The sequence below is a fragment of the Chionomys nivalis genome, chromosome 19 (genome assembly GCF_950005125.1).
Source record: "Chionomys nivalis chromosome 19, mChiNiv1.1, whole genome shotgun sequence".
In the NCBI taxonomy this organism is placed as follows: Eukaryota; Metazoa; Chordata; class Mammalia; order Rodentia; family Cricetidae; genus Chionomys; species Chionomys nivalis.
Window position 1 is genome coordinate 12,434,382 of NC_080104.1, and position 122,607 is coordinate 12,556,988.

General features: G+C 49.8%; 5 protein-coding genes and 3 pseudogenes across 8 annotated transcripts; 4 read left to right on the forward strand and 4 right to left on the reverse strand.

The window, feature by feature from the left end:
• Nucleotides 1-28,519: 28,519 nt before the first annotated feature.
• Nucleotides 28,520-40,573, reverse strand: Mrpl14 (mitochondrial ribosomal protein L14). 3 transcript variants are annotated; one of them, XM_057751750.1, is made up of 3 exons: nt 40,495-40,573; nt 31,313-31,403; nt 28,520-28,970 (listed from the first exon to the last, which is right to left on the reverse strand). In XM_057751750.1, exons 2-3 carry the CDS (start codon nt 31,381-31,383, stop codon nt 28,604-28,606), a joined length of 438 nt encoding a protein of 145 aa, XP_057607733.1. In that variant the 5' UTR covers nt 31,384-31,403; nt 40,495-40,573; the 3' UTR covers nt 28,520-28,603. The 3 variants fall into 3 exon arrangements, with proteins under 3 accessions (XP_057607733.1, XP_057607734.1, XP_057607735.1); XM_057751751.1 differs by lacking the exon at nt 40,495-40,573 and adding an exon at nt 36,890-37,022; XM_057751752.1 differs by lacking the exon at nt 40,495-40,573 and adding an exon at nt 32,361-32,391.
• Nucleotides 40,574-40,668: 95 nt separating this feature from the next.
• Tmem63b (transmembrane protein 63B) lies at nt 40,669-67,893 on the forward strand. Of its 2 annotated transcripts, XM_057794644.1 has the most exons (24): nt 40,669-40,802; nt 46,770-47,052; nt 47,280-47,359; nt 47,552-47,590; nt 48,520-48,610; nt 50,804-50,841; nt 52,635-52,777; nt 52,869-52,920; nt 53,055-53,163; nt 53,969-54,039; nt 57,156-57,236; nt 59,925-60,048; nt 61,059-61,192; nt 61,319-61,456; nt 61,577-61,730; nt 62,680-62,786; nt 62,984-63,070; nt 63,198-63,263; nt 64,402-64,564; nt 65,105-65,210; nt 66,097-66,264; nt 66,483-66,598; nt 66,769-66,849; nt 67,126-67,893. In XM_057794644.1, the coding sequence occupies exons 2-24, from the start codon at nt 46,894-46,896 to the stop codon at nt 67,315-67,317; spliced, it is 2,499 nt and encodes an 832-aa protein (XP_057650627.1). In that variant the 5' UTR covers nt 40,669-40,802; nt 46,770-46,893; the 3' UTR covers nt 67,318-67,893. The 2 variants fall into 2 exon arrangements, with proteins under 2 accessions (XP_057650627.1, XP_057650628.1); XM_057794645.1 differs by lacking the exon at nt 47,552-47,590.
• Nucleotides 67,894-76,171: 8,278 nt separating this feature from the next.
• Nucleotides 76,172-89,258, forward strand: Capn11 (calpain 11). The gene is made up of 21 exons (XM_057751143.1): nt 76,172-76,399; nt 76,645-76,714; nt 79,881-79,999; nt 81,420-81,553; nt 81,729-81,897; nt 83,730-83,813; nt 83,901-83,986; nt 84,169-84,243; nt 84,392-84,555; nt 84,742-84,920; nt 85,726-85,737; nt 86,047-86,258; nt 86,542-86,581; nt 86,667-86,732; nt 86,816-86,873; nt 86,981-87,045; nt 87,303-87,371; nt 87,759-87,837; nt 87,930-88,046; nt 88,748-88,806; nt 88,918-89,258. Exons 1-21 carry the CDS (start codon nt 76,172-76,174, stop codon nt 88,942-88,944), a joined length of 2,112 nt encoding a protein of 703 aa, XP_057607126.1. The 3' UTR covers nt 88,945-89,258.
• A 405-nt stretch (nt 89,259-89,663) lies between these two features.
• LOC130862255 (60S ribosomal protein L3-like) lies at nt 89,664-91,083 on the reverse strand (annotated as a pseudogene).
• A 16,856-nt stretch (nt 91,084-107,939) lies between these two features.
• Nucleotides 107,940-109,098, reverse strand: LOC130862029 (splicing factor YJU2-like; annotated as a pseudogene).
• Nucleotides 109,099-109,159: 61 nt separating this feature from the next.
• On the reverse strand, nt 109,160-109,381 carry LOC130890382 (ubiquitin-like protein 5). The gene has a single exon (XM_057794304.1). The coding sequence runs from the start codon at nt 109,379-109,381 to the stop codon at nt 109,160-109,162; it is 222 nt and encodes a 73-aa protein (XP_057650287.1).
• Nucleotides 109,382-118,301: 8,920 nt separating this feature from the next.
• On the forward strand, nt 118,302-118,534 carry LOC130862361 (ubiquitin-like protein 5). The gene has a single exon (XM_057751931.1). The coding sequence runs from the start codon at nt 118,302-118,304 to the stop codon at nt 118,524-118,526; it is 225 nt and encodes a 74-aa protein (XP_057607914.1). The 3' UTR covers nt 118,527-118,534.
• A 118-nt stretch (nt 118,535-118,652) lies between these two features.
• Nucleotides 118,653-119,590, forward strand: LOC130862453 (splicing factor YJU2-like; annotated as a pseudogene).
• Nucleotides 119,591-122,607: the final 3,017 nt, after the last annotated feature.

Genomic DNA, 122,607 nt, shown 5'->3' on the forward strand with positions numbered 1-122,607 from the left:
TCCACCATTGCTGTGTGACCTCCAGCAAATCACTGTGCATTTCTGGACCTGTTTTCTTACCTGTCAGATGGAGTTGCTAAGAGGCAGTCTACTGTGTCAGAGAAGTGAATGAATTAACTGGTGAGAAATCCACAAAAAAAGTCCCTGACCCCGAGAAAGGCTCAGCGAGGGTGGGCTTCTTCCCTTCCTCTCCTGTCCTCACCCCTGTACTTGATGCTCAGCACAAGTGCGCTTCACCTGTGCGAGCCTTTTCACCTGTGCGAGCCCTCACACCAGACTGTGAGCACAAGCCACACCCATCCTGCTTCTCCGGGGTAGAGATTCATCGTAGACTTTATTATCACAGAGAAACCCAACTGACTCTTGGAGGCTACAGGGTGCAGGGAATTCAAGACCTCCAGGTCAGGTGGGAAAAGGCAGGATGAGCAGCAACCCCAGCTCTGGCCTCACACCAACATCAATGCCATGTTTTTTCTTTATCTGTATATGTGGGTGGTGTGCACGTGTGTATGCACTTGTATGTGCGTTTGTGCCCAAGGCTGATGTGAGAAGTCTTCCTCAGTTGCTTTCCCTCTTATTTGCTGTGGGACAATGGTCCTGTACCTGTCACTTATATTGTATCGTTTTAATAAAACACTGAGTGGCCAGCAGCCAGGCAGGAAGCAGAAGTGGTGTGACGAGAACAGGAGAATTCTGGGAAGAGGAAAGAGTCAGTCTGCATTCGTCACCCAGACACAGAGCAAGCAAGATGAGAATACCTTGCTGATAAAAGGTACCAAGCCATGTGGTTAACACAGACAAGAATTATGGATTAATATAAGTTATAAGAGTTAATAAGAAGCCTGAGCTAATAGGCCAACCAGTTTATAATTAATGTAGACCTCTGTGTGTTTCTTTGGGACTGAATGACCACAGGACTGGGCGGGACAGAAACCTACAGCAACACTGATTCATTGAGGTAGGGTCTCACAACTAAACTCAGAGCTTAAAAATCTGGTTAGCCTGGCTAGCCAGTTTGCCCCCAGGACCCCTGGCTCTGCTTTCCAGGACTAGAACCATGGGAGTGACCTCACACCTACTCAGCACTGATGTGGTCCAGTCTTCACAATTGGAGGCAAGTTCTTCACTCTCTGAGCCATTGTACCATCTCTTGGCCTTCGCCCAGCCTGTCAACACCATTGTCTTCCCTACACATATGTGCACACAGACATCCAGACACACACATCCAACCCCCTAGAACCTCTTGCCTGTCCTCATCTGTCCCTACCCCAAAATGCTAGTGAGGAATGCTAGCGGGTCTTCCTAAGGATTATCTCATTATATTATATATATCATTATATACATTGTTATTCGAATGGCCAGAATTTTAGCCTGTAGTTCCACTACTTAGGAAGCTGAGACAAGAAGATCATAAGTTCAAGATCAGCCTGGAAACTTATCCAAGAGCCTGTCTCAAAGTGAAAAGAAAAAAATGCTGTGTGTGGTGATGCACACCTTTAACACTACCCAGCACTCGGAAGGCAGAGGCAGGCAGATCTCTGTATATATAAGGCCGGCCTGGTCTACAGAGTGAGTTCCAGGACAGCCAGGCTATGTAGAGACTCTGTCTCAAAATAAATAGACAGACAGACAGACAGACAGAAAGTCATGTATGTGTATGCGTGTGTGCATGCGTGCATGTGTGTGTGTGTGTGCACACACACGTGCACAGGTCAGAGGACTTTGCAGGAGGTGGTTCTCTCCTTCTACCATGTAAGTTGGTGGAACTCAGGTCAGGCATAGCAGCTGGTGCGAAGTCCAGTCGTCTTTAGTAGGAAACTAATTTTTCAGTTTTCCTGAGGGCTGGGGAAACTGGCTCAGCACTGTGCAAACACGAGGAGCTGAGGTCCAGTCCCAGGCCAGTAAGAAGCTGAGCGATTTCCCTTTGAATGCCTGAGGCTTCACGAGACTGCGGATCCTACTCAGCCTGGGCCCCTTCCAGCGCATGTTGCCCCTGAGAAAGATCTATGGGTATCACTGTGCCCTCCTGGCCCTTTCCATGTCTCTAGGGTTTAACCAGATCATTCTAGACCAAGAGATGCTGAGGGCATGAACAAGGCTTCAGGCTCCTTTTAAATTCCTGTCTTAGTGAAGCTGCAGGTGGGTGGCCCAGTGGCTGAAGCTTAATCATGAGGGTCAGAGTGAATCTCCTGGAAACCCATGTAAATGCCAGATAGACTTGGCAGCCTGTGTGTAATTCCAGTCCAGGAAGGTGGTGGAACAAGGGAATTGATCCCCAGAGCTGGGATAGCTAGACTAGCCATATCAGAGAGCTCTGGATTTGATTGAGGGAGCCTTCCTCATGAATAAAGTAGAAGGGTAATTGGGGATGGTTCCTATCAGCCTTGGGCCTCTACATGCACAGGTGCACACAGTACAATGGGAGGGGGGGCCTCAGGACCACCAGGGACTGACTGGGCCCAGGCTTAATGCAAAGACTACAAACAGGAACCAGGAGACAGAAACTCTGTGTGATGGAGCTTCCAGAAGCAGGAGAGACTGAGAGATCAGCCCTAACACCAAGTCCAGCCACCTTCCAAGAGCCCTGCTTTATAAAAGCACCTGAGCTGACAGGTTGACCAGGTGCCATGAGGGTAAGTCTAAAGGAAATCAGACAGAACAGGAGCCCAAGGCCCAAGGCTTAGAGTGGGCCGGTGGTCACAGAGGGATCCTTGGGAGGATCCTAAGAAGAAAACAGCAGTATAAAGAAAGGCCAAGAAGCCAGGAGGCGTCAGGAAGCCATGTGGTTGGCGTGCAGGGGCAGGAGGAGCAGGGAAAGAGACCGGCTCTGTAGGCCATGGCAAGGACTCAGGGGGTGCAAAGTGAGTTTTATCCCAGTTAGTGGGAGAGAAAAGATGAGGCTCAGCAAAGTCAACCGTCATCAAGTGACCCAAGTGACAGAGCCAAAAATATGCCAGGTGTGTTAACAAGGACCACAGGACAGAGTTTCGTGGGCTGGCTGCTCCAGTATGAAATATACCAGTCAAGTTATTGATGGCAATCACTTTTCTTTATTTTTTCTATTCTTGTATGTGTGCTGGGGAATGCATGCCACAGGTCTGAGGGATCTTACGGGAATCAGTTCTTTCCTCCTACCATGTGGGTCCTGGGGATCCAACTCAGGTCATCAGCCTTGGCACCTTTACCCACTGAGCCATCTCCCTGGACCTGTTTATTTATTTTGGGGCCTAACATCTTTTTTTTAATAAATATTTATTTATTCATTATGTATACAATATTCTATCTGCGTGTATGCCTGCAGGCCAGAAGAGGGCACCAGACCTCATTACAGATGGTTGTGAGCCATGGTGGTTGCTGGGAATTGAACTCAGGACCTTTGGAAGAGCAGGCAGTGCTCTTAACTGCTGAGCCATCTCTCCAGTCCCCTAACATCTTAATATATCTCATTCTGGCCTCAGACTTGCTAAATAGCCAAGGATGACCCTGAACTCATAACCTTCCTGTCTCTGTGTCCTGGATCCTGGGATTCCAGATGTTCACTGCCACATCTGGTTTATGCAATGCCAAGGATGGAGCCCAGAGCTTCAGGCATGCTAGACAAGTACTCTTCTGATGTTGCTACATCCTTACCCCTAACAACCCGTGCAATGACAAGAGCTGGGGGGCTGCCACTTTTCAGGGAAGTTTCATTGGTATAGGAGTCAACAAGAACCAGGTCTGAAGAACTGGGGGGAGGGGGTCTTACCAGGTGGAAAACTGGGATGAAAAGCATGGAAAGCAAGGACCATCCCTGTGAACAAAGTGGGGAGCGCGGAACACATGGTCTGATGGGAGCTGGGGGATGACAGATACACTGAGAATAGATGTCTGTAAGGCACAGGTTGAAGGAGCTCTGACCAGGGACTCTGCATGTTTGAATTATCTCTAGGAGCAGAGGTAAGCCAAGGAAGATCCAACAGACCAAGACAGTCTGTGCTTTGGAGAAAAGAGTCAGACCTAGAAACAACCTAAATGCCCCTCGACCAAAGAATGGATAAAGAAAATGTGGTACATATACACAATGGAGTACTACGCAGCAGTAAAAAAATAACGACATCTTGAAATTTGTGGGCAAATGGATGGATCTAGAAAACATCATATTGAGTAAGGTAACCCAGGCCCAGAAAGACAAATATCATATGTACTCACTCATAAGTGGTTATTAGACATAAAGCAAAGAAAACCAGCCTACAATTCGCAATCCCAGAGAACCCAGACAACAATGAGGACACTAAGAGGACACGTGGATCTAATCTACACGGGAAGTAGAAAATGACAAGATCTCCTGAGTAAATTGGAAGCATGGGGACCATGGGAGAGGGTTGAAGGGGAAGGGAGAGAAAGAGAGGGGAGCAGAGAAAAATGTATAGCTCAATAAAAACAATTTAAAAAAGAAAAAAGAGTCAGGGCTAATGAGACAGTTCAGTGGGTAAGAGCATCTGCTTCCAAGCCTGATGACCTGAGTTCAACCCCAGGGACCTGCCCTGTGAAGGAGAGAACTTCTGCAAATTGTCCTCTGGCCCCCACACTCATGCCCCCCCCCCACAAATGTAATCTTTTTATTTTATAAAGAAGACTGTGTTATAAGAACCTGAGTGGTTGGGGACAAGGAAAAAAGGCTGTAACAGTGAGGGAACAGAATTTGGGACAAAGAGGCATCTTACTTAGGATTACTACTGCTGTAATGAAACTATGGCCAAAAGCAAATTGGAGAGGAAAAGGTTTACTTGGCTTACACTTCCACACCATAGCCCATCACTGCAGGAAGTCAGGACAGGAACTCAAGCAGAACAGGAACCTGGAAGGAGGCAGGTGTTGATGCACAGCTCCTTATGATTTGCTCAGCCTGCTTTCTTTAATTAATATTTATTTATTTATTAATTTATTATGTAAACAATATGCTGTCTTTGTGTCTGCCTGAAGGCCAGAAGAGGGCATCAGATCTCATTACAGATGGTTGTGAGCCACCATGTGGTTGCTGGGAATTGAACTCAGGACCTTTGGAAGAGCAGGCAATGCTCTTAACCGCTGAGCCATCTCTCCAGCCTCTCAGCCTGCTTTCTTAGAGAACCCAGGATGACACCGTAAGAATGGGGTGACCCCAGCACTGGACCTCAACCTTCTGCACCCCACCCATCTCCTAGCCTCACCTGTGAACAGAGTCCATTCCTAGCCACCCACCCCAACCCTTTGCCAGGAACTCCAGCAGTCTAGGACTTCCCGATCACACCCACAGTTCCCATAACCACTGTCCTCTCCAGCACCCACAATCCCGTTCTCTGGGAGGATATAAGGGGTGGGGTGGTGACACAGAATGACACCCCCCCTACTTATTTGTTTGTTTTGTTTTTTGAGACAGGGTTTCTCTGTGTACCATCTAGACAGGGTTCCCTCTCAAAGGGGCAGGTCTTTTTTTTTTCTAATATTTATTTTTTATGTGCATTGGTGTTTTGCCTGTGTGGAGGGAGGTATTGGATTCCCCTGTAACTGGAGTTACAGACAATTGTGAGCTGCCTTGTGGGTGTTGAGAATTGAACCTGGGGCCTCTAAGACAGTGCTCTTAATCACGAAGCCAGCTCTCCAGCTCGGATCTTTTATTTTTCTTAGAGTGGATTTCCTATAACCCATGCTGGCTTTAAACTCACTACATAGTCAAGAATGATTTTGAACCTCAGAATCTCCTATCTCTCCCCAAATGCTAGGGTCACAGGCATGCACCGCTGTGTTTATGTGGTAGTGGGGTCTAACCCAGGGCCTCATGTGTGCAAGGGCTCAAACGTGTGTTACTAGCCGGGCGGTGGTGGCGCACGCCTTTAATCCCAGCACTCGGGAGACAGAGGCAGGAGGATCTCTGGGAGTTCGAGGCCATGCAAGAGCTAGTTCCGGGACGGGCACCAAAGCTACAGAGAAACCCTGTCTCGAAAAACCAAAAAAAAAAAAAAAAAAAAAAGTGTGTTACTTTCCCAACATCCCGATAAGGTACTCCTATGTTCTAAGGAGAGACACTGAGGCATAACAGATTTGTCTACTTTGGGCCTTGGTAGTCTGGTATCAGGATCCATGATCTTCTCAGGGTTACAGCCACGCCCTGGTGCCTTCTCCCTTCTTTTCCTCCCTTTTCTCCTTTCGGAGACCCTGCCAGGTGTTTCATTTCCGGCCACAATGGAGGACTCACATGGAGATGCGCAGTCTGGGTCCCAGCTTCCGCCCCCTTGGAGCCTTATGCCGGCGGTCAAAGTGGGGATCAAGCCAACATGTGGAACCCTCCGCGACTCTGCACAAGAGGCAGCCAGGTCACCTCAGACTGCCCTGTCCCCAGCAGACTCCCGCTCCCCGCTGCCTCTGCCCTCTGCTCTGGCTCTCGCTCTGCATCTTTACTGGGAAAATAGGGGTTGGGGTGGGGCGGCCCACACAACCACTAAGGGCGGTCAGGGTGCCAAGGTCGCACTGAGTTCCAAGACCTTGCTGGGAGCCCTCACATCCAATAGAGGGCGCAATGTGCACGGAAATTTGACTACCAGCTCGCCCTCCCCCTCCCGCCTAGGAGGGGACCTCACAGCACTCCACTGGTGCATTCTTCTCTTTTATTCCAATTCCTCTGTCCCTCACCTAGCAACCATCACATATGCTCCTGTAAGCTAAGTGCATGCATTGTTTTGTTTTAAGCTTTTTTCTTTCTTTCTTTTTGTTTCTTTTTTGTTTGTTTGTTTGTTTGTTTTTTTCAAGACGGGATTTCTCTGTATAGCTCTGACTGTCCAAGAACTCACTCTGTAGACCAGGCTGGTCTTGAACTCAGAAATCTGCCTGCCTCTTCCTCCCAAGTGCTAGGATTAAAGCCATGTGCCACCAATGCCCAGTGGCGTCTTTTACTTCTTTTTTTTTTTTTTTTTTTTTAATACAGGGTTTCACTATATAGCTCTGGATAGCCTGGAAGTCACTATGCAGACCAGGCTGGCCTCGAACTCAAACTCACTGAGTGTCCATGTGACAAAATCTAGACTCTCCTGGGGGACTGGCCTCAGGCGTTACCTTGATTAGGCGAACTGAAGCAACCGACCTCCCGTGGGTGGGCGCATTCCCTAGGCAGAGGACTGTGAACTGTGTAACTTAGGGAACCCACTCACTGCTTTGGTCAGGGTATTTTACCACATCCACAGGAAGAACCCGAGACAGGACACGAAAGGCGCTCCCTTTCCACTCCCACTCTCTAGGTCTGTTCGCATTGCTAAGGGCACCTTAGTTCCTGGTAGGCACCCCGCATTCATGCACACTCTCTGACCGGTACTGAGGCTCCTCCAGCACCAGCTAAGAGCTCAGCCCCGAGCATGCTCAAGTACCCCACACCCAGTTAGTTAACATCAACTCTACAGGGTGGCCAACGACTCTTCCACCCACCTGATTCTTGAAGGGTCCCCCAGGCTTCACGGGCTGCTCTCGCGGACAACCTTCTTACCACCTGGCTCAAATCCTCTTGGCTTAAGCCCTAGGCAGACGTGGTGCTACTGGGCCTGAGGGCTCCGTTAATATCGCCTTACATTATAAAGCAGACTCTGCCCCCTCTCTAGGGCCTTCTGTGTACCAGCGCTGGCCAGTGAACTCCACAGGCCTCAGGAGGAGGCTTTCCCACTGCAAAACCCAGTGGGCCCTTCCCTCTTCTCCAGAGCTACCCCAGCTTCCTAAATTCCCCCCACAGCTCTTCCTTGGCCCACCCCTTTTCAAGTGATCTATGCCTCCCAGTTCTGTCTGGGGACAGGCTTAATAGACTCCAAATCCCAGGGTATAACACTGAACAGGGTCTCCCACTTACCCTTCTGCAGCCCGGCTTCCCTGCAGAAGTCCCTGGCTGGAAGCAGACACCATCTTAAAGCCCTTAGCTGAGCTGTCACTCAACGAGAGCTCAAATACTTGGGGGTAAAAGCTGGAAGAGTCACAGTGGGCGAGGCAGACTAAACTCCCGCCTGGCTTCCTTCTAGCCTGCCTTATCACCAGGTATCCTCACCAGTCAGAGGCTAGGGGCTCAGAGAGTTGAGGGACTTGCCTGAGGTGGGCGGCAGAACATTGACAAGGGTAGGTCTCGAACACAGGCTTGTGGGAGAGAAAAGCCAGCTCCACTCAAGCCACTCCCTTCAGAACCTGGTCCGCTTCCTTCTCTCAAGTCCCAGGGTGAACACAGAGTTTTTAAATTGGTTGTAAGTTCATAAATAATAGAGAAATACATTCTCCTTCTTAAAATATTAAAGTACTCGTGGACTTGAGAGATGGCCAGCAGTTAAGAGCACTTGCTGCTCTTGCAGAGGACCCAACTTCAGTTCCCAGCACCCACCCGGCAGCTCAGAGCTGCCCACAGCTCCAGTTCCAAGGACTCTGAGGCCTCTTCTGGCCTCCAAGGGCACCAGGAATGAGCATTTGCACAGACGTGCCTATAGGCACTCACACACACACACACACACACATATTTGAAAGAAGAAAAAACTTTTTTTAAATTAAAATACTGCCTGGTGTGGTGTCGCAGGCCTGTGGTGGCGCACGCCTTTAATCCCAGCACTTGGGAGGCAGAGGCAGGTGGATCTCTGTGAGTTCGAGACCAGCCTGGTCTACAAGAGCTAGTTCCAGGACAGGCTCCAAAACCACAGAGAAACCCTGTCTCGGGAAAAAAAAAAAACCGGCACTGTGGAGTCAGAGCAAAGAATCTCAAATTTGAGGACAGCCTAAGCTCCATAGTGAGATTCTGCTGCAAAAACAAAACAAACAAGGACTGGAGCTGGCAAGATGGGGCTCTGCAGTAAAGGTTCCTGCTGCCAAGCCTAAAGACCTGACTGAGTTCAGTTCCAGGACCCCCATGGTGACAGGAGAGAATCGGTTCCTAGCTGTCCTCTGACCTCCATTCACCCGCCATGGTCCATGCATCTCGGCCCCATACTAAATAAATAAGTGATCTCTCTCTCTCTCTCTCTCTCTCTCTCTCTCTCTCTCTCTCTCTCTCTCATTTTGTTTTTTAAGACAGTGTTTCTCTCTGTAGCTCTGGTTGTCCTGGAACTCATTCTGTAGCCCAGGCTGGCCTTGAGCTCACAGAGATCCACCTGCCTCTGCCCCCTGAATGCTTGGATAAAAGGTGTGCGCCACCAACACCTGGCAGTAATTTTTAAAGAACAAAGCAGGGCTGGAGAGATGACTTAGTGCTTAAGAGGACTGGCTGCTCTTCCAGAGGACCCAGGTTCAGTTCCCAGTACTCACATGGCAGCTCATAACTGCCTGTAATTCCGGTTCATGGGGATCCAATGCCCTCACAAGACATATATACAGGCAAAACAACGTGCGTGTGTCTATGAATATGTATATATATATACATATATATATGTATATATGTATGGGTTTTTTGGGGGTGGGAGCGGTCAAGACAGGGTTTCACTATGTATCCCTGGATATCCTGGAACTCACTCTGTACACCAGGCTGGCCTTGAACTCACAGAGATCCTCCTGCCTCTGCCTCCTGAGTGCTGAGACTAAAGGTGTGAGCCACCACTGCCTGGCACAGATAAATCAATTTTTAAAAATAAAAATAAAAAATAAGTCAAGAAGTCAGGCATGGAATTCCAGCAGTCAGGAAGCAGAGGCAGGTGGATTTCTATGAGTTCAAGGCCAGCCTGTTCTACACAGTTGAGTTCTAGGACCAGTGCTACGTAGTGAGGGCCTGTCTCCAAAAAATAAATAAACAAACCACAAGATTAAGTGGAGCATGGTGGTGCACTCCCAACACTCAGGAGGCAGAGGCAGACAGGTCTCTGTGTCTGAGTCAGAGGTCAGACTAGTCAGTGAGTTCTAGGCCAGCCAGGACTACATAGTGAGACCCTGCCTTTAAAAATTAAAATTAAATTAAAAAATAAGGACTTGGAAAGTGGCTCAGTAGAGTATTTGCCTAGAATGTGCAAGACCATATTCCCGTTTCTAGAACCAACAAAGACGTACAAAGATAGACACAGACGTTGCTATTGTTAAGACTACCTTACCTGAGAACCGAACCTCTTCTTCCTAGCAATTCCTGTGGGGGCCACAGTCCAGTGCTTTTTATATGCTTATATACAGTTTCTCTATAGCTCTAAAAATGGAGTAAGCCTTGCACTGCTCGGCCTGGTGGGTGGAAGACACCCACAGGCCTGTCTGGTGCCTCGAGTGGACACCATTGCAATGAGCAAACATGGTGGAGAAACGGGAGAGGAAGAGAAGCGAGCAGTTCACGTGACGTGGAGAGAGGTGGATCTGTAGAAGCAGAGGCAGGAAAGAGCAGGCTGATGTGGGTGGCCTGAGTTGCTACCTGGGACCACGGTGACTTCTGGCCCAAGTAGTTACCAAGGACCACGTCTGGGTCCATGGTCCCACAGCTACTGGTGTCTGTGATGTCCATGGCTTGTGTTGCCACCAAAGGCCACACAGATGGCCAGGGGCTGGGCCACCACGTGTGATCACGTTAGTGTCCAAAGACTGTGCAGTCGCTGTAGACATGCAGATCTGGGTGGCCTGCCCTACCACCTGGGGTCATGCTGCTGAGGACCACATCTGGATCCGTGGTCCTGCCAAGCCTGGGGCCTGTGTTGATGTCTGTGGCTCCTGTTACCACCGAAGGCCACACAGATGCCCAGGGTCTAGACCACCAGCGGTGGCCATGTGGGTATCCAAGGGCCGTGTGGCCACAGGGGCCATGCAGATCTAAGTGGCTCATGTTACCATTGGGGACCATGAAATCCAAGGGCCACATGCTGAGCTTTGGCCCTGCCCCTCGCTGGCTGCTGCAACTGGAGACTTGGCCCCACCCCTCGTGGAAGACTCTGCACTTGGGAGAGCCGGCCCTGACCCTTGCCAGAGGAGGGCAGTCCAGGTGAAGGCCTGTTATGACCAACTCAGCTTCCAGCCAGGCACATCTAGGACCTGCTGGAATGTAAAGGTTCTGTGGATCTACAGCCGCAGCAGCTCCATGACTTGGGGAAACAGCAGGGTATCTGACAGGAGGCTTGGTGAGGGTACAGTGATGTAGGTGCACCAGAAGCCAGAGGCCTGGAACCAGACCAGCAACTCATTAAACAATGAATATTCGCAAGGAAAGCTGTTTGGAGAGGAGGGTGGACTGCATGACACACAGCAGCTCCCAAGACCAAAAGGACAAACGCAGAAGTGATGGAAAAGCGGGAAAGATGAGGCAGTGAAGCAGTGTCTGTCTGCCTGTTTAGTTTTTTAATTAATATTTTTTTCTTTCTTTTCTTTTCTTTGGGGAGGAACTCTACAAGGATGAAGGCAGATATGGGGTGATTGGGAAAATAGTGGGATTGGGGTGCAAGATGTGAAATTCCCAAAAAATCATTTTTTAAAAATTATGTTTAAAAAAAAAAAAAACGAATTAAGTAAACCAAGCAATGATGGCCCATGACTTTAATCCCTGCACTTGGGAAGCAGAGGCAGATGGATTTCTGTGAGTTTGAGGCCAGCCTGATGTACAGAGTGAGTTCCAGGACAGTCAGGGCTACACAGAGAAACCTGTCTTGAAAAAACAAACAAAAAGAAAGAAGTAATACTGCTGAGTGATTTTACTTTGGTTCGTTCTATGTAACCAGTCCCTGGGTCAGATGCCTTGGAAGTTATGTCTGTCTGTACTTATGCCATCCTTTCTCATAGGGCTGCATAGTGGTCCACGGGACAAGAGGACTGACCCAGTTATCCAGTCTATTGATGGCCACTTAATGAATTCCTAATTCTCACTATTAAAAATCAGATTGATAACCCAGGCATGGTGGTGCATGCCTTCAGTCCCAGCACTCAGGAGGCAGAGGCAGGCGGATTTCTCTGAGTTTGAGACCAGCCTGGTCGACAAAGCAAGTTCCAGGACACCAGGCGACACAGAGAAACCCTGTCTTAAAAAACAAACAAACAAAAAAAAAAGTGGGGGGGGCTGATAAAGAAAGAACATGAAGTTGGGGGATTAGGGAGGTAGAGAAGATCTGGGAGGAGTTGGAGAAGGATAGAATATTATAAAAATATATTTGATGAAAAAAATTTGATAAGTAATTTGCTGGGCAGTGGTGGTGGTGGTGCACACCTTTAATTCCAGGACTTGGGAGGCAAAGGCAGGCAGATCTCTGATTTGGAGGCCAACCTGGTCTACAGAGTGAGTTCCAGGGCAACCAGGACTGTTACACAGAGAAACCCTGTCAAAAAAAAACAAAAAACAAAAACCTAAATAAATAAGATTGTTGTTTGATTTTCTTTTACTCTCGTTCCATGCTGGAATGTCAAAATGTTGTTGGTTGTTTTTACTCTTTGCTCTTTGGGGGGCCCACCACCCAGCTCCTAGATAAATACACACAGATGGAGGCTTGTTCTTATACTTGCTTGGTCTTAGCTTGTCTTGTTTCTGGCTAGCTTATATCCTAAATTATTCCATCTACCATTTGCCTTTGGGCTTTTTTCCTTTTCTTCTGTATTTCTTACTTTCACTGTTACTCTGGGACTGGCTGTGTGGCCGTGTGGCCGTGTGACTATGTGGCTGGCCTCTGGTCCCTAGCATTCTCTCTCCTTGTTCTCTCATTCCTTCCTCAGATTTCTCCTATTTATACCCTCTGCAGCCAGTCCTGCCTATCCTTGCTCCTGCTTTATTATTGGCTGTTCAGCTCTTTATTAGACCATCTGTATTAGACAAGCAAAGAACCACAGCTTCACAGAGTTAAACAAATGCAGCATAAGCAAAAGTCACACATCTTACCAGGCGATGGGGGCACATGCCTTTAATCCCAGCACTTGGGAGGCAGAGGCAGGCGATCTCTGTGAGTTCAAAGCCAGTCTGGTTTCAGGACAGGCTCCAAAACTACACAGAAACACTGTCTTAAAAAACCAAGAAAAAAAAAGGCAACACATCTTTACATCATTAAAGAAATGTTCCATAGCATAAACAAAAGTAATACACCTTAAAATAATATTCTACAGCATAATAACTTGTTTTACATGAGGCTGATGAAGCCAGGTCTGGTAATGTACCCTTGTAATCCCAATACTCATGTAGTGGAGGCAGGAGAATCATGAGCTTCCGGCTAGCCTAGCTACATGCCAAGACCCTGATTTTTGTTTTCGTATTAAGAGGACAAAGGCTGAGGCTAACACTCATACAGCTCACTGTGTACTGTGATGTGCTACTACCACCTCCCATCACCTGCCATGCTAAGAGGCATCTCTCACAGTTGATTTCCACCCAGGAGCCTCTAGAGGTCTGAGGGTGGGGGGGTCCCTAGTCTCTGACATCACACCTAAAGTTACTCTGTGTGCTCTGCAAGTATTAGCTATGCTGGGGGGCGGGGCGGGGCGGGGCGGGGAGTGCCCTAACTGTCCAGGTTGGAGGCCTCGTGGGAACCAAGAGACAGGATCTGTGCTGGCTCCCCACCCTGCTCCAGCTGGACTCTGGAACACTCTCAAGGAGACGAGAAAAGCATGACATTCCAGTCTCCAGCTTTGTAGTCCAGTGTGGAAATGACCCAGGGGGCTCTCTCCACTGGGAGGCTCTGTTCCTCCAGGGAAATCTTCAGGCAACTTATGAACACTGGAACCTTGGCTTCCATGAAATGACATGGAGCCGATGTGGAGAGCTGGCAAACTTGGGTCTGACTGCAGCATGCACTGCTGCCTTGTCTCAGACACAGGTGGGCAACTTGTCAAGGGCAGTCTGGGCCAACACCTACCATGGGCTAACCAGGAGCAGTGGAGTCAGGTAAAGGACACACATCTATAACCCCAGCACTTGAGAGGTGAGACAGGAACATTAGGAGTTCAAGGCCATCCTAAGCTACCTGAGACCCTGTCTCAAAAAAAAAAAAAAACAAAAAAAACAACGTGAGGTGGGATGTAACTCATTGGTAGAGCACTTACCAGCACAGATCGCTCTGGGTTTGCTTCCTAGAACTTTATCTATCTAGGATAGCTGTGTACATTTGTAATGATGGCATTTAGGAGGTGGAAGTAGGAATATCAAGGTCATCTTTACATAATGAGTTCCAGGCCAGCCTGCACTACATGACACTCTGTCCAAAGAGGAAAGGAAGAGAGAGCAAGTGCGATCAGACAAACGAAAAGAAAAAAAAAAGACCTAGGAACAATGACGCCAGGCAAACTGCTGGCCTGACTCTGGTTGCTTTCTGACCTCCACGCATGCATCATGGCACTCGTGTGTGCGCACACAATAATGATGATGATGATAATTTTTTGTTTTGTTTTTTGAGACAGGGTTTCTCTGTGTAGCCTTGGCTGTCCTGGAACTCTCTCTGTAGACCAGGCTGTCCTCAAACTCATATAGAGATCCGCCTGCCTTTGCCTCCCAAGTGCTGTGATTAAACGTGTACGCTACCACCGCCCAGCAATTATAAATATTTTTGAAGAGTCCCTCCGTCTAAGATAAGCCCTTGATTCTGCCCCTCCTGAAGTCTCCAGCACCCCAACTTCACCCAGCACCCCAGCTCTCCATGAGGAAGTTGATTCTACTTCCTCCCAGAGGGCCAGTGTCACCAACTGGAGATTTCACCCGGAAGTATTGGAAATGTGCCGGCGGGCATGCTTTGATCTCAGCACGCAGGAGGCAGAAGCAGATAGATCTCTGTGAGTTCGAGGCCAGTCTGGCTGGTCTACAAAGTGAGTTCCGGGACAGCTAGGGCTACACAGAGAAAGCCTGTCTTGAAAAACTAAGCCAAAAAAAAAGGCATCAGGATTAAAACACAGACTATCGTGAGAACTTCCCTTACTACATATGCAGACTTCCAGCACTTCCTGTGCCTCATCTCCTACCGAGGGGCCCTCGGGGTGTGTGTGTGTGTGTGTGTGCGGTATGTGGTGTGTGTACACGGTTGTCTGTGTGTATGTAGTGTGTGTGTGTGTGGTATGTGTGTATGTGGTGTCTATGTGTATGTGGTATGTGATGTGTGTGTATAGTTGTCTGTGGTGTGTGTGTGTGATGCTTAGAGGGGGACCAGAGTTAACGTCTGGTGTCATTCTCAGGATGACATTCACACACCTTGGTTTTTTTTTTTTTTTTTTTTTGCTTTTTCGAGACAGGGTTTCTCTGTGGTTTTGGAGCCTGTCCTGGAACTAGCTCTTATAGACCAGGCTGGCGTTTTTTAGAGACCAAGTTTGTCACCGGTACTGGAACTCAATGACAGGGCTAGACTGTGGCCAGTGAGCCCCAGGCCAGGCTTTGTAACGGGTGCTGGGGTCAAATTCAGGTCCCGACTTAGAAGGCAAGTACTTTATAAAGTGAGCTCGCACCCGCACCCCAAGAGCCCACCCATCCACAGAAGTTGCTCGTGTCTCCACAACTCTATGGTTGACGTCTCCAAAAGCTCATCTTTCCTGCCCTTCTCAGGGCTCCTTACACAATACAATCTCAGACAGCTGTGGAGACCGCCGCTGACCCCATGCCTTCCCGCAGTACTGCAGGCTACCTAGACCCCAGCACTCTCACCAGCGGCCGGCCACTCTTCTCTGTCCCTCCCCTTGCGGGTGCCCACTTCCTCTTTTTCTGTTTCTTATTGAGTCATTTACTTTTATTATGTTTATCTATTGGTGTTTTATCTGCATGCACGTTTTTGTGAGGGTGATGTGTCCCCTGGAACTGGAGTTACAGAGTTGTGAGCTGCCATGTGGGTGCTGGGATTTGAGCCCAGGTCCTCTGGAAGAGCAGTTAATGGCCTTAACCCCTGAGCCATCTCTGCAGCTCCAGCCCACTTCTCATAAAGCCTCACCTCCCAGCTGTGAGGACCCCACTTCCTCAGCCCCTCTCCTTCCCCATGTCTCTGCAGCCTTATCCTCACCCCTCTGCCCTTAGCCCACTGCTCCTCCTCCCTCTTCCCCTGCTCCAGTACTCCCTCGAAGTCTCAGAAAGCTCTCTCCGGATCTCCCAGGCCTTGGGTTAAGTGGTTAAGTAAACCTCACGGTCGCTGATCATTCTCAACCCAGTATCCCAGTATCAGCTCTAACTCCCTTCCCCATCTCTCTCCACTCCCAGGATCCTAGACTCAGTGGGGAGTCCGTCCCTAACCTCAAGCTGGACCCTCACCAACTTCCACCCCAGGCATTCTTTTCAAGTATTTTTAAATTTTATGCAAGAGTGTTTTGCCCGCATGTTTGTCTATGCATCGTGTGCATGCTTGATGCCCATGAATGCCGGAAGAGGGCATCAGGTCCCCTGAACTGGAATTACAGGCAGTTGTGAACCACCATGTGGGTGCTGAGAATCAAAACTAGGTCCTCTGTAAGAGGCGCGTAACTGCTGAACCATCTCTCCAGCCCCGTTTGTTGTTGTTGTTTTGTTTTGAGATAGGGTCTTGCTACGCTAGTCTTGAGTTTACAGTGTAGTCCAGGCTGGCCTCAATTTCAACTCTCCTGCCTCAGCCTCCTGTGTTCCAGCATTACAGACATACCTAGCTGTCTCTATAGCCCACCTCCTACTACTCTTGAAGTCCTGCTCATTCCAGCCTTGGGGACGCAGATAGCCCTACGGGTTGAAGGCTACAGTACGGACAGACACATGAGTGTGCTTGATTTAGAGGCCACAGCCCAAAGGAGGAGTTGCTTCTCAGTGGAAGGTTCCCTGCAGGCAGCCAGGTCCATGGCCCAGGCAGACCAGGCTTCTCCACAGACTATAGAGCAAAAGAGAAGCCAGAGGCAACCTGTTCCCCTCCCCCAAGTCACTCACTGAGCTGGTCACCTTGTCCCAGCTCCACTCCTGTGCTGTCTCTTGCATTCTCCTGCCCCGTGGAGTGCCCTGGGACACGGACTCAGCTCTCCACTAGCGTGGGTTGCCTCCAGCATGTCAACAGCTAGCATGGTTCCACAGGATGAGCTTCCTCAAACTGCTAAAGACCTCTCCCCACCCCACCTCACCCCACCCCACCTCTTCCCACCCCATCTTCTTCCCCATTTGGTTTCTCCGTGTAGTCCCTCTCTCTGTAGACCAGGCTGGCCTCGAACTCAGAGCCTCCCTTAGATCTGCCTCCTGGGTGCTGGGATTAAAGGCGTGTGCCAACGTTGCTCAGCCCATCTTGTTTTCTTTTCTTTGGAACAAGATCTCTTGTGGTTCAGGCTATCCTTGAACATCCTGTGAGACCGAGGATGACCTTAAACTCCTGGTCTTCCTGCCTCCACCTCCGGAGTGCTGGGATCCGCAGTTGTGTGCCATGATGACGAGCCATGAGTGTAAGGCCGGGCACCAGTGTGTCAAAGCTGCAGCTCATGCAGCCTGCAGGCTGCCCCTGCCAGTCTGCCCCTGCCAGCTCACTGTCACCACTAAGAACCACAAACTCCAGGGAGCGTCAGTACAGCCCATTCACTTGCTGTCACATCTGTGACAGAGGGTACTGGCACCCAACCCTGTCACTTGACTTAGTCTCCCTTGCCCTGGCCATCCTCTCTGAAGTCCTTGTTCTTCCAGGTTGATGGCTGCTGTACACACAGGTGTCAATGCCATCACAGAATGTATTGCTCATGGTGGCAGGGAAGCCCTCCCAGGAGCTTCTCTAGAGGCGGAGCTCTATCCTGCCCACTGGAAGCACATAAGGAATGTTCAAACCAGACGAGAGCGGAGCGACAGGTGGGACCCTCCACACAGCCTTTAATGTCTGTGGGCAGCCTAACGAAGGGAGTGTGGGTACTGCATGGCCCCGGGGCCCAGCCCCTGGGGACACGGGCACTGTCTATAGAGCACTGGCATGACCAGGGCTGTGGCAAATGTTCCAGCCTTCTCTCCTTTTGTCCTCCAAGCTCCTCCGCAGCCTCCCCAATGCAGAGCAGTGTGGAAACAGACGGGACAGGCCCTGAGGGACTATTTAAGACACCAGCCTGGACTATGTGTTTGTAGAACAGAAATTCATTGATGAGAAATCTGAGCAGGACTCCATGGGATGATCAGTCATCTCTCCAGACAGGAAGGGACACGGGCCACCTGTGAGCTTAGGCTCGGTGTATACCAGGAATTAAAGGCAGAAATCCCAGGGATGGAGCCACACAAGGAACGAATAAGAGGCCCCTGAGTAGGGCTAAACTCCACCACAGTACTGTGGGGATCACTGAACAGAACCACTCACCCAGGACCTAACTGGCTTCCATGGCCTGGGTTTACAGAGGAGGAACAGGGTTTGGGAAGACAGAGATAACCTTCACTGGTGTGGGAGAAGGCTCACTCTCCATGACAGAGATAACCTTCGCTGGTGTGGGAGAAAGCTCACTCTTCATTTGGTCATTTATTCAACAATCATGGAGAACCCTTTCCTTCTGGGTCCTGAGGGGTGAGCAAACACGGGGCACAGGCCCCAGGAAAGCAGAGGGCCCATTTCCTTGGCCACAGTGGATGACCGACAGAGGACAGATGCAGAGCTGGAGAGGGAAGCAGGCAGGTGACAGAGGAAGCGTGGCCTTCATAGCTTAGACTACAAGAAGCGGCAATACCTTGGTGGTCATCCAAAGGATACTTCCGCAAAACACTTTCAATTACTGGGGAGGGAACCTTACCAAGAAATATTTCAGCACAGGACAGTGCAGCTGCAAGAGCGGTTGCTGGGTCAGATGGTCCCGATTTGGAACCCCAGCCTGCCACCAGCTCAGATCAGCCTGGGGGTTCTCTCCCTACGTCAGGCATACAGCAATCATAGTGCTGATTTGAGGACTGCTTGGAAGACAAGAGGTAAAATGCCAAAGCAGCCCAGCACCTCCGTCCAACAGACTGCTATCCTCTCTGCTCCTGGTTAGCGTATGTTCAGTGTGCGCTTAGTACACATCGTAGTCTATGCTAGACTCAGGGTGAAAGAGGTGAGGCTTCTACTCCCAAGAACTGGTGGTACAGGATGCTGCTAGGCTTATAGCATGCAGATGGGGAGTCCTAGGAGGGAGCAGGAACAGGCGTGTGAAGTAGCTCCTTCTACAGAAGGGAAGAATGTGGGGTTGAAGTTGGTTCTCCATGTGCTTCATGTATGAAGCACTGGGGTCTGTCCTCAGCACCACAGAAACCAGGCATGGGGTACACACCTGTAATCCCAGCACTTGGGAGGTAGAGGCAGGGGGATCAGAAGTTGCAAGTTATTATGGGCTACACAGACAAGTTTTTTTTTTTTCTTTTCTTTGGGGGGGTTCTTTTTTAAAAAAAAAAAAATATTATGTATACAATGTTCCTTGTGCAGGAACATCTCCATACCAGAAGAGGGCACCAGATCTCATTACAGATGGTTGTGAGCCACTACGTGGTTGTGGGAATTGAACTCAGGACCTCTGGAAGAGCAGCCAGTACTCTTAACCTCTGAGCCATTTCCCCAGCCCCTTGGGGGGTTCAAGACAGGGTTTCTCTGTGTTAACAGTCCTCCTAGCTGTCCTAGAATTAGCTCTCGTAGACCAGGCTGGCCTCAAACTTATTGAAATCCGCCTGCCTCTGTCTCCCAGATGCTGGGATTAAAAGTATGAGCCACCACTGCCTGGTTATACAGCCAAGTTTAAGGCCATCCTGGTATACATGAGACCGTCTCAATTTTTATTTATTTATTTAGGTTTTTTGGAGACAAGGTCTCACTATGTAGCCCTGGCTGTTTTGGAACTCACTCTGTCAGTCAGGCTGACTGCTTTTGCTTCCTGAGTGCTGAATTTAAAGGCATGTACCACCACCCAGTTGACAAGTATCTTTTAAAAAATGAAAAAAGCCAACTTTAGTCAATAAACTTGTTTATGGGGGCTAGAGAGATGGCTCGTGGTTAAGAGCACAGGCAGCTCTTCTGGAGAACCCGTGTTCAATTCCCAGATCACACAGCAGCTCACAACTGTCTGGAGCTCCAGTTCCAGGGGATCTGACACCCTCACACAGACAGGCATGCAGGAAACACCAATGCACACAAAATTAAAGAAAAAAAAAACTTGTTTATTCCATAACCTCTGGGTGGAGACAAGGGGAGAAACAAGGTGGGGGAAGGTGAGAATCCTTGTTCGTACACAAGGCCCTATAGCCAGGCATCAAGCACAGGACTAGTCCCAGCACCAGGGTAGTTGAGGCAGGAAGAGTACAGCAATCTCAAGGCCAGTTTGCTCTACATATGGAGTCCCAGGCCAGCCAGAGCTATTTCTCAAGACCCTGTCACCGGTGAAAATATACATACATACATACATACATACATCTTCCTGGGATGAACCCAATCTGTGGTTGCATGGAATGACATTTCCCTTCAGTGTAACTCTTTATTTTCATTTTCTATATGCCCCCTCCTGAACATGGCACCATATAAACAATCGGTTTGAGCCCCCCTGCTCCGTCCATCCACTTGAGACACAGACCTTCACTCAGCCTGAGGTGATGGCTGCTCTCACCACTCTCCCGAAGCAAGTGCCCTTGGGCCATCTTTAACCCTCTTTCCCCTCACTGTGAGCACTTGATCATAGTAACTTCTGTGTAATTGGAAGCAGTGGAGGCAAGGAGACAATGTTTACATTTGGGAAGGAAGTGACCAGCTATAGGAGGGTGTAGAGGTGCACCCCTGTGGTCCTGCACTTAGGAGGTAGACGCAGAGGATCAGGAGTTCAAGATCATCGCTGGCTACATGAAACTCTGTCTCAAAAGACCAAGGCAGGGCCAGAAAGATGACTCAGGGGTACAGGCACTTGTCTCAAAGCCTGATGACTTGAGTTGAATCCCTGGGATACACATGGTAAACAGAGAACCAACTCCTAAAACTTGTCCCCCTCCACACGTGTGGTGGCATGTACCAGCACACACACACAAATTTTTTTTTTTTTTTAAAGACAGTGTTTGGTGATGCAGGCCTTTAATCCCAGGACTCAGGATGCAGAAACGGGCAGATCTCTGTAAGTTCCAGACCAGCTGGGGCCACACAGGAAGACCCTATCTCAAGAGAGAGAGAGAAAGGAAAGGCAGATTTCAGTTAATGCTCCTTTTTTCATACCTCGTCCTGGAACAGGCATCAAAGTGAAAGCCAAAATGTCACATTACCAAAGGTTCTCTCCAAGAAACACATCAATTCTCTGCATACAGATGCAGACTCCAGTTTAACTGGGTTATCAATCTAGACTTGGCACAGAAAATCACCCTGTGAGTAGGAAGCCCGAGGCACCCAGCCAGTGTGGGCAAAGTCTGTGGGGGTAAGGATCTATCTGGAAATGGGCTGTCCTGCCTAGCACAGGCTTGTTAGCACTCTGCAAATGTCTGAAGGCCAACCCTAAGCTAGACCCTAAGTTGAGAGTCCAACAGCCAGTTGTGGTGACACAGACCTATAATCCCAGCCCTTGGGAACTGGAAGCAAGAGGGTCAGAAGTTCACGGTTATCCTGGCCTGCATAGGGTGTTTGAGCTGCACAAGACCTAGTCTCAACAAACAAACAAAAATAAAAAAAATATATAAACAAATTGAGAGCCCTAATCTTTTTTTAAAGATTTATTTTGTGTGCGTGAGTGCTTTGTTTGCAATCACGCATAACACTCTGGGTGCCCTCAGAGTTTAGAAGAGGGTACTGGATCGGCTGGAACTGGACTTATCGGCGGTTGTAAGTCGCCCTGTGAGTGTTAAGAACTGAAACCGCATCTTTTATAAAAGTGGCAAATGCTCTTAAAGACGCTGAGCCATCTCTCCAGCCTCGAGCAATATGAAGCCCTAATCTTAACATGGAGATCTTGGTGCTTTTCGAACATCTGATAAGAGTGGTAGTGAACAGGACAGACTGAACTTGCACTTGGGGGGCTTGCCAAACTCCACAGGGGTATAAGAAGCACTAAGCAGTGAGACAAGAGGGACCATTGGATCTCTAGGAGCCAGAGATATAGATGGTTGTGAGCCACACAACCTGGGTGCTGGGTGCTGAACTCAGGTCACCTGGGAAAGCCATAAGAGTTCTTAGCCGATGAGTCATCTCTCTAGCCCTCTTTCATTTTCTTTTACATTTATTATTTAGTGTGCACATGCTTGTGTGCAGGTCAAAGGACAACTTGGAGGATTTTCCTCTTGTACCATGTGGCTTCCAGGGATCCAACTCAGGTCGTCAGGTTCAATGGCCAGTGCCTTTACCTCACTGGCCCCAGTTTTTTTTTTTTTTTAATTTATTTATTATGTATACAATATTCTTTCTGAGTGTATGCCTGAAGGCCAGAAGAGGGCACCAGACCTCATTACAGATGGTTGTGAGCCACCATGTGGTTGCTGGGAATTGAACTCAGGACCTTTGGAAGAGCAGGCAATGCTCTTAACCGCTAAGCCAGCTCTCCAGCCCCTGGCCCCAGTTTTCTATCTAAAATTGGGACTTCCGTCAGTCATGGTCTGGTCTCCAGAGAGAGCTCCAGGACAGTCAAGACTATACAAAGAAACTCTGTCTCAAAAACCAACAGGAGAGAGAGAGGGGGGGGGGCTTATGCTCAGCTCACATCTCTCTATAGTCGAGTTTCTCAGCCCCAGAAAGTTCCACCTACAGTGGGCAGTTTCTCATTTCAGTTAATCTAACCAAGATAATCTCCTGCCTCAGGCATGCCCAGCCACCCATCTCCCAGGTGAGTCAAGATCTCAACAAGTTGTCATGTGAGATCAATCATTACAACCCCTAGACAAAAGCACTGTGGATATGGGCAGCACAAGACAGGACCGGCAAGGCAAGGCAGGTCTGCAGCTGTACTGATCAGAAGCCAGGGGTCCGGATGAGAGAGGACCCTCCCGTGCTGTCCCAGGCTGTGGGGAACAAAGGTCTCCACACAGCATCCCAAACACCTTGCCTCTGGCCTGTTCATCCCCACACCTCACCATGCCCCAGGTAATCATTCCTGGACACCAGGCTCTCACCTCCTCATAAGCAGCCTTGGTTTGTTTGTTTTTTAACCAGTCTAGCTTCTTAGGCTAGACTCTTCCACAGGGTTTTGTTATTTGTTTTGGGAGAGTATTTTGTTGTTTTGAGACTTCAGTTCTGTTTTGAAATAAACTGTCCTGAAGCCATAGGTCAGATGACTATAACAAAACCGTAGCCTTGGAGAAAGTCCCCCTTGCATCTGAGCATTTGATCTAAAAGGAGGAGAAGGGGGAGAAGGAAAAGGAGGAAGAGGAGGAAGAGGAGGAGTGTTGCGGGAGGTCCTTCCGCTCCTCCAGCCAATAGCCGCTGAGAGACCTGGTTGTGGTGACATACGCAGGTAGGATTTGCTGAAGGAGGCTGAGGCAGGAGGATCACGAGTTCGAAGCCAGTCTGGGCTACACACCAGCAGCTATTGGCTGGAGGAGCAGAAGGACCTCCCGCAACAGAGGAGATAGGGTCTCATGCAGCCCAGGCTGGCTTTGAATTCATTGTGTGGCTACGGGTGACCTTTAAACTCCTGATCTCTTGCCTCCACCTCCTGAGAGCCAGGATTACAGCAAGCACCACCACACTGGGTCTACCCAGGGCTGGAGATAAGCATGCTAGGCAATCACTCTGCCGACTGAGCTCCTTCCCAGGCCCTGAACATGGACTCTTGAAATGGAAAACTCCAAATCCTCACAGATAGTGTGACTAGGATCCTAACTGTCCCCACAGCCCCCTGTGTAAAAGCTTGGCCTCCGCTGCCGGCACTGTAGGGAGGGTCTAGTGTAAGGAAGCTAGGTCACATGGGAGGCATGTGCTCGAAGGAGATAGCAGGAAGTCAACCGTTTCTTCTCTCTGCTCTGCAGCCACTGTGAGCGGAGTGAGTGGCCCCCTCCATGCACCCATGCTGGGCCTCATCACAGGTCTCAGGGTGCAGCATCTGACTGTGACCCGAAACCACAAACCACACCAACCGAAAGAGAGGTCTTTCCTCCCTTCTCTTAGGGTTTTTGTCAGTGAAAGGATCTCGCAAAGAACTCGAGTTCAATTCTCATGGTTAACAACCACCTGTAACTCCAGCTCCAGGGGATCAGACACTTCTTTTGGCCTCCAATAAATATAAAGTAAAAATAAATATTTTCAAAAACACAAACATATAACCCTATGAAGAAAATACAACTAAAATTGATTTTTATGCATAACAAAACAAATATATGCACACACAAACTCTCTGCAAAAAATGAAATACAAAGGATGCCAGTTGGCTGGGAGGCCTGCAGCAAAGGTTGTCTGGGATAGCTGAGGGACCACAAGACTACCTTAATTACAGGGACCTGTCCTGGAGAAGGAGGTCCTACAAAGAACCCTAAAACCTTAATTTAAACATCTTCTTTCCCCACACCCTTGAACCAGAGCTGGCAGCAAATTCAGTTACTGCTTGCTACAAACACAACACTGGTAATGGTTATGGACATATGAATACTCAGGTCCCTGGCTCTGATATGCCCACCCCTTTCTGGATCCGCTATGGCTAGCCAGGAAGGCACTGGGTTAAGCCAGAAAGGGCAGTACAGTGCACTCTCAGGCTGCAGATCCACCAGAGGTTAGGTGTGGTAGACAGTGCTAAGGTAGCAGGGAAGAGAAGCCCCTTCTTTCCCTATGCTAGGCAGCTGAGGGAGCAAGGTGAAGTCAATAGAGTCTGCAGCAGGACCAGGCAATACGTGGCCAGGTAAACCTCCATCCTGGGCGAGCAAGGGCTGCCTCTGTCTGGCATGTAAATATTGGGCTCAATCACTCGCCCGCTCTAGGTTTCATAAGACCCAAGGGCATCCCAGTTATGCAAGAGCTCTTGTGAAATTCTCAAAATCAGTGTTTTCGTTTTCAGCAAGCCTGTTGTGTGTCCGAGGCAAGGAGACCGACGGCCTTTCGTACTGTCAAGCAAATGGCAAGGGGTCATCACTGTCCTGAATATGTTAAGCAAACCTATGGTCCCATTCACCCCAGGAGGGCCAGATGCACTGGAAAGGAATCATATTTAATAAAAATGTTTAGCAAAAATGTGTCCCAGCGGCTGGGAACAAAACAGTGGCCCACAGCCAAACACGAGGGAAAAGAATAAAACAAAATGCCAGTGTCTGTCTTTCTTAAAGACCGAATTACAGATTTCAGCTATGAGTACAATTTCAGCTACGTATTTGACTCCAGTATAGCACGATCTCCACCAAAAACTGCTCTCAGTCGGGCGGTGGTGGCACACATCTTTAATCCCAGCACTTGGGAGGCAGAGGTAGGCGGATTTCAGTGAGTTTGAGACAAGCCTGGTCTAACAGAGCGAGTTCCAGGACAGCCAGGACTGTTACACCTGCCTCAAAAAACCAAAAGACCGAAAACCAGAACAAACAAAACTGTTCTCGGCCTGAGGTGGGCGTAGCACCACACATCTATAGTCTCGGCACTTGTGGCGCTGAGGCAGGTGGACGACCATGAGGTCAAGGCCAGCCTGGTCTACACAAGGAGCTCTGGGCCAGCTTGTACTACAGCAAGAGAATGTTCTCTAACCAAGGACCATGAGGGACATAAGAGGAGAAGAAAGCCAAGAAAGACTAAGTGGTAAGCTGAGACCACACAGGGGGCAGGCTCAGTGGCACTGGGGGTGCCAGGAAAGACCACCTGACACTCTTGCCAGAGAAAGATGACGTCAGGAATGCTAGGATACAGCAGCCATGGGCACAGTCCTCATGGTGGCTGGGCGTCAGGCTGGATCTGGGAAGTGAAGCAATCATCCAGGCTTCCTGAGCACCAGTCATCTCCCCCTCAGTCGGAGCCTGTGGCTTGCCCAGAGACATGCAGCTAGCTGGTGACAGGTACTGTGGGTGGGCAGGACACCGGGAAAGACACTGCAGTGAAGTCCACAGTGACTCTGAAGGATGAGAGAAGCTGCAACCCAACAGGGGCGGCTTCTTAGGGGCACAGAAGGGGAATAAACAAAAGCAAGCTTATACTCGGAGGAAACATAATCTGTGATTATAAATATTTCATGGGCAAAGAAAGTACTGGCTGTGGGCACTGGGGGTGGGGAGAGGTAACAAATTAGATCTCCCTTTGCAAAGTGATAGGACAGCTGGAGTGCAGCAAGGCTGGGCTATTCTGGGCAGGTGGCCCCGGCCACTGGGCTGTGTGGAAACCACAGAGCACCTTGGAGAGTACTTAAGTCCATGAGAGAACAGAGGGGACAGCAGGGATAGAGCCTCTCAGAGGACACCGTGAGCCTCAACAGCCAGGAAGCAGGTGAGGGGGCGCAGCCAAACAGCCAGCACCCTGGAAACACATGACAGGGCAGAGGGAGGGGAGGGCCCAACTCCAGCTAATGACCAGAGCAGCTGCAAGGTAGCACAGGCCAAGCTGTCCTGTCAAGAGCAAAGGTCCAGACGGAAGCAGGTTGTGTCAGGCTGAGGACAATCACTGCTTCCGTTTGCCCAGGACAGAGGCCTCGTCTACCCCACCCCCACCCCGCCAGCCAGCCTTCCAAGCTGCAGAGACAGCAGGGAATTAAGAGCTACTAAGTCCCAGCTGCCGGCTGAGAGGGGCAAGGTGTTGCTGCGCGCTCCACTACAGTGATCCACCCTACAGTTCACTATGGCAGCCACACTGCACCAGTCTGTGCAAAGGGACAGATCAGGACAGACGGACATTCTCCCAAAATGCCCAGGATCCCTTGAAGCAAACTTAGCCAGAGGAAGCCTGTAAGCAGGACACACCTGGGCTGGAAGACACAAGTTGAGTTTTTAACCTCCTCATAGTCAGGCAGGTAGTGCCCCCCCCCCCCCACTACCACTAAGGTCTGCCCTGGGGTATGCAAGAAAATCAAAATGGTAGCCTGTAGGATCACAGCTGGTAGGAGTCACGGCAGAGACCTCAGCAACAGTAAAGTAAGAGTCGGGATGCTAGGGGGAGAATGAATGGGAAGTCACGGAGCTGGATAAGACCCAGTTTTCCCACACGGCCCCTGAAACTGTCCGCACCTGCAAGGGGTCCGATGCCTGCAAACCCAAGGCTGAGAGAAGCACTAAGAACATGTGCAAACCTGGATATCTGCACAGTGCACCACGGCTGTAACTTAAGACTGTACCCGGCTACCTGCCTGGCACCTCAGAGGCACAGCCACTTACCCACCTACCACCACTTCCCTTAGACCCTCAGGCCTCCCCATGTAGCACCCTAGGCTCAGTGTTCTCCATGAGATTGAGTGGAATCCAGAAACCCCAGATTCATCTTTGGCCTTCTCCACCATATCAATCAGCCCTATTCAAGGCATCTACTTCTGACTGCACCCCAGTTCATGGTAGCATCTTACTGAATTACTGCGCCTGTCCTCTTCAAATCCACCTCCCCTCTTCTTTCCTAAATACCCATCACACGCATCTTAATATATTTGGATAAGAAAAGCCTCCTTCCCACAGCCAAGGAGATCTGAGTAAATGGAGGTCCACTCCTCTCCCGACTTACTGTGCCAGATCTGAAGTGGCCCCAAAGGCTTACATGTTAAAGGCCCTGGTACTTACCCCAGGGCCTGTGCACCTGCTCTTTTTTCCCTAGCAAATTCCCACTCCTTGAAAAGGACACGAGCACACAGCTCATTAATTATTCATAGATATAAACACTCCTCAACCGCTAGGTCTAACACATCCCCAATGCCCAGAGGCTCCCTCCAGCCCCTTCCCAGTCCACGCCGCACCTGGCCTTATTTGGGCTACTACCACAATGCTGACTTAGATGCAGCTGAGGCTACCCTTTCTTGAGGACAGCACTAACCTTACTGAAGGTCTAACTCTTCGTGATAAGCCCTTGTTACACTTGGGCATTGCGTTTGCAGAATTACTGGGTTCCTGTAACTCCCTTTGCAATTCTGAGTGCCCGGAGGATGAGAGCCACACCTGCTCTCACCTTTGTTCTGGAACAGGCACTGCAGTCACAATACAGGAAATGGCCCAGGTCGAGTACTTCCTGCTGCCAGGGGCTGCTCTGAGCATTCACAGGCATTGGCTCTTTTAATCTTCATATCAATGGCATTAAGTGGGCACCATTATCATGCATCGTGTAGGGACACTGAGGCTCAGAAAAATAAAACAACTTGCCAACGTTGTGAGGTGGTCAAGGGTGAAGGCGTGCCTCAAATCCAGGCAGTTGAGCCCAGGGCCTGGGACCCCCATCACTGGTCTCTCAGAGGCCAGGATGACACTTTGATAAGTGGCTATAGTATATTTTAATTTATTTTCTTTTTCAATTTTATGTGTAAGAATGTTCTGCCAGCAAGTATGTCTGTGTACCACATGCATGCAATCCCCACCGAGGCCAGAGGAGGGGCGTCAGATCTTTCAGAACTGGAGTTACAGAAGGCTTTGAGCCTCTATTATAGGTGGTAGGAATAGAACCTGGCCCTCTAGAAGAGCAGCCACTTCTTTATAATTGATAAGATGCTATTAAAGAGACTGGGAAGTTCTTATTCCCCACAAAGATCAACAAGTGAAGACGAGAAACAGCTGCTGAATCACCGCATGGCTGCCAGCTGTAAAAGAAAGCCCAGGCCTCCTGGGGTCTGGGGAGGACGTCAGCGTTAAACTGCTGCTACCACCTCACCACCACAGCTCAGACAGCATAGGAAGGAAGCACACGTTAAAACATTTATTCTGTTCCAACTGTCACCAGTGTGAAGGGAATGGCTGCACGGCTCAGAGGCACGCTGCTCACACAAAGTTCTGAGCTATGGCCAACACTTTGGAATACTCGCCTTCCCTCTTGCGAAGGCTGGTTGGGATAGGTGTTTTAATCCGAGTCCCCACGGGGTTCCCATTGTCCTCAATGAGGACCACGTTGTTAGAGTCAAACCTTGGGGTCATTCGGGAGCCAGGCATGCGATGTCCCACAATGAGTGCTTTCTTCTTCTGTCCCTTGATGGCCAGCAGAATTTGGTCGCCTACCTTGCCCACCCCACTCTTGTTGTAGACATGGATGCATCGCGGAGGCCGATGGTACGGGGTGTTCCCCAGGGCACTATTGTCCACTACACGCACCCGAGTCATTTTCTGGATTGCACGGAGGCTCCCGGAGGTGCTAGTGGGAGAGAAAAGTCTGTGATGTAGATCTCTCTGGGCCACAAGGTACAGGTCTCAGAGAGCTGGAAGGTGCATGTCAGTCACAGGCATATACATATATGTACATGCTAAGCAGAGTATGACCCAGGAACCGAAACAAAAAGTCAGGGGTTTGTGAAGCTCTTACTACCCAATTCCTTATATCTGAGAGCTTCTAGGATTGTGTGCTGGCATAGACCTGTAATCCCAGCACTTGAGAAGCTGAGGCAGGAGGATCACAGGCTGGAGGCCAGCCTGTGTTCCTCAGTGAGACCCTCTCCTGGGTGTCAGAATTTGGGTCTTTCTGTGACAAACTTCACGGCAGACTTCATCTCCAGCCTTTGATTTCTGAAAGTTAAGGAGGACTAAAGGAGTCTCTATAGGCAGCCTCACCCCTGCCAATCCTGCAGAACCTGCTTCCCCAGGTGCAGCCCTTCCCTGCTCTCCTGGAATCTGGGAACCTGGAGACTCTATTCTGAGGGAGTCCTGACACAACAGGACAGAAACCAGACACTGTCCAGGCAACAACTTCTTAATGCTAGCACGGGGCTTTGCCTTGCTTTTGGAGATGGGTCTTCTAGATCGCCCAAACTTCTGAGAGCAAGTGATCCCCTACTTAGCCTCCCAAGGCGAGAGTATGGAACTATACAGCTTGCAGCACACTACCCCAGACGGCTCCTTTTCAGAAACAGAATGCTATCACTAGCAGATCCCGTCTTCCTACCATGGGATTTCCATCTCCCGTTGTTCACCCCAAGTGTGGTTTTCTCTAGCACAATCCCAGGGTCCCCTAGAACCTTTTCTCTCCTCGCCTATCCCCATGGCTTCCTCCACCTCTGGGCCTCTTGCTCCTCTGTTTAGCCTGGACTTTTCCACTGCAGAGCTCCCTCCAATGTGAGCTGGGGAGTCCCGAGTTCGCAGTCCCCTCCTATCCCACGGCTGCTTCTGTGAGGGCTTCCTCAGAACCTCTCTTCTAGATGCCCTCACCAGACCTCTCTCTGTTCTACACACACATCATGTTCTTTTTAAAAACCATGTTTTAAAAACTACTTTTATTTACTTCGTGTGTGTGTGCGCACATGTACACGTGTGGAGGTAAGAGGCCAATTTACAAGAGGTGGTGCCTTCCTTCCACCGTACAGGACCTAGGGACGGAACTCACTCGGGTCACCAGGCTACTGCTGAGCCGCTTCCCCCACCTCGTTCTGCACTAGAAGCGATTCCCATTCATCTCCGCAGGATTAGCAGAGATCTCAAAGGGGAAGACACTGTGGCTGGGGTGGGGCCACCTAGGTTTGGTAAGGAAGCATGTATGGACAAGAATGTACAATTTTGTAATTAAAGAACAATTGGGCCAGAGTTTGTGTTGCAAGAATACAATCCTGGCTACACAGGAGATTAGGCAGGAAGACAGCAAGTTCAAAGTCAATGTGGGCTCCAGAGTTCAAGGTGAGTTGGGAAACTTTGTGAGATCTCGTCTTTAAATAAAAGGTAAAGCAGGAGGCTGGTAGCACACACTTATAACCTTAGCGCTCAGGAGGCAGAAGTGGGAAGATGGCCAGCCTGGTCTACAGGGAAATATCCAGGCCCGCTGCAGCTCTACAGTGAAACTCTATTGTATAAAGCAAACAAAACAACAAAAATCAAAATAAATGTAAAAAGAGGGTTAGTTGGAAAAAAAACCCCAAACAACAACAACAAAAAAAAACCCTCATTCTTAAAAAAGTTTGGGGTGGGCTGGGTGGTGGTGGCACACACCTTTAATTCCAGCACTTGGGAGGCAGAGGCAGGCAGATCTTTGAGTTTGAGGCCAGTGGTCTACAGAGCTAGTTCCAGGACAGCTAGGACTATTTTACAGAGAAACTGTCTCAAAAATAAAAAAATAAAATAAAAGATGGCTCAGCAGATCAAGGTGCCTGCCACCAAGACAACCTGAGCTTGATCCCTGAGACACACACTGTGGAGAGAAGCGACTTCTAAGCTGCCTTCTGACATCCAAATGTGTGCCATGACACCTGCATGCCCAAATCAATCTCTCTCTTTCTCACACATACAGAGCAATTTTTTTTAAAACATGAGGAGTTTTAAAGCTCTGGGAATGACAGGATCAAAGGCTGTGACTCTAAGGGACTGGCAGGCCCGCAGAACAGCTTCCACCACGGCCACGCTTTCCTGCACGCAAGACGGAATCTGCATGTCTGTCCTCTCCCTCCCCCACTGGCCCAGGACACCGCCCAGTTCCTCCCACTCTGTCATCGCAGGATCCAGTCAGGGTGCAGGCTCACCCAGGTAACTTCGTAAGAACAAGGTATCAAGCATTACCTGAAGCAGCGCGGGCCGAACGTTCTGCTGACGTGGGCAAAAGAACCCCAGAACCCAGGAAGGACAGCCATGGGGTCTCAAGACGGCAAACCTGCAGGAAAGGGGACAGAGCCTGTTTTATACGGGACGTGTGTGGGAGAGGACACCGGAGCACAAGCTCATTAGTCACTGAACTAATCGTACCGTTTGGATGATACACGATGATCAGACAGAACTCCAGCTCAAACTGTGCTGCGTCACAGTCCCACCCTGGGCAGCTTCCCCAGGCAACCAACACCAGAGTCTTTTACAACACCTGAGCTAGCCATAACTTCCCAAGAGGGACACAAAGGCGTAGACCTTCTCGACACCGGTGTGCCTTCTGAACCCACGTCAGCACCTTGGAAGAAGGTGGATTAGCATTAGCCATCTCTGGCAGCACAGGCCTGGCAGGACCGCAGAGTGAGCGCTAGGTTTCCCTGGGTAATTTACAGTATCTATTAATCCCAGCATGCTGAAGGCTGAAGCTGGAGAGCGAAAAGTTCAGTACCTGTGCTACCTAGTGAGCTCTAGGCCAGCCTGGGCTACATGAGACCCCATCTCAAAGAAATTATTAAAAGACAAAACATGAAAAAAAAAAAAGACAAAACATGTCGGGGGTGGAGGTGCACACCTTTAATCCCAATGGCGGACAGAGGCAGGCGATCTCTAAGAGTTCGAGATCCGCCTGGTCTACAGAGTGAATTCCAAGAAGGTCAACTACATAGTGAGACCCTGTTTAGAAAAACAAGAACAAAAACAGACAAAACAAAACATGGAGTCGGAGAGATGGCTCAGTGGTTAAGAGCACTAGCTGTTCTTGCAGAGGACCTGGGTTCAGTTTCCAGCACCCACACGGTGGCTCACAACTATCTGTAACTCTAGTCCAGGGGTCAGGTATCTCTTCTGGCCTCCTTGGGCACCAGGCATACATGTTGTGTACCTACATATATGCAGGGAAACACTGGTACACACAAAATAAAAATAATATTTTTTTCAAAAATAAATTTTTAAAAGGTTGAGAATATACCTCAGTGGTAGTGTGCTTGCATACACCCTGGGTCCAGTCTGAAAGGGGGTTGCAAATGTCGATCAGAGCAGCTTCCAAAGTCACCTGTCACATATCACCCTTCCCCAAATGTGAATGCCAGGACACCTGTGGAGCACAAGGTCGGCAAAGCAGAGCCAAAGCCACCCTTGCCAAGGCACTGACCACAGTCTATTTTTGGGAGAGTTTCCCCCACAGCACGGCAGCATGGAAAAACTTCCACAGAAAGGAGACAGCTAAGGCACCCAGGCGTCAGGAATCCAGAAAGGTCCCGTAGGGCACAAACATCACTTCGGCATGGAAAGGAAAAGTCTGCCACCAACCAGCCGGGGATCCCAGCTGTAAGCAGGCCAGCTCTTCCACCCAGACAGTTGGCTGCAGAGGGCACCACTGGGGAGCCCGAGCTAGGCCTGTGCACTCGAGTATTGACACACAGCTCTGCCTAGTGAGGTTTCAACATGCCTGCCTCAGATAAGACTATTTAATAAAGGTGGGAGAGAATTCACCAGTCACTTCTGCAGAAATGCATAGGCATTCCACAAATGCCTGTCACTAGTGCCTTGCCTCAAATCCCCTCACCCAGTGTTCTCCTTGGGACGCCTATGAAGTGCTGGCCGCTCTACGATCAGAAAACGTGCACCAGGTGGCAGCTAATCTAGGCGGCCCTGAGCACTTGAGACACAGAGACCAATGGGAAAGTCCATCTTTATTAAGGCAAAGATCCCAGCAAGTGAGCGATGGAGAGTGCCCAGCACAGGCGGGGCACCCATGCCCATCAGTTCTTTCCTCCTTCCCATCTCATTTCATAGATGAGGAACCTGAGGTACACAGAGCACTACATAGAGCCCACAACCAGTCAAGGGCAGAACCAGGACCTCCCCAGGCGCCCCTCAGGCTTTGTTTGCGCTCTCAGGACCCTGTTTTCTTGATGAACCTTTGTTGTGGCCATTACAGCCCAATGCTGTGCACTGTCATCTCACTTCAACACTACTGTGCAGTGCGTACTCTTACTGACCTCCCTGTTACACTTACACACATGCACACGCACACACACACACGCACACACGAGGCCAGAGAAGTAACCTGACCAAGATGAAACAGCAAGGAGCAAGGCTGAAATCGGAACCACAATGGCCCGCTTACGGCAACCTGAAGTATTTCCCCAACTGTTAACACGCTCTAGTTCCATCAAGAAGACTGACATTTGCCAGGTGTGGGGGTGCATGCCTCAATCCCAGCACTCAGGAGACAGAGGCTGGGTTTGAGACCAGCCTGGCAACTAGCAAGTTCCAGGATAGCCAGGGCAATACAGATAAACCTCCATCTCAAAAACTTAAAAACAAAAGCAAAAAAACCAACTGACATTACATGCCCACTTTATCTATAGGCACCTCACTGCCTGCTGAATGACTAGAAATCCCAGTTCTCTTCAATCCAACCCAAGGTTTCTGTTATGTTCTGTGGGGCTGGGATTGCACCCGGCACCTTCAGCCTGTCTGCCGAGCACTCCACAGCTGAGTGACAGCCCAGTCCCCATCTGAGTTCTGGAGACAATCTGTAGTGTAGGTAGCAAGAAGGGCTCATGCTCTAAGTATAACCAAAAATGGGTAGAGCACCACCACAGTTCTGAAAGGCACCAGTCTGCACCCTCAACCCCAGCCACACTGGGCCATCTGATGCCAGCAGACTTTCAAGCTGGCTCCCAGAGGAAAGGGAATCCTTGGATATTCAAAATGAATCAAATGCAGTCTACATGGTCAGTCCTGAGGTTACAGGGACCTCACCTCTGCACTGGGCTCTTAGAATGCTAGCCTGATGCCTGCACAAGGGTCGAGGGGCCCCCAGAAGCTCCTGATGGCTCCCACCACAAATCCCAGTGTTCAAGGAACCTTCTGACCACTACAGAACAAACAGGCCCAGGCCTCCACTTAGCACCTGCTTTCAGCTGACCCTGTGGTCCATGCCCTCTCTGCCTACTGAGTCTGACCTAGACCCAAGCCATTTTGTCCACGTGAGCTGCAGCTCATCTACACCAGGACACCCCTGTATCCTGTACTGCTGGAAATGTTCGGTATGCTGAGGGGATCAAACCTCGCATATCCTAGGCAGCCATCTACCACTAAGCCACATCTCAGATCTAGATTGATCCTGACAAGAGAGAAATTGAACCTAGGGCCTCAAAAGTGTTAGGCAAGGCCTCTACCACAGATATACCGCCTCACTCAATTGCCCAGCCATGCCTTGAACTTGGTATCCTTCGGCCTCAGCTTCCCAGGTCACCGGGATCAGAGGCCTGCAGTTTCTGGGTAATTCTGGATGTCCCTTCACACTCTACCGCAAATTCAGAAACTTAGAAGGACCTCTCAAACGGCCCCAGGAACTAGGAGGGCAGCGACTCTGCACCCGGCCCTCAAGCACAGGGGTCCTCCTCCAGGGAAGACTGCCACTTTCTTAAAAGGCCCATGGTTACTCTCGCTGTTTCTAACGGATCCGGCAGTGACTGTGACCTCTGATCTCAATCCCAGTGGGCTCAGCAGTTTCCTGTGGCCCCAAGGCACAGTCACAGACCTCACCCATATGCCCTATTCCTCCAAAGACAACTGCTTCTCCCATACTGGGAAACAACAATCTCAGGTCCCAAAAAACTGTAGGCGTGCAATAAATAAATTAGGTGTCATTCCCCCTCCCCCATGTGACACTGAAACCCCACAGGCAACCCCTCTAGGAGTTCCCTGGTGCCAAGATGGTGCTGGTGGTGGTGAGAGTCCATGCTTTGTCTGCAGAGCCCTGGAAGCACCGCCCAGTCTAGTATGGACAATGTGCACACCACTAACCGCTCCAGAGCCACGGGACAGTGATGGACAGGCCTTCACATTCTCTGCTAGCCTGAGTCCAGCCTGCAGACACAGGACCAGAGGCTTGGTAGACCTGGGCACACAGAATGTTCTGTTTCTTCCTAAGCCTTGTGTTTGTCCAGACAGTCCTCAGTATTTCTTCCTTTACAACACTCTCATTTAGACAGAGCCAAGTTACTTGGTAGAGTTCGGTGCCAGAGATGGCCTTTCATGTGATTTTCTGGTCTCACGAGCACTAACCTCCCACTTCAGAGTGTGAATCACAACCTGTCCTTCACAGGGGAGGGTGGAGATGATTTCATACATCTGAGAGGCATGCCCCTTCCCATCTCGGCTAAAGTCTCCACTATGCTGCAGAGGCACAGAGGGGACTTTAGAAACACATGGGTGAGGTGTCCACTAGCCTTTCCACATGCAGGTCCCACTGGAATGCATGCTTCGTGGGGGCAGGGTCCAGTATCTGCCCTGCTTAGTACTCTAGGGTAGAGTAGCTACTGACACATATGGCTACAGCTCAGAATTGTCAAGTGGGCAGAACTGATTTGCAGTTCAATGTGGAGCCCAGAGTTTCCATGTTCTGTGAGCTTGTGTGTTTTGACTTTTTCCATGCACTGAGATGCCTGATGTTTAAGAGCAGTGGTTCTCAACCTATGAGTCTCAACCCTGGGGGGAGGGTGGAATGACCTTTTCACAGGGGTTACCTAAGACCACTGGAAAAACACAGACATAACAGTAGCAAAATTACAGTTACAAAGTAGCAACAAAAATAATTTTATGGTTGGGGGTTTCACTGTATTAAAGGGCTGCAATATTAGGAATGTTAAGAACCACTGGTTTAGAGTATTCATTTTTAGCTAGCTTTCTTTTCTTTTGTGGGGAAGTCAGCTAATTTTCAAACTAAGGACTAGAAGAGCAATTAAGGCAGCATCTGCGCAGCTGGGCATGCCTTCAATCCCAGCACTCAGGAGATGGATGCAGGCGGATCTCGGAGTTTGAGGCCAGCCTGGTCTAAAGAGCAAGTTCTAGGACAGGCCCCAAAGCTACAGAGAAACCCTGTCTCAAAAAACCAAAACCAGGGCTGGAGAGATGGCTCAGTGGTTAAGAGCATTGCCTGTTCTTCCAAAGGTCCTGAGTTCAATTCCCAGCAACCACATGGTGGCACACAACCATCCATAATGGGGTCTGGTGCCCTCTTCTGGCATGCAGGCATACACACAGACAGAACACTGTATACATAATAAATAAAATAAATAAATAAATAAAATATTAAAAAAAACAAAAACAAAAGTTAAAAAAAAAGCATCTATGCTTGGTGTGCTTTGTGAGGAAAAAGAAAAACCACTAATTGAGGATATTTATCTACTACTGTGTGTGTGTGTCACAGGTCAGAGGGCAACTATGGGGTCAGATCTCTCCTTCCACCTTTACATGGGTTCTGGGTAGCAATTTACAGTTTCTCAGACTTGTGCACAAGTGTGTAGGTGCCTCGCTGGGCCATCTTTTCCCAGGTATTCCTTGGGTGTTGAATTTCAATACAAAGTAACCATCAGAGTAGCTCTCTATACAAGTATGCCCCACACTGAGTATCGCAGATCTATACATTGTTTCCAAGCCAGATCTATACAATGTTTCCAAGCCAGGCCCTGCGGCACACACCTTCAGTCCCAGCACTCTGGAGGCAGAGGCACTTGTCTTGCCTACACGTCCTGGGTTGTCTCTAGTATCAAGGGCAGGAGAATCCAGACAGAGAAGAGTACCTTTAATTCAAGGCCGGTCTAGGAATTCCTGGCCAGCTTCACCTACAGAAACCCTGTCTCCAAAAATAAAATAAATCAAATGTTAAGTAGGAAAAAGCAAAGGCCTAGACACTTTGAAGAATCACAAAAAGACCCTTTGCATTTGGACCAACAAGTACTTGCATTTGTTGCTTAAACACTTGCTACTGTTTCCCTACTGGCCCATCCTCATTGTCTTTCAGAAGTCTGTGTATGCAGTTTAACCTCACACAAATCTAGTATGTTGTAATTCTCAAAGTATCCATACCAGAGCGCTTTCTTTGATGATTTCATCCCTAAGCACCCAATGGAAACAGAAAAACAAATAAGAACAGGCAACTGTAAGAGGCTGGACCTGCTGAGGGCTTGCATCATTTTCAGGTGGAGGAATGAAGTCAGAAATGGTACTTACTGCTTGCCACTCCTCCCAGGTTATACGGCAACCAAGTCCAGACCACAGCTCAAACTTGTCCCTACCCAGTACACCCTGTAGGACAGGGGTATGGCTCAGATGCAATTCTACCCACTGTGTGTGTGGCAGGGCAGGAAAATCAAGAGTTCAAGCTCGAGATCAGCTAGACACAAGTTCAAGGCCAGCCTGAATTATCAGACTGTCTCGAAAAGAAAACAAACAAAATAACAAATAACCAAGGCCAAGCATGGTGGTGCACGCCTGTAATCCCAGCACTTGGGAGGCAGAGTCAGGTGGTCTACGTACTGAATTCTGAGCTAGCCAGGGCTACATAATAACATCCTGTCAATACTAAACAATAACAGTAACAATAATAGTAACACACCACAATCAGCACAGCCCAAGCAGAGCCACCTGACTCTCCTGCCCAGGTGTTTTCACAGCACCAGTCCCAAGGAGCACAGCTCCCCTCAACAATATGAGCATCTATTTCTACTACAGCTCCACTGAGCAACCCATTTCTCAACTAGGTCCACAGTTTTTATCTCATGTTTAACTTTCTATGAGGACTTAATTGAGGCAGTGGCAAAGAGCCAGGGATGAGAAGTCAGATAGCCGGAGGAATGTGGGCTAGCAAGGTTAGACCCAAAGAGGAAATGCTACTAGCAGAACTCATCTCTCTGATGTCTGTGACCTTTAAGTCCCTGCTCCAGGTCTCAGTGAACTGTGGACACTTGGGGGCACTGGGCAGAGCCACATGGATCTGAAAGTGCTTCAGCTTCAGTTAGGCGAGGGACCACTTTGGCTCCACATCCTTCTGGTCTACAGAGTAAGCAGCTTAGTTCCTGGCCTGACTCCTCCATCACAAGGCAGCACTGACTCGGCCACCTTGAATCACAGTCCTCAAAGTGCCTCTCAGTTCAGAGTCGCAGCAAGGTGTTTCCTGACTTTTCAAGGACAGATGTGATTTTTAAGAGTTTTCGGATAGGGACCTCCCACCCTGATTCCCTAGTGACTAATAAGCTACTGACCTCTCCTTCTGGGGCAGCATGTTCGTGACCCAGAACAACACCGTGAGCTCTGAATCACGGCCCTTTCTTGAACCCCAACTATCATGGTTAACATACCTGTAAAATTATACCAGATAAACAAACCTTCGACCTCTAAAACAGAGACTGAAGTTGGGTGTGGTGCACCCATTTAATCCCAGTACTATGGAGGCACAGGCAGAATGATCGTGATTCTGAAGGCAGTCTGGGCTAATGACCTAAGCTCTCACATAAACAGACAAACAAATAATACAGGTTAAACTATAACCTGACTTCTTGAGGCCTTCCCAAGCTCCCACAGAACTACATAACATGAAGAATGAGACAACACGCTTGGGCAGATCCACACGTGACAGTCAAACACACAAGAGCATATTAAGATAATCTTTAAAGGGCTTTTGCTTTAATTCCAGCACTCGAGAGGCAGAGGCAGGCGGATCTCTGAGTTCAAGGCCAGCCTGATCTACCGGAGTTCCAGGACAGCCAGAGTTACACAAAGAAACCCTGTCTTGGGGGCCGGGGGTCACGGACTGGATTTGTATCATCTAAGATTCTAGACACTGTGTTCAGATAACAGTCACTTGAAAAATGGCCCCAGGAAGTCAGAGGTTCAGATTCACACTTGTATTACTTTTTTAAAAATAGTAAACTTCCAGAAAAAAATCCTCCCCTTCAGTGATCTCCAGAAGTCCCCAAACCAGGTTACCATGGCCTCCATCTCCATCTTCTAGATACCCACTATCAGTGCTGTCTGGCCTCAAGGTGAATTGTATTGTTCCAGGGAGTGGGTCAGGCTAGTTTTACACACAAACCCAGATCAATCCAATACCCTCACCTCCATCTTCTTTCCCTTACCTCCAACAAAACTCTCACAGTTTGGGAAGGGTTTGGGTTTTTGTATGTGGGTGTGGTGTTATTGAGACAGTGTCACAAGCAGCTGAGGATGGCCATGAACTCCTGCCACAGCTAGGGTTACAGGGAAGCTCCACTGCTGGTCCACTCACCACCTGCAATTTCAGAAGGCTTAAACTGACTGAAAACTCAAGTCAAGGAAATCGAGAAGCATACAAGAGAACAATGCCTTTCCAAACTTTTCTGACACACAGAAACAGTAAAATACACTCCCATGCCCTTGGGTCCCAACACACACACCACACACACACACACACACACACACACGATGGCCATGATTTTTCAAGTCACTCATGGGAATGTTTGAAAGACAACAGTTTTATAGCTGTAACCTTCCAGCTACAACGGGAAGCTGAATAACCAAATACAGCACACACACTGACCAGGATAGGCAGTGTCCAGCCGTGACTGCAAGGCCCTGGGTGCCAGCATTTCCCAAACAACCCAAGGTGACTCGTCTCAGGTCTTGCGACCGCTACACAATCAATCCCTTAACGTCTCAGCGTGGCAAAGCTCACACACAGCTGAAAGCAATTATTTCCTCTGTCTCCTTTAAGAACCCGAAATTAAACAGGTGGTGTTTGTCCTGTCTTTGTGCGATGACATACAGAAAAGAGGCGGACCCAGTCTTAACCCCTGTTAGGTGAGGGCTTTGGTGAACTGAAAAAGCAGGGAATTCCCTGGACCAGAGGAGTCATTCAGCCTGACAGAAGCGAAAGCAAGGACTCCCTCTTTCCATGGAAGAAGGTTCTAACAAACTCATCTCCAGACCCACTGGGAGAAAGAGGAGCAGATAAAACTGCAGGAGACGCGCCAGAGCAACCGGCCAAGGCTAGACCGCAGCCCCTATTCTCCAAGACTCCACTACCCGGATCGGGGTAAGCAAGTAAGCGCAATCGAGGGGGCGTGGGAAGCGCGGAAGCGGCGTGGACCATGCAGCCAGAGGGTCCAGATCTGAGGCCTCGCCAAGGGTGGGGACCCCTCTCTCTTGACTCTGGGCCCAGTATGGCCTATCCTCACCCCTCCCCCAGAGAACCTCCCCTACTGCAGAGAAGAAAGGCGGAGAAGAAGCAGCGCGAGGGGAGCAAGTTGGCCCCTGAGCCCCCTTCATACCGCGTTGGCTCCCAGGCAATCTCCCGCCACGAACCCTGCTGGCCAGGCCCCGCCCCGCACCCTGCGCCTGCGCGCGGCGGTGCTCCGTGAGTACGCGCGCACTTTCTACGTGTACGGCGTGGGGGCGGGTCCTGCGAGAGCCCCTCCCCTGGCTCCCCTCCCTCCTCCTGCTCCCCCTCCCCCACGCGCTGCCGCGGCCGCCGCAGGAGCCCAGAGCTCAAGCCGCCCGGCGACTCCCCCTCCCCCTCCCCAGCCCCGCCCCGCCCGGAGCCGGGGCTCCCGAGTAGGAGCCGAGTCTGCGCCTGGGGGTGAGTACGCGGACCCCTCCCCAGCACCCCTTACTTGGATCACAGGATCCCACTACCACCCCAAGGAAGGGGAAAAAAAAAAAACACCCGGACTCAGCTGCGCGTCCCCTCCCTTCCACCTTTTGCGGGACCCAGAGGTGCCCGGGCCCCGCAGGACCCAACGGAGGCACGCTTTGTCCCCAAACCCCCACCGTCCCTGGCCAGATGTGAGTCCTTCCACCCCTGTCGGGGCTCCAGATGTGCGCCGTCCTCTGCCCCCGCCCCGCTGGGATATCCCAAGGGGTGGGACCCCCTCTGTCCGGGCTCTTGAGTGCTACTCTCGTCCCACCTGCCCCGTCCAGGTGCGCGGCCCCTGCACGGCCCTCCTCGGGTCCCAGCTGCTCCCCAGTCGCCGGCGCCACTGAAGGGATCCACCCGCCTCCGCCCCCGAGTTTTGCATTCTAGGGTCGCCAAGTCCAATGCCCTCGGTTTCTTTATTCTTTCTCTTGTTGCTAGGGACGGAGCTGGCCTCGAACAAGGGGTCTATGCTTGGGCAAAAGGCAGGGCTTGAGGGTGCTGGCACCAGACGGGTACCTGGCCCTGGCCCTGGTGGGGACTGGTCTGCCGGCTGGAAGAAGCGGCTGGCCCCGGGAGCATGTCCTCTCCTGCGCCCCACACAGAGCAGTTCATTCATGAGCCGCCCGGGCCTGCGTTGGAGGGTGCGGTGGGGAGAAGATTCAGACGCGAATCCGGAGTAGGCAAAGGCCCTGTTGAGGGGGAGGGGGCGCGCTTTGTCCCTCCCGGCTGTCTTGACCGCCTGGTGCGAGCTGTCCCGAAGCTTGTCGTTGTGTTACCCAGAAAAAAGAAGGGCTCCTGGGAAGTGGGGAAGAGAGGTCAGAGGGGCTGGCTGCCCTTGGGGCTTTGTGCCGCCACCAGTCTTGGCCCCATGATCAGAGGTCTGGCGCCCCATTGCCCAAGGGGGCTTGGGGCTCCTCTCCCTACCTAATACCACTCCTTGACCCTGTAGCCTCCTCCCGGGTCTGCAGTAGTCCGGGGTGAATGAGACTGTGCCCAACACCTCCTGAAGAGGGGCCCACAGTTCTCTGCCTTCCAGATTCCTGAAAGGAGGGAAGGGGAGTGGCTGCCAGGCTCAGGTGGGGGTATGCTGGCAGCACCTTTGTCCTCCGGGGTACCAGAGGGTCTACGCCCTGGCATGTCCCAGGTGGCACATGCTGGGGCCTGCTATTAGTTCATCCAGTGCAGTCTTGGCCAATGAGTGAGTGAGTAGGTGGATGGAGATGTTTTGAGGCAGAAGATGGATAATAAGTAACTATGAACCCCTTTTTGGATATCATACAAGTTCCTTCCAAGTACAACAGAGTAACAGAAACCCGGGTTCAAATCCTAGCTCTGCTGTTCTTGAGCCGTGTGACCTTGACAATTACTTAACCATCTGAACCTCTGTTTCTATTTAAAAGCGTGATTAGCTACCACCACTCCTTCCGAGGTGTATCTTCGGGATCCAGTAGTGTAATGCAGGTAAAGAGGTGGGCATCCTGCCTGACAGATGATCAATAGTAATGGGTTCACTTCTCTGAACTTCCTGACCTACCAGTCACCTCTGGTGCCCCACCTTGCCTAATGCAGGTGGATGGGTTCCATTCTGGGACTTGGTGACAGAGTCCCTAATGTAGCAAAAGCAACCCCCCCCCCCGTGAGTAGTTCTATTCCTATCATGAAATTATATATTTTATTTGGTCTTAACCAATCTTCCTCCATTAAAGCAACCTCCTGGAGTCTATATCTTATTAATACTAACTTTTTGTGTTTTGATTTGATGGAGCTGTGAAGTCATTTAGCTCAGGCTGGCCTTGTTGAACTCCTGATCTTCCTGCCTCTACCTCTCAGGTGTGCTTGCCTTCAGCAGCTGGTCTTTTCTCTTGGTGGTTTCTTTTGTTTGGTTGGATGTTTTTTTAAGAGCTTTAAACTCGAGTTTTGTTGTTTTGTTTTTAATCTTATTTCACCTTTCAAGCAGCCAAATGGCTGAGTTGTTGTCCCCATTTCACAGGGGAAGGACCCAAGACCCATGCTGGTTGAGCATTTTTTCCAGACTAGAAGTCAAGTACATTTCATCCCATAGCCCTTGCCCTCTATTCCTGCCTCAGAACTTGAACCCACAAAGCCCTGAGTCAAGGATCAGGAGCTCTCAGCAAGAAAAAAGGCAAGCCTATAGATCTAGGGTGTGGCATTCCAGTGCTGGTGCTAACAGCCCTCAGCCTCAGAATCCTGCTAGGGGCCTCCCCTATTTGCAGGAGCAGCAAAATGCCTGGGCCCATCTTTGGATCCTTCACAGACTGGCTGTGTGACTTCCCCAGGTTATTTGCTGTCTGTGTGCCTCAGTGGCCTGTTAGGTTGCGAGGGGTAGCAAATAGTAACATTAACAAAGTGCTTAGAGTAGTAACGCCTTGTACAGAAGAAAGAATAAACCAGTGTGGTAACTTGTATCCCAGCATTCAGGAAGACCTTGACTTGGAGCAAAGCCTAAACTGCATAGCTACACTCTGGAGAGAGATGTGGAGTGCGTTGCTCTCCTATGGATAGATACACTTTTACCTTTCTCTGAGTTCCACTCACACCAGGCAAAGTCCTTAATACTATTTTGTAACAGATTGGAAGAGTGAGACCCATTTCATATTAAGAGTTAATCTCTTTTCACTGACTTTATAGGAATCCTGAGTCCTACCTTAAGTCTTTCCCAGTAATTCTATGAGGAAAAAAACAAAGCAAAAAAGTAACTTCTACCCTTGCGATGCACAGTTTCTAGTAGTGAAATGACCGTCCTGACTTAGTCTAAAATCCCCATCCTGCTACAAAACCAGCTTCGGTATCCAGCTAGAGAAATGGGCTCACGGCTGGCTGGACACCTCTGGACTGGGAGAATCTTCGACCCCTACTGCTGTCCCCAAGCAGTGTTCTGTCTTCAGCTTCTCTCCCCTAGTCTGGATTTGGAGCAATTGCTCCGAAGGACACAGCCCAACAGCCCCACCCTACAGTTAAAGACCTGGAAGTTACCCTGTCAACTGGCAAAGCCACCAACCCAGCTCCACCCCTTACCTACCCTGTGACCTTACCTGGTTCCATTCCCTTCCCTGGTCCCTGTTTCCTCTCTATGGATGGGCGATCTGGGTGTGCTCTGCTTGCCTTGGGTGTTGGGAAGCAGGGGGTGCTCAGTGGCAGTGAAAAGACTGGCAATGAGAAGATCTGGTAACCAGTTACCATGCATCCCGGGAAACTCTCACCCACCTAGTGGGGCCACATGCAGAAGCTTCTAGACTGTCCCATCTTTGTTCAGAGTAGAGAAGATCACAGCGGAAGGAGGGCACTGAAGGGCTTTGAGCCGTTTGTTTAGAAACAAGGGGGTGGGGAGAGGCACTGAGGTTTCTGGAGTTCAGAGAGGTCAGGACTGGGCATGTCGCGTGGTAGGGAGAGAGATGAGACCGAATGAAGTCCCAGGATCGATTCCCAGCACTTAGGAAGTAGAGGCAAGACGATCAGGAATTTAAGGCAATCCTCAGACTCATAACAAGAATGAAGTCAATCTAGAATATTCAAGCCCTTGTTTCCAAGAAAACCGGGGAGCTAATAAGAGCCTCCCTCCTCAAAATACCTATACCCACCTTTAGCCTGTCCTGGGGCCTCAGTGATGTACGTCTTGTATTTACACACCCAGGCTCCCAGATGCACCCACGCACGTTTCTCCACTCAGAGGCCATGAGCTCCTTTATTTCTGCACATTGTCATGTAGTCACCTAGCTCCCTATGCAGACAGACACGTATGAGCACATTTACACATCTGAGCACATGTCTCAACTGCCCTTTAATTCTCTGGCCCAAGAACAAATAATTATCATTGCATTGATGAAGCTTCCACATAGGCAGAGGTTCTTAAGTTGGAGATCAGCCTAGGCTGCATAGAGACCTTGGTAAGAGCTGAAGACAGAGGGCTGCCACCCCCACCCCTGGCCGTGGATACATTTCTACCTCCCTGTGGGAGCCTTGCAGTATCTCTGTTACTGATTAGAAGAATGGGCCCAGATCCGCCTTCACCTGTCCTAGGCCTATCAGCAAAGCACCTGTGTTCTGAGTAGGGTCCCTGCTTTGGTAGAAATTGACTTAGGTTTGAATTTAGCTTCCATCATTTTATTGCAGTGAGACCTAGTGGGAAAGTACTTAACTTTTCTGAGCCCTCTACTCACATCTTCAAATGACAGTGATAACAACTCACAGGATGTTTGAGGATTAAATGTTGTCATATATGTTATTATTCTTTTGTTTTAAAAAGATTTATTATTTATATGTGGGATGTTTTGCCTCTGTGTATGTGTACCGTGTGGGTGTAGTACCAGCAGAGGCCAGAAGAGGGCGTCAGATTTCATGGAACTGGAATTACAGACAGTTGTTAGCGGCCTTGCTGGTGTCTGGTATTGTATCCTTGTCTGCAAGAACAACCAGTGTTCTCATCTGCTGAGCCATCTCAGGAGCCCCGTATATTGTTATTCTTGAAACAGTGGATACTCGCTACAATGATTAAACCCATGTGTCTTTAAAGGCAGCTTGAGCCAGAAAAGGAGCCTGTATAGCACATGCAAGGCAGTTATTCTCTGCTCCATCCTGATCCAGGCTTTGCAAAGATTCCTTGGACCAAGAGAAACATATAAACAATGCTCATGTTCTCATCCTTAGAAAGCTTCTGGCTCCTGATGCTTGGTTGGATGTTTGAGTCGGAAAGGGGAGACCCCGGGGCTGCTAGGTCACCCCAGGGGGGCTAAGAGACAAACAGTTCCTTCTAAGTTGCCAGTCACCTCTTCTTGATTTGTTATTCTCTCTTTGTCTGGTTGCCCTTCTTCCCTTGGGACCCTCCTCCAGGCAGACCTTCCATGTTGTCAGCAGAAGGGGCCCCCAGGGGCCCCGAGTAGGACCTGGTGGGGCTGTGCTGCTGTGGTAGCTGCCTCTGCAGCAGCCACACTTCTCCAGCCTGGGAACCTCCCCAGAGCCCTGCTCAGCTTTGTCCCCAAGCACAAGAGCCCAGGAGTCCAATTGGCTTCCCCTTCCCTCCTCTTCTGCCCTTCATCCACTTAGAGCACAAAGGACTGTGCCAGGGCACCAGGCAGGCACCAGGCAAGACCCTAGTACAGTGGGTTGCTGGGGGCCTTTAGAGGCCTCCGACCGCCCACTCTTCCCCTCTTTTGCCAATGGAAAAGCTGGCTGGAGGGCACAGCATTCCCGGCCTGCTCTGCTCTGGAGGCAGAAGCACAGCATTCTGGGAGTTGTAGTCCTCACACCCCTCTGTTTGCCCTGTGTAGCTAGTTGGAGGGAGGGGAGGGAAGCTGGATTGGAGAAAAGCAGTGGTGGCTGGGACCAGCAAGGTGACACTAACTCTGAAGTCTGGTGCTCATACCTACCTGCCTTCCAGCCCAGTTCCCTGCTTTGAGGACACAGGACTGAACATCTGTTTTGAAGGTGGTTGTATGGAGGAGGTTAACAGAATTAAAATCTCTAAACACATTTGATCATTCTGGTTTTCTTTTCACTTGATCTTAGCCAAAAGACTGAGAAGTCCTTTTTCTTTTAATTCCTCACTTACTTATTGTGGTTCTAAAGACTGAACTGTGAGGTTCTGAGATAGAATGAAGCAGTTAACTCTGGATTCTTACTCTCTGGCACAGAAACAGGCCTCTACCCATCTTTAGAATTTTTTGTTTATATTGCTTTATATGTATGAGTGGTGTGTGTGTGTGTTTGTGTGCATCACACACATTCCTGGAGCCTGCAGATGTCAGAAAAGGGCATCTTATCCCCTAGAACTAAAGTTATGATGGTCGCGAGCCTCCACATGGGTACTGATCAGGGTGTGCTGGCCAGACTGAGAGCGCGGACAGCCAGAGGGCCATGAAATAAACCCATGTGATACACACCTCCCCTCCCTAGGTGCACCCACTGAGGCAGCTGACCAGTCCTCCGGTACCCACCTTGAAAGTCTGGGGTGGGTAGGGGGTGAACCCAGCCGACCAACTCGCCCTCTGCCCGGAAGGACCATGAGGCAGTAGTAGCCATGCTGCCTTTCCTGCTGGCCACGCTGGGCACTGCGGCCCTCAACAGCAGCTCCTCCAAGGACTACTGCTACAGTGCCCGCATCCGCAGCACTGTCCTGCAGGGCTTGCCCTTTGGGGGCGTCCCCACCGTGCTGGCCCTGGACTTCATGTGCTTCCTGGTGAGTGTCCTCCTACTGTTCCCCACCCTTGACACCCGGGCCCAGGACATCCCCTGAAAATGTCTTCCGTCTCTGACCCACGTCCCGCCTTCCCATACCTAACCAAGAAAAATGGGTTCCCACTTTCCAACTTCAATCCGTGCACCCACGCCAGGGTCCCCCCTTTTAAGTTAGGGTTCCGACCCTGGCTGCCGACAGCTATTCACTTGCCTCCCCTCTGCCCTCAGGCCCTGTTGTTCTTATTCTCTATCCTCCGGAAGGTGGCCTGGGACTATGGGAGGCTGGCCTTGGTGACAGATGCAGACAGGTAAGAAAGCCCGGGACCGCCCCTCTACCGCCACAGACATCATGGTCCGTGTTGCTTGGGAACAGGGAAAGGCCAGCTTCTCTCATCCCTCTGTTGGGGGATGGAAAAGGACAGTCCCTGGCCAGCACTGCGGTCTGAGGACCCCAGGGACTCTCCTCTGCCCCTGCTAACCTGTGTGTTCTCTGTCCCCAGGCTTCGCCGACGGGAGAGGGAGCGAGTGGAACAGGAATAGTATGTGGGGCAGCAGCCCCCTCATCCACACTCAGCCAACTTTCCTTTTTCTTCCTCCTTTCTCGCTTCTCCCCGCGCCAGTTGCTGGTTCTCTTCTTTTTTGCAGCTTTCTCCTCTGCAGGCTCATGTTTCAGATTAACGCAGGCGGTGTGCTTCGCAGAACAGGGGGCTCCTCAGCTTGTCTCTGCCCTTCCTGGATTTGTTCCTCCTCTTAGACTCCCAGCCTAAAAAGTCCCCTCTGTGCGTACCCCTGCACTGTTAGCCTTAACTGGCTAGGACAATGGACCGTCCTGGGAACTCCCCAGAAAATCCCTAGCACAATCCTGCAGAGACAAGATTGGGCGTCACCCACAGTTCCTCTCCCCTAACAGCTAGTTCTTCATATTCCAGGGTTCCCTGCTCCTTCTGGAGGCCTGGGACAGGCCCTGCCCAAGCAGCCCCCTTTGTGGCCTTTATGTCTCCTCGTGGTCTCTGTCCATAGGACTGAATTGGAGCTGTGGCATCTGATAGCTCAGGGGAAAGGGAGGGTCAGGTCCTGCCCAAGAGACATCTTCCAATCATGCCACCCCTTTGGGTTCTTCTGATCCCTGCTTTCCTTTACCTCCCCTTTGCTTTGGGGGTAATATTGCCTGTGTTGCCTACCTCTCACTCCCCCTACTGGTTACCTTTGGAACTGCAAGGACATCTAACATTTCTTGCTTCAATCTTCACTCTGGGCAGTAATGAAGACACCCTCTCCCATACGGCCCTCGCCCCACTCACTGTCCATCACCAGTGACCCCTGAGGGAGGCAGGGTAGGGGGAGGTCACTCTTGCTTCAGCCTCTGCACTTTCTGTACCTTCTTTAGTCTCTCTGGGTGCTCACATCTGCCCCTCTGAGTCTCATGCTTACCCCTCTCACCTTCCTCTGCTCTGTCTCCCCACCCCAGTGTGGCATCAGCTATGCATGGGGACAGTCATGATCGGTATGAGCGTCTCACCTCCGTCTCCAGCTCCGTCGACTTTGACCAAAGGGACAACGTGAGTGTCCTCCCAGTTTCCTGAGTGTACTGCTATGAGGTCAGGGACACCATTGTGTCCTTCTCTCGGGGAAGTTACACGGTGATATCAGAGGACAGCAGCAGGCCCAGAGGATGTGACACAGGCCGGGGTCCTCTGAGTGGCACCCCTAACATTTGTCAAAACTTTGTTTGCTGCAGTAGAATCTGATGCCCACCTCTACTATCAATGAAAACTCTTTTTTCTTTGGACATGGCTTTAGAAACCATAATGAACCTTGAGGGTCGGTGCAGTAAAAACTTAAACCCCATCGTATTACATAGCAATTGAGGGCTGGTGGCCCTAGCCTTAGGGACCACCTGCCTTACTGGGTGTTAGTGCTGACTGAGCAGCCCCTTCAGACCTGACAGGTCACAGCAGTCCCCAGACCTCTTTCGCATCAGATCAGGTACACAGCTGCTCCCTGCCTGGCCCTCTTGCTGTTTTGATGGTGAAGTTCCCAGACAGACTCTCTGGGGTGGCCCTGGTCAGTTGCTCTCGGAGCTCCTGCAGCAACCTGTTAGAGCTATCAGCTTCCTGAGACTCACAGGGTAAGTGGCAAGCTGCTGGGGTCACCTGTGCTAGCCAGAGCTGTCCAGATGGTCCCCAGACTTGAATGGAGCTCAGGTAATGAGACCTGCCATCTTGGCCAGACAGCACACTCTCCCATCCTGTGCTAGACACAGACCTTCTCTTGGTAGAAGGTGGGGGACCCTGTCTTTCTAATTGCCCACTCTCTGCCTGAAGACAGGACTGAAAGAAAGAGACGATGATGAAACAGCCTTGCCAACCCTAGACTTTTGGTCCCTTCAAGGTAGACTAGGGGATGGAGGCAGGAAGTATGGCGCACCCCTCTGCTTTTGTAGCCTTGTTTGTTTGTTTTTTATGTAGATGTTTACATTGTGTGTGTGTGAGGACAAGAGACGTGGGGAGGGTGGCACAGCATGTGAGACCAAAGGACAACATACGTCCTCCACCATGTAGGACCGGTCGTCAGCCTCGGCAGCAAATGCCCGTACCTTTGCTCAGTGATCCATCTTGTTGCCCCTAATTTTTCTTAGTTTAATTAATTCATTTGTATGAGTTTGTGGGTATGTTTACCACTGTGTACACTGTATGTACGGAGGTCAGAGGGCGACTTTTGGAAATTGGCTCTCTCTTTCCACCATGTAGGTAGGTCCTTAGGATTGAACTTAGGTCATCGGGTTTGGTGGCAAGCACCTTTACCTTCTGAGCCATTTTGCCAACCTGCAAACTTCTTATTAGCTAGAGATCAGGGGATCCCACTACGTTTCTTGAACCCCAAAGTCCACCCATCCCCATCTGGCCCATAGAACCTTAAGGTTTTACAGTTATCTACACTTCTAGACCTGGGGTCCAACAGTAAGGCGTTGGGCCTTTTCTGCCTTAAGGGCTGACCTTCCTAGTTCTTTGTGAGGCTTTTCTTGTATACTGTGTGTGTGTGTGTATGGTATTTGTGAGTGTACAGGTGTGTTTGCACATGTATACAATTACATGGGGAGGCCGGCCCACCTTGATGTTGTTCCTTGGATACTGTCAATCTTGGTTTATTTTTTGTTTTGGGGGGAGGAGTTATTTTTATTTTTGCCTTTATTTATTCATTATGCGTGCACACACACACACGTGCATATACTAAGCTGTGTGTATGGAGGTCAGAACACAGCTTGGAGAAGTCAGTTTCTCTCCTTCCACCCTCCGAGGTTCCAGAGATCAAACAAGCCACCTTGCCAGGCCCACCTTGTTTTTCTCTGAGACCTAGGTCTCCATTAGGCTAACCCGTCTGGCCAGTGAACCCCAGAGATCCGTCTGTCTGTGCCTCCCCAGTGCTGGGACTGTCTACCACCATGCCCTACTTTTTTTTCTGGAGGATCCCAGGATTGAACTCAGGTCCTTTTACTTGCAAGGCGAGCACTTTACTGATTGGCCCATCTCCCTCACCCCACTTAAATACTTTCATTTTTTTTTAGTACTAGAGATAGAGACCAGGGTCTCACTCATACGAGGCAAACTCTACCAGACAGACGTCCTTTGTGTTGATGGGGGTTTTCTTCAGGTGTAGGGAGGGTGTAGGAAGTGTTCTCTGGGTGGAGCTTCAGGGAAGGGGGGTCGGGCTGGCAGACTGGGATCTCCAATGTGTCCCCTCTGTTCCCCCAGGGCTTCTGTTCCTGGCTGACAGCCATCTTCAGGATAAAGTAAGTGGACGGTCTGCGCACTCTAAAGAAACAGAAAGAAACCTCAGAACCCGTCATCTCCCTCCAAAACCAAGGCCAACAGCTTTGAGGGCCTTAGTGCTCCTAGTCCTCGTGGTACCCTGTCCCTACTCCAGGAGGCCAGGCAACGGGGCCCAGCCTGTGCTGACCCCTGATGCTTATTCTGACCCACCGTCTCTCCGTGATGCCCTGCGCGAGGTCAGCCATCCCTGGTCTACCAGCTATGGCCGCAGCTTTGAGAGCAGGGGCTGGAGCCCCTTCTTCATCCTCTCTGCAGCCAGAGGGTGGGGGCAGCAGGCAGGCTGGAAGCAGCCAGCCAGCCACAGGCAGGAGCCAGCAGCCAGCAGGCAGAACTCAGGAGATCCAGCCAGAGTCTACAGGCAGGCAGTGAGCGCTGAGAAAGGCAGGAAGCTGAGACAGGTCAGCACTGGGCCCCTCACCATGCTCTGGGCCCCTCCCCTAGTGTGGCCCTTGGCCATGGAGCTCAGCCCTGGTACCCTTAAGGCCCTAGAAGGAGCTGCTGCTGCCCACTTTCCGACATCCCTCCCTCACCATCCTTCCTTCTTGTCCTCTTTCCTTCCCTCTTATCTTTGCCCCTCTACTCCCGACCTCCCTCTCTACTCCCAACCTCCCTCTCTACTCCCGACCTCCCTCTCTACTCCCGACCTCCCTCTCTCTACTCCTGACCTCCCTCACTCTACTCCCTACCTCCCTCTCTCTACTCCTGACCTCCCGCTCTACTCCCGACCCCTCTCTCTACTCCTGACCTCCCTCTCTACTCCCGACCCCTCTCTCTACTCCCAACCTCCCTCTCTCTACTCCCGACCTCCCTCTCTACTCCCGACCTCTCTCTCTACTCCCGACCTCTCTCTCTACTCCTGACCTCTCTCTCTCTACTCCCGACCTCTCTCTCTACTCCCGACCTCTCTCTCTACTCCTGACCTCTCTCTCTCTCTACTCCCAACCTCTCTCTCTACTCCCAACCTCTCTCTCTACTCCCGACCTCTCTCTCTACTCCCAACCTCCCTCTCTCTACTCCCGACCTCCCTCTCTACTCCCGACCTCTCTCTCTACTCCCGACCTCTCTCTCTACTCCTGACCTCTCTCTCTCTCTCTCTCTCTCTCTCTCTCTCTCTACTCCCGACCTCTCTCTCTACTCCTGACCTCTCTCTCTCTCTACTCCCAACCTCTCTCTCTACTCCCAACCTCTCTCTCTACTCCTGACCGACCTCTCTCTCTACTCCCGACCTCCCTCTCTACTCCTGACCTTCCTCTCTACTCCCGACCTCTCTCTCTACTCCCGACCTCTCTCTCTACTCCTGACCTCTCTCTCTCTCTCTACTCCTGACCTCTCTCTCTACTCCTGACCTCTCTCTCTACTCCCGACCTCTCTCTCTACTCCTGACCTCTCTCTCTCTCTCTACTCCCGACCTCTCTCTCTACTCCCGACCTCTCTCTCTACTCCCGACCTCTCTCTCTACTCCTGACCTCCCTCTCTCTACTCCGACCTCTCTCTCTACTCCGACCTCTCTCTCTACTCCCTACCTCCCTCTCTCTTTACTTCTCTTTTTCTAACCACTTCTAGGCTCTGTGCATTCCTCCTTATTTTTTTCTTCCCCTCCCAGGAAATCAGGATGAGAAGTTCCATCTATCCCATTGCTGCCCCACCAACAGGGTGGGGTGGGGGTGTTAGGGTGGGGGTGGGGTGGACAGGTTCCAGCTTTCTGGTTGCTGCTCTTCACCCGCATCTTCTGTCTGCCTCCTGTGGTCCACAGGGATGATGAGATCCGGGACAAGTGTGGGGGCGATGCCGTGCACTACCTGTCCTTCCAGAGGCACATCATTGGCTTGCTGGTTGTCGTGGGCGTCCTCTCTGTAGGCATCGTGTTGCCTGTCAACTTCTCAGGGGACCTGCTAGGTCAGTGAGGACCAGGTGGCCGGACTGGAAGGGGACAAAGGGGTACTTGTGCCCACCCTACCACCCTCCCCTTCTCCTTCTCGCCTTCCAGAGAACAATGCCTACAGCTTCGGGAGAACCACCATTGCCAACTTGAAATCAGGGTGAGGCTTGGGACCTCTCCATTGTGTGGAATCTAGAGTGGAGGCGAGAGATTTGAAGCTTCAGAGATGGATGGCCACAGCAGAGGCAGACAGTGCTGACCCCATAACCCCACGTGACCCTCTGCCCTCCACAGGAATAATCTCCTCTGGCTGCACACCTCCTTTGCTTTCCTGTACCTGCTGCTCACGGTCTACAGCATGCGGAGACATACCTCAAAGATGCGCTACAAGGAAGACGACCTGGTGAGGAAGTACAGCCTGTCTCAGCTTCCCAGGCAGCCCTGGGGTGGCTGCTGTGGAGTTGAGCTGCCTGGGTTCCCTCCTACTCTAGGATCAGGGCACTTCTCCAGGGATCCTAGGAAGGCCATGCCTGGGCCTCTCCATGCTGAGCCCAGCCCTTGCGAAATGGCTGTGGCTGGTAGTGCTGTCAATGGTTGTATTCCTGGCCGTGGGAAATGGCCGTGGCTGGTACTGCTGTCAATGGTTGTATCCCTGGCCGTGGCTGGTAGTGCTGTCAATGGTTGTATTCCTGGCCGTGGGAAATGGCCGTGGCTGGTAGTGCTGTCAATGGTTGTATTCCTGGCCATGGGAAATGGCCGTGGCTGGTAGTGCTGTCAATGGTTGTATTCCTGGCCGTGGGAAATGGCCGTGGCTGGTAGTGCTGTCAATGGTTGTATCCCTGGCCGTGGCTGGTAGTGCTGTCAATGGTTGTATTCCTGGCTGTGGGAAATGGCCGTGGCTGGTACTGCTGTCAGATGGTTGTATTGTCTTCTTGCTTGATGTGGATGATGGAAAAATTCCTTTACCTTCTGCAGCCATTCACCCAGCCTGGACCAAATGTTTGTTCTTCGCCAGCCACTGTGCCAGGTCCCCATGGATCTAAGTGTCCACCTGAACCCCTCACAGAACATGGCTCTTCCTTTAGGCTTCTGTTACTGACACTCCACTGAGACCTAACAGGTTTCCGAGGCCTGCTCCCACCCCCCTGCCCCTCTGGCTCTCCTGGAGCCCACCTGCAGGAAGACATGCCTGCTGTCCTCTTCCACAGGTCAAGCGGACTCTCTTCATCAATGGAATCTCCAAGTATGCAGAGTCAGAAAAAATCAAGAAGCATTTTGAGTGAGTAAGCAGCCCACCTTACCTCAGGCATGCACACCCTTGCTTACCCATCAGCCCCAAAAACATCTTTGCACCTTTGGATTCATACTCAGTGGTCTGGAGCCCAGGCTGAGGGGAACAGATCGGGGGAAGGCCTCACATCCCAAGCTGGGCTGGTTTCCCACTTTCCTGAGTGACAGCCCCTTCTGAACTGGGCAGGGCTAAGGGGTTGCTCAGGGTCACCCATGTCCTTAGGTTTGATCCCTAGCCCTTCAAAAATAATTAGTAAATGAGAGAAATAAGATGGAATTGTGAAGAATACAGCTGTGACATTTGTTTCCTTCCTCTCCCTCCTCCTGCCTAGAACTGGGTCCTGAGGCAGCAACTGCCTCAGAATTATTATCAGCACTTGGTGCATATGCAGACATTGTGGGACAGCTCATGGGCTAAGGGGGCTTCTGAAGGAGTCTGGGGAGGTTGGCCTGTGTTCCCTCATCTTCTCTGCCTCTTCAGTTCAGGCGCCTGACAGGCACCTTGGTGCTGAGCCCACTGTGTAGAGGGTCAAGGGCTACCAGCTGTGGTGGTGCACACCTTAAATCCCAGCACTCAGGATGGAGAGGCAGGCGGATCTCTGTGAGTTCGAGGCCAGCCTGGTCTACAAGAGAGTTCCAGGACAGCCAGGGCTATACTGAGAAACCCTTCTCAAAAAATAAACAAAAAGTTAAGAGCCCAGCTGCAGGGATATAGCATGGGGGACGGTCTGCAAACAGGATTCGAGGTTTGGTCACCTTCTATTCATTTATCACCAAGCTTCCTTCAGTTACCATGGCAAAAGATGAATGAAAGGTCATCTGCCTGTGGAAGCCAGAGAGGGAGACAGATGCCCTGGGATTGGAGTCACAGATGGTTTTGAGTAGCTGTGTGGAAGCTGGGGACCAACCCTGCTCCTCTGGGAGAGCACTGGTGCTCTTAAACCCTAGCCATCCCTCCAGTCCCAGGTTTATCCTTGAGGTCTGATATCATTGGCTCACATCAGAGTTCAGTCAGTACGTCACCCCGTTGGCAGTCCTGTCTGAGCAGGGTGGAGGCAGGATGGTCAGGTCACATCGCTGAGCCTGTGCACAGGCATCCGGAGCTAGACCTGACGCATGTGATGTATGTCCATTGCACATCTATTGCAGGCACAGAGATATTGGAAGTAAGCCCTGCCCTCCTACAGCCTATAAACCAGGGTGGGAGAATTATTTGGTGTTCGGTCTTTTATCTTCATAGGGCTACTCTAGGTTGAGGTGGGGGCTAGTGTGTGCTCAGGATCAAGTGACATTTTGTCCACTTGGACAATTGTCAGCTTGCATTGACATGCCCTGGTGCAGAGCACTAGTGGCCCATGGGCCTGCATCACCTGTCCTGGGTGAGAGAGCTCAGTACACACAGTAAACTAACCCAAAAGTTTTCCTTTCATTGGTCCTAGGAGTCAGTGGAAACAAATGAGTCTAGACAGGGTCATGTTGTGGCGGTGCTGAGGTGCCATCCTGAGAGGGGGACATGTGAAAGTCACCCTCACCGACTGACATTTGATCAGAGACTTGAGTACAGCGAAAGAGTTTGCCCTCCCAGCCAAGTCTCTGCTGCCCTACTGTGTGCTGTGGGAGGCAGAAAGCTGACTAGATTGACGTGTCCTGGCTGGCCTCTTTCGGAGTCGGTCTCTAACTTTGTTTAGGAAACAGTCTGTGGTTAAAGTTTATCCTCACTCAAAGGAGGAGTGAAGAGAATCTGGTCTTTATTGGACTCTGGGGTTTGCAGTGGGGTTTCACCCCCTGTCCATTCACGTGCTTTGGTGAGCACTTACCGTGGGGAGGCTGTCAGACAGAACTCTGTATGTGCTGATGACCAGGGGACGGCCTTTGTCCACACTGAGCGGTCATCAGTGCTCACTGAGACTCGTGGTCCAGGTGGATTGCCCCAGATAGTAGAGAACACCCTTTGTGTAGAATCACCATGCCTGTGTGGTTAGCTTTAAGGGATTTGCTATTAGTCTGGCCAGGGTGAGTGCTTGCCCTCCCAAAGAGGAAACCTAAAGCAGCTCAGAGCCATGAAGGAAAGAGCTGTGGCCACCTAGCAAGTTCATTTCCAAGGACACCAGGCCAGGTGTGAGTCTCTAAATTGTTGTGAGTTTGTGACGTTCGTCTTGCTACTGTGGAACTTTATCACATGTCTTGAATACTTGGTGGCCCTTCATTTCATTTTAATAAAACATCAAAAAGATGGAAGAGTCAAGCTCAAGGACTGGATCATTTTGCAGTCACGTGGGAAGGACACCTTCTTGGTAGATCAGCAAGCATTTTGTGAACGCTCTCCGGAGCCACGTGCCAGAGAGTCAGGGCAGCTCGCTGTATCTCGGGTTGGGGAGAGGGGTCAGCCCTGGGCCTGGGTCATGGCCAGTGTTAGAGATCAGATTCAGGATCAGTTTCTTGTTGGTCTTAGGCCAAGATTGGTTGGAGTAAATCCAAAGTCAAGGCCAAGTGTTGGATCAGGACCAGGGCTTCTGGGAACAGGGCTTAGAGAACAGCCTGTAACTAGAGACAATTTCTCTGAACCTCAGTTCCCAGCCCTAGGCAAGAGTCAGACCACAGGCCTGGCCTTTCAGCTCTACACAGTAGTCTCCTCACATAGCCTGGGTTACTGTCACCTGCTGCCTTTATACAGTCTGAATGCATACCTGCACCCAGGCCCCACTTATAGCATGAGGAAGGACTTTAAAGTTCTGTTCTTCGTGTTTGTTTGTTTCTTTGTTTTTCGAGACAGGGTTTCTCTGTGTGGCCCTGTCTGTCCTGTAACTGTCTTTGTAGACCAGGCTGGCCTTAAACTCACAGAGATCCGCCTGCCTCTGTCCTCCCGAGTGCTGAGATTAAAGGTGTGAGCCGCCACCACCACCACCAGGCAGTTTGTTTCAAAGTTCTGTTGTTGAGGAGCGCTGTAGACTGAGATGGGGGTACACTGGGCATGTGTTGATGCTCTGGCGCCCTGGGTGATAGCCAGGATAAGCAGTGGGTGGGGCCTGCAGAGTGTGAGGGCTGAACTGTGTTTCAGGGAGGTGGGTGGGGCCTGCAGAGCGTGATGGCTGAACTGTGTTTCAGGGAGGCCTACCCCAACTGCACCGTTCTAGAAGCCCGGCCCTGTTACAACGTGGCTCGTCTCATGTTCCTTGATGCTGAGAGGTACTGGGTTGGGGCTGGGGAGGCTAACACCAAGGGTCCTCTGCTCGTTGTGGAGGGAACCTTGGCTACCATGTGGGAACCTGGCTCCCTTTTCGGTTGTTTCCTTGTGCGTTTTGAATATAGCTCCACCTTGGGAGTCTCTGTTACTTCCAAGGCCTGGGGTCTTAGAGTGTATTGCAAAAGGGAAAGGGTCTACAGTCTTCATGTCTGAGGACTTAACCCTCTTCATCTACAGTCCGAGAAATTTATGGCAGACTAGAAGAACTGGCCCTCTCGAAATGGGCAGGGAGGTCCTTGGATGGGACTATTGCTGAGCCGTGTGTGCCAAACAAACCTGATAACAAGACAAGGTCTGTAGACCAGGCTGGCCTCAAACTCAGAGATCCACTACCTCTGCCTCTCGAGTGCTGGGATTAAATGTGAACACAAAGTCCCTGTCACTGGGGACCTGAATTTTGTCCACTCCCAACCCCTTCGCCTTTGAGAAAATTTTACATGACCTTAGGTTTGTAGGAATATAAATAGGAATACAAGCCAAACATTTACTGAGAATAAATCATAAAGAAATTTATTTTAGTCTGGCAGTAGTGGCACGTGTCTTTAATCCCAGCACTCAGGAGGCAGAGGCAGGTGGATCTCTGCGAGTTCAATACCAGCCTGGTCTATAGAATGAGTTCTAGGACAGCCAAGGCTACATATAGAAACCCTGTCTTGAAAAAAAAATGGAAAAAAATAGAAAGAGAGATGTTTATTTTAGCTGGGTGGTTTTGGTGTTCACATTTAATCCCAGCACTCGAGAGGCAGAGGTAGTGGATCTCTGAGTTTGAGGCCAGCCTGGTCTACAGAGCAAAATTCCAGGATATCCATGGCTACACAAAAAGAAACCCTATTTTATTTTATTTTATTTTTGTTTTTTCGAGACAGGGTTTCTCTGTAGCTTTGGTGCCCGTCCCGGAACTAGCTCTTGTAGACCAGGCTGGCCTTGAACTCCCAGAGATCCGCCTGCCTCTGCCTCCCGAGTGCTGGGATTAAAGGCGTGTGCCACCACCGCCCGGCAAGAAACCCTATTTTAAAACAAAAAGGAAGAAAAAGAAAGAGCCAGGTGGTCATGGTGCACATCTTTAACTCCAGCACTTGGGAAGCAGAAGCAGGCAGATCTCTGAGTTTAAGGCCAGCCTGGTCTACAGAGTGAGTTTCAGGACAGCCAGGGCTACAAAAGATAAAACACAAACAAACAAACTTATTTTAAGACAATTCCTGGGGCTAGAAGGCTAGACGGCTAGCTCAGTCAGCAAAGAACATGTCTTGCAAGAAGTTCAATACCCAGAACCCACATAAAGATGTCATTTGTCACAGCACACACCTGTAACCCCAGTGGGTGAGGCAAAGACAAGAGACCCTGCCTCAAAGGTAGATGGCTAGAGTAAGGATGGGGCCTGAGTTATACTCTGGCCTCCACTCATTAAAATAAAATTCCTTGGTCCTTATATGATCTTTCTATTATCTAGTGAAGAGAGCAGTCTGGGAAGATGGGTCAGTGGGCAAAGGGTTTGTCGTACAAGAGTAGGACCAGTGTCAGGGTCCCCACCACTCATGTAAAAACGAAGCCCCAGGCACATCTATAACCCTGGTACTGCGAGGGCAGAGACAGGCAATCCCTGAGATTCATTGGCCTTCCAGCCTGACCAAATTTATGAGCTCCAGATTCAGTAAGAGACCCTGCCTCAGAAACTAAGATGCAAGCCTGGTAGCATGGTTGGCACATTCGGGAAGCAGAGGCAGGCGGCTCTGAATTCAAGGCCAGCCTGGTTTACATCGTGAGTTCCAGAACAACCAACATGATATAATAGAGAGACCTCTCAAAAAAAAAAAAACAAGCAAAACAAACCTGTTGTAAGACAAGACAGTCGAGGGATGCACCCAATGTCAGCACCTTGTTTCTGTGTGTACGTCCATGCATACACACATGTGAACATGCATGCACCAGTGCGCACACAGCACAAACAAGATGGAAGCACACTCCTAAGATGAATGTACTATGTCTGACATGGTACCAAAGATACGGGCAATAACACAGGGAAACGTTAACTCTTTGTTTTTCGTAATTAAGCCATTGTTCTTCTATGAGAGCAGAAGGCTTTGTATGCACAGTGAAGACACAGTGACTCATTGGCACAGTCTGAGTCAGAATGTTTGCAATGTCTCTGGCATTGCGGCAAAGGCCACACAAACGGCAAGCTGTGTCCAGAACCAAGGCTACAGTGGAGTTGCAGGCTCCAGTACAGGCGAGCTCTGCAGAAACACCTTAGGTGCAGGATGTGATTGGCTGTTGCCTTTGGCTGGTGCCTGATATTCATAACCCCCAAGTTCAGTTACGCGACCGCACATCACGGCCCACAGTTAAAAAGCTTTGGGTTTTGCCAGGTGGTGGTAATTCATACCCTTAATTCCAGCAATCAGGAGGCAGAGGCAGGCAGATCTCTGTGAGTTTGAGGCCAGCCTAGTCTACAGAGAGAGAGTTCGAGGACAGCCAGGGCTACACAGAGAAACCCTGTCTCTAAAAAAACAACAACCAAAAAAAAAAAAAAAAAAAAAACCCAAACTGGGTTTCTTGCTCAACTCAGCTCCCCACCCGACCTCCCAGCCATCCTCTCTAAGTGGTGGGTGACTGGCCCCTGGGTCCTACAGGAAGAAGGCTGAGCGGGGAAAGCTCTACTTCACGAACCTGCAGAGCAAGGAAAATGTACCTACCATGATCAACCCCAAACCGTGTGGCCACCTCTGCTGCTGTGTGGTTCGAGGCTGCGAGCAGGTACCTTTAGGTGCCCAGGGTCCCTGGCGAGGCTGGGGAGGGCTGGGCAGGACTCAGTGGACATGGTAGACCAGTCCACCATCCGAAGACAAACAGGTATGGTGGACAATAAGACCCAAAGGTAAACAGACTCCCAGAGGAAGAGTGCCCGGGGCCCTACCAGACAAGCCTCCGCCTCCTTCTGGAGTCCATGAAACCCCTGATTCTTTCTTTAAATATTTACTTATTTATCTAGGGGAAGGTATACCATGGTGCGTGTGTGGCGGTCAGAGAACAGTTTATGAGTCAGTTCTCTACACCATATGGGTTCTGTGGCTCAAACTCCGGTTCTCAGGCTTAGCGGCAAGCTCTTTTTACTCACTGAGCCATCTTGCAGGCCCTTGCAGCCCCCGTTCTCACTGTTGGGTTTGTCCAGTTTGTGATAACTTGTAAAACCATAGATTAGGCGAGCATAGCGAGGGTCTGGGGTGTTGTTCAGTGCCGGCCTAGCATACAGAGGTCATGGGTTTGATCCCCAGTACCACATAAATCAGGTGTGCCACTTGTCTGGGATCTCAACATTCAGGAGGTGAAGGCAGGAGCAGCCGAAGCTCAGGTTCATACCCACTACATAAGAGAATTTAAGGCCAGCCTGGGCGACATGAGACCCTGTTCTTTAAAAATAGTCAGCTGAGAAGCTAGTGAAATAGTCCAGACCTGTAATCCCATTGTTTGGGATGCTGAGACAGGAGGAGCTCAAGTTTAAGACAAATCTTGACTGCATAGCAGCTTCCAGAAAGAAAAGGAGCGATGGAAGGGAAGGAGGAAAACGTGAATTATTTCTAACAAGTTTCTTAATTACCCCATTCCTTGGTTTCCCCCTTGAGACTGGGTGGGTTCATTGTGCCCACCTTGCAAGGCTAAGGCAGGGACAGAACGACTCCAGACATACCAGAAAACCTCAGGAGTTGCTGGCTGATGCTGCCGATGCCTCCCAGCTCTGACCAGAACCCTGGCCCTCCCGCCTATAGGTGGAGGCCATTGAGTACTACACGAAGCTGGAGCAGAGGCTGAAGGAAGACTACAGGCGAGAAAAGGAGAAGGTGAATGAGAAGCCTCTTGGCATGGCTTTTGTCACCTTCCACAATGAGACCATCACAGCCATGTGAGTCGCTGTCATCATCACATGACCCTCCCCCCCCACCCCCACCTCCCACCTCTTGCCCTGGTCTCTGACACTGTGATCCCCAGTCTCTGCTGTAGTAACAAGTATCCACCTCCCCCCCCCCAGCATCCTAAAGGACTTCAACGTGTGCAAATGCCAGGGCTGTGCCTGCCGTGGGGAGCCGCGTGCCTCTTCCTGCAGCGAGGCCCTGCACATCTCCAACTGGACCGTGACCTACGCTCCGGACCCCCAGAACATCTACTGGTGAGCCACGGCAGGTGGAATGGGGCTTCCTACAGCAGAAGGATGATGGAGAGGGCGGTAGATGTTGCCAGAGACCAATCAGTCTGGAATCCTCAAAGTGACCCTCCCTCACCTTCCCAGGGAGCACCTGTCCATCCGAGGCTTCATCTGGTGGCTGCGCTGCCTGGTTATCAATGTGGTCCTCTTCATCCTGCTCTTCTTCCTCACCACCCCGGCCATCATCATCACCACCATGGACAAGTTCAACGTCACCAAGCCTGTGGAATACCTCAATGTGAGGCCCATGCCCACCCAGCCCTCCATGATGTGGTGTGAGCATCAACGCCAGGCAGCGTCCCCTCATCCTAGTGTAGTTCTGGCTCAGTGGTCCTAGCCTAGCCCTTCCGGGATGCTTCCCAAGGACCAGAGAGCATCCCTCATCCTAGTGTAGTTCTGGGTCCAGTGGTCCCAGCCTAGCCCTTCCGGGATGCTTCCCAAGGACCAGAGAGCATCCCTCATCCTAGTGTAGTTCTGGGTCCAGTGGTCCTAGCCTAGCCCTTCCGGGATGCTTCCCAAGGACCAGAGAGCATCCCTCATCCTAGTGTAGTTCTGGGTCCAGTGGTCCTAGCCTAGCCCTTCCGGGATGCTTCCTAAGGACCATGCAGCACACCTCCCCACCATGCCTGCCCTTGGGTTCCACCACATCCTACCCTCAGGAGAGGCCACTCTTGGATTTACACCTCCTGGAGAAACCCCCTAGGAGGGCGCATGACCTTGGATAAGGCCCCTTTTCTCCGCTCTCTGAAAAATGGGAGGTTTAGATTGGCCCCTTGCCATTCATGCGCACATTCAGATCCTCTTGTCAGCTTGAAGCTCAAGGCTGCTCAGATGACAGTAGGGTACACACATGGCTGCCTGGCCTCCTCTGCCCCTCCTGCCATGGACTTCAGCACTCAGAAGCTCAATAAACAAGATGCTGGCCCCAGTGCAAACCCAATCCCACTTCTCACTAGCTGACCCAATCATCGAGTCTTGTAGCCTAGGTTGGCTCCTGGTCGTGTGGTTTAATATGTAGAGCGTGCACAAGTGCTCAGCACATAGTAGGTGTTCAGCAGATGCTCACCGTCAGCATCACCCTGGAGCTGTTTTCACGGCCCTAGCCTCCACCCCTTAGCCGTCCGAGTGTTCTGGACTTGTAGGCTCACCCAGCTACCCCTAATGACACCCTCTGTCCCCCCACACAGAACCCCATCATCACTCAATTCTTCCCTACACTACTGCTGTGGTGTTTCTCCGCCCTGCTCCCCACCATCGTCTACTACTCTGCCTTCTTCGAAGCACACTGGACACGGTAAGCTGCCCACACTGCACCTACCAACCCTGTCTCTGGGCAGCCAGCCCTTTGCCCTGAAGGGTCCCTGCCCTGGGCCCTGTACCTTCACCTAGGGGAGCCCCTACCATCTAAGGGAGCCTCCTGGGACATTGTCCCAGGATGGGCTGCCCTGCCCTGATCTCGGCCTGTGCTCTGCCGCCTGCCCACCCTCGTAGCTCCGGGGAGAACAGGACCACGATGCACAAGTGCTACACCTTCCTCATCTTCATGGTGCTGCTTTTGCCCTCACTGGGGCTGAGCAGGTGAGTGTCGTGGGACCGAGGGGAGCCGGGGTGAAGTGCACAATAGGGGGAGGTTTACCTGTCCCCAAACTTGCAGACGCTCTGCTGCTCTGCCGTTCTAGCTCCCATCCTTCTCTCCTCCCTGCAGCCTAGACCTCTTCTTCCGCTGGCTCTTTGACAAGAAATTCCTGGCCGAGGCAGCCATTCGGTTTGAGTGAGTGATCAGAACTCTTGGGGAGAGAGGCGGACAGTGGGTGGATGAGGCTGACACTTCTAGCCTTTATAGGAGGGTGTCACCAAGCTTCCAGCTGAGGGGTGGGGTTAACACCCCACATCTACTGGGTTATCCAAAAGAAGGCACCCACAGGTTATGTCCTTGGATGGAGTGTGTTGGGCTCATGCTCAGGAATGCACTGAATTGAGCCGAGCCCTTGCTCAAGGAAGGATGGAAGTCTTCACGGCTCTTAGGTGGGGGCTTCTGTGGGGACTCGGGTTCTTATTCTAGGACTGCTAGATTTCAACAAGGAAGTCGGGGAGATGTCTGTAGTGGGAACTTGGTCATAATTTGGGGGTGACTTGGGGACCCTTAGAGTATCCCTGAGGGTCCCTAGAATACTGAGGTCTCTTAGATTCACAACTCAGAGTGGCCCGCTCTGGGGCACAAAGCTCAGGGTTGCTTATACAGCACAAGTTGTGTCTCTCAAGTATGTCACACTCACTCAGGTGTGACTGTGGAGTGTCCTCTCCACCTCACTCAGGTGTGACCGTGGAGTGTCCTCCCCACCTATCCCTCCCAGCACCTTTCTCCGTTGCATACTGTCTCTCGTAGGCTCAGACTCCAGGAACTTTCTGGAGTCTTCTCTGGCCATCTTGGACTTAAGGACTTCTGGTTCTTGTCACTGCTCCCACACCAAAGACATCTGAGGGAGGGTTTCTGAAGCTTTTTAGTGACAGAGTCCAAGGCTCTGTTGTGGGAATACCAGAGTCAGAAAACTTCCTGGGTTTTCTGCGCTTTTGAGGTTTTTTGTGGAGGTCTCAATAGTTACTTACTACACATACTAGTGGCCTTATGTGGTCTTGAACTCTTCTCTCCTCGGATGTTTATGGGGTACACCATCTAGGTAGGTCTCTGGGCTGGTTTTCAAGGTATACGTCTGGGCTTTGGTGTTTTGGCATTCTGGGGTTCACACTGTGGAAAGACTGGAGCACAGGTAGGATGGGTCTAGGAATGGGAGGGCGTACATGTGGAGGAAGCAACTGGGTGAGGGCATGGTGGGCTGTCATGCTAGCCGTGGGCAAACAGCCACCAGGTCACCCCAAGGGAGCCGTGCTGGAGCACCCGCTGCCTGCAGGTGTGTGTTCCTGCCGGACAACGGCGCTTTCTTCGTGAACTACGTCATTGCCTCAGCCTTTATCGGTAACGCCATGGACCTGCTGCGCATCCCAGGCCTACTCATGTACATGATCCGACTCTGCCTGGCGCGCTCCGCCGCTGAAAGACGCAACGTGAAGCGGGTATGGCCGCCTGGGGCAGCGGCGACACGCACAGCGCCCTCTCTGGTGGCCCAGCCAGAAACAGCAGCGGTCAGGCTCGGGTGGGGGGGGGTCACAAGAATGCTGGACCTTAGCGATTTTAGTTCCCATCTGAAGCCTCAGTTTCCCTGCACATATAGCTATGGGCGGACAGATTATCCCTCAGGAGGTCCCTGAGTTCTGAGAGCATACTATTTGTGCTTGAAGTTGGGAGAGGTCTAGCTCCCTTGGTTTAGGTTCCCTCTGCCTTCATTCCACAAGAGGGCGCTGGATAGCTGTCCCCAGACAACTTTTGCTCTTACCTGCCCATGCCCCGTCACTGCCCCTGCCTGGCCTCCCTATCAGCCACAACCCCTGCCTCCCACCTGCTTTGCTCTGCCCTGCACCACCCCCACATTAGGTCCCTCACTCCCCATGGCTTTATTCCCAGCCCCAGAATTCTTGGCCACCTCCTACCTGCCTCGCCCCCTTGCAGCCTGTCCCCTCCACCCTGAGCCACCCTCCTGCCCATGTCCCCCCCAGCATCAGGCCTACGAGTTCCAGTTTGGCGCAGCCTACGCTTGGATGATGTGCGTCTTCACGGTGGTCATGACCTACAGTATCACCTGCCCCATCATCGTGCCCTTCGGTAGGCACCGCCGCGCCGGGACCTGGGCCCTGCTCGGGGGAACCTAGGGCCTCACCCGCTCCACTCTAGTAAGGCAGGCCACCCCAATTGGACAGGGCCCCGGTTGGGAGACCGGCCCCTCTGGCCTCCCGCCTGGTTCCTGGCTCAGTCTGGGGCTGGGCCTTGGGGAAGAAGGGGAGAGCAGCTCTGTTGAGGCGTGGCCCACCTGGCACGACGCCCTGTCCCTGGGTCAAACCATCCACCTTAGCGATATTTACTGGCCCTGAAGCCTTCCTTTGGGTATGCATGGACATACTTCCCTCCGAGTTGTTATACACATATACACACATTCCTATTACCGACATCTACATGTATACACAGACCTCAAAATTCAAGAAAACCCCTTGGGTTCCAGAGTGGACTAGGTCCTTGTAACTTAGGGACATATAACCTGGACAGGTCCCTCTTCTCTTTGAAGGTGTTTAGCTAAGTTTCTCACTGACCATGGTCCTACCAATAACCTCACCTTCCCCCATAGCATCCTAACTCCCTCCTCAAGGCTCCAGATTCTCAAATTAACCGCCTAGCCCTTGTTTAAAGTTCCCTGTGCTTCAGGAAGCAGAACCTTCCCTGACTTTATATCCAACTATTTAGGGACGGGTAGGAAGGCGTAAGAGGGGTTCCAAAGGCTTCTTTCTTGATCATCTAAACGAATGACTCTCTGGTGGTTGTTATCGGGGGAGGACAGGGAGGCTGCACAGGGTGAAGGGACCAGAGGGGAAGAAGCTGCAGCTTCCATCTGCGGCAGGACAGGGAGCAGCCACCTCAGAAGGCCAGGACAGCCTGTGGCCGACACACAGGGTCTGTGGGCGCTGGTTCCGAGGTCAGGGCCATTGGCTTTCCCCAGGGCTCATGTACATGCTGTTGAAGCACCTGGTAGACAGGTACAATCTCTACTATGCCTACCTGCCGGCCAAGCTGGACAAGAAGATCCACTCAGGGGCTGTGAACCAGGTGGTGGCTGCACCCATCCTCTGCCTCTTCTGGCTGCTCTTCTTCTCCACCATGCGCACAGGTGAGGCCGCCGTCCTGTTGGGGGTGGGGTGGCGAGGACAGAAGGGATTTTCGAAGCTAGAACTTGCGACATGAGAGCCACGTGGTAGAGTCTGGTAGGTCTTGGCGAGGTTGTACAGACGGAAGTGAAAGAATCAGAAGCAGTGGTAGTGAGCCCCTTGAAGAGAGCCCAATGACAGGCCAGGCGATAGCCCCTTTTTTTGTGCTCCCCAATCCCAGGATTCCTAGCCCCCACATCCATGTTCACCTTCGTCGTTCTGGTCATCACCATTGTCATCTGTCTCTGCCACGTCTGCTTCGGACACTTCAAATACCTCAGTGCCCACAACTACAAGGTGTGGGGCGGGAAAGGAGGTGGTGGAATTGACTGAGGGAAAAAGTTTCCTGGGAGGGTGGCACACGGGGTGTGGGGTGGCATACAGGGTCAAAAGGTGCTGAGCGGGTGATGGGGTGTGACTGGGGCCGAAGATGAGGATGTTTCCTCCTGCTCCCTGGTCCCCTTAAGATTGAACACACAGAGACAGATGCCGTCAGCTCCAGAAGTAATGGACGGCCCCCCACTACTGCCGCTGTCCCCAAATCTGCGGTGAGTGCCCCTACTCCACAGCCATGGGTACCCTGGGAGGCCTTTGCCGAGACTCAGTCCCAAATCTGGGTGGACCGTTAGTCCTCCACAGAAGTCAGCCTGAACCAGACCTCATGGCGGTGGATACCAGCATGGGAAAGAACTGGCTTCACCCTCTCCACTCCATCCCCTAGGGCACTGCCCACTGTGCTGCCCACAGGCCCTAAGATACCTGCCCCCACCTACCCACCCAGAAGGGGCAGCTGTCCACCTTACCTCTATTCCTTTTCCCTTCAGAAATACATCGCTCAGGTGCTGCAGGACTCAGAGGGAGACGGGGATGGGGATGGGGCTCCTGGGAGCTCGGGCGACGAGCCCCCATCATCCTCCTCCCAAGATGAGGAGTTGCTGATGCCGCCCGAGGGCCTCACGGACACGGACTTCCAGTCATGCGAGGACAGCCTCATAGAGAATGAGATTCACCAGTAAGGGGAGGGAGGGGCCCTGGAGGCCACGCCCTGCCCCTCAACACCCCCCCCACGGACACTAAAAAACAAAACGCTAATAATTTATTAGAACTAAAGCCCCCTCCTCCTCGCCTGTCCCCTGCTTTCATTAAGGTATTTAAACCTGGGGATTTCACTGCTCTCCCCCATCATGGAGGGAGGAAGGGAGCCCCCCAACCTCAGTGAGGACAACCCCGAGCAGGCCCCGGGGCAAAGGGGTGTGGAGGGAATCCCCCCCCAGATCAGCCTCACCACCCAGTAACGTGGCCAGGAAAGGGTTAATGAGAGCCAAGGTGGGTACCTGGTGCCATGGCTGGAGGCCTGGGGAGAACAAGCACATCTCTGGCTGCTCCCAGCTCTCCTCTTCCCTGCCCCTGGATCTGGGCCTCCAGGGACATGGAGCCTGCAGCCCTCTGGGATGCAGGAGAAGGGAGGGGTGCAGAGTGGGAGGAAGAGTCAGGCCTGAGCCAGGGGGTGACCTGGAGGGCTATGGCTGACACTGGAAAATGGGATTTTGCACTGGATTTGTTTTTTGTTTTTGTTTTCCTTTAAAATAAAAACAAAAGCTCCAAACTTGTGTCTGATTGGGAGCACAGTCCTGGAACCTCATCCCCTGCCCTCCCGAGAGGTCCTAATTACAGTCCTGGAATGAGCTCCCTGCTTTGCTAAAGAGGGACCATCCGTTAGGAAGAAGCGCTGGGCTCAGGCCACCTCACGCCAGCCCTGTGCTCTGAGAGTCCCAAGAATTCCTAGAGACAACGGTCATGAGAAAACTGCAAATGCTTTGCACCAGGTGGGCCCAGTGTGTGGCGTGCCTCAACCCCACATGTCTCCAGGACCCCCCATTCTCTAGCCATTTTTTTCTTAAGACCCCAAACTCACCTCTCTAAGGGCTCTCTCTAGGCCTCTCAGCAAGGGCACAGCCATGTGTATCCCCACAGTGTGTCATGTGCAGCAAAGGCCAGAGAGCCTCTGCCCCAGGCTGGCTGTGTTACCAACTGGTTGTGTCTCTGAGAAAGCCTTCAGCCCTCTCTGGACTTGTTTTCTTGGTCAAATCAAGCTGTGTGGCCACATAACCTCAAAAGCCAATCTCACATGCCTTTCTCCAGCTTTGGCCTCTGTTGACTGGAGTTTTATGTCCTGTTTGTTTGCTTGTGTTTACAGAGACAGGGTTTCTCTGTGTAACCTTGGCTGTCCTGGAACTCACTCTGTAGAGCAGGCTGACCTCGAAGTCAGAGATCATCCTGCCTCTGCCTCCTGAGTGCTGGGATTAAAGGCATGTGCTACTACTGTCTAGTAAATTTTCCATGCTTCAACAAAAAGATGGGAAAGTGAGTTGAGGTCTGCCCAGAGAGAAGAGGTCCAGTATAGGAAGACAACAAAACAAATCAGATACCCAAGGGCATGTAGAGACAAGAGGGTAGGCAGAGAAGACCACAAGGACCCTGATGATGGCATCAGGAACAGGAGTTAGGCCCCTCCCTAGAAGTGGTGATACCGTCTACACCATAAAAACCCCCAACACATGCACACAGAGCCAGTGCTCATGGCAACTGACCATGGGCATAGGACCAAGCCAGTTACATGATGAAAGCATCATAAATCGCCCCCCCCCCACACACACACAGTGCTCACGGCAACTGACCATGGGCGTAGGACTAAGCTAGTTACCATGGTGACAGGTGTGTCCTTGGTCCTAGTCCCAGTCCTCCTGTAAACTTGGAGCTGCAGCCTTCAGTATGAGCTCCCGGGCACAGTCCCTTAAGTGCTGGAAGGGGAACAGCTGCCAGGCCAAGGGCTGGAGGCAGAGTACCAGCTACTGGTAGCAGAAACTGAGGAGAGTCTGAAGCAAGCATCTCGGCTGCAGAAAGGCTCCTAGGCATCATCTGTATGGCTGAGCAGGCACACCACACCCTACCTGGAAAGTCCCATTGCTTGCCCAGTGTATCCTGGACAACTGTAGCCCTGACCTCGCTGCTCAACTGTATAGTGTGCCTCCTGGCCCTGAGGTGGAGGTGGAAATGGGGTTCAAGTGGTTCTACCATGGGGAGTCTCCTGGTGGGCCTCAAGTTCTAAGCCAAACTGAAATGCTTAGGGAAAAGAAGTGAGGTAAGATTCAAACAGCTCATAGCAGGGGTACTGAGGAGAGCCGCTCCCCAGGGTGAAAAGCTGCAATGGAGAAGGCCCAAGCCCATCTATTCCTGGCTCCTGGCATCAAACAGAACTCAGGTCAACTGGGACCCAGTTGTAGTAGTATTCGGCAAACAGTACTTAGCTCTGGTCTGGGTTCTTCAAGAAACCTAACAGTCTCCACAACCTACTGGCCTTCTCCTGGCTGCAGGTAGAGGAAGAGCAAGGGAAGTGGCTTTAGGGAGCCTCCCGGGTATCCTCCTTCTATGGGAAAAGTAAGGGTTGAGGCTTTAGGTTCGAATCCTGGCTCAGCCTCTTACCTGCTGAGTGACCTTGAGCAAATAACATCACACCCCTGGACCTCACCTACAAATGGGGAATAGGAGCTGGGGTGCTGCTCAACTGATGGGGTGCATGCCTAGCACGCACAAGGATGGATTTGATCCCTAGCAAGGCGTGAACTGTGTGGGGTGCACACCTGTGACCCCAGCGCTTTGGAAGCAGAGGTACTTAGGGTCAGGAGGTCAGGGGCCCAGGAGATGGCTCAGCAGGATGAAGCATTTGCCATAATGACCCGAGTTCAAGCCGTGGAACCCACAGTGGAAGAGAACAGGATGTCAGAGTTGTCCTCTGGTGTTCTCGTGCACATGGCATATGAAGGAAGGAGGAGGGGCTGGGAGCACGTGCCCACAGTCTCAGCGCTTGGGAGGTAGCGACAAGGAGGACCCTGGGTTTAAGGCCTTAGCTATGAAGCAAGTTCAAAGCTAGCCTGGGCTACATATCTTCAAAAAAAAATGGTGAGGTAGTAAGACACAAAGACATGACACAGACCTGACTTGTGAGATCATGGCTTTTTTGTAAACGAGAAGCTTTTCAGGATAAAAAATTGCAGGCTGAAGGGATAGGAACAACCACTTCCAGAAATCTCAGACTGACAAGGGGGGACTTGCCCTAGGGTGGCTCCCCAGTTAGGTGCTTGTCCCCATCCCAGCAGGGACAGGCCTGGGACCTGGCAGATCAGAAGGGCCAAGTGGGAAGGACAGAAAGGAAACAGTTAAACCACTGCCCCTGACTTAAGGCTCCTCCTACATTAGTGAGTTCTGGGTGGGGGGAGGGGTAGTCTGTGCTCCCCCCCCCCCCCCCCCCCCCCCGCAGAACCTTCAACTGTCAAGCACTGTGCTAGGTGCTCACCTGATTGCCTTCGGTATGCTGTACTCCCCAGGTAGGCACTAATGGGGCCTTCTGTATACTAGCACTTCCTGCGGAAATGGAGCTGTGTTCTCTGAGACCTCAGACAGAGAAGAGGCGGTCCTTCCTCACGCTGGATGCTCTGGGGGTAAAAGCTGGTCTTCTTCCTTAGACATAGGGAAAGACTAGGCAGTTAGACTTCCTCTGTCATTTCACCGACGCATTGATGGGTAGAGCAATGTCCTGTACCCTTCAGTCATGGCTGTCCACAAACGGGTTTGTGTAAGGGGCCCCCATCAGCCATTAGAGATATGGCAAACCCTAGGGAACAGAGACTATCTCCCAAGCCTAGAAAAGTGGCCTTCTTAGATCCCAAAACCTGAGGTCCGAAGATACAGCAGAAGCAAGCTACTTGGATGGAGCCTGAGCCCTCCCCTCAGATCCAGGGTGGTCTGGGCTGGTAGCAGGGCAGGTAAGAGAGGCTGAGAAGCTGTTCCTTTGGGGAATCCAGCTTCAGCAGCAGAGGAGCAGGGCTCAGCTCTGGCCCTCCCCCTCAAGCCTGTAAGAGGGAGGGAAGTGAAAAGGCCTCTAGAGCCTGCCTCTGGGTTTCTGTGACAGGCTAGGGACCGGACCCCTGGATGTGTAGGTTTGAAGGAGACCCCAAACCCCTAGAGTTTTCCGAAGATGAATCTCAGTTTCCTCCACATGCTGGAGAGCAAACTATCCATAAAACCACTGGTTCCCTGATTGCGATGGAATAGGTTTAAAAGTCACTGGGAATGGGACTGGAGGGGTGGCTCCTTAGAGCCTATAATGCTCTTGCAGAGAACCCAAGATTGGTTCCCAGCGCCCATGTTGAGTGGCTCACAACCACCTGTAACTCCAGCTCACAGGAGACCCAACACCTCTACCATCTATAGGCATTTGCACCCATACGCATAATTAAAAATACAATTTTTTTTTATATCACTGACAATAGCAATTGGGATGTAACTGAGGCGGTAGAATGATCGAATGCATGAAACCCTGAGTTCCATCCCTGTAAAATGATAAACTGAATGCGAAGACCCAGACCTGTCATCTGAACACGCAGGAGGTGGAGTGGGAGGGTCTGCGGTTCAAGGTCTCCTCCCCCACACTACTAGGAGAGTGTGAAGCCATCCTAGTTTCTCTGAGACCCTGTCTTCAAAACAAAACAATAGTATCATAGTCAGTGTTCTTACCACAACAAAAAGTGTGTGAGGTTGGGCGTCACATATTAATTACAATTAGCTCAACTGAAGCAATCCAAATAAATAGATTTAGGGCATTGGGAGGCAGTATTCTTGGTTTTTTATTTCAGAGACTGGATTTCATTCACTCTGTTACTTAGGTCTCAAAAGCAGGATCCTTGCCAGCAAGATGGCTTAGCTTGTCCGGAACCCTGAAGACCTGTGCTCAATCCCCAAGAACCTACAGGTTGTTCTCTGACCTCCAGACAGATACGCTCTGGCACATGTGTGTGCATATAAAACATAACAAACACGTAAACACGTGCAATCAGCAGGACCCCTAGTCTGATGAGGACTGCTCCCCATCTTGACTTTTAGTCTGATGGAGGAGGCAGTTTCATATGTAGTCATGTCTCCTTTGTTGTTGTTGTGTTCAACACAGGGTTTCTCTGTGTAGCCCTGGCTGTCCTGGAACTCACTCTGTAGACTGTACTAGCCTTGAAGTCAGAGCTCCACCTGTCTCTGCCTCCCGAGTGCTGGGATTGAAAGTGTGTGTCAACATACCCGTCTTGCCTGAGCTCTTCCTACCTCTTCTGTTTGTCCCAGCTTGCCCCCCTCTCACCAACCCGTGTGTTGCATGAACTTTTCAAATTCATGACGTCAACAAATGCCTACTTCACCCCAGATAAGAAAGACCCTGAGAGACCAAAGTCTAACTTGGTGAGCCCATGAGTTTATTGGGCTTGTTTACAGAGTGTTGGTGAGGAGTTACTCACAAGAACATGGGTGACCCCAACACATATGCATCACCCAAAAGTCTCGCCCTAGTGTAGATGACAACTTCCCCTTTAACCTTCCATGCTATACACATTCTAGTGCCCCCCAAGATCACATGTAGTTAGCACAGAGTTACCATCAGCTGGCTAGGAAGTGCAAGAGGGAGTGGCTGGGACCTAGGTGAGGATCCAGTGACTTCCACCTTGATAGTCCATTGCTAGTAATCCCAGCTACTCTAATGAAGATGACAGCGGTTGCTGTACTTGCCCCACAAGGCCCCACAACACCATGCGACAGGACTTGGGGCAGCTGTCTTCTTTAGAGATGTTTGCCATAGCAATGGCAGTGGGGGGCAAAGTAGGGTGTATGACTCGCTGCTGTCAGCACTAAGTAACAAGCTCAGACACTGGCGACCTGAATGGGGGTTCTAACCAGCGTTTACAGTCAGTATGGTGAGACATGACTCTTAGCTGGATGATGGTCTTGGACGGAACTTCCAGGGAAATGAGGAGGTAAGGCTGCCCCTTCACTGGGCCGGGCTATCCGTGGGGATGTCCAGTTCTCTTGGTGCCAGCACCTTCTGTGATCCTCCGAGACCTCCAGCAGAGGCTGAACCCCCTCAGTCCTAGCGCAGCCATGACAGAGGCCTCCCAGGAAGCCCAGAGTGGAAGGCACCCAAGTCGCTCACTTCCCTGTGTGGATGGCCTGAGACCTGCCCCAGATTTTCCAGCCTCTGCGGAGCTGCTGACATCTCAGGCTGTGGACCTTTGGTCCACATGGAGGCAATGCTGTCCCAAGCATTGTAAAGTAGTTAGCTCATCTGTGGGCGCTGTCTGCTAGATGCCAATAGCAACCGCCCTCCAGTTGTGGCAGCCAACAGCATCTCTACACATGGCCAAGAATCCTTAGGCTGGGTAAAACAGTCTCCCTTGCTGAGAACTTCCATCCATCCTCCCTCCCTCCCTCCCTCCCTCCCTCCCTCCCTCCCTCCCTCCCTCCCTCCCTCCCTTCCTTCCCTCCCTTTCTCTGTTCCTCCCCCTTTCTTCCTTCCTTCCTTCCTTCTTTCCTTTCTTCCTTCCTTCCTTTCTTCCTCCTTCCCTCCCTTTCTCTGTTCCTCCCCTTTTCTTCCTTCCTTCCTTCCTTCCTTCCTTCCTTCCTTCCTTCCTTCCTTCCTTTCTCTCTCTTTCTCTCCCTCCTTTCCTCCCTTTCTCTCTTCCTTTCTTCCTTTCTTTGAGACAGGATCTCACTATGTAGCCCTGGCCTGGAATTTGCTATGTAGACCAGATTTGAACTCACAGAGATCCACCTGCCTCTGCCTCCCACGAGCTATATTTTGTTATTAAATATTCACGAGTGTTTTGCATGCACGTACATCTGTGCATCATATGAGTTCCTGGTGCCCTCAGAGGCCAGAAGAGAAAATCGGCTTCCCTGGAACTAAAGTTGCAGATGCCTGTGAGCTGTCATGTGGGTGCTGGGAATTAAACCTGAATTCTCTGGAAGAGCAGCCAGTGCTCTTAATCATAGAGGAATAGCTCCAGCCCCTGATTGTTTATTTTAATTTATGTGTCTATGTGTGGGTATATGCACATGGGTGCAGGTACCCAAGAAGCTCCCATGTCTTGGAAGAACAGCAAGCACTCTTAACCTCTGAGCCATCCCTCCAGTCCTTGTGCTCTGCTATCTGAGTCAGTGCTGACAAACGATGCCCTCCAAAGGGACCCCATCATCTCTGCTCTCCCTGGCTGAGCTCAAGGGCTCCAATGTCTTCACCTCTTCGCTGTGTCTTATGAGTGCCTCGCCATTCCTCCCATCTGTGAGCAGGAAGGGCATCTCTTCTTGATGCCCTTGAAGCCTTGATCTTCTCTTCTGTAAACTGGCCACACTGTTTTCGTTTTCGGAGGCCGGGTATCATTAACCAAAGCTCTCTACAGACATGATGTTTGCTCTTCATTTGGTCCTGGAGCGATGACTCCACCGTCAAGAGCACTTGACGTATTGGATCCCAGCACCATACGAGAAGCCTGAGAGTCTGCGAAAATCTGTAACTCTAGCCCCAGGAATCTACCCCTTCCGCCCCCTCAACACACACATGCACATACACTCCCACAAACACAGACATGTACACATGTAAATAACATACATCTTTTAGGTTTATGGGGCTGGAGAGATGGCTCAGATGTTAAGGGCACTGACTGATCTTCCAGAGGACACTGGTTCAGTTCCCGGCACCCACATTAGGCAGCTCACAGACGCCACTAACTCCAGTCCCAGGGGATCTGATGTCCTTTTTGGCATCCATGGACACTGCATACACCTGCCCAGACACATAGGCAGGCAAGACTCCCTACACATTTTTTAATTAAATAAGGTTGGGCGTGGTGGCGCACACCTCTAATCCCAGCACTTGGGAGGCAGAGGCAAGTGGAAGGGCTCGGCGGTTAAGAGCACCTACTGCTCTTGCAGAAGACTTGGCTTGAATCGCACCACTCGCGTGGCAGCTCATGGCCATCTGTAACTCCAGTTCCAGGGGATCTGATACCTCTTTTGATCTCTGTGAGCACGTGGTGCACAGATACACATTCAGGCACATGTGCAAATGCATATGCAAATGCATATAAAAGTAAGTAAGTATTGTCTTAGTGAGGGTTTCTTTTTTTTTTTTTTTTTTTTTTTTTTTTTTTTTTTGGATTTTCGAGACAGGGTTTCTCCGTAGCTTTTGGTTCCTGTCCTGGAACTAGCTCTTCTAGACCAGGCTGGCCTCGAACTTACAGAGATCCGCCTGCCTCTGCCTTCCGAGTGCTGGGATTACAGGCGTGTGCCACCACCGCCCGGCTAGTGAAGGTTTCTATTGCTGCAGCAAAACACCATGGCCAAAAAGCAAGCTGGGCACTTGGGAGGCAGAGGCAGGCGGATCTCTGTGAGTTCGAGACCAGCCTGGTCTACAAGAGCTAGTTCCAGGACAAGCTCCAAAGCCACAGAGAAACCCTGTCTCGAAAAACAAACAAACAAACAAAAAAACAACAAAAAGCAAGCTGGGGAGGAAAGGGTTTATTTGGCTTACACTTCCACATCTCTATTCATCACCGAAGGACTTCAAGACAGGAATTCAAATAACAGGATCCTGAAGGCAGGAGCTGAGGCAGAGACTGAGGAGGAGAGCTGCTTACTGGCTTGCTTCCCATGGCTGGCTCCATCTGCTTTCTTATAGAACCCAGGGCCACCAGCCCAGGGATGGCACCACTCACTGTGAACTGGGCCCTCCCCCATTGATCACTAATTGAAAAAACTCCTTACAGTTCCTTCCTCCCTAATGACTCTAGCTTGTGTCAGGTTGACACACAAAACCACCCAGAACAGCATTAAAAAGATAAAACCTCCGTAACCGAAGATGGCCAGCTTCTGACTCTCCTGTTCCCAACCTCCCAAACAGCCTGCTATTCCCACCCACCCAGCTTCAGTACTGCTTTAAATTGGGTCTTTTTTTTTTTTTTTTTTTTTCCAAACAGAGCCCGTTTATATTGAAAAGGAATGGCAGCTTCTATAAACAGTAGGCCGGCTCAAGGCCAAGGGCATGGCCAACACCAAAATGCCTACAACTACAAGAATCAGAACTTTGAGGAGCTCCGAGAGGCATGTCTAAGGAAGGGGGAACTGTTTGAGGACCCCCTTTTCCCTGCTGAATCCAAGTCTATAGGCTTCAAGGATCTGGGTCCCAACTCCAAAAAGGTGCAGAACATCTCCTGGCAGCGGCCCAAGGTGGGCACTGGGAAGCGGGGAGGGCACTGGCACTGGGCCCCAATGCCATCAGAGCTAGGGCAGTTCTGAACGTGCTTCTGCCAAGCCTCCTAGTTTAATCCTGGGCTACCACCCAAGCCTGTCTCTCATAGGCAGGCTGTGGTCAGAGAGCTCAGCACCCCCTACTGCTCATCTAGAACTCAGAGGTGCACGGGAGGTAGGGAGGGGGCCCTTCACCCCTTAACATTCTTATTCCTTCACCACAGGATATCACGAATAACCCTCTATTCATCACGAATGAGCTCTCTCCCACAGACATCTGCCAAGGGGTCCTCGGTGAGTGGGGAACAAGGGGCTGGCCTCCATAGGGAAAGTGGGGCAAAAGAAAGAAAGAAAGAAAGAAAGAAAGAAAGAAAGAAAGGAAGGAAGGAAGGAAGGAAGGAAGGAAGGAAGGAAGGAAGGAAGGAAGAAAGAAAGAAAGAAAGAAAGAAAGAAAGAAAGAAAGAAAGATTGGAATGGGGGAGGGGGCTGTGGAATGGCTCTCAAGCCTGAAAGTCTGGGTCGCGTGTGTCCTCTAGGGCCCTTCTGTACCTACTGCGATCTGGTTTGGGAGTGAATTGGGATGATATAGTTAGTAGATATTTGTTGCTGCATAATGTATGACCCAAGGCTTAGCAACTGGAGGCGGGTGGAGAGACAACTCAGCAGTTAAGAGCACTTGCTACAAAATAGTGAATTCCAGAGTTCAGACCCCAGCAGCCAAGTTCTCAGCTCCAGCTCCAAGGAATTCAGCACCCCCTGCTGGCCGCCATGTGCACAGGAATGCACCGCACCCCCCCCCCCCAGCCGCCGCCCCCAGGCCACCACAGGTGCACACATTCTCAGACAATTTTTTTTTTTAATCGTCAAACTAGGCATGGTGGTGCATAGCTCCAATTTTAGCACTAGGGTAAAAGGGGCAAAAGGAGCAAGAGTTCAAGGCCAACCTGAAGCCACGCGAGACTGTCCCAAACAATCAGCAAGCAATTCTCACCTCCCAGGATCTGTTGGAGAGCCTCAGAAATGGAGCGGCAGGGCTAATCCAGCGTCCCATGAGGTTGCAGCTGAGGTCAGCTGCACTGTGGGACCCTGGTCGTCTGAAGGCATGGCTGGGTCCAGTGCTCCACTGTTGAGAAACCACCGTTCTGTGCATGAGATCTCAGTGCAGCCTGAGCCCCTTCCCTGAAGCTCTGTGGGACTCCAGGGTAGCCCAAGAGAAAACACAGGGACTTTTCGTTTATTTGTCTTGTTCAAGGTTTTTAAAATTTATTTATTGAGACAAGGTCTCGCTAGTTAGCCACAAACAAGGCCAACCTGGTCTACAAAGCTAGTTCCAGGACAGCTGGGGCTGTTCCCCAGAGAAACCCTGTCTCGAAAAACAAAACAAACAAATAAAACTAATTATAAATAAATAATAAAAATTTTAAAGAAGGACCCAGGTTCAATTCCCAGCACCCATGTGGCAGTTCACAACTGCCTATAGTTCCAAGATCTGACACCCTCACACAGACATACATGCAGGCAAAGAAAGCACCAATGCAATAAAATAAAAATAAATAACTTATTTTAATAAAAAAAACTGGGTATGGTAGCATGTGCCTATAATCCCAAAATCTAGAAGAGGCAAGAGGATTACTCATGAATTCAAGGTCAGCCTGGTCTACAAAGTGAGTTCTAGGCCAGCCAAAAGCCTAGGTACCTTGCAACAACAAAAGGTGAGAAATTTAAGGTCACTCACAGCAATGCAATGAGTTCAGATGAGTTCAGGGCTAGCCTGGGCTAGAGGAGACCCGTCCTTTTCTTTTTTTCTTTTTTTTTTTTTTTTTGCACAGGGATTGGGTTCTATCTTTTGAGGAGACAAAACTCAAAAGTTTGTCACCTGTCACAGGTGGTAGGACTTCTTTGGTCTGGGCTATCAATAATGGGGCATGGAGTCACATGACACTACCCCAGGCACCAGGTTATCACCTCCTCCCTGAGGTAGTCCTGCCTCACAATCTCCTCGTGCCCCTTCAGGCCCAGGGCAGGCCCCAGGGCCACTCTATTTCCTATTCGTGGCAGGGGAAATGGCAGAAATAAGGATAGCAAGAGGACAAAAAACCCTAGGACCACAACTGTCTCTGCGGCTCAATGGGCCCGAGGGATGCTGGGTACAAGAGGAAGAGATCAGTGTCTCCTTCATAGCTCCCTTGTGTTGATGACAGAGTCCTTACCGTTCCCTCCAGCCTGCAGCCTCCCTCCAAAGCCCAGAGGCTACCAACCATCACAGAAACTTCCCAGACCCTGGAACCCACACAGCACCACCTGTAATCTGGCCTGTCACTGAGGGCCGACCCCAGGGGACAGATGGCAGTGGGCGACTGATGAATGGCACCGTGCTCCGATGCTTCCACAGGGGCACTGTGCTCCATGCTCTGCTAGCTCCAGGGCTCACGGTGGCATATGGACAGAGCCCAGCTTTTCCAGCAGAGTGTGGGTGATGGGATAGACATTTTTCCATTTTTAGATTTAAACTTTTCTTTTAATTATTGATGTGTGTGTGCGCGCGCGTGTGTATGCACAGATGTGTGTCTGATGCCCCCAGAGTCCAAAAAGGGGTATTACAATCCCTTGGAGTTGGAATTATAGGCATTAGTAAGATAGCTGATGTGGATGCTGGGACCTGCACTCTGGTGCTCATGGTAGAGCAGTAAGTGCTCTTAACTCCCGAGACTTCTCTCCAGTTGCAAGGCATCTTTTATTGGCTGGTTGATTGGATTTTTTGTGGGGGAGTTGCAATTTTTCTTTTTAATTTTGTGTAGGTGTTTCTGTGCATGGGTTTGTGCATGTGGGTGCAGTGCCTGCAGAGGCCAGAAGAGGGTGCTGTCAGGTCCCCTGCAGCTAGAGTTACAGGTGGTTGCTAACCATCTGATGTGGGTGCTGCACTGAACCCAAGTCCTCTAAAAGAGCAGGAAGTACTCCTAACTGCTGAGCCATCTCTCCAGCTCTTGGCTGGTTTTCTCAGACAAGGTCTCACTTTGTAGACCAGGTTGGTGACAAAGGAACTTAGAAAGCTTTTATCCTTCGCCACCTAAATACTGAGATGAGAGAAAGAAGTTTTCTAGAGAGACCTCTCGGGTCTTTGGCCGGTATTTTAGCCTGTTCACAAGGAATCATAAAGAAAGGTTACGGGATATGTTCAACAGATAGGAAAGCAGGGTGCTAAGCAGCCTCCCCAAGTTTGCCCAAACCACAAATGCCACCCTGATTTGTGACTCCCTGGACTGAACTAATAGATGTGCTCACTGTCCCAGAACCCAAGCTCTGCCTCGGTTTTCCCATTTGGCTCCTTTCCCAACACACCTCAGTAAAAGGCAGAGCGATCTCTGCTGGGGAGATCTGGGGGCTGCTCCCCTGACTGGGATCTGGGGCCTCCACATACGTGGGGCTATTCAAGGATCAACCCCTCCTGTCTGCCTTCAAGGGGACTGCTGGCTGCTGGCTGCCATTGGCGCCCTTACTACATGTCCCAAACTGCTGTACCGTGTCGTGCCCAGGAGCCAGAATTTCAAGAAAAACTATGCTGGCATCTTCCATTTTCAGGTGAAGGGAAGAGAGGGAGGGAGGGAGGGAGGGAGGGAGGGAGGGAGGGAGGGAGGGAGGGAGGGAGGGACGGAGGGACGGAGGGACGGAGGGACGGAGGGATGGAGGGACGGAGTCTGAGTCACTGTTCTATTGCTGTGAAGAGACACCATGACCACGGTTACTCTTATAAAAGAAAGCCTTTAACTGGAGGCTGGCTTACAGCTTCAGAGGTTAGTCCATTGCCACCACGGCAGGGAGCGTTGGCAGCACACAGGCAAGCATGTCGCTGAAGCTAGAGCTCAGAGCTACAATCCTGACCCACAGGCAGTAGGAAGAGAGAACCCTGGGCCTGGCTTGGGCTTTTGAAACCTCAGAGCCCACCCCCAGTGACACACTTCCTCCAGCAAGGCCACACCTCCTTGTCCTTCCAATCTTTTCAAATAGTTGCACTCCCTGGTGATGAACATGCAAATATATGAGCCTATGGGGGTCATTCTCATTCAAACCACCAGAGAAAGATAGGAGAGAGAGAGAGAGAGAGAGAGAGAGAGAGAGAGAGAGAGAGAGAGAGAGAGAGAGAGAGAGAGAGAAACCTTACTTGGTTTCTCAAATATATACTAATTAGGATGGCTTTTCAACAATATTCAGAGAAATACCGGCTCATGAAAGAAATCATGTCAGCTAAGTTTTTTAAAGTGCTAAAGAAAATAACTATTTGTTTGTGGTTCTCTCCCCATTCTCATTTGTGTGTGTGTGTGTGTGTGAATGCACACGTGTGCCCATTCCCAGGAACACACATGATTATCATGACACTGAAAATCCCCACCATGTATTTTGTATGACCTGGCCCTTTAGCTGATCTAGGAGCAATTCTGAATGTCATAGAATAGGGAGAGCACTTTAAGATCTGAAAGCTCAACCCCCAGCTGCCTTTTGTCAAGACAGGGCCTCAGTCTAAAGGCAGGTGGGGATTTCTTTCTTTCTTGTTCAGTGATTGATTTATTTTTTATTTTATATTCATTAGCTGGGAATTGAACCTTGGTCCTTTCGAAGAACACTCAGTACTCTTAACCACTGAGCCAAATCCCCAGCCCCATGGGTAGGTTTTTCTTGACGCTGGTGCAAGACCCGGGTTTGAGAATGTCGAGGAATTTTAGGGCTTTTGTTGTCTTCCCTTCACGTATTCTAAGGGCCTTGGTCAAGGTGGTTCAGTGCATTTATCCCAAACTTGATGACCTGAGTTTGATCCCTGAAACTCATAAGGTGGAAGGAAAGAAATGACATAACACCCCCCCACCCCCCCCCCACACACACCAGTTTTGTACAAAAATCCTAATGTGAGCGACTACTGCTGGTATGTTCTCGTCATGGCCACCAGGAGGCGCTCTGAGGATAAAGTTCACCTGTGTGCAGACAAATGTCCCCTTGCCACCCACAGCTTTGGCAGTTCGGGCAGTGGATGAATGTGGTGGTGGACGACCGACTGCCCACTAAGAATAACAAGCTGTTGTTCGTGCACGGTGCCCAGCGCCAGGAATTCTGGAGCGCCCTGCTGGAGAAGGCCTATGCCAAGTAAGTTACCCAGACTAGGAAGCTGACTGGCCTTCAGGAGACAGGCCTCTGGCTGAACCAGGGGAGGAGACAGGGCACCGTAAAGCATGTCTCACTTCCCTCACCATTCTGCCTTACTGTTCCGTCCAGTTCACATCTCCAGCCGGGAGCTTAACAGCGCACTGTCTGCTTGCAGGCTAAATGGATCCTACGAGGCGCTGGCGGGGGGCAGCACTATGGAGGGTTTCGAAGACTTCACAGGCGGCGTAGCCCAGAGCATTCTGCTCCGGAAGCCCCCTCACAACATGCTAAGGCTCCTCAGAAAATCGCTGGAGATGTCTTCCCTGATGGGCTGTTCCATCGAAGTAAACCGAGCTGGGTCTTGCCCCGGGACTTCTGCGCCTGTTATGATGGCTCCCCCACCCTACCCCAAGACTCTTTCCCCAAACATTTTCTCACTCACTACCCATTTCCTGAACAAATTCTGTCTGCCTCTGGTCCAGAGTGTCTGTCCCCACCTGGCATACCCTCTGCTTTGTTGTTACTTTCTCCTTAGTATTTTCTGACCCAGAGAGAAGGGCAGAGATTCCAGGAGGGCAGTGACCTTTACCTGGTTCATTTCCCACACGGACCCTGGGACTTTGGACGATACCCAGCATGCAATAAGCACTCAACAAATATTTATTCAAATCAATGTACCCAGTACACTTCCATATAACAGCAGTTATATGGTAGGGGCGGGTATTGCAAACAAGGAGGAGGAGAGGAAGACAAACTGAGCCCCCACGAAGCCTGCACACAAACGCTTGTGGCAACTCTCCTCACAATAGTGAAAACAGCAACCCAGTCGTCTTCCTGCAATTGTCTGGTTGCACACCACGGAATACAAACAGCAACAGCAGCCCCAATAAACTGTGATCTGCCTCTATACGACCTTAAGATGGCAGCACCCCCACTTCTGCTCCCCGCCACTCCTCCCCCACTCCCCACCACCCCACCCCTGCTCCCCGCCACCCCCACCCCCGCTCCCCGCCACCCCCACCCCTCCCCCGCCACCCCCCCCCGCCACCCCCACCCGCTCCCCGCCACCCCCGCAAGAACTTTTGAAGAGGCTCTGACTTTTGTTCTCTTTTCAGCGTATTTAGTTTGCTGTTGTTTTAGTTTGGATGTGGGTTTGGGGGTTTTGTTTTGAGATAGGATCTCACTATGTAACACTGGCTGTCCTCGAACCCGCGGAGATCCACCTGCCTCTGCTTCCCAAGTGCTGAGATTGTAGACTGCCCCACCACACTCAGCTTATAGTATAATTTTGCAAAATGTCCAGAGGGAATCTGTCTGTATTAGGGGAGCACAGGTTCTCCTTGTTCCGATGCATGTGAATCTAGAATTACTCCAAAATCTAAAGTACAGGAGCTGGGGAAATGGCTCAGTAGATAAGAGTGTTTGCTCACAAAGTCAGAAGACCTGAGTTCAAATCCCCCGAATCCATGTAAAAAACAAACAGGTGTCATATGTGCCTGTAGCCCCGGTGCTGGGGGTAAATTCAGGTGGATCCTGGGAACTCGCTGGCCAGGATCCCAATGCAGTGAGCTTCAGGTTAGGTGAGAGATTATGTCTCAAAGTGTGAGACAGAGGAGCTCTGGCTGCTCTTGCCAAGGACTTGGGCTCAGTTCCCAGTACCCTCCTGGGTAGCTCACAAACACCTGTAACTCCAGTTCCGGGGATCCAGTGACTTCTTCTGGCTTCCTACACAGACAAACATCAAAGTAAAACACTCATACATATCATAGATACACAAATATATAAATATCTATTTATTTAAATAAATATTGATTTTAAAAACAATAGAGGAAGATACTCAATGTCTATCTCTGGCCATCCCATGTATGCACATATACCACACACACAACTAGGTGACTGCTACAGTCTGTGTGTGTGTGTGTGTGTGTGTGTATGTATGTAAAGTATAAGCCAAGTGTGGTGATTATGTCTATATTCCCTCCTGAGGCTGAGGCAGGAGGATCAGAATTAAGGGTAGTTGAATAGTCATGGCTGCATAAGGAATTTGAGACCCTCAATGCTGTATTAAACACCCCCATATGTATGTATAATGTGTGTTATGAGCCACATAAAACAGTGGCTTTCTTGGGATTCCCAGGCCAGACCTCAAATGCCTTCCCTTCCCTTTTTTCTGTAGATCACCAGCAACAGTGACTTTGAAACGATGACCCATAATATGCTGGTCAGAGGACACGCTTACTCAGTAACTGGCCTGGAGGATGTGAGTGCAGGCAAATGGGACCCTTGAGAACCAGGGGTGTGTGAGAGCCGCCACCCACTTCCTGAACTTCCCTGTCTCTCCCCCCAGGTCTCCTACAGAGGCAAGATGGAAACCCTGATTCGGATCCAGAATCCCTGGGGCCGGATTGAGTGGAATGGAGCCTGGAGTGACAGGTAGATGCCTTGAGCAGAGGGAGGGGAACAGAGACCTAGCAGGATCCATATGGAAGCCAGTGACACAGTGGGGCCAACCCTTGCCCCAGTGCTGCTCCGGGAGGAAGGGTGGCTGCCCCTCCGCTCTGCTGTTTTCGGTCTGCAGGGCCAGGGAGTGGGAAGATGCTGTTTTCTGTCTGCAGGGCCAGGGAGTGGGAAGAGTTGAGTGTGGACGTGCAGATACAGCTACAACGAAAGAAGGAAGATGGGGAGTTCTGGTCAGTGTGGCTTCCGGGAGCCTCGGACTCCCCATGCACACCCCCCCACCCCCATCCTCCCCACCACGGCCGGCCGGCCGGCCGCCGCCGGGGCCTAGGGATGTGCACTGGAGTGCACTGACGGCGCCGCCTGCACTCCCCACCCTAGGATGTCCTACGAAGACTTCATGAGCAACTTCACACTCCTGGAGATCTGCAACCTCACACCGGACGCACTGTCTCCCTGGGAGCACAAGCGCTGCTGGCACACAACCTTTTATGAGGGCAGCTGGCGGAAAGGGAGCACTGCAGGCGGCTGTAGGAACAACCCCGGTAGGTGCTGGCACAAGGGTACAGAGTCTGGGTGGACGAGGGCAGAGTCGGTCGGGTGTCACGGTCTTCAGGAAATGAGGCAGACATATGGCTGGAATCTCTCAGCGGACCCGCATCCGGAAAGAGCACAGTCAAGGACGGAAGGCCCCGGCCTGGTGTAACCAGCCTGCCCTGCATCTTCCACAGAGACGTTCTGGAGCAACCCCCAGTTTAAGATCTCCCTCCTGGAGGAGGACGACCCCCAGAATGACTCAGAGAAAAGTGAGGTGGTCTGCACTTGCCTGCTGGCCCTGATGCAGAAGAACTGGAGACACGCTCGGCCGGAGGGAGCCCAGCTGCTCACAATAGGCTTCGTTATCTTCTCGGTGAGCCTCCGCAGTCCCCAGTCCCCTCTCCTCTTCTTTTTTTTGCCATGTAGACCAGGCTAGCCTCAAACCCAGAGGTCCATCTGCCTCTGCCTCCCCAATGCTAGGATTAAAGGCGTGCCTCGCCTCTTAAGACCCTTCTTCCCCAGGACCCCTGTGAGAGTCGGGCCCCAAAGGTCCCACAGCCTTGCCGCTGAAATGGTAGCATCTTGCTTCTCTCTCTCTCTCTCTCTCTCTCTCTCTCTCTCTCTCTCTCTCTCTCTCTCTCTCTCTCTCATCTCTCTCTCTCATTTTTGCCTGCATGTATGTATGTTTACCACATGTATACCTGATACCAGCAGAGATCAGAAAAGGGTGTGGGTCTACTGGAGCTAGTTACAGCTAGTTGTGAGCCACCATGCGGGTGCTGGGAACCAAACCCAAGCCCTCAGTTCCTGGAGTCGCCTCTTCTGTTCCTGTAGATGGCGCTCGGTGGAGTAGCAACCTCGGCGCACACCCACATCCCAGCCCCTTTCAGCAAGTCAGCCCTGCCTCTCTGGGACTCTTTCTCCTGTCCTTAACTCCGAGTGATAAAAATCTGCCTTTGTCAACTTTGTGCACACTGGACTTTGAAATACAAAATTATTAATGCCAACAGCCTACACCCCACCCACCAACATTGCTCCAGTGCCCTAACAAACCGCAACCCAGGCTCACACTCATGCTCACATGTATGTACACACGCAGAGTGCACACTCACCTAGTTGAAGGCCAGATACTCTCTACTGCCCCGAAGATCTGACCCTCTTCTCTCTTTTCTTTTTAGGTCCCAAAGGAGGTACAAAAGGCTTGCTCCCGGGCAGGCGTCCAGTCCACCCCTGGCTGCATGTGGGCTGTCAAGGGAAGGGATCTGGTGAAGAGTTCTGGGGAGCCCTGAGTTAGGAGTCCAACCCCTATGACCCAACGGTGGGAGTCAGGGAAGGGTGAGACCATGCTGGAGTTTTTGACCACATGGGAGGAGTCCAGGCCATAAAGCAGGGGTACTGGTACCCACTACCAATCCTGCCCCAAAGATGGCTGACCTTGGGAGATCCACTCTGCTGGCTCCCCTGTGCTAGTCCTGTACCCACCTCCAGGATACATACAGTTTCAGAACCTCCAGAACATCCATCTGAAGAAAGAGTTCTTTGTGAAATACCGGGAACATGGCTTTTCAGAGATCTTCACGAACTCACGAGAGGTCAGCAGTCACCTTCGGCTGCCTCCGGGGGAATACATCATTATCCCCTCCACCTTTGAGCCCCATAAAGATGCTGACTTCCTGCTTCGGGTCTTTACGGAGAAGCACAATGAGACCTGGTGAGGGGCTAACCTCACTGTGGCCAGGTTCCCTGCCCAAGGGCTGCAGGATGTCAGGTTCTGGGCTTCCTCCACGTCGATCCTATTTTATACTCCTAGAAACTGAGTTACAAGGATGTGAGATCTAAATCAGTAATAGAAGCAGTTAAACTAGAGCCCAAATTTGATGGACTATTCAATACTGCTCCATATACAACGACAGGACCTTCCCTGGGTCACCCCATCGAGAACCTCATCTCTTTGGTCCCCAGTCACCCCTAAACCTTTACTCTCTTATGCCCAGGCTGCTGGATGAAGTCAACTATGCTGAGCACCTTAAAGAGGTAATAGAAAGCCTTGGGATTGGGACTGGGGATATTAAGGATGCTTTTAAGACTGGCTCTCTCCCTCCCGGCTGCTTTTCCCCAGGAAACCGTCTCTGAGAAGGATTTGGACCAGGACTCCATCCACTTGTTTGAGATGGTGGCAAATGGAGTAAGAAGTCCAGGGGCAGAGGCTGAAGGAAGGGGGCGCTGGGCCGCAGGGGCAGAGCAGAGGGTTACAGTCTCTCTTCCCAGGACAAGGAAATAGACATGTACAAGCTGCAAAGACTGTTCAACAAGATGTCGAGTAAATGTGAGTGGGCTACCCCACCCCCAGAGCTCGCCCCGATGAAGGCTGCCCTAGGGTGTCCCGCACAGAATTCATTCTTCTCTTCCTCCTACGCCTTGCCTTCCTCACAGTCAAGAACTTCAAGATGAGAAGTTTTAGCTTGGATGTCTGCCGCCGTATGGTCAACCTCATGGATGTATCTTTCTGCCCTGGGGCAATCCTAACCAGTATTTTCCCATCTTCTTCCCTGCCCTCCAAGGCTGACTCAGAAGCAGCCATCTCTCCAGCCAGCCTCAGCATTCTCCTTTGTGATAGGGATTAGATTTCGGGGTAGCTAAAGATCCCAGTTCTGGTGGTTAGCATCCAGGAGCCACCCCAAGCCTGTGTCGAGGCTTTCTGTTCCCTCGTTCCTAGGATGCCTTCTTCACTCTTATCCTTGACTAACCCCCCTAGAAAGATGGCACTGGCAAGCTGAGTTTTCTGGAGTTCCAGATCCTGTGGAAAAAGATCAAGAAATGGATGGTAAAGAACCCTAAAGAGACAGCCAAGAAGGGTGGAAACTAGTGAAGAAGCCATTAGAACTGAAAATACACAGAGACAGACAGCACACACACACACACACACACACACACACACACACACACACACACACTGGTTAGTAATTGGACAGCCTGGTATAGTCCTGAAGGGTGCCCGAAGAAAGCCCTGGGCAGGGTACCAACAGCCCCTGCTATGCTTGGAGTTAACCTTGACCACTAGCAATAGAAACATTAGAGATTCAAGTGGTTGGTCAGAGGAGTGGGGCCCCCAGGGTCTCAGACAGCTGTTGTAAGTCAGTCATATTGCAGTATTCTGTTATTTCCACCACCATGCTACACATAAGGCCTGATGACATCTGTCTGTCTTCAGGACATCTTCAAAGAGTCTGACGAGGACCGCTCCGGGACCTTGAACTCCTACGAGATGCGCTTGGCCCTAGAGAAAGCAGGTGGCCAGGGAGCACGAGGTTGTCAGAGGCAGGGAGCTGGGCAGTCAAGTCTGGAGGCCTAAATGCTGCCCCACGCCCCATCTGTGTCCTAGGCATCAAGATGAACAATAAGGTAACTGAGGTGGTGGTGGCTAGGTACGCAGACGATAACATGATTGTGGACTTTGACAACTTCATCAACTGCTTCCTAAGGCTAAAGGCCATGTTTGGTGAGTGAGGTACCTCCCACTGCAGCTTAGACCAGGAAGGCTGGCTTGTTCTCACGCCCACTCACCCTGAGGCCTTTCTGTAGAACCTCTCCATTACAGAAAACACACTGGACCCAAGTTCAAATTCACAACTCGCTGGGGCTGTGCCTATTGTCCATATCCCTATTCCTTTCTAGCAAATATGATACGAATGATAAGGTAATACTTCTGCCCCGGGCCAGGGTGTAGCTCAGTTGGTAGAGTGCTTGCTTAGTAGGCGCCAAGGAGGTGGGGGCAGAAAAATCGGGAGTTCAAGGTCATCCTCAGCCACACAGTAAGTTTGAGGCTAGCCTAGGTCAGCCAAAAGACCTTGTCTCAAAAAATAAATAAATCAAAAATAAAACCACAAGCTGTCCTCTGACCTCCACAGGTGCAAGCTGTGACAAGCATGCAGACCTCTCTCACGCCCACAATAAATAAATAAATAAACACAATCATAACAATCACAACAACAGTTCGGTACTGCCCCCACCTCCCCAGCACTCTAGCACTCTGGGGCAAGCGCTCAGACCCCGGCCAGGCTCCTAACCAGTTGCGATGTTTCATTCCCGATGGTCAAGGAATAACTTCCTACCTTCCCGAGTTTCACCTTTTTGGGGGAGTCGGTCATTTAGACAATCATCTCAGTGCTAACTCCCCACCCCGCCTTTTGCTTTAAACAGCATTCTTCCTATCCATGGACCCCAAGAAAACTGGTTCTATTTGCTTGAATATGGAGCAGGTACACGGGTAGGGGTGGGGAGGTCGGTCAGGCTGCAAACGGTCCCCTCCCCCTAGTCCCGTTCATCTCTCTCCTCTGCTGAACATCTTCTGTTCTCTGCTCTCTTTGCAGTGGCTGCAGATAACCATGTGGGGGTAGGGAGATGCAGAGCCTGGCCCTCTCCCTCTGCCAGTGTTTACTCCGTGCTCAGTGTTTACTCCCAGGCTCAGTGTTTACTCCGTGCCCCAGATCTGACTCTGGCTTCTCCGCCTCCGGGCTCCCCAGAGCTCTAACCCCCAACCCCACCCCACCCACCCCTGAGCACTCTCAGGCTCTGAGTGTTTGGACTAAAAATTAGGTGGACTCTTACCCAGTTTTGTCTGGGTAAGGCAGCCTTGCAGCCAGGTTAGTATCCCCTTATGCTATCAAGTCACAGTGCCTTCTAGCCAGCCCTCTAGCCAGGAATGCCATTGTTCCCCCTCCCCATGCCGTGGACATTATTCTAATAAACAAGACAGGACATGGTTTGCCACTTTCTTAACACCAAAGAGGGGTATCCACTTTGTCTCCGGGAAATGCCTAAGAATGTTTGACACAATTATAGGGGTTGCTGCACCGTACAGGATGCTAGACCGCACCCAGCCAGCCACACACGGAGGGGTCCAGCTGGTGTGAGACTGAAGGTCTCTCTTCCTGGCGCAGTATGGGCTACTCCAGGAGGGCTGGCCTGTGAGCAGCGGCTGCTTCTGTTGTCTCCACCCCCCACCTCACCACCAAGGAGGACTTGACTTGCAGATGTGTACCACCTTATCCGGCTCTTTTTTTCCCCCACCGGAAAAGTTTTTATTGCGACCACACCAGTTAAGCAAATTCTGTCATTAAGCACCTTCCTCCTTGGCAGTGCGGTCTTTCTTGAGAGTGGTCCCGTGAATGCTTTCTTCTCCTCCTCCGTGGTCTGGAAACGACCGTGGCCAAACTTGGAGGTGGTGTCAATGAATTTCAGGTCAGTCTTACTCCAGAGCCTGCCGTTTGGTCTGCACCAGCAAGGACTTGCAGAGAGTGAGCACTTGCTTCTTGGTTCCCACCACACAGGCTTTGAGTGTGATGAAGTCATTGGCTACCTCACCATGATGGACAAAGACACCCAGTGGGTTGATGCTCTTGTCAGAAAGGTCATAGTCGGTAGATGCATTGCTCTTGATCAGCTTGCCATCCTTGATAAGCTAGCCCTGACCAATCTTGCAAATCTTGTTGATCTCTGTCCGATGATGGTAACCTTTCTGCCCAGCCGGAGCCACAAAGAAGGCCACTCGGGCAGGGTGCCAAGCGCCAATACAGGCAACCTTTAGCAACCCCCAATGGGTCTTGCGGGGCTGTTTCTTTGTACACCAGCGACTGGTCACTCCTTTGTAGCCGTTGTCTTTTGTTACCCCGATGACATCAGCCATCTCATCCTGCCCAAACACCTGGTTCACAGGAACCTGCGGCTCCAACCTCTCCCCGGCCCAGTCTAGCGTCTCAGCCACAGTGCCCCCATTCACCTGTAACTCCATCAAGTGTGCCTTCTTCTGGTGCAGAGGAAGCAGATGCATCCGAGTGTGGGCAATTATGTGGACGACTTGGCAGTACTTCTTCATGCCATTGAAGTCCTTCTCCAGCTGTTTCTTGCCTGTGTCATCCTGCCATTTTTTTATATAAAATTATTTTTTAATATTTATTTATTTATTATGTATACAATATTCTGTCTGTGTGTATGCCTGCAGGCCAGAAGAGGGCACCAGACCCCATTACAGATGGTTGTGAGCCACCATGTGGTTGCTGGGAATTGAACTCAGGACCTTTGGAAGAGCAGGCAATGCTCTTAACTTCTGAGCCATCTCTCCAGCCCCTCATCCTGACATTTCTTAAAGTATTTGGTGAAGATCTTAGATTTGTGCCAGTTCTTGTAGATGAGTGCCTTTGACACTCATCACTGATGTGCTCAGCAAATGCTGTCTTGAAGGTGTGGAGAGCCCGTGGGGTTTCGATGTATCCCACAATGCCCACAACTAACATAGGTGGTGTTTCCACAATGGTTACAGCTTCCACGACTTCTTTCTTGTTCACTTTGGATCCTGGTCTCTCAACCTCCCAGACAATGTGGGTGGGTCATGCCAGCCTTGTGACCGTTAGGTGAGCAGGCTTGGCAGGGTCATCCTTGGGGAAGCTCTTCACTTTCCCACAATGCCTGCTGCTGCGCTTCCGAGGCAAGAAGCCTAAGGACCCACGTCTGGGAGCAGAGACTTTCCTCTGAGACATCTCTCTGTCACACACCGCTGCCAATAGAGAGCCCTTATCGGGCTTTTTAAAGTGAGTTAAGGCTCACGTCATCACTGAGCGGCAAGGGCTTTCAGCCACTAAGCCATCTTCCTGGTCCTCTCATCCTGTTCCTATAGAGCCAGAAATGATACCATCATAGAACTTTCCTCTCGTGACCCCAGCATTCTAGATAAGGGTACCCTACTTCCCTTAGACTAAGCTCGTGTTCCACAGAGGAACCGGAATCGGAATCCTTTCAGGTCCAGAGGAAACTCTATTTCCCCAAATTTTGGCCGATAGATAACAACCAGCATCCTCTGGATCTCGTGAAGTCAGTGCCCCTCTACCAAAAGGAACCATTTCCTGTATCACTGGCAGAAGGGACAAATGACTGACCGTGGTTCCTAGGAGCTACCAAAGTGCATGCTGGTCCCCAGGCTCCCTCAGTATCACAAGTACCTACTACACATTTCAGAGCCATCCTGGCATCCTGGCTCTTCTCGGCTCTTTTTACTTCCCCAACCCCAAACTGCCTCCAGCTCATTGGCTTTCCTCCCTACTCAGCCGCTCATTCATCCCCCTTATAACCCTGCTATTTTGGCTATGTCGCTCTCTTTTGCCCACACTCTCAGGGTCTCTCTCTCTCTCTCTCTCTCTCTCTTCCTCTCTCTCTCCCTCCCTCCCCTCCCATCTCCCTTCACTGCCTCTTCCTGCTGGCCATGTTCAATCTGCTGCTTTCTGTCTCTGCTCTGGACCGCTGGACCGCTCAGATGCCTCTGGCTGTTCTCTCCCTCATATCTACAATAAAAGTCATCCCCTTAACCATCCCATGGAGTGGTCATGTTGCCCATTTACAGTTTCATACCACAGTAGGGCTGGGTACTTCCTACTGGTATTGACCAGGCCCTGGTATACCATGGGGACAACAGGAATCCCCATCCTTTTTGAGCTCTTCCTGGTTTTCCGGACCCACCCTTGCTCCTCGGTCACTTCTAAGATCACATTGAGACAGCCTGCATAGAGCATCCTCGCCCCTCCATCTAGGCCACACCTGACTGTCTTCTAAGGAATTGTTTTCTGTCCTGCCATCCCCTTGTCTTCCTCTCTGTGTCCTTTCCCATGTATAGGTCACACTCTTGAAGGAGCCTCTGGAAGCACGGGTTCGCTGTGCCTATCTTCCCTGTGGGTGAGGCAGCCAGCTGTTCCCTGCATTGCTCTAGCTTGAGAGCTCATCTCCCTGGGGATGGCAGGACAGCAAGCAGCTCAGCCATGTTCAACTAGCAGGTCATTGAAGCTTCAAGAGGTTCCCACTAAAGCAGAGCATGACTGTGCACCCTTTTAATCCCAGCACTGGGGAGGCAGAGAGACAGGTGAATCTCTCAGTTCGAGACCAGCCTGGTCTACAGAGTGAGTTCCAGGACAGCCAGGACTACACGGAAAAACCCTATCTCAAAAAACCAAACCAGAAACAAATGTCCCAACAGTCTCAGAACCCAGAAGATGCTAACTCCCACCCCGTGTCCCTCTCCCTGGGGTGAAACACTGCTAAACTGTAAGTCAGAATGGAGGGGAAGCAGAGAACCCCAAACAGGACTCCACTAATGTGAGGTTCTGTCCTGGAACTGGCTCTGTAGACCAGGCTGACTTTGAACTCACAGAGATCCGACTGCCTCTGCCTCCTGAGTGCTGGGATCAAAGGCATGCGCCTTTGTTTTTAATTTGCAGGGGTTAGAGATGTAGCACATCTGGTGAGCACTTGTCTAGCATGCACAAAGCCCGGGTTCCATCCCCAGCACCATGTGAGCCAGGTATGGTGGGTACTTCCATGAGCCCAGCGCTCGGGAGGCAGAGGCAGGGAGAACAGACATTAGAGGTCATTCTTGAGCAGAGCTAGCCTGAGGCCAGTCTGGGCTTCCTGGGACCCTGTCTCAAAAATAAATAAAGAAGCCAACCTGCACTTGTGGGGAGGGGGTGTACACGTGTGTCGGGTGTACACATGTGTTGGTGTGTAAACATGCACGGGTATGCTTGTGCGGTGGTGCGAGTGTGCAGGACAGAGGACAATTTGTGGGGGTAGTTCTTTCCTCCCGCCACGTGGGCTCGAGCCCCTGAGCCAAGGTCATCAGGCTTGGCAGCAAATACCCGCTGAGCCATCTCAATGGTCCTAAATGTGTTTTTATTAACACAGTCCATCATCTGTGTTTCTGGGGCAGTGTGGCATGTCCATGCATGTGTACAACATTAAATTAGGATAACTGGTGTGTGTACTGTTTGAGATATTTATCACCTCTGTGTGCGGGGAAACACTTCAACCTCTCTGCTAGCTGTTTTGAAATATTCTATTAAATGTTGTCAACCGGGACTATCACTTCTGGCTTGTAACAAAACTAAAATGACTCATAAATGTACTTCAAATAAAGGCACTGAGACGGTTAATCATGGATATCAACCTGATGGGACCTTTGAGTCTCCGTGGAAACAGACTTTTGAGTGAATTCCTAGATTCAGTTAGCCGAGGTGGGAAGACGCACCCCAAATGTGGGCGGCACCATCTCCACCGCTCAGGATCCTAGACTAAGAAGCATCCACCCCGCTGCTCTCTGACTGTGAACACCATTCAGCCACCCCACCTCTTGTTCTCACCCTTAGGACTCAGCCATTCACCCTCCAGCTGTGACCTGCCCGATGCTGGTTTTGTCTGGAGTTCTCTCAGAGCAACGGGAAAGTAGCAGAGTCTCTGGTGCTCTCTGGGTGGCCACCTCCCTCACTGTCTCCTTTCAATTAGGAGTCACAGTGTCTCTCTTAAAAGAACGTTGTTTGATAGTTGAAGGTATGAAAAGGAAGCTCTCGAGCCAGGTGTGGGGCTGTACACCTGTGATCCCAGTAGCAGGGAGGGAGAGGCAGGAGGATCAAGGCCAGCCTAGGTTACATAGTAAGGTGGAGGCCAGCTTGGGCTACATGAGACCCTCTTTTTAAAAAAATCCCTAGTGTACATGACTGTTTCCTCACTTAAATATAATCTGTTTATCTGTAACAGTAGAGAAAAAAAAGGGGGCAGGGCTGGCTGGAGAGATGAGTCCGTATTTAAGAGCCACATCGCTCTTACAGAGGACCCAAATTCAGTTCCTAGTATCCACTTTGGGATGTTCCCAACCACTTGTAACCCCAGCTCCAACAACCTTCTCTTGAGAGATGGCTCAGCAGTTACAAAGTGTACCACTCTCTGAAAGGGTCTGCGTCTGAGTCCCAGCACCCATCCTGGGCGGCTCCCACAGCATCTGTAACCAGCACCCTGCTCACACAGCAGCTGTAACTAGCTCCAGGGGATCTGTACAAAACTACAGAAACTGGGTGTAGAAGAGCATGCCTTTAATCCCAGCACTCACGAGGTAGAAGCAGGCAGATCCTTGTGAGTTCAAGGCTAACTTGGTCTATATAGTGAGTTCCAGGACAACCAGAGCTACATAGTGAGACCCTATCTCAAAAATATAAAAAGAAAAAAAAAAGCCCACACAGACATACACAAATAATTTTTAAAATACCTTGTTTTGTTTTGTTTTGTTTTGTTTGTTTTACCAGACAGGATGTCTCTGTGTAGCCCTGACTGTTCTGGAATTCACTCTGTAGACCCAGCCTTGAACTCAGAGATCCTCCTGCCTCTGTCTCCCCAGTGCTAGGATTAATGGTGTGTGCCACCACAGCCCAGCTAAAATGAAACTTTCAAAAAAGGAAAACAAAAACAACATTAGGTTATAAACAAGAAAAAAATACTATGTGCTTGGACTCAACATCATGGACAACATGAGCTCTATAGTATAAAATTAACAAGATGCTTATAAAGTTAGAATATTGGCCCCCTGACGTGAGCAAATGTTTACAGTACGAGCAATAGCTCGATACAGCGTGTGCTACAGTACAGAAAACACATCCTGTTCTCCCAGCCCCTCTCCCCATCCCAGTGGCTTTCCCGGGAGGCTGTTCCCAGTGTGCCCTCCCAACCATGGGTCCCCACAGATAAGTAGCCTGCATTTCTGCTCTTCCCCCTTAGTCCTGGGCACCGAAATGTCTGTGAACTGGCTCCGACTAGGTCCCTGGCAATCTGGATTTCATCTTTTGATAACCAACTGCCATTTTCCACAGATGCTGCCCCTCCCCCACGCTCTTTCCCTGACTGCAAAGCCTTTGACGTCGGAGATACAGCTCCCCCACTACCTCTCATCTCACTCAGAGTATCCCCATTGCTCAGATCCTTTGGTCTCTGAGAAGGTGAGGTCTGGAATGTTCTGGAAAACCTCAGAATACTATGTGATACTTAGAAACAGTGAACTAAAATGGCTTCCAATATAGAAACATACTCAGTGTAAAGAAACAAAGAAGAATGGGCTCATCAAATTAATTTTTTTTGTAATGTGGTAAAATACATAGACGACAAAGTTTATTGTTTTATCAGCCAGCAAGATGGGCTCAGCAGCAGCTTGAAGGCAATTGCTGCCATGCCTGAAACCCTGAATTTGATCCCTAGAAGTCTTACCAGAGCACTAAGGTATTGGGTACACACACAAAAATACACGAATAAAGAAATGCAGCCTTTACCCCCTGAGCCATCTTCTCAGCAGACCATTTAAATTTTAATACTTCATAAGTGTTGGACAACGTGTAACAGAATCCTCAGCCCGAGACTTGCCCAGCAGCAGCAAGCATGCACTCATGCGGTGGGTTCCATCACAGTTCCTTTCCTGTAAGTCACTGGGCACTGCAGCATGGTGAGGACTCAGTCCCAGCATCTCCATTTCCTGAGCAGCTTCCTCCTACCCTGGCCTGGGGATGCTGCTAGGCTGTGCCCAAGGACCTGGGGGATCAGAGTTTATTTATTATGTATACAGAGTTCTGCCTGCATGTATGCCTGCAGGCCAGAAGAGGGCACCAGATCTCATTACAGATGGTTGTGAGTCACCATGTAGTCGCTGGGAATTGAATTCAGGACCTCTGTGAGCTTCTCTTTATATTTTGTTATATTTTTAAAAACTTGTATTTATGGGGGTGGAGTGGGGAGAGATGGGGATAGCAGGAATAGGGGAGGGAGGGGGAACTGTGGTTGGTATGTAAAATGAATTAAAAAATTAAAAAAAAAAGACTTTTATCTATGTGTATGTGGCACTGTGTGAGTATGCCAGGTGTGTTACAGGTGCCCTTAGAGTCCAGAGGAGTGTCAGGTCCCTTGGAGTTGGAGTTACAGCCAGTTGTGGTGGGAACTGGCAGTTGATGTGGGTGCTGGGAACATAACTCTGGTACTCAGCAGAAGCAGTTAGGAGCAGGACTTAATCTGAGCCTCTGTGCCACCTCTCCAGTTCCCTGTATTTGCTCATAGCCTCAAACGCCTGGCAGCTCTCATGCCTTGCTCCCTGGGTACTGGCATTACAGGCCTGAGCAACCATGCCCAGCCATTTAGGAGGTTCTTATTACAGGTGTTTCCAATCTTTTGATATTCTAAACAATGATACAAAACACACAATACTGTAACCATGTTATTTCATTACAGTTCAAATATTTAGCTTTTTCCTGTCTCTCTCTCTCTCTCTTTTTTTCTTTTAAAGATTTCATCCAGCTGGGAGCAGCCATGAGTTTATACACAGCTCAGCATTGCCAGCCCTAGACAGAGCACTGAAAGAAGCCATAAAAAAGGACATTAGAGTCTCTGAGTAGACTCTCAGGAGCCCCAGCCAATATCGGGTTTATTTGACATCTCCTCGGGGTCCTTCTTCTGGCCTCCAAGTTTAGGCTTGAGCCATGAACCTAGGATCTGCTTTCAGCCACTGTGAAAGCTGTTGGAGCAGCTTCCCAGGGGGCCTCTAAGGTGCTGGAGTTAGTCACCCACTTTGCCTCTGGAGCAACTTAATTAGGGTCCCTTTGTGGTCACCACATACCACCAGAAACTTTGGGGTGTCTCCTCTGGGGTGCTACTTGTTATCAAAGGAATCTGGATGTGCTCTCGGGAGCTCTTAGTCTGTGCCACAAATGAATTCAAGAACCAAAGGAGAAGGAAAGTCAGGACAATCGTACTGACAATTAAGGGGGAGCCTCAGGGCGCTACTTGTAGAAGGAAGCAGAAGAAGAGAGAGAGAGACACCCAGACCTTTGGAAGCAGCCAAGGGTGGGGGACGCTTCAGAGATGGGTGAAGAAACACCAAGTGCCCAGGCCAGTACTGCAAGAGACAGAAGAAAAGCAAACATACATCTTTGGGGAGTCAGGACTCAGACAAGCTGCATGACTTGACAAAGACCTAAAGATGACCGCCCAGTGCCAATGTTTTGAGAGTGAGACTGATGTGCCAGAGAATACACAACTGTGACTATGCAAGCATTAGATTCCCTTCCTAGGGTAGTGTCAACTGCTACGAGAGACGACTGAATGCCCAGAGCTGCCACAGACAGAGCGTGTGGTGGACGTTTTGCGTATCTTTAGCCTGCTAAAGGAATAACGGTAACTCAGACAGAAGAAGCTTAGCTGTGGCTCTCGTTTCATTTTCTATGAGCAGTCTCTATTTATAGCCGATCTTCGTCCTTGACTTCCTTTGGTTTCCTTTTTGAAATTCTGGGAGCACTTTCTTTGCTCTTTGGTGTTGTTGCTGTTTGTTTTCGAGCCAGGGTTTCTCTGGGTCTCTGGCTGTCCTAGAATTCACTCCGTAGACCAGGCTGACCTCAGCCTCCAAGATGCGCCTGCCTCTGGAATAATCCTGAGTGTTGGGATCATAGGCGTGCCCTGCCACTGCCTGGCTCTTTCTTTAAAAACAAAACAAAAACATTAATATATTTATATTTTATGTGTCTCAATGTATGTCTGTGCTCATGTAGATGCAGCACCCACAGATGCCAGAGGGGACATGAGCTCACCTGGAAATGGAGCTACAGATGGCTGTCAACTGCCTTGAAGGTCCCAGAAACCAAACCTGCGTCCTCTTCTATACTAACACGTACATCCAACTCCCCTCCCCTCTCCTCTCCCCTTCTTCTGTCCTTGTGTTGATGAAAAAAACAATTCTGACCTCAAAGGGGATAAAAGAGCTTATTCTGGAGTCAAATGTGAGTGACCATGACCTGGGAACACAGGTCATTCCAAATTCCATGTTCTAACGAGGCAACAGTTTGATGGGGTTTTTATAGTAACAGGACAAGGAAAATCCTAAGCCAAGGCCATGTTTAAATACATTGCTGGAAGCATTAAGCAGGCAGCCTGCATGTGTGTCTGCATCTGCTGCCTGGAGAGGTCAGAAGAGGAGTCATGCATGGTTATAAGCCACCATGTGGGTTTTAGGCACCAAACTTTGTAGCACAAATAATAAAAGCCCAGAGACACAGATATTGGGGTTCAACCTGAAGATCAGACAAGCAAAGCAGTCAGCCACTGGCTCTTACCTCTACCTCAGCCAAAATGAATAAGGCCTGTCTCCACGAATCCTCAGACTGAAGACTGAGCCTGAGAGCTGTCTCTTCCCATTTTATATTCCTCTCTAGTGCTGGGATTAAAGATGTGCACCACCACCACCACTATGGCTAACTAGTGTGGCTGCTGGGATTAAAGGTGTGTGCCACCACGGCCTGATCTGGAAGGCTGACCAGTGGGGCTGTTTTGCCCTCTGATCTTCAGGCAAGCTTTATTTATTATAGCACAAATACTATAGTACTATAAATCTTTTTGTTGTTGTTGTTGTTTTGTTTTTTTGTTTTTGTTTTTCGAGACAGGGTTTCTCTGTGGTTTTGGAGCCTGTCCTGGAACTAGCTCTTGTAGACCAGGCTGGTCTCGAACTCACAGAGATCCGCCTGCCTCTGCCTCCCAAGTGCTGGGATTAAAGGCATGCGCCACCACCACCCGGCTAGCCCTATAAATCTTGAGTCTTCTGCAAGAGCGGTGAGTGCTCTTATGCACTGAGCCATGGCTCCAGCTTCTGATTTTTCATTTTAATGCTTAGAAATGAAAAGGTAGCTCAAAGAAAGGAAGGAAGGAAGGAAGGAAGGAAGGAAGGAAGGAAGGAAGGAAGGAAGGAAAAGGTAGGGTGAGGAGGTGGCTCAGTGGTTAGGAGCACAGGCTGCTATTCCACAGGGCCAAGCTTCTATTCCCAGCACCTACATGGTTGCTTAGAACTGTCTTTAACTCCAGTCCCACCGAGCATACACACTGAAGGGGACTCCCACCTGGGGGATCTCCCTACCAATCCTGGATTAGGCACAAACCACACCCCTAAAACTTGTTTTCACAGAGAGATTAGGCAGAGAAGAAAGTTACAGCGACTGCTTTTTGACTCTGGTAAAAATCAAACAAACAAACAAAACCCAGCAAACGACCTTGCAGGTTTAATTTTAAGAAGAGAAAGAGGGGGAGGTCTGTGTTAGAATACAGTGGTAGAGGAAACAGAGGATGAGGGGGAAGGGACTAGGGAAAGCACTAAGGACAGCCTCTGGATAGAGGGGAGATAGATGAGGCACACGGGCAGATGGCAGCTTATTAAGGTAAAATGAGAAAGCCTGTGTTTAATTTTAATTGGGCATGTTAATTAGGTGAGCCAAAGGGAGCGTCTGATTGCTGGACTTCAGTACTGGCAGCTGGACCCTGGTAGACAGCCTCAGGAGGAGGAGGGAGTGGCCACATCAGGGAGCAGACCTCGGGGCTAGCTTTAGGAATAAGGCAGAGGGAATGGGGGAGAAGGGGAAGACCAGCCGGAGCACCTGCTGGAGTGGCTCATGTCCCTTTACACAGACGCACACACACGCAGGCACACACGGAAAATAAAATAAATTCTGTTGTTGTTTGAGACTGAGTTTCTTTGTTTAGCCCTGGCTGTCCTGGAACTCACTCTGTAGACCAGGCTGTCCTCGAATTCACAGTGATCCGCCTGCCTCTGCCTCCAGAGTGCTGGGATTAAAGGTGTGCGCCACCGCCCAATTAATGTTGACAGAGGTTTCTGTCCCACCAGGTCCCACATCCATTTAGTCCCAAATAAACACACAGAGGCCTACCACAGCAGGTTAAAATAATAATTTTGGGGGAGGGGGTGAGACAGGGTTTTTCTGTAGTTTTTTTTTTTTTTTTTTTTTTTAGCCTGTCCTGGAACTAACTCTTGTAGACCAGGTTGGCCTCAAACTCACAGAGATCCAACTGCCTCTGCCTCCAGAGCCCTGGGATTAAAGGCGTGCTCCACCACCACCACCGCCCTGCCCTAAAATGATAATTTTTAAAAGACTTAAAAGTAATGGAAATGAGATTTTAAGAGCAGGTATAGTATCATCTATTTATTTTTTTCCTCTCTCTTTGTTTTTCAAGATAGGGTTTCGCTATGTAGTCCTAGAACTCAAACTATAGACCAGGATGGCCTCAAATTCAGAGATCCTCTTGCCTCTGCCTCCCAAGTGCTGCTGAGATTAAAGGTGAGTGCCACCACTGCTCAACTCATCTATTTCCTTCTTATTAGCAAAATACAAATATTGTTTAATTAGTTTAATTTTTTTATCATTTGTATTTTATGTGTCTGGGTGTTTTACCTGTATGCATGCGTGTGTACCGTATGCAAGTCTTTGCCTGTGGAGGTCATGTCAGATCTCTGGGACTGAAGTTACAGATGGTTGTGAGCACCGTGGCTGCTAGGAGCTAAACCTGGGTCCTCTGGAAGAGTTGGCCAGGCTCTCAACCACTGAGCCAACTCTCCAGCCTATCTGTTTTTTTGTTTTGTTTGAGATTCTAAGTTTTATTTCTGTGTAGGCTTGAACATACCATGTCCATGAGAGTAGAGGCCAGAAGAGGCCACTGGATCCTCTGGAGCTCAAGTCACAGCTGGCTATGAACTGCCTGACATGGACCCTTTTCAAGAGTGACGTGAGCTCTTCACCTGAGCCATCTCTCCAACCCCGGCAACCCTAGCTTGTTTCCTTTTTTGGGGGGGAGAGGGTTTCGAGACAGGGTTTCTCTGTAGCTTTGGAGCCTGTCCTGGAACTAGCTCTTGTAGACCAGGCTGGCCCTGAACTCACAGAGATCCGCCTGCCTCCCTAGTGCTGGAATTAAAGGCGTGCGCCACCAATGCCCAGCTCTCTCTCTCTCTCTCTCTCTCTCTCTCTCTCTCTCTCTCTTTCCCTTGGGTTTTTCTATGTAACAGTCCTGGCTGTCCTAAAACTCACCCTGTAGACCAGGCTGGACTTGAACTTAGAGATCAGCCTGCCTCTGCCTCCTGAGTGCTGGGATCAAAGGTGTGGCCACCACCGCCCAGAGTTAAGTAATTTTCTTAAGCCTTGAAAGGAAAAGTTTAGCGTCTCAGAGAAGGAAAAGATTTGAGCCCAAGCAGAAGTAGACTCTGAAAGTTAGTTCACATCCTCAGGCAGTAGGAACGGTGACTGAAACAGACTGAGGCAAGGATCAGGAAGACAACATCTTGGCCAGAACTGTAAAATTAGACAGATACCACATCATTTTAGAAAAAAAAATTTAAGAGAAATTTAGAAACTCGTATTAAATTTGTGTTACTCCCCAAAGAAAGAGCTACAATGTTGCCATCTGTTTTACCAAAGTTGTCACAATAATTACTCTTTTCTGTCCTTTGTCATTATTTTGTCCCTATGGCTGGTGTAAGGCCAACTTTAGCCTATAGAGGCCATTGTAGTTGGGACTTTTCCCCTAAAATTTTAGTTTTTGCTATGTACCAGAGGGAGGTGGGACAATTTTACAACTTTAGTTTACATGAACACTTACTTACAAGTCAATACGGCATGGAGTTAATGACAAAAAAAAAAAAAAAAGTACGTTCTACATGGTGTGCATACATCTCACCCATAAAGAGTTGTTGGTTTGTTTTTTTTTTTTTTTTTTTTTTTTTTTTTTTTTGGTTTTTCGAGACAGGGTTTCTCTGTGGTTTTGGAGCCTGTCCTGGAACTAGCTCTTGTAGACCAGGCTGGTCTCGAACTCACAGAGATCCACCTGCCTCTGCCTCCCAAGTGCTGGGATTAAAGGCGTGCGCCACCACCGCCCGGCTAAAGAGTTGTTGTTTTAAAAAGCCAAGATTGTGAATATTACTGCTTCTCTAGAGTGTATCTTCTAGCCAGATGTGGTGTCACAGGTCTTTAATCCCAGCACTCGGAGGCAGAGACAGGTGGATCTCTGAATTTGAGGCTAGCCTGGTCTATAAAGTTAGTTTCAGGACAGCCAGAGCTACACAGAGAATCAAAATCAAAAACAAAAGTCTGGGGTTAGAGAGTGCAGAGTTGGTTATGCTAATGAGCTGTTTGGGGACCATAGTAGTTCTCTCTTGTGTCAGGCTGCTCACCTGCAGCTTTTAGGATGGTGCCTCCTCTCCTGAAAAAGCCATGTGCTGTTGGGGAATATTGTGTTCAGGTGTGTGACTTTTGTTTACACTGTATTTGTTTAACTCTGTGAAGTTGTGTTACTGTGCCAGTCTCAAACACCTGGATGGTCTAATGAAGAGCTGAAAGGCCAATAGCGAGGCAAGAGCAAGGATAGGCGGGGCTGGCAGGCAGAGAGAATAAATAAAAGAGACCTCTGGGAGGAGAGCATGCAAAGAACAAGAGAGCAAGGAGAGGAGGGCACGGGGCCAGCCAGCCGGCTACACAGCAAGCCACAGAAAAAGAAGCAAAGAAAGAGATCCAGAAATAGAGAAAGATAAAAGCCCAGGGGCAAAAGGTAGTCGGGATAATGTAAGGAAAGCTGGCAAGAAACAAGCCAAGCTAAGGCCAGACATTCTTAACTAAGAATAAACTTCTGTGTGTGATTTATTTGGGAGCTGGGTGGTGGGCCCCCAAAAGAAAAAGAAGAGTAAAACATCATACAACAATGTGTTACTCCATCTAACCCAGGAACCCAGTATGAACGAATCTAGGAAATACACAACAACACAAAGTGTCTCCATCTCCCCAGATGTTTTTAAAACAACAACTCTTTATGGGTGAGATGTATGCACACCATGTAGAATGTATTTATTTGCTATGTATACAGTGTTCTACCTGCACACCAGGAGAGGGCACCAGATCTCATTATAGATGGTTGTGAGCCACCACGTGGTTGCTGGAAATTGAACTCAGGACCTCTGGAAGAACAGCCATTGCTCTGAACCTCTGAGCCATCTCTCCAGCCCAGCCACCTCTCCAGGCCCCTGTTTTATTTGAGGGCTAGGCTCACACCCCCGGCTCCGTGGTTGGCAGCAAGCACTTCACCACCTGACCTACCAACCGGCTGAGCCCCAGCCCTTATGAACTATTTCCGTTTTAGGAAAATTAGATGTTTGTTAGCCACAAGGGTTGCAAGTCTTTCCTTTTGACACTGTCTTTCTGCTAGGTTGTTTTTGTCTGTAGCATCGACTTCGCTCCCTCCCTCTGGTAGATCTGTTCTCTCCCAGGGACCTACCACAAAGCCCTCCCAGTTCCTTTCTCTTCCTCATGACATTTGGCCTGTTGGTGTCTTGTGCCCTTGTGATTTCAGGAGCTGCACACTATAATCAGAGGATGGAGTGCTTGTCTGATTTACACAAGGTTCCGATTCCCCAATCCTACAGGAAACAAAAAACAGCTAGCAATTTTCAGTAACACAGAAAGCTGCCTTTAATTCTGCCTCCCACGGAATCCACTTCCTGTTCTGATCTTCCGGGTGCTTCTGTGCGTCTGTGCATATATTTACTTCTCGGGCCTCGGGAGGGTCTGCAGCTCACTCTCCTCTCTCAGTGTGCTGACTCTGCCTCCCGCAGAAGGCCACAACGTGGGAGTTTCCCGCCTGGCTCGTCCCACCCACAGCAGCTTCTTCGCCTCTCCTTGACACCTCTCCCAGCCTGGCCTTCAGACTCTGGGCCTCCCGGGACCTCAGAGTCTCCTCTCAGTATCTGAGTCCGCCTGCCACCTCCCTCAAGGGCCCCTGGGTACTTCTATTTGTTACTGCCACCTCCCCGGAGGGGTGTCCAAGACTTCCTCCAGCTTTGCTTCTGACCCAGGCTTTGAATCCATTAGGTACTTCTTGAATTCAGTTTGTTCACTACTTGGCTTCCCGTCTTTGTTCAGATTCTTTCGTCCCTGACTTCCCCCATTAGACAAGGAAGCAAACCTTTTGTTTACTTCCTAGCCACCCACCCTCTGCTCCCAAGGCCTTGCCCCACCCACTTCCTCCTGGAGACCCTCTCTGAGGCCCGCCTCCTCCTCTGGCCACGCCTCCTTTCCACCCCAGTTTCTGTGCTCCGCCCTCCCTTCTCTGACCATCTGCACTTACCAGCTCCATCTGCTCTCCTCATACAGTAATTTCCTGTTTCCCCGTGTGTCCCCAATCCTGACTGTGTATTAAGAGCAGGCATTTTATGGACGTTTGCGCTTCGCTGGCATTTAGAGCCTGTGCCCATGAATACGGAATGAGTCTGGAGCCTAGAGGAACGAATGGCGTCATAGTTCAGCATGTCCCATCTGGGCCCCTAGGGTACTCCCAGGTTGATGTACAAACTTCTGTACCACATCTGTCTTGTTTGCAACAGCTTCTGTCACCAAGGTGCTCTCTGAACCTCAGTGAACCTCAGATTCTTTTTTTTTCTCATTTTTTTTATTCTTTTTTAATTAAAATTTCCAACTGCTCCCCGTTTCCCATTTCCCTCCCCCTCCTCCCACATATTGCCCCCTCCCCCCCGCTCCCCTCCCCCTATCCCCACTCCTCTTCTCCTCCCCCCAGTCCATTCCCCCTCCCTCTCTATACTGAAGAGCAGTCCAAATTCCCTGCCCTACAGGAAGACCAAGGTCCTCCCACTTCTATCTAGGTCCAGGAAGGTGAGCATCCAAACAGGCTAAGCTCCCACAAAGCCAGTTCATGTATTAGGATCGAAACCTAGTGCCATTGTCCTTGGCTTCTCATCAGCCTTCATTGTCCGCCATGTTCAGAGAGTCCAGTTTCAACCCATGCTTATTCAGTCCCAGTCCAGCTGGCCTTGGTGGGCTCCCAATAAATCAGTTCCACTGTCACAGTGGGTGGGTGCACGCCTCGTGGTCCTGATTTCCTTGCTCATGTTCTCCCTCCTTCTGCTCCTCATTTGGACCTTAAGAGCTCAGACCGTTGCTCCAAATTGGGTCTCTGTCTCTCTCTCGATCCATCGCCAGATGAAGGTTCCCGTGCCATTCTCCTTGGCCTCTCGTCAGCTCTCATTGTCCGCCACATTCAGAGAGTCCGGTTTTATCCCATGTTTTTTTCAGTAGCAGTCCAGCTGGCCTTGGTGAGCTCCCAATAGATCGGCCCCCCTGTCTCAGTGGTTGGGTGCACCCCTCATGGTCCTGACTTCCTTGTTCATGTTCTCTCTCCTTCTGCTCCTCATTATAACCTTGGGAGCTCAGTCCGGTGCTCCAGTGTGGGTCTCTGAACCTCAGATTCTTAATCGGTCAAAGAAGAAAACACGTCACTGAGGGGAAAATTATAAAGGCCATTGGGTACCTGCGAACAGTAATGGCATAAACAATCTTAAGGGACTGTCTTTTACTTTTGTTTGTATTTTGAGAGAGAGTTTCTTTATGTAGCTCTGGCTGTCCTGGAACTCGCTCTGTAGACCAGGCTGGTCTTGAACTCACAGAGATCAGCCTGCCTCTGCCTCCCAAGTGCTGGGATTCAAGGCTTGTACCACCACAGCCTGGACAATGCATATTTGAATACTTTCTTCAAAATGACTTATTTTATTTTATGGATATTGGTGTCTACATGCGTCTGTGTCTGTGTGAAGGTGTCAAATCCCCTTGGATCTGGAGTTACAGACAGTTGTAAACTGTCATATGGGTGCTGGGAATTGAACCCAGGTCCGTTGGAAGAGCAGCCAGTGCTCATAACCACTGAGTCATCTCTCCAGCCCCCTTACTTTTGTCCTTATGGGGCAGCAGGAATGTGCTATAGTGCTTGTGTTGTTCCACCACCCCTATCAGGTCCATTATAAGAAAATGTTCCTAGCTGGGCATGGTAGCAAATGCCTTTAATCCCAGCACTTGGGAGGCAGAGGCAGGCAGATCTCTGTGACTTTAAGGCCCACACACACACACATGCACACACACATACACATGCAGCACGCACACAGACACACATACACTAATGGTGGATTTCAAAGCTATTATATTTAACTCATAATAATTTAATGAGATCCATGATATGCAAAGAGGATTATAGAAGATCATAAAAAACACTGGGTCAGGATTAGCGATATTGGTCACTTGGTACAGAATGAATCCCTGGGTTTGATCCCTAGCACCACATTAACCAGGGATGCTCCCAAAGGAGGACACATACTGACGAGTTCCAGCTATGACTGGTTGGGTGTATGACCTATATTTTATTTGGTTTTGTATTTTTTTTTATTTTAAGAATTTTGTTCTCAGAGCTGGAGAGATGTCTCAGCGGTTAAGAGCACTTGACTGCTCTCCAGTGGTCCTGAGGTCAATACCAACCAACCACATGATGGCTCACAACCCACTGGGATGGGGTCAGATTCCTTTTTCTGGTGTCATGAAGAGAGACTCATATACATGAAATACATAAATAAGTCTTCAGAAGAATTTCATTCTCCTCAGAAAGGAGCTATAATTCAAGGCTGGACTCAGGAGAGAGAGTGGCTATTAGGGTTGGCTTTAATGTCAACTTGCCACAAATTAAAGTGACCTAAGTAGGGAGCCTCTCCTGAAGGACATCCTGATTGCCTTAACTGATGCAGGAAGAGCCACCCTGGTGGTGGACAGCAGCTTCTGGAAGCAGTCCAGATCAAAAGGACATGGCAGAAGGAAAATGATATGACTTTTGGTGGATTGACGTCCCTCTTGTCCTATATTGATTTAATTAAATTCTTTAATTTGGGGGCAGAAGAGATGGCTCAGGGGTTAAGAACTTTGACTGCTGGGCTGGAGAGATGGCTCAGAGGTTAAGAGCATTGCCTGCTCTTCCAAAGGTCCTGAATTCAATTCCCAGCAACCACATGGTGGCTCACAACCATCTGTAATGAGGTCTGGTGCCTTCTTCTGGCCAGCAGGCATACACACAGAATATTGTATACATAATAAATAAATAAAAAAAAAGGACACTGACTGCTCTTCCAAAGAATGCAGGTTCAGCTGGGCAGTGGTGGCACATGCCTTTAATCCTAGAACTAGAGAGGCAGAGGAAGGTTGATATCTATAAGTTCGAGGCCCGCCTGGTCTACAAGAGCTAGTTCCAGGACAGGCACCAAAGGTACAGAGAAACCCTGTTTGAGAAACAAACAAACAAATAAACAAACAAAAAAAAGTAAAAAAAGAAAATCCAAGGATGCAGGTTTAATTCCCAGCACCCATGTGTCAGCAAAAATAAAAAATATTTTTAAAAATCTCAGCAAAAAAAAGCTTTTTGAAACAGTAAAAGAAAATTCAGTTTTTAATTGTTTAAATTTTTAAATTAATTTTTATTGCGTTCTACATTTTTCTCTGCTCCCCTCCCTGCCTCTACTCTACCCCAAGGTCCCCATGTTCTCAATATACTCAGGAGATCTGGTCTTTTTCTACTTCTCATATAGATTAGATCTATGTATGCCTCAAAAAAACTTTTAATCTTTAGTTTTGATATAGTCATCTGATTGGTTCTGTTCGCCATGAAGGGTTTTTGCAAACTTCAAAGCTGTGGGAATATAGTCGCTTGTATGTAGATAAAAGTCTCAGGAATAGGGCTCAGTTGAGAGACTGCTGACCTTGCAGAGGACTCCTCTCCCGGGTGTTGCAGGGCACTTGGTAGTTGGACGTCCCACAGCGGCAGACATGGTCAAGAGGACCTTGCTGAGGGTACCTTCCTTGATCCCATCTCCTCCTCTGGTTTCTTGGGTCTGTGATGTCGCTGTAGGGGCTCAGCTGCCACTGTCCTCGCGGTCCTCATATGCACCCAGCTGGCTCAGACAGGAGGCCCCGGTGTCTGGGGTGCAAGGTTGGCTGTCTTCCTGCTCTCGGGGGCACCCAAGGGAGGCATCTGGAGCTGCTCTGAGGCCCCGCTGGCTTCTGCTTTCACCTTCTTTGGGACCACCAATCCGGCCAGCTGTGCCCTGCTGCCCACTGCCTCTGCCTTCCTCTTGGTCTTCGGTGCCTCGTCCAGGATGGCTGTGAGGTTGGGTTTAACTGCTGAAAGTGGTCGGGAAAGCAGAGCTTCATCTTCTGAGTCGAGATCCTCCAGAAGCCTGCGCTGCTGGTGGCGCTGGCGAGCCTCCTCCAGCAAGGCCACAGTCTCAAGCTCCTTCCTCCTCCTGCTCCTGTCCCCGCTGTTCCTGCGACAGGCGGTGCTGCGGCAACATGGACTCAAAGTCCATGTGTGCCTGCCGCTAGTTCAGGTCCTTCAGCTCCTGCAGGTTTTCCAGCACCTCCATCTCCAGCTTCGAATTTTTGGTGCGGTTCTCTAGGACCTTCATGGGGTTGTTCAGCTCCTCATCCTCGCGCTCCTTCTGCACACGCTTTTCCTCCTCCTCCAGGAGCTTCTCGGCCTGGAAGCTGCGTGTGACTCCATGCTCCACGGTGTAGTCCGTGTTCTCAGGGTCTGTCTTGAAGGTGATCTCAGCCAAGCAGCGCGTGCACTTGATATAGAAGCGGAAGAGAGGCAGGCCCAGGTAGGCCTCGTTCTGGACGGTTTCCTTGCGCGCCTTGAACTTCTTCCCCCTGTAGATGTATTCCCTACACGTCTTCACCTCATGTTGAAGGGGCCATCAGTCGAACCACGTACTGCCGGTCCTTGGGTCACACGAGTTTCGGGATCTTTGGCGGGTGGAAGTCAGGTGGGTAGTATTTGTTTTTAATCCCAGCACTCGGGAGGCAGAGGCAGGCGGATCTCTGTGAGTTCGAGACCATCCTGGTCTATAAGAGTTAGTTCCAGGACAGGCTCCAAAACCACAGAGAAACCCTGTCTCGAAAAAAAACCAAAAAAAAAAAAAAAAAAAAAAAGAACTTTCCCTTCCCACATATTCGCTTCAGGAACAAAGCAGCACTGAACTTTTGATTCACGTGAATGTTAAAAATGGGCATGTATACCAGTGTCAAAATGAGGGTGGGAGAGGAAGGCAGGGTAGGCAAGAAAGAATTCCGTCTACTGATAATAAAGCTCCAGGTTCATCCCATCATGGATTTCATAATCTCCCAGAGACACGTGGTCCTTAAAAATCCCGTACCATTTTTTCAGGACGATCTTCGTCCACCGGGTGCCAGTTTGGGCCGCTATGAGTTTTTTCAAGTCCCCGATGGTGTCATCGGTGTTACATTTGACCCGGACTTTCTTCCCCAGACGGTCATTGCAAACCACCTCAATCATCATTGTAGCTGGAATTCTAACCCCTCGACTTACAGACGACACAACTCCTAGTTCGGACGCCGAGCCCTGAGGAGCCGTGGTCTTTTCTCCCCTCGGAATTTATTAGGACTGGCGCCGCAGTTTTCTTGACGTCACTTCCTGGGCTGGCTTACTGACGTAGTTCACAGGCTTTAGCGTTCTCATTGGCTGTGGTATCTGACTCTTCAACCACGAATAGTACTTTCCACGAATAGGAAAACCTAGGCCTCTGGTGGGAGCTGGAACAGTTTTTACAGATCGTTCTCCAAAAGGAAATTTTGGCGAAAAGGGTAGTTTCTCAAGTTTATGTAGTATTCCAAACACCTGTTGGCAATGTCTCTGCTCAAGCAGCTGAAATAACAGCCTGTATTCTAACATTACAAATGATTCGTGATGTTTCACTTAATTTATATACTGATAGTATTTACTTGTCTCAAATGATTGCTCCTTTAGAAACTGCTCCTTATATTTCTCCCCTGTCCCTACAATAAAAAAAAACAATTTTGCTGTCTACAATATTAATTATGATCCAAAAAAATCCTATATTTGTGAGTCATATTAGAGGTCATACTCAATTACCTGGACCTCTGACCGAGGGTAGTCAACTCGCAGATGCATATACCCGAATATTATTTGTCAGCCCCCAAAAAAGGCTTCTATACTCCATAAAAGATATCACTGAAATGCTCGTTCTTTGCAGCACCATACTGGTCGCTCCAGAGCCACTGCCTTACAAATGACCACCCAATGTTCTGCCTGTGCTCCTTTTCATAATACACCCATTACTGGAGTTAATCTTCGTGGTCTTACACCGAATGACCTTTGGCAGATGGATGTTACGCACCTACCCTCAGCTGGAAAGCTGAAATACATGCATGTTTCAGCTGATACTTGCTCTAAAGTAGTTTTTGTTTCCCTGTGTAGTGGAGAGAAAATGAAGGATGTGATAGCTCATTGTCTGCTGGCCTTTGCTTATATGGGTTTACCTAATGTTATTAAAGCAGATGATGATCCTGCATATACTAGTGGAAAATTTCAAACTTTTTGTGTAAATAATGATATTAAACATATTCCAGGTATTCCATATAACCCTACTGGACAAGCTACACAAGAAAGAATGCATATGGTCATAAAACAGTATTCCACACAAATAAATAGGGGGGAGTATATTCTCTCTCCCAATACACAATTGGCTTCTATTTTATTTATTCTAAATTTTTAACTGTGGATTGTGAGGGTCACTCGGCCATGGAAAGACATTGGAATAAAAGTTCTCAGTCCTTAGGATAGGGATGATGGAAAGACCTTCTTACAGGACAACGGAAGGAGCCCATGCCCCTGTTGGCTAGGGTGAGAGGATCTGTTTGTGTTTTTCCTCAAGGAATGGACAAGCCCATTTGGGTAAGAGAGCGATATGTTCTGGCTGTGGAAAAGGATGGGAAAGGATCCTGTGATGAGCCTGAGAATGTGGATAACTGAGTCCACAGAAAGCTTGAGAAAGCTTGGGAAAGAATAGAGTAAAGCATGGTTTCTTGGTAGCAGGAATTTCTCAGGTCTGCTCTGCTTGCTAGAGGCAAGCAAATGCTCTCATCTAAGTGAGGTTTCCTGACTCACCTTTAGCTGCGAAACCCTGCAGGTCTTTTAAGAGATCCTGCCACGAAATACTTAAATGGTGTTGATGAAAAGCTGAATGCATGCTTTTCGGTTTTCAGCCATAGCAGAAAAAAAGCTGCGCCATTTGAAAATGCTGGCTTTCTTGGCTGTCCTGCCAGGGCAAACTCTTACTTTTTTTCAGTCAGGCGGTCCAACTGACTGTGGTCTGTGAGTGGAATGCTGCAGCTTGCTTGCTGGCAGAGATCTTGAAACACTGTAGAGTTGTGGCAATAAAAATGGCTACAGCCAGTACTTCTGCTTGAGGCTGGGAAGCTAAGGAATGGGCTGAAATCAGCCATTAAGTCATGGCTTTAATCGTCTCCAAAGAGACTCACGTGGTCAGAAAGAGAGATATACAGTAAAGAGAGATTTAAAGACAAAGAAAACCTCTAAATGGTTTACAGTGTGTTAAAAATATATGCAGGCTAAAGGTTAAAGTTCTTAAAAGTAAAGAAGAAAGAAAGAGAGTAGTTGAGTGTGGTGGTACACACCTTTAATCCCAACACTTGGGAGGCAGAGGTAGATTGACCTCTCTGACTTCAAGGTGTGGTTGCATGCAGCTTTAATCCCAAAGCCTGGGGGTCAGAGACAGATGGATCTCTGTGAGTTCAAGGTGTGGTAGCACACACCTTTAATCCTAGCACTGAGGAGGCAGAGACAGGCGGATCTCTGTGAGTTCAAGGACAGCCTGGTCTACAGAGTTATTACAGGACAAAGATACACAGAGAACTCAGAGGTGAAAATAAAGTCGCATATAGATGGAAAATACACAGAGAATCTTGATACTGTATGCTATTAAGCTCTCTTTGAATTGTTTGAATGCATATTTGAATACTTTTTAAAAACTGATTTATTTTATGGATATTGGTGTTCTGCCTGCGTATATGTCTGTTTGAGAATGTCAGATCACCTTGGAACAGGAACTACAGACTGCTATAAACTGTCAAGTGGGTGCTGAGAATTGAACCCAGGTGCTTTGGAAGAGCAGCCAGTGCTCATAACCACTGAGCCATCTCTCCAGCCCCCTTACGTTTGTCCTTATGGGGCAGCAGGAATGTGCTATAGTGCTTGTGTTGTTCCACCACCCCTATCAGGTCCATTACAAGAAAATGTTCCTAGCTGTGCATGGTAGCAAACGCCTTTAATCCCAGCACTTGGGAGGCAGAGGCAGGCAGATCTCTGTGATTTTAAGGCCCACTGGTCTACAGAGTGAGTTTCAGGACAGCCAAAGCTACACGGAGAAGCCCTGTCTTGAAAATACACACACACACACATGCAAAAATTCCTCTTTACTGGTTATTTACACTGTTCGGTTTTCTTTTTCCTCTTTAAACCAGGCTGGCCTGGAACTCAGAGATCCAGCTTCCTCTGCCTCCCAAATGCTGGGATTAAAGGCGTGTGCCACCACTGCCTGGCTGGTTCATATTCTTCATTAATGATTGACTTGGGGGGGCCCAGCCCATGGTGGGCAGGGTTGGTTCCATCCCTGGTCAGGTGGTCCTCAGTGGTATAAGAAAGCAGGTTGAGCAAGCCATGGGAACAAGCCAATAAACAGCATTCCTCTGTGGCCTGTTTCAACCCATGCCTCCAGGTTCTGGCCTTGAGTGCTTGCTCTGACTTCCTTCAGTGATGGACTGTGACTTAGAACTGTAAGCTAGAGTAAGCCTTCTCCTCCCCACGTTGCTTTTGGTGTTTATCACAACAATAAGAACCTAGGAAAGAAAGGAAAGACAGGGCAGAAGACAGCTTGTGGGGCTTGGTTCTCCTGCTCAGTTCCTCAGGCTTGGTAGCAATGAATTTAAGTGAGGATGACCTTGAACTCTTGATTCTCCTGCCTCTACCCCCCAAATTCTGGGGTTATAAACATTGCACCGCCATATCCAGATCTTCATAACACATTTTTATGACCAGCCTGCTCAGACCAAGAAAGAAAAGTAAACACAAGTCACTGTTTGGTAACCTGGCTAGAACTGCATCAACTATTTTCATGTCGCTTTTGTGGCGGTGTTTTTTTCCTCTTGTGATTTTAATTTGAAAAAAAAAATGCCTTGAATCTCTAGATGAATCTGGAGGAGAGTAAATCTCTTTGTATCACTTGTGAAGTGGCACTCCTGATCGTTCCCGGGCACACACTACAGGTTTTTAAGAACCATCTTTCGGGCTCTGTAGTAATGCATTTGCATTCCCCATTAGAGTCTTGCCCAATCATTCTTATATGTTTTCCCCTAGGGCTTGTGGTTTATGCTGTTTTCTCTCCCATCATGGAATATGTTCAGCATGTCTTCCCTTGACTCCTCTCACAGACTCTGACCTCCCACCTCCCCTCCCACTGGCCTAAAAGCAGCTGTCTAGACCCAGCAGCTGACGTAAGGTGTCAGCCTGATCCTTAGGTCATTGGCTGAGCTTGAGTGACTGACAGCTGGCTCTGTGGGCACAATGGTTGCACTCTGTACACGCCGCCCTCGGCCTCCTCTTTCTGACCCGAGCAACTGTTCCCAGTGACAGCCTTGCCCCACCTGTCGGCTCTAGTCACCCCCTCCAGCAACCTCTGCCTCCTTCGGTCCTATCTACTCATGTCTTACAGTGCTGAATTCAGCATGTCCTGCCCAGCTGCCTGCTATGGGCTTGGGATTGTCTAAGGTTACCCGGTGGGAGACACCTCCACCTTGGAGGAACTGCCATTCACTGAACTACCCAGTTGCTCTGCTCAGACACAGGCTCCATTTTGGTAGCTGGTTGCAGATCTATCAATCTGAGCAGAAAACTGTTGTGTTTAGAGATGGGGCTAGTACTCTGCCTTGTGTCTGCCCACTCTGCCTAGACTTGGCCTAAAAGTCACCAACCCTTCTTCTTGGTCATAGTAAATTTTGATACCCGAGTCCCTGATAAGGCTGCCCTGGCTGTTGTTCAGAGCTTTTGCTGTGAAGGTTGGAGATACTGCTTGGTGAGTACAGCATTTTCCTCCCACGCAACAAAACCCTGTGTTTGATTCCCAGGATCATATAAACCAAGTGTGGTGCTCATGCTTGTAATTTAGCACCCGGGAGGTAGAAGCAGGAGGACTGGAAATTCAATGCCATCACTCATCTGCATACTGAGTTTGAGGAAACATGAGATCCTGTTTCAAAAGTGAAATTGAAACTCGACATGTCCCCCCAAACATCCCCACCCCATTCTACTGCTGTCCGTTCCCTGACTGCACAGTAGGAATACGTCAGAGTGAAGCAAAAAAAGCAAGTTTGTTTCTTCATTATTTTTGTTGTTTGGTATAGGACTTTTCCACATAGTCCTGGCTGTCATTGAACTCACTATGTAGGCCAGGCGGACCTTGAACTCACGGAAATCCTCCTGCCTCAGCCTCCCAAATGCTGGAATAAATAGTGTGTGTCACCATCTCCAGCAGGATATGAGTTTATTAAGTAGAGATTTAGGGACAGTCCTCAAGAGAAAAAGACACAGGAAAAGGAATCTTTACCCAAGATATGGATGGAGTCATCTGAAGAGAGAGAGTCTTACTTAGATGTCACCCATGGTTCTTGATCTTTCTGTGTGACATTGCTCAGTGGACCTAATTTACAGCAGGTTTAAAGATTGATTGAGGGGGTTTATTTATTTATTTATTTATTTATTTATTATTTTCTGAAACAGTCTTTCCTGGTGTAGCCCTGACTATCCTGGACGTCACTCTGTAAGCCAGGCTGGCCTCAAACTCACAGAGATCTGCTGCCTTTGCAGTGCCACCACTGCCAGCAAGATTAACTAATGATTGAAGATTGAATTTAATATATCCTCTCCGCTCTCTCTTCAGACAAGTTCCATGTAGCCCAGGCTGGCCTCCAATTTGATCATCCTGCTTTTTCCTCATGAATGCTGGGATTACAGGCATGTTCCACACCAAGTTTATACAGTGCTAGGGAACAAACCCAGAATCTCATGCATGGTCAGAAAGCCAGGTTTAGCTAGGTCCCAGCACGAGCCCCTGCTTATTTTTCTTCTCTTAAAGAATTCCCTTTACTGTAAGGTGCCTTTTATGGAGTATATGTCTAAGTTTAAGGGAAAGAGGGGGTGCTAAAACAACACTAAATCAGAAACATTATAGGGAAGCACCATTTATTGGCAGCCTTTATTTTTATTTATTTATTTTGTTTTTTGAGACCAGGTTTCTCTGTGTAGCTCTGGTTGTCCTGCAACTCACTTTGTAGACCAGGCTTGCCTTGAGCTCACAGTGATCTGCCTGCCTCTGTGATGTGATATTCTCCTCTGGAAGCTGTGAATACCATTGGTTAAAAGAAGCTGCTTTTGGCCTCATACATCTGGGACATCTGTTCCTACTAGAGATTTCTCAGGTGGTCTTCATTATTCACACTGGATTTTTCTTAACTCAAAATGAATCACTGCCTCTCATTTTCTTTGGAAAGAAAAGCAAAATCTCTTCTCCAAAGTAAAATACATTTTGACTTCAGTTTTGAAGCCAAGGTATTTTCAAAATACCTATCTTGGGTTAGTTCAGTAGGATTTATAAACAAAAGCCTTTTAGCAGATTGCTCCTTCATAAGCATTCAAACAATTCAAAGACAGCATAATAGCATACAGTATCAAGATTCTCTGTGTATTTTCTAATATATGCGGCTTTATTTTAACTTCTATTGCTTTTATTTTTACTTTTACTTTTTGAGACAGGTTCTCTGTATATCTTTGTCCTGGAATAACTCTGTAGACCAGGCTGTCCTTGAACTCACAGACATCCACCAGTCTCTGCCTCCCCAGTGCTAGGATTAAAGGTGTGTGCTAACACACCTTTAATTCACAGAGATCCATCTGCCTCTGACTCCCAGGCTTTGGGATTAAAGCTGCATGCTACCACACCTTGAAGTCACAGATGTCAATCTCTCTGCCTCCCAAGTGTTGGGATTAAAGGTGTGTACCACCACACCCAACTGCTCTCTTTCTTTTTTACTTTTAAGAACTTTAACCTTTAGTCTGCATATATTTTTAACACACTGTAAACCATTTAGAGGTTTACTTCGTCTTTGAATCCCTTTTTACAGTATATCTCTCTTTCTGACCCCTTGAGTCTTTTAGGGAAGGATTAAAGCCATGACTTTGGTGGCTGGATCCAGCCCATTCCATAGCTTCCCAGCCTCATGGCAGAGGTACTGGCTGTAGCCATTTTTATTGCCACAACTCTACAGTGTTTCAAGGTTTCTGCGAGCAAGCAAGCTGCAGCATTCTGCTCAAAGACCACACTCAGTAAGACTGACTGCCTGAAAAAAGAGTCAGATTTTGCCCTGGCAGGACAGCCAAAAAAGCCAGCATTTTCAATCTGCGCAGCTTTTTCCTGCTATGGCTAAAAACAGAAAAGCATGCATTCAGCTTTTTATCAATACCTTTTAAATGTTTTGTGGCAGGATCTCTTAAAAGAGCTGCAGTGTTCTGCAGCTAAAGCTGAGTCAGGAAGCCTCACTTAGATGAGAGCACTTGCTGGCCTCTAGCAAACAGAGCAGACCTGAGAAATTGCTGCTACCAAGAAACATGCTTTATTCTTTCCCAAGCTTTTTCAAGCTTTCTATGGACTCAGTTATCCACATTCTCAGGCTCATCACAGGATCCTTTCCCATCCTTTTCCACAGCCCGAACATATCGCTCTGGTACCCAAATGGGCTCGTACATTCCTGGAGGAAAAACACAAACAGCTCCTCTCACCCTAGCCAAGAGGGGCATGGGCTCCTTCTGTTGTCCTGTAATAAGGTCTTTCCATTGTCACCATCCTAAGGACTGAGAACTTTTATTCCAATGTCTTTCCATGGCCAAGTGACCCTCACAACCCTCAGTTTAAAAATTTAGAATAAAGTTGGGTGATGGTGGCACACGCCTTTAATCCCAGCACTCGGGAGGCAGAGGCAGGCGGATCTCTGGGAGTTCGAGGCCAGCCTGGTCTACAAGAGCTAGTTCCGGGATAGGCACCAAACCTACAGAGAGACGCTCTCTCAAAAACAAAACACAAACAAATAAACAAAAAAATAAAAAAAATTTAGAATAAATAAAATAGAAGCCAATTTTGTATTGGGAGAGAGAAGATACTCCACCCTATTTTTTTGTGTGGAATAATGTTTTATGACCATATGCATTCTTTCTACTATAGCTTGTCCAGTAGGGTTTTATGGAATACCTGGAATATGTTTAATATCATTGTTTACACAAAAAGTTTGAAATTTTCCACTAGTATATGCAGGATCATCATCTGCTTTAATAACATTAGGTAAACCCATATAAGCAAAGGCCAGCAGACAATGAGCTATCGCATCCTTCATTTTCTCTCCACTACACAGGGAAACAAAAACTACTTTAGAGCAAGTATCAGCTGAAACATGCATGTATTTCAGCTTTCCAGATGAGGATAGGTGGGTAACATCCATCTGCCAAAGGTCATTCGGTGTAAGACCACGAGGATTAACTCCAGCAATGGGTGTATTATGAAAAGGAGCACAGGCAGAACATTGGGTGGTCATTTGTAAGGCAGTGGCTCTTTAATGACCAGTATGGTGCTGCAAAGAACGAGCATTTCAGTGATATTTTCTATGGAGTTTAGAAGCCTTTCTTCGGGGCTGGCAAATAATATTCGGGTATATGCATCTGCGAGTTGACTACCCTCGGTCAGAGGTCCAGGTAATTGAGTATGACCTCTAATATGACTCACAAATATAGGATTTTTTTGGACCATAATAAATATTGTAGACAGCATAATTGTTGTTGTATTGTCGGGACACAGGAAATATAAGGAGCAGTTTTTAAAGGAGCAATCATTTGAGACAAGTAAATACTATCAATATATAAATTAATTGAAACATCAGGAAACATATGTAATGCTAGAATACAGGCTGTTATTTCAGCTGCTTGAGCAGAGACATTGCCAACAGGTTTTTGGAAGACTACATAGACTTGAGAAACCACCACAGCATTTTCTCTTGAGGAACCGTCTGTAAAAACTGTTGGAGCGCCCGCCACAGACCTAGGTTTTCCTATTCGTGGAAAGTACTATTCGTGGTTGAAGAGTCAGATACCACAACCAATGAGAACGCTAAAGCCTGTGAACTACGTCAGTAACCCAGCCCAGGAAGTGACTTCAAGAAAACTGCGGCGCCAGTCCTTATAAATTCCGAGGGGACCGAAGAACACTGCTTCTCAGGGCTTGGCATTCGAACTGGGACTTGTGTCGTCTGTAAGTCGAGGGGTTAGAAGTCCAGCCACAATGATGATTGAGGTGGTTTGCAATGACCGACTAGGGAAGAAAGTCCGGGTCAAATGTAACACCGATGACACCATCGGGGACTTGAAAAAACTCATAGCGGCCCAAACTGGCACCCGGTGGACGAAGATAGTCCTGAAAAAATGGTACACGATTTTTAAGGACCACGTGTCTCTGGGAGATTATGAAATCCATGATGGGATGAACCTGGAGCTTTATTACCAGTAGACGGGAATTCCTTCTCTTTGCCTACCCTGCTTTCCTCTCCCACCCTCATTTGACACTGGTATAGATGCCCATTTTCAACATTCACGTGAATCAAAACTTCAGTGCTGCTTTGTTCCTGAAGCGAATATGTCAGAACGGAAAGTTCTAGACAAGTACAACCCACCTACTTCGACCCGCCAAAGATCCCGAAACTCAAGCGAATAAGGACGGCAGTACGTGGTTCGCCTGATGGCCCCTTCAACATGAGGTGAAGACGTGTGGAGAATACATCACCAAGGGGAAGGAGTTTAATGCGCGCAAGGAAACCGTCCACAACGAGGCCTACCTGGGCCTGCCACTCTTCAGCTTCTACATCAAGTGCACGCGCTGCTTGGCCGAGATCACCTTCAAGACAGACCCTGAGAACACGGACTACACCGTGGAGCATGGAGCCACACGCAGCTTCCAGGCCAAGAAGCTGGAGGAGGAGGAAAAGCGTGTGCAGAAGGAGCGCGAGGATGAGGAGCTGAACAACCCCATGAGGTCCTAGAGAACCGCACCAAAGACTCGAAGCTGGAGATGGAGGTGCTGGAAAACCTGCAGGAGCTGAAGGACCTGAACCAGCGGCAGGCACACGTGGACTTTGAGGCCATGCTGCCGCAGCACCGCCTGTCGCAGGAACAGCGGGAACAACAGCAGGAGGAGGAAGACGAGCTGGAGACTGCGGCCTTGCTGGAGGAGGCTGACCAGCTCCATCGCAGGCTTCTGGAGGATCCCGACTCAGAAGATGAAGCTCTGCCTTCCCGACCACGTTCAGCAGCAAAACCCAACCTCACAGCCATCCTGGACGAGGCACCGAAGGCCAAGAGGAAGGCAGACGCAGTGGGCAGCAGGGCACAGCTGGCCGGATTGGTGGTGCCAAAGAAGGTGAAAGCAGAAGCCAACGGGGGCTCAGAGCAGCTCCATATGCCTCCTTTGGGTGCCCCCAAGTGCAGGAAGACAGCCAACCTTGCACCCCAGACACCGGGGCCTCCTTCCTGAGCCAGCTGGGTGCATATGGGGACCGCGAGGACAGTGGCAGCTGAGCCCCTACAGCGACATCACAGACCCAAGAAAGCAGAGGAGGAGATGGGATCAAGGAAGGTATCCTCAGCAAGGTCCTCTTGACCACGTCTGCCGCTGTGGGACGTCCAACTACAAAGCACCGTGCAACACCCGGGAGAGGAGTCCTTGGCAAGGTCAGCAGTCTCTCAACTGAGCCTTATTCCTGAGACTTTTATCTATATACAAGCGACTATATTCCCACAGCTTTGAAGTTTGCAAGAACACTTCATGGCTAACAGAACCAATCAGATGACTATATCAAAACTAAAGATTAAAAGTTTTTTTGAGGCATACATAGATCTAATCTATATGGGAAGTAGAAAAAGATCAGATCTCCTGAATATATTGAGAACATGGGGACCTTGGGGTAGAGTAGAAGCAGGGAGGGGAGCAGAGAAAAATGTAGAACGCAATAAAAATCAATTTAAAAATCTTAAAACAATTAAAAACTGAAAAGTATTTTCACTGTTTCAAAAAGCTTTTTTTTTTTGCTGAGATTTTTAAATATATTTTTATTTTTGCTGCCACATAGGTGCTGGGAATTAAACCTGCATCCTTGGATTTTCTTCTTTTACTTTTTTTTTTGTTGTTGTTTTTTGTTTTTTGTTTTTCAAACAGGGTTTCTCTGTGTACCTTTGGTTCCTGTTCTGGAACTAGCTCTTGTAGACCAGGCAGGCCTTGAACTTACAGATATCAACCTGCCTCTACCTCTCTAGTTCTAGGATTGAAGGCATGTGCCACCACTGCCCAGCTGAACCTGCATTCTTTGGAAGAGCAGACAATGTTCTAAACCCCTGAGCCATCTCTTCTGCCCCCAAATTAAAGAATTTAATTAAATCAATATAGGACAAGAGGGACATCAGTCCACCAAAAGTCATATCATTTTCCTTCTGCCATGTCCTTTTGATCTGGACTGCTTCCAGAAGCTGCTGTCCACCACCAGGGTGGCTCTTCCTGCATCAGTTAAGGCAATCAGGATGTCCTTCAGGAGAGGCTCCCTACTTAGGTCACTTTAATTTGTGGCAAGTTGACATTAAAGCCAACCCTAATAGCCGCTATCTATCCTGAGTCCAGCCTTGAATTACAGCTCCTTTCTGAGGAGAATGAAATTCTTCTGAACTTATTTATTCATGTATATGACTCTCTCTTCACGCACACCAGAAAAAGGAATCTGACCCCATCCCAGAGGGTTGTGAGCCATCATGTGGTTGGTGGGTATTGACCTCAGGACCACTGGAGAGCAGTCAAGTGCTCTTAACCACTGAGCCATCTCTCCAGCCCTATGAACAAAATTCTTAAAATTAAAAAAATACAAAACCAAATAAAATATAGGTCATACACCCAACCAGTCATAGCTGGAACTCGTCAGTATGTGTCCTCCTTTGGGAGTATCCCTGGTTAATGTGGTGCTAGGGATCAAACCCAGGGATTCATTCTGTACCAAGTGACCAATATCGCTAATCCTGACCCAGTGTTTTGTATGATCTGCTATAATCCTCTTTGCATATTTCAGGGATCTCATTAAATTAGGATATAAATATAATAGCTTTAAAACCCACCAATAGTGTATATGTGTCTGTGTGCTTGTGTGTGTATGTGTGTGTGCATGCGTGTGTGTGTATGTGTGTGTGCGTGTGTGTGTGCATGCGTGTGTGTGTGTGCATGCGTATGTATGTGTGTGTGTGTGTCCTCCTTTGGGAAAATCATACCCACACTTATGTTTCACTTTTTCCCAGAGTTCCTTTCTATTAATCCCTGTTCTTCAATCTGCTAAAAATGTCCTTTAATAAACTTCAACTGTGCTTCATGCTGATTTTTATGAAACTCTTTCTATGTCAAAAGCTTTTCCTGAGTGGAAGTCTCTAGACTCTGGGGCCCAGAGGATTAAGGGAACTGACTCTCAAGTGCCTGCAGACAAGGAACAGTGAGTGTCTCCACCCCTTTACCACTGATTACTTTGTCTAGCCTGCAGCTGCTGAGTCTCTGATGCTATTGTAACTGGTCTCCTGAGAACTCTCTCTAGGATTACTGCAGTAGCCAATAGGCTATATTCCTACTTTATCTTTTATGGCTCAAACGTTCTTTAGAAAACATGAATTGAATCTGCCCTCCTCTCTTCCAATGGCCCCTGGTTACCACCTCATCTTTAAGTCAGTTAAGGCCAGGATTTGAGGATGGATAGCTAGGTAAGAGGCCTCTCATCAACAAAATTTGGGGACCCGGGTTTCACCCCCAAATCTGAACCAGGCAAAGCAAAGCCAAAACATAAACAAACACCAAAAAAAATAAAAAATAAATAAAATAAAAAATAAAAAACCAAAGGGTCCTGGTATCACCCTCGGGGGCCATGGATAATGTGACCTCCCTTCCTGATTCGTTTCTTCGTGATTTCGTTTCTAATTCCTCTACAGAAATGTTTTATGGCTTTGTAAGGATATTCATAATTTCTTTTCCTTTAAAAAGGTTTGATGAGCCGGGTGGAGCTGGCACATGCCTTTAATCAGAGCACTCGGGAGGCAGAGGCAGGCGGATCTCTATGAGTTCAAGGCCAGACTGGTCTATGCGAGCTGGTTCCAGAACAGGCTCCAAAGATACAGAGAAACCATGTCTCAAAAAAACAAAACAAAAATTATGATGATTATTTTAGGTCTATTTATGTTTTGTTTTTGTTTGTCTGTGAGGATGTCTATAAACTACAGGATTGCCCATGGAGGCCAGAAAAAGGCATCAGATTTCCTGGGACTGGAATTTTACAGACAGTTGTGAGCCACAATGTGGGTGCTGGGAACCAAATCCCAGATTCTCTGGAAGAGCAGTTAGTACTCTTAACTACTGAGCCTTCTCTCCAGCCCCTACTTATTTATTTTTAATTCATGCATATGAGGGTTTTGCCTACAGGTATATTTATGAATCGAATGCATGCAGTGAGTGCCTGCTGAGGCGAGAAGAGGGCATCGGATCTTCTGGAGCTGGAGTTTCACATGGTTGTGAACCACCA

Coding starts and splice junctions, on each gene's coding strand:
- Mrpl14 (XM_057751750.1), bottom strand. CDS start 31,383: ATGGCTGTCCTTCCTGGGTTCTGGGGTTCTTTTGCCCACGTCAGCAGA. Junction 28,971..31,312: donor TTCGGCCCGCGCTGCTTCAG/GTAATGCTTGAT, acceptor CTCTCCCACTAG/CACCTCCGGGAGCCTCCGTG.
- Tmem63b (XM_057794644.1), top strand. CDS start 46,894: ATGCTGCCTTTCCTGCTGGCCACGCTGGGCACTGCGGCCCTCAACAGC. Junction 50,842..52,634: donor ACAGCCATCTTCAGGATAAA/GTAAGTGGACGG, acceptor TGTGGTCCACAG/GGATGATGAGATCCGGGACA. Junction 52,778..52,868: donor CTTCTCAGGGGACCTGCTAG/GTCAGTGAGGAC, acceptor CTCGCCTTCCAG/AGAACAATGCCTACAGCTTC.
- Capn11 (XM_057751143.1), top strand. CDS start 76,172: ATGGCAGCTTCTATAAACAGTAGGCCGGCTCAAGGCCAAGGGCATGGC. Junction 80,000..81,419: donor CTGGCATCTTCCATTTTCAG/GTGAAGGGAAGA, acceptor TGCCACCCACAG/CTTTGGCAGTTCGGGCAGTG. Junction 88,047..88,747: donor AAGGCTAAAGGCCATGTTTG/GTGAGTGAGGTA, acceptor TGCTTTAAACAG/CATTCTTCCTATCCATGGAC.
- LOC130890382 (XM_057794304.1), bottom strand. CDS start 109,381: ATGATTGAGGTGGTTTGCAATGACCGTCTGGGGAAGAAAGTCCGGGTC.
- LOC130862361 (XM_057751931.1), top strand. CDS start 118,302: ATGATGATTGAGGTGGTTTGCAATGACCGACTAGGGAAGAAAGTCCGG.